At 43.1% G+C, this 144,179-nt stretch overlaps 2 protein-coding genes and 1 pseudogene across 4 annotated transcripts in view; 2 read left to right on the top strand and 1 right to left on the bottom strand.

Annotated features, from left to right (window-relative positions):
• Positions 1-13,506, top strand: part of LOC147452468 (cleavage stimulation factor subunit 77-like) — a 30,143-nt gene extending 16,637 nt beyond the window's left edge. The window contains exons 6-7 of one of the 2 annotated variants that reach the window (XR_015188897.1): positions 10,707-10,859; positions 10,977-13,506. The gene's annotated coding sequence lies outside the window, so the exon portion shown is untranslated. The remainder of the gene's footprint in view (positions 1-10,706; positions 10,860-10,976) is intronic. The other variant, XR_015188898.1, reaches the window with a different exon arrangement.
• Positions 13,507-14,834: 1,328 nt separating this feature from the next.
• On the bottom strand, positions 14,835-35,699 carry LOC147452467 (uncharacterized; annotated as a pseudogene).
• Positions 35,700-59,219: 23,520 nt separating this feature from the next.
• Positions 59,220-118,503, top strand: LOC147452466 (phosphatidylinositol-glycan biosynthesis class F-like protein). Of its 2 annotated transcripts, XM_086518147.1 has the most exons (8): positions 59,221-59,476; positions 114,420-114,488; positions 114,571-114,613; positions 114,696-114,750; positions 115,448-115,496; positions 115,570-115,637; positions 117,801-117,909; positions 117,986-118,503. In XM_086518147.1, exons 1-8 carry the CDS (start codon positions 59,321-59,323, stop codon positions 118,088-118,090), a joined length of 654 nt encoding a protein of 217 aa, XP_086374273.1. In that variant the 5' UTR covers positions 59,221-59,320; the 3' UTR covers positions 118,091-118,503. The 2 variants fall into 2 exon arrangements, with proteins under 2 accessions (XP_086374274.1, XP_086374273.1); XM_086518148.1 differs by lacking the exon at positions 114,420-114,488 and having other exon boundaries at positions 59,220-59,476.
• Positions 118,504-144,179: the final 25,676 nt, after the last annotated feature.

Raw genomic sequence — 144,179 nt, 5'->3', positions numbered from 1 at the left:
GAAATCTCTGTATAACTGGGCGAGATCTAGACTTCTTTGCCTTTTTCTGGCCCTTTTCAAAGCATTGCTTTTTGCTTCGCTTTTTGCCTTTTCTGTCTTCTTCGCTCTAGTCGGAAGAGCTAGAAGAACTCTCTGAAGAAGAAGAAGAAGAAGAAGAATTGTATACTCCTTCAAGTTGAACATGCTTCTTCTGCTTTCTTGCCGATGCAAAAGTCGATTGACGACCCAAATAACCCGGGAAGTCAGTGCCTTTCTTTTGCTTTTTGTCGTGCTTTTTTCTTTTGTTCTGCACGTCAAAAAGCTGGCTAATCCGTGCATCAACCACCTCTTCTAATTCTTGCTTTGTAAACATCCTTGGCGTAGGAGGTTGTTGGAGTGCCGGTTTGAGGGGTGGCTCTGTGGTTTGCCGCCACTGTGAGTGCACCTCGTCGAAGGAGGTCTGGGTGAAAAATTTTGCAAGTTTAGGGCCCTTTGCAAAATTTAGCATCAACTTTGTCGCATCATCGACCAATCTCCGATGTTCCATCTCTTCAAGCTCCGCTTGAGTAGGCCGAGGTGGGCCATACTCGCGTGAATCTTCTTCGTGATCTCTTCCCGCATCTCCCGATGCAGAGGAAGTCGACTATCCTTTGCTTGAATCCATAAGTGCCGCGTAAAAAGGATCGAATTTCCCGGTAGAAGAGAAATCGGCCGTGTTCCGATACCACTGTAACATACTTGGACACTCCAAGTCAAGAATCTACCGCGACACGAAAAGAATTCACTTCAAAACACTTCACAATTTGATTCGACATCGGCCCGACGGAGTTCCATGTCAAGACATATTGGCCCCAAAGAGTGGCGCCCCTTTCGGTATTTCTTTTTGTATTAAAATATGTGCTCAAAGTACAAGGGAGTGATTGACTCTCACTCTCAGACTGTGCGTTCAGATGCTCTGAGAAGTGGGAGCCCAAACCACTAATTTATAGGATTTTACAAGGGATGCTAAAAGAAGAGCCCCAAAAAGGTGTCCCAAAAGCTTTCAAAAATAAAGCAATTCCACTCTCAAGCCTTCTTGAGTAAATAAATCAATTCAATAAAGTTCTCTCTCTCTCTTGCTACATTGCGTAGAATAAAGCAGGCCCAAAAAGCTGAATTCTATACGCTGTTGCCATGTCATCTGTCCTACTTTTCTGTAAATCGTGTCGCAATCTGCGAGGGTCTGTACGACAGTGCCACATCAACTGCAAGAGAGTGTGTGTGTTCGGTCTGCAATCCTAGGGTTATGCCACATCACTCGTTTGTACCTCCTGCTCGTTTCCAAGATAGGTTCAGAGATTGGGATTGTCTTGGAGACACCTCGCACCGTAGCCACTGTCGTTGCCAAGGCAACTAGCATACCTACAGTACGTGTTCTAGTTCGAGACACCCACACCCTCTTGAAGGTCATTTAACTACCTCGCTGAGTGGTGGTGTAATCGAGAGGGCACCACGTGCCAATAGAAAAGAATAGATTGAACAGACTTTTAGCACTTCAATATCAACTAAACTAAAAAAGATAGACGACACAAGGAGTGGCAGAGTTCCACCCCGAGGGGACACTGGCCCCAAACCTTGGTGCCCCTTGCAGTATTTCTTTATATTACTTGAACTCGGTACAATGCCGGCACTCACGCTTTGCACCTTCACCTAGAAGAGTCCCAAAAACTAAGCCCTCTGCACATATTTCAAGACCCTTGGCCTTGAAAAGAAGTTACATGAAAAGCATTCAAACTCAAAAGCATATAGCTTCAATAAAAATCACGGAAATCCGTACAGGCTGGTATGTCAGCAGGTTAGCGTGAAGTGCGAGCGTCTGTACAGCTGCCATGTCATCAGGTCTCCGAGTGTGTGTGGGCTTGCTTTATTTTAATGCCTTTATGTCACTTGGGCCCCATTGGACGAGGTCCCATAAGTTGGTGGGAACTCTTCTTTAAAAATAGGCCGCTTCGCAAGACTTTGTTCGCCAGTAGAATTTCTTCTGTTGCTTGAGCTTCTTCTCTTCGGGTTTAGGTCACTGAGCCGGGATCTGTAGGTTGGCTCCGTTCTTGAGTAGCTTGACACGTCAGCAATTTGTGACACTCGTCCGCGATTACAGCGTATCTGCAAAACAACTCAAGGTAGCTAAAATTTTTCGAGGGTCATTTCAGGGAACATTCCGCAATTTTCTCATTTCAAATTGGAGCTCTTGATTTCCTATGTCGTTGGCTTCCCAGAAGAATGTCATCCAATAAGGAGTCTCATTCCAGATCGGAACTCTTGTTATCCTAGGTCATTGACTTCCTTGAAGTGTGTCATAAAAGACCACAGCATGGTCCATAAGTTCTTGCATGGTTGAGACTTGCTTGGATAGACTATATTGTAACAAACTTCGACACCCCAAGTCAAGATTCTATCGTGACACAGGAGAGATTCACTTCAAAATAATTCACAATTCACAATTAGGTCGACACAGCCCGGCGTAGTTTCGTGCCAAGAGGTACTGGTCCTGAAGACTGGCGCCCCTTTTGGTATTTCTTTTTGTATTAATATGTGTTCAAAAGTACAAGGTGGGTAGGTTCTCACTCTCAGACTCTGCGTCCAGATGCTGTGAGAAGTGAGGCCTAGCCCACTTATTTATTGGTACAAGGGATGTCCAAAAGCAGAGCCCCAAAAGCATTAATCTTAAAAGCTTCTCTCTGAAAAGCAATTGCCCCAAAAGCTGCTAACTAAATCAGCCAGCGTAATTTGCCCGAAATGCCACGTCAACAAAGTTAGCACGATTTACGAAAACTGCCCCACTACAGCAAAGTGAATGCAGTTTGGGGGGGTTCGTACAATTCTGCCACGTGTCACTGTTGCCACGTCTCAATGTGTGTCTGTGCTTAGCCATGTTACCATTTTGTAACATAACCCCCTCTTGAAAGCATTGTAATTGCCCTCGATTATGCCTGCAAAACAGTCAGAGGCCATAAACTGTCTTAGCATACACTGACTGTTAGTACCGATGCACTAGGCACAACACATCTAGCACATGTACCAATCCACAGTCACATCATCGGACATCACAGGACATCACATGACAAATCACATTCAAAATCATTCCAAATCTCAGAACATGATTAATCGGCAACGTGTACCAATGGACAGTCACATGACCTGAAACCCAAAGGAACATTAGTGACTCTATATCAAAAATCGGGGCAATCTATTGACAACGGAGCGGATTGACTCTCCTCTTGTGCAAACCAGCTGCACTAGATTCACCCATGCTGAAATCGAGGTTCTATCGGAGTAGACTATGCTAAACCGAATGCTTCAAGGTAAAGTCCTAATATCTGAGGAGTATCTGCTAGGTCCTCCTCCTCCATCCACTTCGCATCTAGTGCAGGATAGTTCTTGAATTTAACCAAGAACTGTCTAATCACTTTATCTTTAATCTTTCTATCTTTATGTGCCAATATCTATTCTGTCACGAGTATCTCCTCGCTTTCCTCCACTTCGGGTTGCTCATCTGGAAAAAGCCGCTCCTTTCCCTTTTTCTTTCTCAGGCGTGCCTTCTCAAATCGTAACAGCACCCAATCGTCTTCTTTAATTTCAAATCGCGACGGTGTTGATCTGCTGTCTTCTTGTGTCTTTCTTGAGATTTTGCTAAAGCCTCCAAGACCTTGGCAAAAGCAGTGTCAAAGTCCCTCGTGTATTGGTCGGCTTCAAAAATCTTACTTTCGTGCTTAGGAATGGTGTAACCTTCGTAGCACCTTCAGTAATCTCAAATGACGCTTTCCCCGTTGAAGAGCGGATTGTGTTAATGTAGGCAAATTCCACCAAGGGCAAAAACTTCTCCCATTGAGTCTTTTGATCAGAAATGTAAGACTTCAATTAATCCAGTACGATTGAATTTGCAATCTCATATTGCTCATCTGTGTGCGGGTGGAAAGATGACGAGAACTGCAACCTAGTGCCAATGTTCTCCGAAATAGCCTTCCAAAACAAACTCGTGAATTGGGTATCTCTATCAGAGACTATTGTCTGAGGCATGCCATGTAATCTGAATATCTCGGCAATGAACAATCTTGCAAAATAATCCGGCTTGACGTTTTCCTCACTGGAATGAAATGAGCTTGCTTGCTAAATCTGTCAATAACAATCAAGATACCATCGTGTCCACCTTGTGTCTTCGGGAGATCAAAAATAAAATCCATAGCCATACTTTCCCAGGGTCGGGTGGGAATGGGTAAAGGCTGTAACAATCCCTGTGCTTTATGTCTGTCAAACTTGACCATGTGACATACCAAGCAACTGCGTACAAAATCGTCCACGTCCTTCTTGAGTCTCGGCCAAAAGAAGTATCACTCCACACCACACCTTTCAAGGTGGTGTCAATTCCGCGGTGACCTGTAAATGGTGGACAATGACATTCCGTTAGAACCTTTTCTCTCAACGGCTGTGTAACGCACAACATCGTTTTCTTCATCAAGTAGCCATCCCGAATGGAATATCCCACTACTACCTCCCCATTCTGTATTCGACTAAATATATCTGAAAAATCCGGATCTGTGGCGTACTGATCGACCATGTCCTCAAAGCTTCTATGATGAATCACGAAAATAGCCAAGACTAACGGCTTTCAGGACAAAGCATCTGCCACCAAGTTCTTCTGTCTCTGCACATGGACAATCTGGAAGTGAAATTGTGACAAGATGTCCGCCCATCGCATCTACTTTTCCGATAGCTGCTTCTGTGACAAGTAGTAGTGTAAACTCTGATGATCAGTAAAGACCGTAAAATCAGCTCCGAGTAGGTAATGTTGCCACTAAGTAAGAGCATGGATAACCGCCAAAAGCTCTTTCTCATAAATCTGTGCTATCAATTCCGGCCTTGAAAACAATCAGCTCTCATAGGCAATGACATGGCCTTCTTGCATTAAGACCACACCCAAACTACGACCACAAGCATCACAATACACTTCCAATGACTTTTGCAAATCCGGCAAAGTCAAAACTGGTTCCATAGTCAATTTCTCTTGTAGAGGAGAAAATGCAAGTATTCTGCTGAATCCATGAACGCCATGTCTTGGGTTCTTTATGGCTTATGCTTTGTAAGATAGTGGTGAAGATGGGAGCGCTCGATGCGTGATGAAGTAAGGGTGGGAGTCACTAATAAGTCTGGTGTCGAGACGCAGATTCTTGAAAGAAAATTTGAGTAGACTTTGAAAGCGCTTGTTTGTTGTGTCTGCTCTTTGGTGGGACCGGTATGCTTTCATAAAAGCACACGTCTGAAGTTATGATACCATTGTAATCGAGAGGAAACCACGTGCCAATAGAAAGAAACAGACCGAACAGACTTTTAGCACTTCGATAAAAATTGAACTGAAAGAGGTAGATGATACATGGAACTGTTGTTGCACTCAATGAGAGTGCGAGCAATCTCCATCTCAACCGCTTACTGAGAATGCACACGTGAAGGCAATCCTCGCCCTACACACCTCCTACCTCTCTCCTGGCCCCTACCCACACCCCCTCCCCAATAGTGTTCACATAACCTTCCCTAGCCCCTACCCACCATTGTTCCCACTGGCAATTCGAGGCAAGTTTGGAGGATTGCCAAAACGAAAACCAGCTAAATTTAGAGGATTTTTTTCAAAACGAGTTTTCACATGGAACAACTTCTTCCTTTTGGTTACATTTCCACTACCCTCTTCATTTTGAGGTTTTACTCGAGACTTGGACCTTCTTAAGTTTGTACTTGCTATGTAGCCTATGTCACTATGGCAGGTTGCCGTACTTCTTCATCATATTCTGCAAATACCTACATTTAATCATGTCTTCTCCATAGTCGTCAGTCGGATTGACTGTTGATTTCCTGCTAATTTCAATAATCTCTGATAGTTTCAGTGTCCTCTTTGTCAGTTTCAGTTTTCTCTCTTATCGGGACAGTGAGCGGTCTTGTGGCGGGCAACCTGTAACTTGCTACATTGTCACTCGCATGAGAGAAGCAAATAGTTGCAGTTGGGCTTGAGTTCACACTGGGCGGGCAGTGACACGTAGCAAGTGTTATGGATGGTGGTCCAATGGAGACCGTGGCCAGATCTCCACCACTTCAGTTTGGAGATAAGCTTAGCTAGATTGGGATATCTGCCAGCTAGCTGTTGGTGCCTCTTTAGGAGATATATATGAGTGGTTGGTTCAAGTCATGGGTACGCATCATCATCCACTTTGCATGGTCTAGTGTCTAGTTTTCGAGTCCTGAGTCTAGAGTTCTGCACGACACTGACACTCTCCCTGCACATTGAAGCGTCGACAAGTCCATTGTACCTTGAGTCCTAAGCTTGGAGCTAGTGAGCAAGCGGTTAGAGAGTACAAGGCAATAGCACTTCATGCGAAGGCCATTGTTCATGACATTAACAAACGATCCTTAGAGCGCTTCGTGAAAAAAGGGAATGAGCTCTTGAGGGAGGGTCAAATGAAGAAATTCTTTACCCACCTCAAGAAAATAGTTGGGAAGGGGCAAGGAACTATTGCCAATCAACCTTTGAACGCAAATGGGGAGTTAGTGACGGAACCAGAGAGGCAATCACAAGTATGGGAGGGTCACTGCTCCAAGGTATTCGCCGATACAGACGGTACCAACAAGGATCCGCTTGCATGGTATGACAAACACGTGCGCATCTGGCCTGATATGCTTGAGGTATGTGACCAATTGAACTGGTACGAAGTAAGGGAGGCCTGTCAGCGATTGAAGAGGCACAAGGCAGCGGGTGGAGATGGTTTACCACCCGAATTCTTTAAGCTGTTTGTGAAGGATAGGGCTAAGAACGGATCCGCGTAAGCCACGAACGAAAATGGGCAAAGCATACTTGTACATGATTGAGGTTATTTATGACACTGGAGATATCCCGGCTGGCACTTGCGACGTAGTGATTGTGTCAATCCCCAAGAAGGGCGATTTGACCAACATTGATAACTATCACGGGATCGCGTTAATCTCCGTTGCCATAAAAATCCTCACCACAGTCGTGATTAGGCGGATCACTAAGATACTTGAAAAGAGGAACTTCCTCAATCCCGGCCAAGCAGGATTCTGTACTAATGAGGAATACATAGGGCAAGTTGCATGCCTGAAAGAGATTGTGAAACTCCGTCACAAGGATGGGAAACCAACTTATGCGGCCTACATTGATTTCAGGAAGGCATATGACACAGTATCGCACGAGGCGATGTTCCTAAAGCTCGCTACGGCTGGCCTGCAAGGTCGAGCGCTTACATTTTTCCAGGCGCTCTTCAGGTCCACCTCTGTTAAAGTCCGACACATGGAACAACTATCGGATTCGATTCCGATGCAACTGGGAGTCCGCCAAGCATGCCCGGGATCGCCCTGTCTATTCAATATATATATCAAGGATATTCTAGACGCCGATGGGGAAACATCGGACCTAGATGTACCTAATCTCCTCAAGAGAATTAAAGGACTCCTTTTTGCCGACGACTTGGTTCTACTTGTTGACTCTCCTGAAAGCCTACAAACGAGCCTTGCCAAGGTAAGTGAATGGGCAAAGACCGGGGGCATGACCTTTGGAATTGAAAAATGCATGGTCACGGTGTTCCATGGGGACTTGCAAGATCTCTCTATGATGATCTTCCTTCTAGGTGGTGAGATGGTTGCAGTAGGTGAAACGTACAAGTACCTTGGCATCGATGTAGACTCGACCTCTTCCATTGAACGCATCGTTAAGGAGCGAGCGGACAAGGGGAGGAAAAGTCTATTCGCATGTCAGCACCTGCTGGCAAACCGAGCCATCCCAATATAGTCTCGATTGACTGTTTTTAAGGCGTGCGTGTATCCAGTGATTTGTTATGGCGCGGAAATTATGAGGGCCCACGATCAACGTGTCCTTCACTCTCTGCAGTGCCTCGTCGCCACTGGGATGCAAATGTTACTCAAAAAGGGAGCAAGGTCAACCTCTGTAGGGAGGGCAACTCTCCATCACGAGTTTAACATCCCACCTGTACCTGTCTTTTGTGGGGGACAGCGGGCAAGGGCTTTTGATAAGTACCGCTTGGTTTCATCTACCTGGATAGGCTCCTTGGTAAACAAGAAACCTAAGAACCAACCATTCAAGAAGTGGACTTGGACGACAAGAACTCAGAATTGGATGAATAAGTATATCCCAGTGGCTGACTTTAGCTCAGTTCGCTACCGCGCATGGGACAAGTGGGACGAAAGGCATTTGTGCCTAGCGTTGGAGCCCTATAAGACGGCCGCTTTGAACAAACTCGTGGATACATGTTGCAGCTCAATAGGAGCACTATAATGAATAGGAAAGAGAAGAGAATACTGGCTCTCGTGAGAGTAGGTGGGCTCAAACTGGCTGATAGTTATATGCACGGACACAACATTTGCTCGCCGTGTTCCCAGTTAGAGGGTCGTTCGCTTTCGCATTTGCTAATGAACTGTTCGGCGGTTAATGATTCTACGGGGCGTTGGCTAAACTGATTTAACTCCACGTTCAACGCAATCGACCCTTCCTTGGACCCTGAAGAAAGGACCGTTATCCTCCTTGGTGGGGAGGCTCGCGAGAAGCAGATGCCCTTCTGGGTACGCCGTGATCCGCAATCAATGGACGGAACCGCAGGGTACATGCCTGTGGTGAAGTTCTTTGGTGAAGTTGTACCCTGGTACTTGGGTGCTCTGCATAGGCGGATGGGGAGATAATGCTCCCCTTCCTATGCTTTTATTTTGAATCCGATCCCTTCCGGGGGAAATGACGTAATTCTCCCCAAGCGAAGCCAAATGAGCTACAAAGAGCGCCCAAGTGCCTTCCCTCCCCCCGGGGGGTCAACTTCACCTTAAAGGGGTTGGGAGGTGCAAAAGGGAGACACCACCAATCAAGTTAGCGAGATGGGTCTCTCAAGGACATGGGTCATGGCTCTAAGAGTGTAGATAATTCTGGTCTCTCGCAGTCCATAGGAAACTAGTGACAAAAGCGTCTGCCTTAGGATTTTGGGTGCATAGTCCTGGTCGTTCTTGTGCACTTTTCCAGTGTACGAGTAGAGCGGCCAGAAGTGCCCTACCCGACTCCTAAAACAAAACAAAACAAAAAAAAACAAAAAAAGTTGTGTGTGCTGCCAGCCATAGTTGTATGGTTCTTTGAGCTTGTCGAGTTCTATTGAGCCGAGTCTACAATTGTGTTTTGAGTTGTGTCGTATCTTGAGTCATATTCCACTTCTATGTTTGAGTCATGTTCTTGTGTGATGTTTCTTCTGTTGAGTGAGGTTTCATGCATATTGCACTGAGGAGCCCCAATCTAGAGAGCCCGACACCTTTTCCTCGCTACAAGAGAGGTAAAAAGTTGAAACCTGGCGTGGGAATTGAAGAAAACATTGAAGATTTAAGAAAACTTCCGACAAAAAACTTTTCTATAACGGAGTACAAACATCAATTGCAGGTTGACAAGTGTGTAAAAACATTGATGAAGTACTCCTAGAACCCATTGGAAGAAGAAGACATCGGCAGATTACCACTGCTATTTGAGTCGGAAATCCACTTTCGAGGTGACAAGGAGATCGAAGAAGCGTGTTCGTCTTTAAAGAGTTTCAATAGTTCTTAATCCTAAAGCTCCAATGAAGATAAGAAAAGGCGGAAGAAACGTAGAAAAAGTAAGAAAAGCAGATTTTTGAAAAAGTCTTAAAGGCATGGGAGGCATTCTAGCAGGACAAGGAGCAAATTGTCCTCTTCTAAGAGTCAATGGATGAGTTTGAAGACCAAGGAGTTCAAAGTAGGAGGTCATGTCGTCAGGTTTAACAAAGTTTTGGGCTACTAGTTTATATAACATTTTGACATTGCCTTCTGGGGAGGTCAGTTCTCGGATCGCTTCAAGGGGCAAAAGGCAACATCTTACTTCAAAGAAAATGCCTAGACATGGTGGTCTACTTTGATGTTACAAAAGAAGCATCTACGACGCGGGTAGAACTCGAGAAAATTTTCACGTCAGTATGGATATCAAAAGAATATTTAACTAGATGTCATTTGTCACAAAGGGATGACATGGCATGTCCGTCCGGACAAAACTGACCAGAATTAACATAATAAGTTGTTCGAACTTATGGGGTCCTGTCCGATGGAACCCAAGGGACAGGAGCCTGTTTTATGGCATAACGGATTGCCGAAAATTGTGGGTAGCTGTTGATGTGGCATAACGTAGGGTTTTTTGTAGATCGTGCCATAAATCGTTCGCCAGTGTCTTCGCTTGAAAAGATTAGTTTGAAAGACTATAGAGCGGTTTTGTTGTGGTTTGGAAACTATTGTCAAAGCCAAAAGTCTGACTCTATTCAGAGACCTATGCAACATGCTAAGGAAGGATTTGTAATGCATGTTGGCTCATTGACTTGTCCTACGGACATAATACTATCCACTTGAACATGCTAAGAGTGTGCCAGTGAAAAGAATGAATTAGGGAACCCAATGACAGCTCATCACAGGATTCTGGAGAATTAGATGATAGCACAACGGAAGGTTTCGACGAACTAAGGGAACCACATATAAGTTCATTAGAGGATTCTAGGTCACTAGTTTTTCGTTGGATTTTAGGGATACTAATGTGTTGACAATATTCTGCTTTATGAATTTATGAATGAAGTACTTTGAAATGGGAATATGAAAATGAATTTGATTTTATGTGTGCACACTCGTATGATTGTGTTTGAGTGCAGGTTTGAGAGATGAAATGATTGCAGCATTTCGGCCTTCAAATTCTATGCAAAATAATCGCAATAAGAAGTAGTTAATCTGACGTAAGCGAGGTTCGGTGTGGATGCACATCCGATTGCTAAACATGTTGCCAAGAATCCAGATCCTAGATCTCGGTGCATTCTATGTGATTTGATTTGAATGTGATTTGATGTTCAATGATTGTCGGCTTTGTGCAAGTGCTAGATTTGTGTCCATTGAAGTAATTTATGGATTTATGTTTGTTTTTGCAGGCATAATCGAGGACGATTACAGCTCTTTCAAGAGCAGAGTATGTCATAAAATGATGATGTGGCATGGCTACCCGGACAAATCCTTGGCAAAAAAAAATCTTGTGTGACAGCAACATGTCCGCCAAATCTCAAAGAGACAGTGGGACGGGCGTCTCAGTGTGACAGGGACCTAATAGTTTTGTGTGGGCTTGGTTGCACTCATTTTGTTTTGATTGTTGTGTCAAGGACGAGTAATAGGTAACCTTTGTTATGTGAAAGTCGTGGGTGATCTGCAGCATTCCGCTCAATGACATTGAAAAACTGCTTCAGATTTTCTCACCAGGGGAACGTGATCTGTCGGCGTTGTTATTTGTGGCGTCCAGCAATATTGAGAAAGTGCTTCGTGTTTTCTTTCATCAAGGAAACGCGATTGTTGCTGTCGTCTCTGTTGTTGGTGGAATATCTTCTTTCACATCTACAATTGTCATAATCTAAATCGAGCTAAAACATATCTAGACATGGGTTGAATTGGCAAAGGAAAAGCTTCAAAGCATGGAAGAGATAGTCAGTATAGAGATTGTAGTTAAACCTGATGGCTGATAGTAATATTGCTTCTGTTCCGTTCCTTTTGTGGTCTCGATAAGAGAAATTTGGCACTACGTCACAAGCCTCTTTTTAGTTTTTAGTAACCTTGCTTACCTCTGTCTATAATTTAGCCTTTACTTCTTTTTCTTCCTCGAATAGTGTATCTTCTAGATTGCGTGCTAATTCTTGTTCATGTGATCTCTTGTTCTGAGCTTGATTAGAGATTCGATCTTCACAATGATGGATGTTGTTGTCGTCATGTTTTTGATACTAAAATCTAAGCTCTCAGCCCGTCATATTTTTTTTGTTGGAAATTTTGTGAACTTATCATGAGATACTGGAATGTAAACTCACTTTTCGCTCAAAACTATTTTCTCATGATAAGTCTACAAAATTTTCAGCATCAGAAAGTGAACTTAAATTTCATCGTCGTCACCATGACAACACGCGGTTGATCTTGTCATGGTTATCAAGTTTAGTTGCAGTCTCATCTCCAGATAGAGCTTTAAAGAATGAAAGAGAAGATAGCTAGTCTCATCTCCAGATATAACTTCAGAGAAGATAGTTGAGCAGACAGAGCTTCAAAGAACGAAAGAGAAGATAACAATCTAATTTTGCTTGACTATCTTCTCTTACATTCTTTTAAACTTTGTCTGCTTGGCTATCTTCTCTTTTATCTTTTGAAGCTATGTCTGCTCGGCTATCTTCTCTTTCATTCTTTGAAGCTCTGTCTGAAGATGAGACTGCAGCTAAACCTGATAATCATTGCAAGATCAACCGCGGCCTACCATGGTGGTGACTGTGAAATTTAAGCTCACTTTTTGATGTTGAAAATTTTGTGAACTTGTCATGAGAAAATAGATAGTATTGGACAGAAAGTGAGCTTAGATTCCAGTATCTCATGACAAGTTGACAAAATTTTCAGCATCAGAAATATGACAACGGCAAAGGTCGTCATTGTGAGGATCGTGTCTCTGATCATGCTCACAACAAGAGATTACATGAATAAGAATTTTCACACAATCTAGAAGATACACCATTCGAGGAAGAGCAAGAAGTGAAGACTAAATTAGAGCAGGAGATAAGTGAGGTTAACTAAGAAGGCTTGTGGCGCAGTGCCAAGCACCTCTGATCAAAGCCACAAAAAGAACGAAAGAGAAGTGATATCACTAGTATCCCATCAAGTTTAGCTGCAGTCTCTAGCTTGATTATTTCTTCCATTTTTTGAAGCTTTTTCTTTGACTTTTTTTTGCAGATGTTTTTGTTCGCTTTCAATACTCACGATCGTAGATGTGATAGAAGATATTCCACCAACAACAGCGATAGTAATGACAACCTCGTTTTTCTGACGAGAGAAAAGATGAAGCAATCTCTCAATGCTGTTGGACGCCACTAACATCAGCGACGGTAGCAGCGATCGCATTTTCGTGGTTTGTGAAAGGATGAAGCAATTTCTCAATGTCATTGCACGGAATGCTGCAGATCACTTGATCTTCACGTATCAAATGTTAGCTATTGCTCATCTCGATGGAAAAATTTAAAAAAACAAAATGAAATCTCCCCGACCCGCACGAGACGATTAGGTTCCTGTCACATGAGGATGTCCGTCCCACTCTCTCTGAGATTGTGCGGCATGTTGCTCTCACAAAAGATTTTAAACTAAAAGCTACTTAACTCCAGTAGCGAATCCAAGTGGTACAGATGGAGAAGCCTCTATCCTTCACCTTGGTTGACAGAGTTGAATTCCTCTCGTTTACCTTCGCGCGCAAGCTTTTTGAAGGTGGCGCTGCTTGCAAAAGCTGAACAAGGGTTACTTGGTCGTCCCTCTAACATGCGTTGGAGGCGATGTTTTATATATATATTATTTTATATGTAACTTCTCTTATATAATTTTTTTCTTACTGATAATCAAAAAAATTAGAACATTAGAGACCTTCTTTTGGTGTTTCAAGTGAGCAAAACCAATGATTCTATTCAAAATGAGAACTTTGCCAAGTACACCTACACACCATCTATTGTCTGTGGTCACTTAGAAGTGTATGTAAACTTTCCCATTTGTCAAACTAAGCAAAATCTCTTCTTATTTTCATATCACGTCAAATGCAAACAATGATCAACATACAACGATCAAAATCATTGCAACAATCAATGGTCTGCTTGATTGATTGTTTGGTATTCACAGAAACTACAATAGAGATTTGATCACCTATCCTTTTGGCATGAACATCATATGAAAAAAAATTCCTCATAGAGACATCAAATGACTCTAGATTCACTAAGGAACACCTTACATGGTCTGATCGCTTGCTTGAATATCGAATGCAAAAACAATCCCCATATAAATATCGAATTTACTAAGCAACACCTTTACATTGGTCGACTTAGAGTATCAAAAAACAAATTGCAAAAAATGGACATTAGCTTGCATCAAGCTCAATATTAAATGCAAACAACCAATATTATATATCTACCATCAGAAATATTGTAACCGCATTTTGAAAGCTACCGTCTCAAAAATGAATTGTTTCTAACTATACTGTCCTTGTAAAAAAGGATATGTCATTGTATATCGAGTAAAACCACTTTAAAAATAATCTTAGTCAAGACTGTAACAAGTGCTTACAAGAGGTACTTTTCCAAAAAATATTGTTTCCAAGAGTTGATATTACAACCACTAGAATAATTAGCTAATCCAAGAGTTTGGATAGTAATCAAAGATTGCAAGAGGCTATTAAAACCACTAGAACAATCAGCTCCACCAAGACTACAAGAACTAAACAAAGGCTACAACAAGTGTTGTCCAAAAAACACATGTTTAGAGTACAAAAGTCCTCATAGAAAAGGAGCTCTTAACATTTGAAATTGGCAGCTGACGAAGATGAATCATAGCTTGGATTCCTAACCCCTATCGACTCGCAATGAGAAGCATAGAGCATGTATCACAAACCCACATACCATAACTCCTGTTTAGCATGTATCATTGATTCTATCACACCGGTTGCTAAAACAAAAACACAATAGAAGAACATTGCATCATACCATTATACAATTACTGCAAAAAGAATAGAGTACAAGCCTTGCACATGCGCCTGAAAAGAATGTCTCTATCAAACAACAAAGCACCCATGCCATAGAATAGAAATCACAATCAAATGCCAATCAAGATTGCAAAAAATTGCAAGACAAAAGAAATCGCGAAGCGAAATTAATTAAGATTACAAGAAACCAATACAAATTTCAAGTATAGTTAGAAAACAAAACCAAAAGAAAAAAGAGCATGACTAGAGGTATGGTCTACTCAATATTAGCTCTCTGCATCCAGATTCCAGTTGAGATTGCTGTTAACACTAGGTTGGTAATGGGACACTTTTATGTCATGTTAAGTGACCATTTTCCTTCAATTATGTCAAGAGTTTCAAAATGAATTTTGAGGTGCTATCTGTCTAGAAAGTTGTCTCATTAGCTGAAAAAAACTCAATATTTTTTTGGAATATCAATTCCATCTTTAACCTTGTCCTTGCACAACATTTCACAACCTAAACTGTGTGAAAAAACGGGTCCTGTTTTTGGCTTTTTTCAACTTTTTGCAACTATACCACTCTAGAATTCATGTTTGTGAGGTCTATAATGCTAGAGAACTATCTTTAGTAGTCCTCAACATGTCCTGATGCTTCTAGAGAGAAATAAATGTTAAAGTTGTAAGTTATGATCAAATTACAAAAATTGTCAAATCCTGTTTTTTAGCCAATTTTAGCTCTTCTATGATTTTTTTGGTGGCTTTCATGATATCCAAATGCAGTTTTGATTTTCTATGTCACATATTGTAACATAAAGCTAATATTCCTTGAGTTTTGGGGCACCTAATACCCTCTTTTGCATAGTAGACAACGATGGTTGATTTTTTCAATTATAGAAGAAAACGAAACATTCTAGTATATCAAGTATAGCTTTTTCAATATTGTTAGTTTCTTGTGACAACTACATGCATTTTGTAGGTAGTAACCATATCTAGTCATAAGGATCAAATTTGGCTAGATATTGAAACTACAAGATTCCCCTTGGTAAGAGATGTATTATTCTTTTGACATGCTCCATGGCTCCTTATGAACCTAAAGGACAATAGGGAACTAAGAAAACATGCATATATTATTTGTATTGAGCATGGCTATAGAAACTTTGATGATAGGTTTGCAGAATGTTAAAAATTCAACTTTTTTGTACCTATTTCTTTTGGCAAAACAAAAAATAGTGAGTGAGAAGCAATCATATGTTCTGATTACCAACCCATTGAAGTTAACTAGGGAATTTATCTGAAGTCCTACAAAAATCCCTAATCTTATTTTTATGCAACAAAACGTAAGAAATGACTGTTTTGATGAAAATGTACTGGTCCATAAACTTTGGAGGCTTGGTGTGACCAAAAGATGAGAAATTTTACAAGTTTCTTATTTTTTCCATGTGTCGTAGGCCTTGAACTATAACCTCATGAAAGGATTTTACAAAATGAGTGGATCTACTATGGTTTTGGAGGTTTTTTTCAAAACCCTGAAAGGACACTTTTATGTCCTGTTAGGTTACCAACCTAGTTTTGAGAAACTTACTTAGTAATCTCTTTCCTTAACAAAAACTAAATACATGGCTTACACAATTACAAAGGTGGGACAACTCAAATTCAAGTTTACATAAATTATTGGACCAACTACCTCATGACAACTATGTTGAGAACATGTACTCTCATCTGCTCTATCGTAAAAGAAGACACGAACAAAGTTAGAATATTGACATGAAAGGAAAAAGGTAAAAAGGAAGAAAACAATTTCAAGATAGAGAATAATCTGTGTAGAGCTTGGAAGTAGGGTAACTCTGTGGAGCTTTGAATCTTTTACCAATCATAGGTACCCTTTTCCTATTCAATCTATAAACAAGTAAAAAAAGGAAGAAAACAATTTCAAGATGGAGAATAACCTATGTGGAGCTTGGCAGTACGGTAACTTTAAAATTCCAATCTAGCCAAAAATTTCAGATTCTTCGTTATTCAATAAAAAAGGAAGGGCTTTTCTTTTATGCTCATCATTTTCTACAATAAAAGCATTCTTCATGTGGCAGTCATCTGAGTAGGCAATGACATGGTAGCCATTGTGGCTCAAGCCACAATGGAACCTCGGGGGGGTCATTATATGTAAAACCAATGTATCACGAGTGTTCAAGGCCTATTTATAAAACCCCTTAGTTTTGAGTTTTTCACCAATAAATGGGATCCTTTTCCTATTCAATCGATACATTTTTTTAAAATCATTTTTTTAACACCCTTCTGTATGTGAAAATGTGAGAAAATATAGAGTAAAATAATCCCTGTTGTTGAACCCACGTGATATGCATTTTTTTATTGTATCTACCTCCCTCAAGGATGGAACATCACCTGGCTTCTCTCTTTGCACCAATCTCCCTCAAACCTATTGCCCACTAACCTCATACATTATCTCGATGTCATTCATGGGAGAACTTAACCATAAAAAATTATGCTTTATCCTAGCAAAACTTCACACCATGTCCTTACAATTAGTCTTCTTACTTTTGTGCATACGAGGCATCCATGTTACCTTGTCCACGATGAAAATTCTTTGAACCAAAGATTCCACAATCATAAATAGCTGAAGTTCTCCTTCTTGTTCATGAGGAAAAATTTTCTTGAAACATCCTCTATGTAGGACTACGTGTTCCTCCCATGTCTGAGATTGCTTGTCTTAAAAAACCACATAATCACCTTGTGCATACTTACATCCACACAAAAAAGCCTTGAAGTAGAAAACACCCATAGCATTTAAATTCTCTAAAGTAAGCAAAGATGCACCCCTCCGATTGTAAACCACTAGCAACTAGTGTGACCTTGCACAACGGTTGTATCCAGCTTCATGACCATTTTCTAAAGTCTTTGGTAATGATCATCCATGACATGCCATCGCCCCTGATCAGAGATGCTTGGCACTGTCACAAGACTTCTTAGTTTTTGGTAAGTTTCCATTGATTGATAGTAGCAATTTTTATTGTCAAGATTTGAATACTTTTGCACTGTCATTGAGGATCTCACGTGGTTCACGTGGGTGTATGCTTTGGAGGAAAATTTTAATGTATCAAATACTTTACCTAGGGAAGTTTCTTTGAAGGAAAAGTTTTATACATTGCATATTCTTAAGCATTTGTTTCATATGAGCTTGCACATAGATAGGGGAGAAGAGGATATGTCACGTATTCCAAGTATTTTTTTCACTCAAAAGGCCTAAAGCACCAACCTATATTGGTATACACACCCTTGGGAAATGGTGTTGCCAAGGGCAAAAATTGCTTATTAATGGAAGTCCTCAAATTTTTTTTGGATGGAAGCAAGTGCTTATGCTACTCATGTAGTTAATAGATGGCCTACAAAGTTTTTGAAGGTTATAACATTTTTTTGAGTCACATTATTGTCAACATCCAAATATTGACCATGAAAAACTTTCAGTTCTCTTAGCCATGTACAAACAACTATCCAACTTTATTAAAAGATTGATGATAAGGCAACGACGTTCATTTGTAGTTATTATGCTTATGGGGACAAGAAAATTGTTTCTTTAATCCTTTGATGCAAAATTTATTGAAAGAGTAGATGTTTTCTTTGTTGAAGACACTCATTATCCTCTTGTTGATTTTTGTGTGAAAAATTAGTTAGGGTTTTTGCTAAGCATGGGATGCTTTACATACAAATAGAGGGAATCATGGGGCTGAAATTGAGGTGGAATCCAAGGACCAAACAAATGACTTTTGGTGTGTGAGAGAGGTAGAACTCGAAGTGGCAAAGGGTGCATAAACTCAAAGATAGATATTGATGTCATTCACCAATCCCGTTTAGCCTCTTAATTAGAGTTTCTATATAAGGACCCACAAGCAAGCCATCCATGCTCGTAGGCTTAGAACCATGCTCCATATGATCCTTCTCCTCTAGGACCCTTTTCTTAACACTCTATGGGAGCATTGCAACCACGTCTATGCCATGTTGCACAGATCATGTCGACGGTCAGCCTGGTGGTAAATCATTAGGAAAAACAACTTGAAATTCCATTACCAAATCTTTTAGCTGACTGGAAACTTTTTCTTATTGAGAAGAAAGAGAAGTATGCAGCATTGAGGAATTTTCAACAGATACAACATTTGAAAGAAGGTGATGCAATGAGTAACACAAGGAAATGTCTTCCATTTTATTTTCAGAAGTGATCTTCATAAGCTCTGCTCTACATATCAATGGTGAGCAAGGCACATCCTTCTCTCTTAACAACAATACATGTGTGCTATGGGATTCAAACATCAGATTATTGTGCTCGTAGCTACGATTCAGTGATGACAAGTTGTAGATTTTGCATATGAGATTTGTCTTGGTTAGAATCAACATTTTAGGTCAATTACCACGATTTCTAGCCATTTTTGCAAAAGACCATTTTTACAAATTCTACATGATTTGGAAGATATCTACTTCACACAGCAGGGTGGTCTAACTTTGTTGGTTCTTCTTCATACATGTTTTCGTTGCAAACTCTTTTTGTAATCTTTGTCACATGCATATTTTATGTAAGATCTTGAGGGTCTTTTAGATCAAACAAATCGTCGCAACGGTTACAGAAAAGGGTGTCTGTGGTTGATGTAAGATCTTATGCGGTTTATGTATTGACAAAAATATGCAAAGCCTATTGTTGAGGGTCGTGGGAAGGTTTTATAGAGCTAGGAGACTCTCAAATGTGAAGATTCTTTCTGTGATATAGATTCTATAGCGAGCCTTTGATTGGCATGGACATAGGATGTATGTTTATGTGGTTAGTGTAGTATTGGTGTGAATTTACTAACCGCCATTGTTGGCATTGTTATCATCTTTATGTGTATGCGTTTGATAGTGTTCAGTTGGTCAAAGACACTCTTCTAGAGTTGGAGACAATAACAATGATAGCTTTTTTGAGATTCTATCTTACAAGTTTAGTCACTTTGATAAGCAATTGAGTCATTGTACACATTTGTTTTGGGTTCAGTAGTCAGTTTTGCAAGGGAGACTGTTAAAAAAATTCAGGTTTTCTATCATCTTGTTTAGTTCAACAGATCTACCACTTTTGTTCCTTGTCGAGTGACGGATTCATCATCGGAGAACTCTTTGTTCAACATTGAGAAGTTAGATGGCACTAACTTTCCATTTTGGAAGGAACAAATTTACAATGTCTTAAGACAAAAGAAGCAAATCTAGCCAATAAAGATGAAGAGGATAAAACTTGAGGATATGGATGATTACGATTGACAAGAGTTGGATGAGCTTCTCAGGTCCACCATTATGCTGACTTTGACTTTGTCAAAGAATGTGTACTTCAATGTGAACATGGAAAAGACTAGCTATGAGATGTGGAAGAAGTTTTGTGACCTGTATGAGAAATAAAGTGCAACATCATAGGTTTATTGGCTGAAAAATTTAAGTTGATTTGAAGCTGGATGAGGGAATACTCATGTACAACCATCTCAACGAGTTCATTACAATTTGCAGTTATCTTTCTACGCAAGAAGTCAATTTTAATGATTCGGTCAAAGTAATGTCTTTGCTAGTTATGTTGCTAGAAAGGTGGGATACTTTTCGCACAGCCATAATAACTTAACATCTCCTGACAGTTTAACATATGCTGATGTTGAGGGCAATTTGCTCACTGAAGAGGTTAGCATATGAAGAATTTTGATGCTTCTCGTGGTAGTAGCAATGCTTGTTGTTAATGATCAATTACAGAAAAAGGACAAACAGAATTAGAGAAGAAAATCTAGTAACAAATCAATTGGCTAAAAAGACATTGAGTGCTATCATTGTCACAAAAATATTCATATGAAGAAAGATTGTCAAAAGTGAAAACAAGAGAAAGGTAACCACAAGAAGCAGGAATGTAAGGTGGAGCGGCGGAAGTGAATGTTGAACTTTGCTCAAGATGAGTGCTTCGAAGTGTGCTCAAGGGTTCATTTTACTTACGGAAGAGAGAGCCTTCCGTTCCCCAAGTGAGAGAGTGCAATGATCACAAACAAAGTGGAAAACACTGTGGATGAAAGTGATGAGACTGAGAGATAGAGAGAGAATAATATGACACCACACAAGTTGTCAAACCCTCCTCCCAAGGCCCCACACTCTATAGCGAGAGCGGTCTACTATTGATTGCACAAATCTCTACAATGCTTTAGACTTGCCGACGATGATGACGGCGATGAGACGGACTGAAATCTGCAAATCTTGTATCTGCTGAATTCTCACTCTATGTCGATGACGACGGTGATGACGATGATGCAACGACGACGCGTTGAAAACGTAGATGCTAAAATCTGTATTTTCCTGGCTCAAACTGCAAACTACGCTAGATTTGACCGTGCGGCAAGGATCTACTGGCTGCGGGAAGCTGAGATCTGCGAGGTCTGGGACTTTATTGCGGTGTCTGAATACTGAAAACTGAAAACCCTGGTGCCTATGAGGGTCTTGTCGCGAAGAATCTGCAAAACACTGGGAGGTTCTACAAATGTAAAAAGATTTGGGTTGATTCTTGTTCTATTGTGGAAACACTATGGATCTGATGCTTCTGCTAATGCGAGGCTGATTTGCTGTGCAAAAGCACCAGGCTGACTGTGGATGAAAAGTCTAGGTCATTGCAGATGCAAAAACGCTAGGTGTCTTTGGGGTCTTGCTGAGAAGGTGCCTGTTGAACCTTGGTTCCTCTTGCCTCTTCTGCCAGAAAGTGCTAGTGCTAGGTTTCTTATATATTAACTTACTGAATTTGCCCTACCCAGTTTTCAACAAAAGTTACTTAAAAATAATAAGTGAAAAATAGAAAAAATAGGTCTATGCACTGTAAAAATGCTCCTGATGGGTTCTGACTGAAATCTGATGATCATGCTATGTGCAACCAGAGGATATGCATCTACTCGAAGTGTTTTTACATGCACGGTTTGCGAACAGACTCACAAAAGTGCCAAAACACTTCCTAATCTAACTGAACTAGATCCATGATGTTATGAAGTAGCTTGTCCACGTACACATAGGGTTAGATGTGCACATGACATCCCCTCCTTTTCAAAGTGAGGTACTGATACCAAACAGTATGGCGGTGAGAGAGATTGCCAACAACGTCTGGAATCCTCGGAAGGACTCTTCGTCGGCCCACTCTGATGCGTGGGTCATGCGATACTTGAACTTCATAAAGGTCTGCAATGCCTTCTTCTTTGGGCCACGTCGAAAGCGACACAAAGTCATCTTTGGCTCCTTCAATGCTTCAACTTCGTCTATAGTCATGCATTTAGAATCTCCGAGGATGAAAATTCCTGAAACCACTTCAAACACAAAAACATGAACATACCCATTCCACGTAAAGTGACTAAAAAAATTATAGTCTTCTTGAATTGTGGATGCAATGTAGATGAACATATAGAAGTGCCAAACCGTTCGTCAAACACACGCAAACAATGGAATCGAATGTTGACTTTCTGATCTAAATCTATCAATTGTGGCAAAACACAATGGAAATTGCTCAATCCTTTTTGTGCTCTTTCAGATACTGTGTCATGCAAGGGAAGAGACATGGAATGTGAATTTCTTGAATGCAAGCATTTCTTCTTTCTATGAGTAATCCACATATAGCGTGTTCATTTATGAGTGAATTGTGCTCGTCGTACAATATTTCATGCCTATGAAAAGTAATCACATAAGGACGATGAATAAAATACAGGAAACACTCGTACAATGCACGCTGACTAATCATTCGAACACATAATACTTCCTGTGGGGGTTCTTTGGACCTCGACTCAAGAGCCAAAAGCGGTTCTTCGTGATTGATCGAATCTTCCTGTGGGGGTTCTTTGGACTTCGACTCTAGAGCCAAGATCGGTTCTTCGTGATTGGTCGAATCTGCAATGAGGTTAGCTTCACTAGAAAAAGTATCAACTAAACCATCATCCTTGTGAACAATCACATCTTTATCCTACAAATCATCATGCTCGTGAATAATCACATCTTGATCATGCAAATCATCCTGCTTATCATCATTATGCAATTCATCATGCTTATCATCTCGCTTATCATTATCATGCAAATTATGTGGGTCGTGCTTGGGAGAAGAAAGGACTGAGAGAGTCTCCTTCTCACAATCCTTTGCAATCTGTGCCTGCACACTAGAAAAGAGTCGGAACAACTCTTGCATGTGTTGGACGCTCAGTGCTTCACGCTCTAGCCGTCTTTCTTCGTGTTCACGTGCTATGGCTGCCATTCTTTCTTCGTATTTATGCTCTATTTCGGCTCTTCTTTCTTTGTGCTTGCGATCCATTTCTGCATTTCTATCTTTGCATTCTAACTTTCTATCCATCATCATCTTGTCGAAAGCCTTCATAGGAGTTAGTGCAATCCTTGGCGTAGATGGGGAAGGGGGAGGGTCAGAAAAACCTCCTGGTGGAAAAAATTCTTCTTCGCCACTTCTATGCTGACCACCTCCATGCGAAGTATCCATTCCGCTTTCGGTGATGACAATACACTTGAAGTCTTGGGTTCTGAAGTTCACGAGGAACTTGGGTTCTTGTGGGTCTTGGTTTTTGAGGCTCTTGAGTTTCTTGAGGGTCTTGAGGTTCTTGAGTTCTTGCGAGGTTCTTCTTTCGCTTGCAATCCGTGTTAGAGAAGGATCTTCTCTTCACCCGAGCTATACTCTTTCCTACGAGTGCACCCCTTGGCGGCCTTTCGCTCACACCAAGGTTTCTTTTTTCCACCTCACGTTGATTGGCCGACCGCTAAGTGCACCATCTGCTCACAATGAGTGAGAAGAGAGCAAGGGGAGGCTGAACAAGCCCTTCTTTCTTGGGTTTCCTGTCACTCTTCAAAAACACGATTAGGAATCGACATGCCCAAGATGACTTGGGTTACGTGCGACCGCAACAAGCAAAAAAAAATTCTATGGTTCTTTCCTTGAGTTGTATGGTGCTGTGGAAGTGAATGTTGAACTTTGCTCAAGATGAGAGCTCCGAACTGTGCTCAAGGGTTCCTTTTACTTACGGAAGGGAGAGCCTTTCGTTCCTTTAGTGAGAGAGTAGACACAAACAAAGTGGTGAACATTGTGAATGAAGGTACTGAGACTGAGAGATAGAGAGAGAAGACTACGATACTAGAATGTTGTCAAACCCTCCTCCGAAGGCCCCACTCTCTATGGCGAGAGAATTCTACTTATGATTGCACAAATCTCTACAATGCTTGGACTTGCCGATGATGTTGACGACGATGAGGACGACGACGAGACGGGGCTTGAATCTGAAAACGCTAATGGCTGAAATCTGCAAATCTTTATCTGCTGAATTCTAACTCTATGTCGGTGAGATGTGGATGACGACGATACGAGGATGACGCGCTCAAAATGCAGATGTTGAAATTTGCGTTTTTCGGGCCGAAATTGCAAACTTCGATGGATCTGATCGTGTGGCGAGAATCTGCTGCAGAAAGGTGAGATCTGCGAGGTTTAGGACTTGTTCTGCTTTGTCTAAGGCTGAAAACTGAAAACGCTGATGCTAACTGAGGTTCTGTCGCAATGAATCTGCAAAACACTGAGTTGTTTTTCTGATGCAAAAATGCTAGGGTTGAAAATCCTCCTACGGTGGGAATCTGCTAACGCTGGGGCTGATCTGCTGTGGTTCTGTCGCAGGCTAATGCAGAAGCAAAAATATTGGTTGATCTGAGTTTTTGTCCAAAAAACGCTAGCCCATCTGTTGTAGAGCAAAAACGCTAGGTATCTTGGGGTCTTGCTGAGAAGTTGCCTGGAACACACTGGTTCCTGCTGCCTCTTCTACCAGAAAGTGCCAGCACTAGGTTTATATATATACAAACTTAGCAAAATTGCCCTACCTAGTTTCCAATAAAAGTCACTTAAAAATAATAAGTGAAAATGTCAAAAATAGGGAAAATAGGTCTATGCACTGTAAAAATGCTCCTGATGGATTAATCTAATTGAAATCTGATGATCATGCTGTGCACAATCAAAGGATATGCATCTATTCTAAGTGTCTGGACATGCACGGTCTGCAAACACACTCACAAAAGTGCCAGATCACTTCCTAACTTGATTGAACTGAACCCTGGTCATGCTGTAACTTGTCCATGGACACATAGGGTTGGATGTGTCATGTGACATCCCCTCCTTTGCAAAGTGAGGTACTGGTACCGAATTGTGCGGCGTCGAGGGAGATCGTCAACAGTGTTTGGAATCCTGGGAAAGACATTCGCCGGCCCACTCTGATGCGTGGGTCATGCGATACTTGAACTTCATAAAGGTTTGCAATGCCGTCTTCTTTGGGTCACGTCGAAAGCGACACAGTCATTTGTGGCTCATTCAATGCTTCAACTTCGTCTATAGTCATGCGTCTACCTTCTTTAAGAATCTCCAAGGATGAAAAACCACTTCCAACACAAACACATGAACATACCCATTCCAGGTAAAGTGATTGGAAAAATTCTAGTCTTCTTGAAAAATTCTAGTCTTCTTGTCCACGTAAAGTGACTAGAAAAATTATAGTCTTCTTGAAAAATTGTGCATGCAATGTAGATGAACATATAGACGGAGTGCCAAACCGTTCATCAAACACACGTAAACAATGGAATCGAATCTTGACTTTCTGATCTAAATCTATCAATTGTGGCAAAACACAATGGAAATGCCGATGCTTGATGCTCAATCCTTCTTGTGCTCTTTTGGTTACTGTGTCATGCCAAGGAAGATACATGGAATGTGAATTCCTTGAATGCAAACATTTCTTCTTTTCATGAGAATTCTGCATACAACGTGTTCATTCATGAGTGAATTGTGCTCATCGTACAATATGTCATGCCTATGAAAAGGGATCACATAAGGACGATGACTAAAATACACGAAAGCATCACAAATGATCAAACACTCGTACAATGGGTACTGACTAATCATTTGAACATATAATACTTCATGTGGGGGTTCTTTGGACCTCGACTCAAGAGCCAAGAGTGGTTCTTCGTGATTGATCGAATCTTCCTATGGGGGTTCTTTGGACTTCGACTCAAAATCCAAGATCGGTTCTTTGTGATTGATCCAATCTGCAATGAGGTTAGCTTCACTAGAAAAAGTATCAACTAAACCATCATCCTTGTGAACAATCACATCTTTATCCTGCAAATCATCATGCTTGTGAATAATCACATCTTGATCATGCAAATCATCATGCTTATCATCATCATGCAATTCATCATGCTTATCATCTCGCTTATCATTATCATGTAAATCATGTCGGTTGTGCTTGGGAGAAGAAAGGACTGAGAGAGTCTCCTTCTCACAATCCTTTGCAATGTGTGCCTGCACACTAAAAAAGAGACGGAACAAATCTTGCATGTGTTGGGTGCTCTATGCTTCACGCTCTAACCGTCTTTCTTTGTGTTCATGTGCTATGGCTGACATTCTTTCTTCGTGTTTACGATCTATTTTGGCTCTTCTTTCTTTGTGCTTGCGATCCATTTTTGCTTTTCTTTCTGCATTTCTTTCTTTGCGTTCTAACTTCCTGTCCATCATCATCTTGTTGAAAGCCTCCATAGGAGTTAGTGCAATCCTTGGCGTAGATAGGGAAGGGGGAGAGTCAGAAAAACCTCCTAGTGGGGAAAATTCTTCTTCGCAACTTCCATGCTCACCACCTCCATGCGAAGTATCCATTCCGCTTCGGGTGATGACCATACACTTGAAGTCTTTGTTCAGAAGTTCACGAGGAACTTGGGTTCTTGTGGGTCTTGAGAGTCTTGAGAGTCTTGAGAGTCTTGAGGTTCTTGAGTTCTTGAGGTTCTAGAGGTTCTTAAAGTTCTTGAGGTTCTTCTTTCGCTTTCAATCTGTGTTAGTGAAGGATCTTCTCTTCAGCCGAGCTATACTCTTTCCTGCGGGTGCACCCCTTGGCGGCCTTTCGCTCACACCAAGTTTGCTTTTTCTCACCTCACGTTGATTGGCCGGCCGCTAAGTGCACAGTCCGCTTGCAATGAGTGAGAAGAGAGCAAGGGGAGGCTGGACAAGCCCTTCTTTCTTGGGTTTCGTGTCACTCTTCCAAAACATGATTAGGAATCAACACGCCCAAGATGACTTGGGTTACGTGCGATCGCAACAAGCAAAAAATAATTATGTGGTTCTTTCCTTGAGTGATACAGAACACTGCCAAAGCATTGATACAAATGTTAGGTAAAGCGGCGGAAGTGAGTGTTGAACTTTCCTCAAGATGAGTGCTCCGAACTCTGCTTAAGGGTTCCTTTTACTTACGAAAGAGAGAGCCTTTCGTTCCTTTAGTGAGAGAGTGCAATGATCACAAACACAGTGGAATACACTGTGGATGAAGGTGCTGAGATTGAGAGATAGAGAAGAAGAATACGACACCAGACAAGTTGTCAAACCCTCCTCCAAAGACCCCACTCTCTATGGCGAGAGAGGTCTACTATTGATTACACAAATCTCTACAATGCTTTAGACTTGTCGACAATGTCGACGACGATGAGGACGGCAGCGAGACGGGTTGAAATCTGAAAACGCTAATGGCTGAAATCTGCAAATCTTGTATCTGCCGAATTCTGACTCTATGTCGATGACGACGATGCAACGACTACGTGCTGAAGACGCACATGCTGAAATCTGCATTTTGTGGGCTGAAACTGCAAACTACACTGGATCTGATCGTGCGGAGAGGATCTACTATGGGAAGGTGAGATCTGCGAGGTCCGGGACATTACTATGGTTTCTGACTGCTAAAAACTGAAAACGTTGGTGCCTATGAGGGTCTTGTCGCAAAGAATCTGCAAAACGCTGGGAGGTTTTGCAAATGCAAAAACGTAGGATTGATTCTTGTTCTGCTGTAAAAACACTATGGATCTGATGCTTCTGCTCATGCGAGGCTGATCTTCTATGTAAAAACGCCCAGGTTGACTGTGGATAAGAACACTAGGTCCTTACAGATGCAAAACCACTAGGTATCTTTGGGGTCTTGCTGAGAAGGTGCCTATTGAACCTTGGTTCATGTTGTCTCTTCTGCCAGAGAGTGCTAGTGTTAGGTTTCTTATATATTACCTTACTGAATTTGCCCTATCCAGTTTTCAACAAAAGTCACTTAAAAATAATAAGTGAAAAATATAAAAAATAGGTCTATGCACTGTAAAAATTCTCCTGATGTGTTCTGACTGGAATCTGATGATCATGCTATGTGCAACCAGAGGATATGCATCTACTCTAAGTGGTACCAAACTGTATGGCGTCGAGGGAGATCGCCAACAGTGTGTGGAATCCTGAGAAGGACTCTTCGCCAGCCCACTATGATGCGTGGGTCATGCAATACTTGAACTTAATAAAGGTCTGCAATGCCTTCTTCTTAAGGCCACGCCGAAAGCGACACAGTCATCTGTGGCTCATTCAATGCTTCAACATCGTCTATAGTCATGCATCTACCTTCTTTAAGAATCTCAAAGGATGAAAATTCCTGAAACCACTTCCAACACAAAAACATGAACATACCCATTCCACGTAAAGTGACTGGAAAAATTATAGTCTTCTTGGAAAATTGTGCATGCAATGTGATGAATATATAGACGGAGTGCCAAACCCTTCGTCAAACACACGGAAACAATGGAATCAAATCTTGACTTTTTGATCTAAATTATCAATTGTGGCAAAACACAATGGAAATGCTGATGCTTGATGCTCAATCCTTCTTGTGCTCTTTCGGATAGTGTGTCATGCCAAGGAAGAGACATGGAATGTGAATTCCTTGAATGCAAACATTTTTTCTTTTCATGAGTAATCCGCATACATCGTGTTCATTCATGAGTGAATCGTGCTCATCATACAATATGTCATGTCTATAAAAAGGGATCACATAAGGACGATGACTAAAATACAGGAAAACATCACAAATGAAACACTCGTACAATGCGTGCTGACTAATCATTCGAACACATAATACTTCTTGTGGGGTTCTTTGGACCTCGACTTGAGAACCAAGAGTGGTTATTCGTGATTGATTGAATCTTCTTGTGTGGGTTCTTTGGACTTCGACTCGAGAGCCAAGATCGGTTCTTCTTGATTGATCGAATCTGCAATGAGGTTAGCTTCACTAGAAAAAGTATCAACTAAACCATCATCCTTGTGAACAATCACATCTTTATGCTGCAAATCATCATGCTCGTGAATAATCACATCTTGATCATGCAAATCATCATGCTTATCATCTCGCTTATCAATATCATGCAAATCATGTGGGTCGTGCTTGGGAGAAGAAAGGAGAGTCTCCTTCTCACGATCCTTTGTAATCTATGCCTGCTCACTAGAAAAGATTCGTAACAACTCTTGCATGTGTTGGCCGCTCTGTGCTTCACGCTCTAACTATCTTTCTTCGTATTCACGTGCTATGGCTGCCATTCTTTCTTCGTATTTACGCTCTATTTCGGCTCTTCTTTCTTTGTGCTTGCGATCCATTTCTGCATTTCTTTCTTCGCGTTATAACTTTCTTTCCATCATCATCTTGTCGAAAGCCTCCATAGGAATTAGTGCAATCCTTGGCGTAGATGGGGAAGGGGGACGGTCAGAAAAACCTCCTGGTAGGAAAAATTCTTCTTAGCCACTTCCATGCTCACCACCTCCAAGCGAAGTATCCATTCCGATTCGGGTGATGACCATACACTTGAAGTCTTGGGTTCTGAAGTTCACGAGGAACTTGGGTTCTTGTGGGTCTTGGTTCTTGAGGTTCTTGAGGGTGTTAAGGTTCTTGAGTTCTTGACGTTCTGGAGGTTCTTCTTTCGCTTGCAATATGTGTTAGAGAAGGATCTTCTCTTCACCTGAGCTATACTCTTTTCTGCGGGCGCACCCCTTGGCGGCCTTTCGATCACACCAAGGTTGCTTTTTCCCACCTCACATTGATTGGCCAGCCGCTAAGTGCACGGTCCGCTCGCAATGAGTGAGAAGAGAGCAAGGGGAGGTTGGGCAAGCCCTTCTTTCTTGGGTTTCATGTCACTCTTCAAAAACACGATTAGGAATCGACAGGCCCAAGATGACTTCGGTTACATGCGACCGCAACAAGAAAAAAAAAATATGTGGTTCTTTCCTTGAGTGATACAGGACACTGCCAAAGCTCTGATACCAATGTTAGGTGAAGCAGCGGAAGTGAATATTGAACTTTGCTCAAGATGAGTGCTCCGAACTGTGCTCAAGGGTTCCTTTTACTTACGGAAGAGAGAGCCTTTCGTTCCTTTACTGAGAGAGTGCAATGATCACAAACAAAGTGAAAAACACTGTGGATGAAGGTGTTGAAACTGAGAGATAGAGAGAGAAGAATACGACACCAGACAAGTTGTCAAACCCTCCTCCGAAGGCCCCACTCTCTATGGCGAGAGCGGTCTACTATTGATTGCACAAATCTCTACAATGCTTTAGACTTGCCGACGATGAGGACGGCGACGAGACGGTCGGGCTGAAATCTGAAAATGCTAATTGCTGAAATCTGCAAATCTTGTATCTGTTGAATTCTGACTCTATGTCGATGATGACGATGCAACGACGATGCACTGAAAACGCAGATGCTAAAATCTGCATTTTCTGGGTTGAAACTACAAACTACGCTGGATTTGACCGTGCGGTGAGAATCTGCTACGGGAAGGTGAGGTCTGCGAGGTCTGAGACTTTACTGCAATGTCTAACCAATCAATCGTTCAGTTGCATCTCTCCGTGTCTACAGCTCTACGTGTCTTTGTGTGAGACCTGAGCGAGTGCGCCTCTGTCTGTGTAAGGTAATGAAGCATGGTAAACCTCTTTTCCACTGTATATAGTCTCCAATCTCTAGAATGCTATCCCATTCTTCTGCACTCATGATCAGTGGACAGCTTTCTCATAAATTTTTCAAACTGCTTGGTAATTTTTGGGTTTGAATCTCTGTACTTGTCTATCTGCGTGCGGTCCTTCCTTCTCGAGTCCATCCTTCTGTCAATACCCTCCCAAATCTAATATGCTTCCTTATCATCCTCATCATATTCTCGAGTCCATTCTCCTTCGACAACGGGAAGAAGAAGAGAAATAGTCATCTCGGGTAGGATTCCATAGCCTGCAAGTGTGTGGGAATCTTCACTACCTATGACATTTGACGGGAATCCGTTCTCTCCAGTGTTCGGGAAAAATCATTTTTCCAAACATACAAAATTCCTTTCCTTGTTTATTTCAAGATGAAGTTTCAGAAAATTAGGCTATTTTTAAAGATTTTTACACTATTTTTGTCTATTCTTGGGCATCATTTCTGGCATTTTTGAAATTGAAAACGGCACGATATTAAGCTGAGACACATTTTTCCCGAACACTGGTTCTCTCTCTTGCATCCCATACTTGAGAGTTTGTACGCTTGAAGAGTTTCCCTCAAGTAAATATATACTCAAGGTTTTGCCTGCAACCTTCTCGACTTTTGGAGCGTACATGCCCACCAAATCATTGCACAACTAGTGAAGACAGCTCAGCCTTTCTTTCCAATTCCCTGGATTTATCAGCGGATTAATATGCCCTGTTGACCCCAAACCAATGACGCTTACAAGATATTCTGCCCTTTTTCGGTTTCAAAATCTCAGACACGTGGCCGTTTGTGGGCTCAAAGAGCTAGTAAAAGACGTTTGGCTCACCAAGTACAGAGATCATAAGGGAGGGAGAATTGGAGAGAGAGAGAGAGAGAGAGAGAGAGAGAGAGAGAGAGAGAGAGAGAGAGAGAGAGAGAGAGAGAGAGAGAGAGAGAGAGAGAGTGAAAGAGTGAGAGAATGGGGAGACTGTTAGGGATGGAGGATAGTAAAGAAATCTTCAAGAACGGCAAAGAAGATAAAGAGACAAACCATGAAGATAGAGGGAGGGATGAATGACGAATGTACTCACAGAGAGCAAAAGGAAGTAAGAGCTGCAAAGTTGGAAGTGACAAAATGGAGCTATAGAGACTAGCAAGAATACAACATCCCTTGGACACTTGAAGAGAGGAATAATAAATAAATTCTAAGAACCCATCTTTATATAGGTTTTCCCCATTGTCTTAGCTGCTTGTAATAATTAAATGTACCTGCAATCATTAAATAAAGTGGAGAGAGAGAGAGAGAGTAGGGGAGAGAGAGGGGCGGGCGGGGGGGGGGGGGAGGGAGGGGGAGAGAGAGAGAGAGAGGGACATCTCCATGGAGCTCTCGTAAGACTTTGTGGTGTCGTTTTCGTCCCTCGAAGCATGTAGGCAATGGGAGGTGGAATATATACATCAAAGCTCCCCTACACTACTTCAAGGTCCCTATTTGATTAGTTCAGCATGTGTTCCCTTCCCCCTGCCTTTCAATTGGACCCGCACACAGCCACTGGCCATGCCGTTTTGGAAAATTTTCAGAGGATTATGACCCCAATGTCATGGCCAATATACTAAAGGATGCGCTAACATCCGAATTAGAGGCTCATCAGAGGTTATTGGGGAGCATAAAGTTAGCATTAACTCAACCCTGGTTTGGTTGTAGCTGTCTGTTTTTTGTGAAAGAGTCATAGTTCTTTTTTTTACTAGGAAACTCTCGGATTTAGCTATCATTGCTAGTGAAATCGACTTTAGTCTCAAGCACCCAATCGTGGATAAGATATTTTATTATGGATTGGGTCTTTTTGAGCTTCTTTTCTTCAAAAAGGAAGACAAGATGGCCTTGCTCACTATGCCTTCTATAATATTGTGTAGCCAGGTTGTGCATGTCATCCCTTGGCAACCCATCAAGCTTATCAAAGATGAAATGCTAATGAATGCCATGTTTTGATGGAGTTTGTTGACTTGCCCGCCTTTCTCTGGCCTTGTATTGGGAAACTTGCTGCTTCATTAGGGAAGGTGATTCCCCCTGCTCTATTCATTGTCCCAATCAGAACAAAGCATGCATTTCATGGCAGCCCGATAAAAAATTCCCTTACACTTTGGTGATAGGCTTGGATACTATCGGCAAATTGGTAATTTATCTAAAATGTGGGAAACTTGCTGGCTCCCGTTTTCATTGTGGCCACCTAGGACATTTCTCTAAAAATTGTCCCTCCATTAACAGGGCCACTAATCTCATCCCCTCTTACCCAGGAAGTATGGCCATGGTACCGCGTGAGCAGATATACGAGAAACCTTATGTAAAGACGAAGCACCAAAAGGGGACCGCCACACCCAAAATCGCTCCTATCACCCCAAGCATGCTAGGACTTCAGGTTCTCAACTCCAATCAAAGGCATTCGTTTCATAAAATATATAGGAGTACTATAGGGATAGGTTCTTCTTCTAAAGTAGTTTATAAAGGAAAAGGGTTATGTATTCTGAGGGGTTCACATCCTCGAGGAAAACATTCAAACCTAAAGGGTCTTCATTGGGCTACTGCTCTCATAATTTCAATGAAGTGTTAATGGAGGAAACGTTGGCTGCTATAGACACCATAGTGGAGTAGCATGACTCTAATAAAAAAGCTAAGCTAAAAACTATAGAGGGTGGTTCTCATGGGATTCAACTAGAGGTCCACATGCAAGATTTGGATAGTGATGATGGGGGCACACAAATGGTTCAAAACACCCCGTTATGAAGCTCTCGACCTTCAATGTTAAGGGGTTAAATGACCCCACAAGACTTTATTCTGTTAATAAATGGATGTTAGCTCCATATTTAGATGTTTTCCTTATTCAAGAGCACAAAATCCATAGTCGTGCTAGTAATGTCTTTCATTATAGAGGTTTCTTTCTTTTGGGAGGGGTGGGGGGGGGGGGGGGGGGGGGGGGGGGGGGGGGGGGGTCATCAAGGTTATTCAGGTGTTTTGATCTGATTACCTCCCTTTACGATAAAAGCTCAAGGATAAGGACATGTAATTGAGCTCCTCAGCTTCTGTCATCCCCAAAAATATCAAGAATTGGAAGATTTTATAAGGGCATGATAGGATTAGTCTAGATATGCCTCATGCCAACATATCTATTATGTTCTTGTTACATTATGCATGTCGTGCTAGCATGCCATAGTGATTAAAATACCTCAATTATATTGCTCAAGATGTGGAACCTATTTTTTGGAGATACTTGCATGAAACCACCATAGTGATTAGTTGGCATAGATAGTAGTAGATAATTGAAATACTCGCAAGGACTTGTTCCCATCAATCTCCAATTGCTTGCATTCCTTCTTCTCTTCATATAATCATCATTCTCTCTATCATGGACTTGAGTTGTGGATTCAATCGGCAAAGGCTAGCCAAATAAAATACTATAATAACCTCCATGCAAGATGACCAAAGTTTGGAATGCCACACTTACACCATGTATACCGTTCATAAGGTTCATATAGAAGCTTTAGTAGAGGGTATAATGCTTTTGAATAGCATGCAAAAAGCTCGAAAATAAGTTTCAACTCCAAAAGCTCGAAAATGAAAGCTCGCAAATATAAAATCCCTGCACTGGCCTAGTGTTGAGCTAAGGCATTTCTAGCCCTTTGATCCCTTCCTCGATTTGAGTCATTGATTTTTTCACGTCAAATTTATATAGGCACTTGCCCATAGTAGCACACATGTTTGGTCATATTCTGAGCAACTCAATTAACGTTATTGTACAGGTGACTGGTGTTGACAAGATGTCTATCAATCCTTTGGAATCGATGACCTTGTTGGAAGACAATCTTTGTGATGAGATTGCAACAACTTGTGACGTGGCCTTGTACTCTATGAATCCTTTGGAATCGATGAGGCTTGTTTGAAAACATTCTTTGTGATGGGATTGCAACAACCTCTGACTTGGCCTTGTAATCTCCCGTATAGGATAGTAGCTTCTTAACAAATGGGGTTGGTTGTCCATAGACTGTAGAGATCCTTTGTCTCCCCAATACAATTCCACTTCTAGATTCATTTGAGATTGGTCTCAAATTCCTGTATTGATGGAATAGACACAACTCTTCCATCACCCATTTGGTTTACTCGTCTGCTTAGCTCACTCATTTCATTGGCCTCTCTGACTTATTTCCACATATCATCAAGACCATCTATTTATGTACTACTGTCAGGTATAGCTATGTGAAATCCCTCGAAAGAGTTATCTATGGTATTCAACAATATCCTTGGTTCTGATGTTGTGTCTTTGAGCTTTGGTCCATTCTCGTGACTGGAATCTAGCAATTTTTGTTCTTGGTTTGGTGGGATTACTGGTGTAGGTGGGACAATGATCACACCCTAAGGTTTTCCAACTGGTGGTTCTCGTAAAACTTGGGCTGTTTGAATCATTTTCTGGCACATTTCAACCCTATTCATTTCTAGTTCCGCTTATGGATATGTCATCCACCTCTATTCGTAGGTTTGCTTGTTTTTGATCCGTGTTATATAGCCTTTTAGGAGGGTGTCTAATGGATCATTAACCTTCTCAACCAACACTGATCCTCCTAAACTAGCACTTCTCAGTTTCTCCTCTATGGGTGGTTCTTCTAGATGTGCAGATGTCTCCATAAGAGAAGGTGCAACCCTCTCCTCATGTTGTCTTATCTTCTCTTGAGATTGGGTAAGCTTCTCAACCAGGGGTTTCTGCTCTCATTCCCTTTGTTTTTTCATCATAGCCTTTCTAGCTTTCCAGTTATTCTGTTTGCTCTTAGCTTTTTGACTAGGTGCATTGGTCTTTGGCTTACCCGTCTTTGGACTCGTATCAATTTTCGTTTCTCTGTCTTTGGGTTCTCATCAGCTTCCTTTTGAGGTTGTGATCTCATAACCACTTGAACATGCACAACATTTTTATTTTTTGAGCTAGTGGGTAGCTGAATAATCCTTGAGACATTTGCTGTGATCTTTATGAATTAGTTTGGATTTTTTGGACAGTCGAGGATCAAGTGAATGACACCATAGTCATGAAAATAGGCATTTACTTGAGTGATCTCCATTTGAGGATATTGTTTGACCAAGTGGGTGTCACGGATTTTGTGACAATTTACCTCTGGTTGAGGAGCCTCTTCTTGCATTTCCTTTGGGTTGTAAATAGGATTTGACCTCACTAAGCCTATATTCACAATGAACTGCAATTTCCTTTCATCCATCTCATACCTTCTTTCTTCAGGTCGAAACATTGGAGGCGGAGGTTTTACAGGCCTCATCATTCCATGTGTTTCTCTCATCTTCTATCGTTTCAAAGGGCAGTACCACTTTGATTGTTATAGTACATTGTATTTGGTAGTAGCGCTTGTTTGTTAGATGCTGATATCATCTGTGTGTATCTCATATCTACAGGCATTCTAGCACATGGCAGCAGAGGTTGTTGTCCTAAGACAGGCTGTGGCCTTGAAACTTCAATTAGACCTAGCACATTCTCCATAGCGTAGGTGCTACTGGAATAGGTTGTACATACCTCTCCCTAGTATATTCCATGCTATAGTAACACTCTTTCCTTGTATGGTTCGTCCGTTTCCTCTCAATTTCGCACCACTAGCCTCCCTCGAATCAGGATTTACAAGAGTTAACCTCTTGACCATTTTGTTTTGATAAAATTTTCTTGATTGATAGGTGCCACTGGCTTTGCTATGGACTCACTCATCTGTGAATCACTGTGCTCAAAGGATGTGTTGTCCTCTTGAATCTTACAAACCTCTTCTCTGTATTCCACACAGTTACCACTAGATAAAGAGCTTCTTTGAACAATTCATTTAATGTCTTGCTCCTTATCATATGCAGATCCATTTGAAGACCCGCATGTCTCATTCTTGGATAAAGATCATCATCAATCGTGCGTGTGTAGGTAGTTCCTCTCTCGGACAGAACTTGATGTATCTCTTGAGCCGTAATGACGCCTCGCGTACTAATTCACCCTCTTTCTATATGAATCCGTGAATTTGTGAGACCGTATTGTGAGCTATGCATTTTTGCAAGAATTCTTCGATGAATTCTTCCAACAGCTCATCTAGAGTCTCAAAATCACATCTTTTTACTGATTCAAACCATGTACCTACGTCATCTTCTAGAGTCAGTCTAAACCCCGCAAACTCTGTTGCAAAATCGAAAACTTTCTCTACTCTAATTACTCTTCTAAAAACCACTACATGATCTTTTGGATCTTTATCTCCGGATTATTTCTTGTTTACCCATTTCTAGATTAAGGACGGTCTAACTCACCGATTGTCTACAAATCTAACCATAGGAGATTGGTCCTTGAGAAGGCATGTCTTCCATCTCTGTGATCTCTTCATCTCTAGTTATCGCTCTAGAAGGGATTCCAGGTGGCTTCCTTTTTGGAATTCTCATAGGAATCATCGTGTTTGGAGATATCTGTGGTCCTTCATTCACCAAATATCCACCTATTTCCAATGCATTCCGTGGATTTGTGCTTTCTACAACTCTGTACTCTCGTCCATAATTATCAACAATTATAGATTTCCATTGATAGTCAACTTTGTATGTATAGACATATAAGAGCTTGTAATTCATCAGCTCTTCTGGGTATGGCTCTTTTGAGAACCTATAAAGGTTGACCTCACTATCGTCAATGTAAATATACATTCCTTTACTTTCATGATCTGTTATCCAAAATCTCTCAAAAAATCTGGTCTTTATCAACTGCAAGTTTGGAAGATCCATTATGGGTGGATGCTCCTCTATTGCTAGGATTCCGAAGCTTGTGTAAGCCGAGTTTGAATCTAAAGAGGACTTGATCTCTGGGCTTAACAACTCTAGCTTGATGCAAGAAGACTTATGCCAAAGTTTTCAGGTGTTTTGGTTGGGGAAAAGTCGAAACATGTCTAAAACTGTGACCGTTTTCTCACAATGCTCTCAAATTGTCGCTTTTAGACACCCCTAACTTCCGGATGAATTTTGAGATCTTAAACGATATTTTTTTGGACGCTGACCTCTTGGGATTCGCGCAAACTGGCCGGGCATCCCACTTACTACTAACCCATCTACTAAATTAACCATGTAAACACTTATTCTTTAATATAACAGAATAAGGAGCTGCAACAAGATAACGTTGTTGTGCGCTCCACCTAAAGCAGGTCTCTCTCTCTCTTTCTCTCTCTGCTCTCGCACTTGCACTCACACATGCTTCCCCTGGCATCTTCAACAGGTATCAGAGCAGGGTTTGTGCTTGCCGTTTTCGCGTCCGCGCGCGCACTTTCAAAAGTGCAAACAGGTTTCCAATTTTGGCATGGGTAAATTCAGCGTTCCGAGAGCGTTTCTAATAGATGTCCTGGAGTTTTACCCCCTTTTTGAAGTTGTTCGTGCAGTCGAAAGCTTCATCTGAGCTACGCTTCAGGATTTGTATTTTTCACCTCCACTTTTGCAACAGCTACAGGTACAGGTACAGGACACAAGTGCAGGTTGTTCAGAGACTATTTTGGGATTGTATATAGCCATTTTATGGCTATTATGTGCTATTGAGACGGTGTTTATGGGCTGATTATGAGCACTTTTCAGCATCAACATTGTCTTGGGTTTTTCAGGCATCCATCTCCTCACAGGTTCTTGCATACATACAGGACATCCAGGTTTCTTACAGGTTGCAGTGTTTTGCATCAACACAGATTTCAGTGGAAGCATTTGATGCGAATATGCATTGTTTTGGCACTTTTGATAGTGCTTGAGCTCTTTTGAGAGCGGTTTTACACCCCGCAGGGATTTGTTTACTGCTTGCATATTATGTTTGGCGCCTGTTTGAGCGCGTATACTGCACCTTGCAGTATTGTTGACAGTGGATGTACGTTGAGTTGCGGAAACTGCCATATGTACCTTTTGTGGAGCCGATTTGGCTTGTTTCTGGCAGTCTCGACCGTTTTTGAGACTCGGTTCAGAGGCCCTTTCTGAGACTAGGTTGGTTTCTTGTCTGCATAACCTTTTGTGAGGATCGATAGCGTGAGGTTTTCTTGAGCTGGGGGTTTCTCGAATGTTGAGATCTTTTCAGTGATACAAGTTGTTAGAGTACCCTTTTTTCATGGCCTCGCCATAGGACATGTATAGAGAGGGCTAGGTGCATTTAACGCTGTGTTGGCAATCTTGGGTCAGTTTTTTTGAGTTTTTATGCACAATTAGTGACAGTTAGTGGTTGATGCACGTGTCTTATGCTCTGAGAGCATTACTTGCGACGCGTTACTGATCTCTTGTGATAGTTTTGGATTGAGATTTTGTCAGTTTTTCTGGGGAAACTCTGTCAAATTTTTCTCAGAATTACCAGTTTTTATTGCCATATTATCTTTAGTTTCCAGCCATGTCATCTAGTGGTGAAAAGGATATTTACAATATCCGAAAATTTGATGGGGCGAATTTTGCTATCTAGAAAGAGCAGCTTCTGTTGACGAGGGAGACGAGAGATGAGATTGTTGATGAGGGAGATGAGAGATGTGTGGGAAAGAGAGAGAAAGGGAGATAGATGAGTCCACAATTGCAAACCCCAAGAGTGTATCTACTAATCACACGAGATGTATTTATATAGAGGGGACCGGGGTGCTATATATAGAGATATTATATATAGCTGAACACCCCCACTCAATTGAAGGTCCCCAACTATGGATGAAAAAACCCTTGGGGGCTCAAGGGAAAAACCCACAGCTCTATATATACACACCGTTATATTAAAATAATTTAAGTATACATTTACAATGTTCAATGGAGCTACATCACTCCTGTTTTACAATGTGCCCTTTCAAGGGTCTTTAACAACCCTATAAATACAGTTGAATTGATGCAAATTGTTCAATATCTTTCAAAACCTTAAATATCTTTGAGCCGCTTTGTTATCTTTGAGCCCCTGTACACACAACTTCACGTGGTTTCTATCCTGTTAACAACATCAACTCAAAAAACATATCGAGACGTGAAGGTTAGAAATAACCACATCACATTTTTCTTAGAGACAGTTTGCGACGCCGCTCTAGAGACGACTTGAAAACAAATGTAATGCCAATGCCGAAACAAAATAAACAATATGGTGATGCCCGAATCAATTCACATTGTGTAATCATCATGGTGTCACATACCATGGCATCATGGAAATTTTCATGGCATCAACGACAAACGTAATCATCATGGTGTCACGTACCATGGCATCAACAATAAAATGTAATCATCGTGGTGTCACGTACCATGGCATCATGGAACTTTCCATGGAATCAACGATAAAAAGTAATCATCATGGTGTCACGTATCATGGCATCATGGAACTTTTCATGGCATCAACGATAAAATGTAATCATCATGGTGTCACATACCATGGCATCATGGAACTTTCCATGACATAAACAACAAATGTAATGTACCATGTCTTGCAAATCATTATGGCATTGAAGAATGTTGCCATGCAGCGTAAAACATACCATGTAGCATTAATAAATAAGAAACCTTGACAACAAGAGACAAGAAATATTATCGTCGTGACATCAACAACCAACATATCATACCATGTCTTTAGCACCATTCTCACAAGCTAGATGATCATATTTAAGAGAGAATGAAAAGTCAACATGGTCTCATAAATAATGACTATGGCATCAAGACATCATCAAAAGAATAAGAAGCGATTAATAAAGGTTACCCTTAACCGTCTTCAAAACACACTACGATACACCAACACTTCGCCTTTCCTGGGCACTCATTAAAGACTCAAGAAGTTTAAATGGAAATCAGTTCTGGTTGCCAACTCGGGGCACGAGGTCGCGCGGGCGGTGGTAGAGTCCCTGTGCCGCCTTGTTTTTGCTAATAGTAGCACAAGAAAATGGAATACTATGGAGCACTTGCTCGGCTCAAAATAACGCAGCTGAGGTTCGATATATTGACACTAGTTGTGTACTACGAGCAGCACTAGACATGCTCGGTGGAGGCAGGGCGTCTCCTTCTAGAAGGGGGGATAGTGCACTGTGGCTCCTAATTGCTGCAGCAAACTCTCAGTTTCTGCAGCCAACTTCTTTGCAAATCGCAGACTTGAAAAGATGGAGAGTGCCAAAATACAGGAAAAACCTTCTCTCCTCCTCTATGGGCAAATTTTGCTTGATAAGTTTGATGCCTCGCATGGATGATCAAAATGACTGGTGTCAATATGTCGATCGTGCTTAGAAAGGGGCGTAGCAAACTGATCAATGACTAGGCAGCAATAACTCTACATGTGATTGAGGGGTCAGAGTCCTTATGAGGTGCTACTGCTTTACATGGTTGTAGGCGCGCATGCTTTTGTCAGCTTGTTCACCTGCGAGAACACTGTCAGCTCATGCTGCTTTTTGGATTATAGGGGCACCATTGTCGTCCGCCACCCTAAATATAGTAGGTAGACAGAAATAACCAGAGAATACAGTACGATATGAAATAGCAGCACTCTAACCTACCTCAACCCTGAAGGAGTACGAGCGGAAGTGCAACGCGAGAGAGAGTGCGAGAAGAAGAGCACGACGATATGGTGAACTCGCTCTACTGTAATGTGTAGAGCATAGTGAGTTCTTATTAGGTTTTTACAAAAGAATATGTGTACATACCTGGCGGCCCGCCCACTTACCTGGGCGACCACATTGGGCTTTATACCCCAACAACCTCCCACTTAAAGTCCAATGTGGTACTTTAAGTGTGAGAGAAGCTACTATACAAGCTAATATACAAGAGATGTAGAGAAGTGATGTACTACCCTACACCTAACTGCTTGCGAAAATGTGCAAAGCTCTCTGAGGGAAGTCCTTTTGTAAGTAGATCAGCAGGATTTTCTGTGGTGTGAACTTTGACAAGCTGAAGTTGCTTATCCTCGAGCATTTCCCTGATGAAATGATACTTCACATCCACATGCTTTGTCTTTGAGTGATAAACTGGATTGCGAGCCAATTGTATAGCACTTTGACTATCACAATATAACACAGGCATCTCTTCTTTGATTTCCAAATCTGTTACTAGTCGATTAAGCCAAATTGATTCTTTGCATGCCTCTGATGCTGCAACATATTCAGCCTCTGTAGTAGACTGAGTAACACAATCTTGTAATCTAGAACGCCATGATACTGCTCCACCAGCCAATGTAAAGACATACCCTGACGTAGACCTTCGGTTGTCTAAGTCACCTGCATAATCTGAGTCTATAAAACCCTTTACACTTAGCTCCTGACTCCCATAGCATATACGCATACTCTTTGTAGCTTTCAGGTATCTCAATATTCCTTTCACTGCCTCCCAATGTTTCTTGCCTGGGTTTGACATGTATCGACTTACTACTCCCACTGCAAATGCAATGTCTGGGCGAGTAGCAATCATTGCATACATCAAACTACCCACTGCAGACGCATATGGAATCTTATCCATTTCAGCCTGTTCTTCCTCAGACACAAGACAATCTTGTTTGCTAAGTTTCACATATGGTGGCAATGGAACACTCAATGCCTTTCCCTTCTCCATATTGAAACGTTGCAAAACCTTGTCAATATACTCTGTTTGAGATAACCAAATCAACTTCTTTGATCTGTCTCTCTCAATGCGCATACCAAGTATATGACTTGCCTCACCCATGTCTTTCATGTCAAACGATTTTGCCATCTTTGACTTCAAAGCTGAAATTTCTTCCAAGTGCTTGCCAGCAATCAACATGTCATCCACATACAAAATAAGGATCAGCCAACTACCATCCTTAGCCTTCTTTGTATATAGACAGTGATCGAACTCACTACGTTTGTAGCCTTGAGAAAGCATAAACTTGTGGAATTTATGGTACCATGCCCTCGGTGACTGTTTTAAGCCATAAAGACTCTTTAACAACTGGCATACCCAATCTTCCTTGCCTTTCTCAACAAACCCTTCTGGCTGCTGCATGTAAATTTCCACATCTAAATCACCATGCAAGAACGCTGTCTTGACATCCATTTGGTGCAACACCAAATCTAATATGGCAACCAATGCAAGAAAGCATCTCAATGTAGTCATCTTGACCACCGGAGAGAAGACTTCATCAAAGTCAATGCCTTGTTCTTGCTTAAATCCCTTGGCAACAAGCCTTGCTTTGTACTTTGGCTGACTATCATGAGCGGTGATCTTATACCTGTAAACCCATTTACAGGGTAGAGCCTTTTTGCCCCGTGGTAATTTAACTAGCTTCCATGTCTAGTTTTTATGCAGAGCTCTCATCTGTGACCGCATGGCCAATTGCCAATTCCCGGAGTCCTTCATTTGCACTGCTTCCTTGTAACATGAAGGCTCATTGCAATCAGTCAACATGACATAGTTCATAGATGGAACAAACCTATCAGGAGGTCGCATGACACGTCCAGATCTACGCACAATAGGTGGCTCAGGCTCAGCCACAACCTATGGTTCCACTCTATCTTGTCCTTGCTCCTCTTGAGCCCTGACATTTTGTCTTGCACGTGCAGGTCCATCTTCTTGGAAGACAACTCTTCTAATCTCCTCAACCCTCTCTGGTTTAGAATGATATTTGGATTCATTAAAGTGAACATCATTGTTGTGGACAACCTTTCTGGATTCGGGATCCCAAAGTCCGTACCCCATCTCACCAGAATTACCATAGCCTAGAAAGATGCACTTTCTACTCTTTGGCTCAAGTTTGTTCCTAAATTCCTTTGGAACGTGAGTATATGCCTCACAGCCAAAGACTCTGAGATGCTTGTATGAGGGAATTTTGCCTGACCATACCATCTCTGGCACTGAATCCTTCTGCAAAACCTTGCTAGGAGATCTATTTACAAGATGAACAGCTGTTGATACAGCTTCAGCCCAAAACCCATTTGGCAGCTGTGCATTAGACAACATACTTATGATCTTCTCTTGTATGGTCCTATTCATCCTCTCAGCAACACCATGTTGAGGAGGATTGTAAGGAGCAGTAAGTTCACGTTTTATACCTTTTGACTCACAAAAGTCCTGAAAGGCCTTTGAAACATACTCTCCACCATTGTCAGTGCGTAAGCATTTAAGCTTCTTGCCACTCTGATTCTCCACAAGTGTCACAAACGTTTTGAAAACACTAAACGCTTCATCCTTGTGCTTGAGAAAGTAAACCCATACTTTCCTCGAGTAATCATCTATAAATGTCATAAAGTAAGAAGCTCCCCCTAGAGATAGGTTAGGCATAGGTCCACACAAATCACTATGAACAAGTGCCAACTGTGTATCTCTTCTACTGCTTCTATGCTTATGTGGCTGCTGTGTTTGCTTACCATACAGACAATGTTCACAGAATTCAAAATCATTAAATGAAAAGCCAGGCAAATAACCAGAACGAGACAAGATTTCCATTCCCTTCTTGGACATATGTCCTAACCGGCTATGCCACAAAGAAACGTTCGGCTGCTCGGTTACATTGATTACATTTTTAGAGACATTTGATACATAAATCATGTAAAGTCCTCCAGACTTTACTCCATGTGCTACTGTCATAGAACCCTTGGATATCTTCCACATGTTCTGTCCAAAAATGGTAACGTAGCCAACATCATCAAGTAAACCTGTGCTGATCAAGCATAGACTGCGACAATGCCTCAACGGCAGTAAAGCAAAGATGCAATCCCAACTGTCTAACTCACAGTCAATACATCCTAGCTGCCTATCTAAGGGTGCTCGATGGATCGCTCCAAGACCTGTATCACCGAAAGGATCTCAACATTCGAGAATCCCCCAGCTCAATAAAACCTCACTCGACCCTCAACAAAGGCTGCAGTAAATCTGACAGTACATAGACTTCCCACAAAGTCATACATCCACAAATTTCCCACTGTATGCTGTAACCGCTACGGCGGTTATTTGCTGCGTGACTCACAGCCAGCAAACCCTCAACAGACATACATCATCTCTGACAATACATCCCATGTGGAAGTACCTGCAATGTCAGGATGAAATCTGGAATATCAAGCAGCAAACACAAGCTACCTGATGAACTAGTGGATGTCGCCTACAATCTGTGTGTAGATGCGCCCGTGTTGTATGTGACACGCCTCCAAGAACAGTGAGCCGTCCTTCGATGTGTAGATATCCACAAATCAACACTCTAGGAGTGTCGATATCCTCAGCACCTGCAGTCGTAGGCTGAAAACCCCAAATTTGCATAGTCGGATCTGCACCCGCTGAGACCACGTAGTCGAAAATGGCCTGCGCAGACCTTTGTCGAAGCCGAACGGTGGCCGAGATGACCTCAGATTTGGGGCCGTGTCTTCTCCTGTCGAATTTCACTCCAATCTGAGCTGGTGACTCTAGCCTCCTGCAGTGCTGCCCCGAGCCTCGATCTGAGCTCTGATACCAGTTGAAGGAGTACGAGTGGAAGTGCGACGCGAGAGAGTGTGCGAGAAGAAGAGCACGACATTATGGTGAACTCGCTCTACTGTAATGTGTAGAGCATAGTGAGTTCTTATTAGGTTTTTACAAAAGAATATGTGTACATACCTGGCGGCCCGCCCACTTACCTGGGCGACCACATTGGGCTTTATACCCCAACAAACCCAAAATAGGGCCAACTGTCAAAAATAGGGGCGCACACTTAAAATAGATTGAGGCTGGGGTTTGTCACAGTCGTGAGGCACTGCTGGAGGGGCTTCAAAAGATATAATAACCGCCTGCGCTTCGTCACTGCTCGACGGGCTTCAAAAGATATAATAACCACCTGCGCTTCACAAATTTGGTCTTTGCCATCGCCATGGGCTACTACTCTAATTTCTTCAAGTGCCCATGAACTAGCATCAAACAAAGCTACACCTGCAATATATAATCAGGACCCCCAGCTAGCCTCCATGCAAGGTGGTATACTTGCTTGGAAGTATAGGCATTAGCGTTGCTTCTGTCCTGCAACAAACCTAGTTAAATGTGCACGCCGGCCTCAGGCAGACCGTGAGCAGTAAGAAAACCTAATTAAAAGTTGTACGCTCAAGAAATTAAGCAATTAAAGCTGGTAATCAAACGTAATCAACATGGGAGGTGGAAGAGAGAGCATGCTTTCTTGGACCTGCCAAATCAGGCGTCACCTCTTGCTTGCTTTCCTTGTCCACGCTTCTAACGGGTCAGCTTTGACGATCCCTGTAGCACAGAAAAAGGTGCTCGCTACTTTTGTCCACGATTCTTGACGCTTCTTGTAGTGCTCCATGCCACGGGCTTAGACATCCTTTTACATATAAGTTCTTTACTGAACCGTCGTCTCTGGTGTCTTTTGTCGAGAAGGTCACGACTACTTTTTAGTTTGTAGAGCCGTGCATGAAGTTGAAGCTCTGATACCATGTTGACGAGGGAGACGAGAGATGAGATTGTTGATGAGGGAGACGAGAGATGAGAGGGAAAGAGAGAGAAAGGGAGAGAGATGACTCCACAATTGCAAACCCCAAGAGTGTATCTACTAATCACACGAGATGTGTTTATATAGAGGGGACCAGGGTGCTATATATAGAGATATTATATATAGCTGAACAGATTCAAGATGTTCTTGTACAAAAAGGCCAGTTGGATCCTATCATGGAGCGCCCAGAGGGCGAGTATACAGATGTTGAGTGGGAGAAACTTGATGCTCAGGCCAAATCTACCCTCCGTTTGCATTTGGCCGAATCTGTGTACTTTACTATTGTTGGAGAAAGGACTGCTAGAGATGTGTGGGATAAGTTGTGTTCCAGTTATGAGAACAAAAGTGCCACTAATAAGGTTTTCTTGATGAAGAAGCTGTTTGACCTTCGTATGAAGGAAGAGGGCACTATTTCTACTCACATTAATGAGTTCAATATCATTTTCACTCAGTTGACCACTCAGGGTTTGGTCTTCGATGAGGAAATCAAATGTATATTCTTGCTATGCAGTTTACCCTCGTCTTGGGATACGTTCTGTATTGCGATTAGCAACTCAGCACCTGGTACCGGTCTAGTGTACAATGACGTCCTTGGGAGTCTGTTTTCTGAGGAGATTCGTAGAAAATCTCTCAAAGGCAAGAAGGATGGTGATGCGTATGTTGCTAGTGATAGACTAAGGGGTCACGAGGGGGTCGTACTCAAAGTCGTGCCAAAAGCAAGGAACGTGGGGGCTCACGTAGTAAGTCTCGGGGTTCTATGCGTAATGTCGAGTGCTATCACTGCCATAAAAAAGGGCATGTGAAGAAGGATTGCAAGAAATGGCAGCAAAGCAAGAAGGATAAACAATCCGATGAAACTTCTAAGTTTGATGATTCAAATAAGGGCAAAGCAAAGTTAGAGGAGATCAATGTGCTAGAGTCTTCAAATGCTCCGATTGTAGAGACTCTTCCGGCGGTTGTTATGCCACTTACCTCTGACATATTGGTCTTCACAGCAGATCTACCTGTCGAGGCTCTTGTTACAGAAGATGTGCAGTATGCACAGAATTGGATAGTAGATTCTGGTGCAAGTTTCCATGTGACACCACATAGAGAGTGGTTCTCTACTTATTCTCACTCTTGTGGCAAAGTGAGACTTGGTGATGCTTATGAACTAGACATTGAGGGTGTCGGAAACGTCAAATTGCATCTAAGGAATGGCACGCACTTTACTTTATGTAATGTCAGACATGTGCCCAAGTTGACTAAAAGCTTGATTTCTGTTGGTAAGCTTGATGATTTGGGCTACAACACAACATTTGGCAATGGTTCGTGGATAGTACGCAAAGGTAATCTTGTTGTACTCAGAGGTCAGAAGCATGGTACCTTGTATTCCATGCATGTGTCAGATGTTGGTCATGATTACATATCTATAGGCGAGCTACCATCTACTGAGTTGTGGCATTGCCGGCTAGGTCATATTAGCCAAAAAGGAATGAGAACTCTGACTCGTTTTGGCTGCTTACCTGTCTTGTCTTATGTTGACTTTCCTGTTTGTGAGCACTGTATCTATGACAAACAGACTAGGTCCGTGCACTTACCATTGGGTCAAAAGCGAGCTGAACCTTAGTGCATAGTGATGTTTGTGGTCCTATGTCAACCAAATCTCTAGGGGGGGCAAGCTATTTTGTGACATTCATAGATGACTCTAGTCGTAAGGTGTGGGCATATCCTTTGAAACATAAGGATCAAGTTCTTTTTGTGTTTTAGAAATTTTTAGCACTCGTTGAGAATCAATCTGGCAAGAAACTCAAGAGGTTGCGGACTGACAACAGTGGAGAGTATGTCTCCAAGGAGTTTGACCATTTCTGTGCTAAAAGGGGGATTAAAAGGTAGTTTACTGCACCATACACCAACTCAGAATGGAGTTGCTGAGCGCATGAATCGTACAATTCAGGAAAGAGTCACAGCCATGCTTTCTAGGGGAAATCTCACACAAGGCTTTTGGGCAGAAGCCGTCTTGACCGCAGTGCACATTATAAATCGTTCGCCTAGTACGCTATTGAATTATGAGATTCCAGAAGAATTATGGTCTAAACGTAAGCCCCACTATGACCATCTACGTGTTTTTGGTTGCTCACGTGCCTAAACAACTTTGACAGAAGTTAGAGCCAAAGTCACACAAATGTATTTTCATTGGATATGGTGCAGATGGAGAGATGGGATATCGTCTCTGGCACTCGGAATCTCGTCGAGTCATCCATAGTTCAGATGTGATCTTCAATGAGTCAAAGATGCATAAACAACCTATCAAGGATATAAAAGGAGCGAAGAGGATCATTGCTTGTACACAAGAAAGCTAGATGATGGCTCGATGATCATCCTCGTTTTGTATGTTGATGACATGCTTATAGCTGGGAAATCCATTGCGAAAATTGCCAACTTGAAGAAAACACTTAGCGATAATTTTCAATGAAAGACTTGGGGGATGCTACACACTTTCTTGGCATGCGAATCCAAATCCTGGAAGCAAGCATTGGGAAGCAGTGAAGCACATTCTTAGGTACCTCAAAGATACGGTCGGCAGGTGTTTACACTTCGGGAACAGTGATTGTTGGAATTAGGGTTGCAGAGAAACACACACAGCTTGGAGAAGACGAAGGAAGCTCAAGGCACACAATAGAGAGTGTGTTACTTAGTGTGCAATGGAAAGATAGATAGCCCTAGAGTGATGGGCGTATATACAATGCACGGGGGAAAAAACCTCCTAAAGAGGGAAAAAATGCCCCGGCGGTCCTAGTGTGTTCACACACATCACTACCACATGTATATGGTAACAAATCCCCTTTGGAGTGATGCGGTGAACGAGAGCTGGCACATGAGTAAAGGGAAGTGCCATGCCCTGAGGACATGATCAATCCACAAAGGGGAGTAAGCCCAAAGCTTTGCAAAAAGCTTCAAGCTTCTCACGAGACAATGCCTTTGTGAAAAGATCTGCAAGGTTGTCCTGTGTTGGCACATAAGCCAAGCTGATTTCTCCTGCTGAGAGGCTCTCCCTGACATAGTGGTAATGCACCTCAATGTTCTTTGTGCGAGCATGAAAAACTGGGTTCCTCGCAACTGCCAATGCACTCTGACTGTCAGTGTAGATAGTGTTGGCAGTGTCCTGTCCAACACCCAAATCAGCCATAAGGCGTCTGAGCCATACACACTCAACCGTAGCTGTGAAGACTGCCCTGTACTCAGCCTCACAACTCGAAGTGGCCATAGTAGGTTGCTTCTTGCTCAACCATGATATACATGAACTGCCAAGCATGAAACAAAAACAACTTGTGGACACTCACGTGTCAAAACAACAGCCCAATTTGAGTCCGAAAAAGCATGTAAGTCTGGCGGCAATGATCCCCCCTTGGGATAAAACAAGCCAAGATGTTAAGTGCCACTAAGGTAGTGGAAAATCCTCTTGATAGCCTGCCAATGCTTAGACCCTGGGCTATGCATAAATCTGCTGACCTGTGAGACTGCAAACTGAATATCCGGCCTCGTGTTGCATACATAAATGAGGCAGCCAACAACAGTTTGGTAAAGAGTGACATCAGCAGGATCACCAGCATCATGTAGACTCAACTTCAAACTTGTTTCCATGGGAGTGGCAATAGGTTTGCAATCCTCAAGTCCAAACTTACATAGCAATGTCTCTATGTAACTTTTCTGACACAAGGCAATACCACCATCACACTGCTTAAACTGTATACCCAAATAATGATGCAACATCCCCAAATCTTTCATCTTGAAAGTAGCATTCAAATCAGCCTTAAATTCAGCAATATGTCTCTCACTTGGTCTAGTGATCAGCAAATCATCAACATAAAGAACCACAATGAGAAGTACATCACCCTCACGCTTTACATACAATGTGCTTTCTGTTGGACTATTACGAAAGCCTTGCTTGACCAAATGAGTGTCAGCTTTCTCATACCAAGCACGAAGAGATTGCTTCAACCCATACAAAGCCTTGTTACATTTGCACACTTTGTCCTCTTGTCCTTTTATGACAAAACCGCGAGGCTGCGTTACATAAACTTCCTCAAATATGTCACCATTCAAGAAAGCAGTAACAGTGTCTGATTGATGTACATCCCAACCAAAATGAGCTGCCAATGCACATAGAAAACGCGCAGTAGTCATACGACAAGTGGGAGCAAAAGTCTCTTCATAATCTATGCCTTTTTGTTGTGCATAACCCTTTGCAACAAGTCGAGCCTTATGGCGATCAATCTCACCATCCGGCTTGCGTTTCAACTTGTAAACCCACTTCGTACCAATGGCCTTTTTGCCAAGAGGAAAATCACATAAAGTCCATGTGTCATTTTCTATAAGTGCATCATATTCTGATTGCATGGCAACCATCCAATTTTCTGAATTTTGTGCTTCATCAAAAGTCAGAGGCTCCTCAACATCATGTAAGCTAGACACAGCCAAAGCATAACAATCTGATGCATAAGATGCATGGCGAGAGCCTGAACGAGTACAACTAGACAAAGGTGCATCCAATTTACTGTCACGCAAAGTGTGCACCAGCCATTTTGGCATACCTCTAGCCTGCTCATTTTCAGCCCTTTCCTCATCAAGTACATCATGTACATCTGTATCAGTAATAGGCTGATCTATAACATTTTCAAAAACCCCCATAGGCTGTACATTTGCCTCATTGGAACTTACATTCGTATTTCCACCACTGAAAAGAGGCAACAAAGTGTCATAAATGTCCTTTGAGCTTACATTACTGTCTCTAGTACATGACAGCAAGGGCTGAACAGAATCTTCCACAAACACTACATCCGGAGAAACCAGAATACGTTTTGTTTGCGGATGATACAACCTGTAACCTTTGCTTTCAGCACTATAACCAACAAAAATACATTTGACAGCCTCATCATCCAATTTTCTGTGCTGCACTTGTGGCACCAAAGCATATGCCAAACAGCCAAAAACACGCATGTGCTCAATAGAAGGTTTTTTATCATGCCATGCTTCATATGGAGTAATAGACTGCAAAGCTTTCGTAGGACACTTGTTAAGTACATAAGTGGCACACATAATGGCCTCAAGCCAAAAAGAATGCGGCAAAGCTTGACTTTTGACCATACATCGTGCCATTTCCGTCAGTGACCTGTTTTTCCTCTCAGCAACACCATTTTGCTGAGGTGTATAAGGCACTGTACATTGGTGTTTTATCCCACGACTAGCCAGAAATGCATGAAATTCATGAGACATATACTCCCCCCCTCGATCAGAACGGAGGGTGCCCATAATACATTTCGAGACATTTTCAGCCATAGCCAGAAATTGTTTGAAGCACATAAAAACTGCGGACTTCGCTTTAAGCGGAAATACCCATGCATGCTTGGAGTAATCATCTATGAAAGTCACGAAGTACAGGTAATTTCCCAAGGACGGAGTTTGCATGGGCCCACAAACATCACTATGCACAAGCTGCAACCTGCATGTGGCCCGAACTGAACCATCCTTTGGAAATTTAGAACGCTGCATCTTACCCAAAATACAGCCTTCACAAACATGTTTGATAGGTGCTTCAAGAGGCGGCAAAGAAGCAACCATATCAGATTTCTGCAAATGCAGCAAACTGGCAAAATTCAGATGACCAAAACGTGCATGCCAAAGTTTTGCATCTGAAATAGCCCTTGAATCTGCAACAGCATTTGCAAAATTTTGTCCACACTTGTCATACAAAGTGAGCTTATACAGCCCACGGCACAAAAGCCCAGATGCAACAATTTCATCACCAAAACTGAGATCATGAACTGTACATCTGTCATCCACAAATTTGACTACAAGTCCAAGTCTAGAAAGTGCGGATACAGACAAGAGATTCTTCTTGATCCCAGGTACATAAAGTGCATCAACAAGTGTGAAGGAACTGCCATTAGCAGCAGTGAGCACAATCTTTCCAACTCCCTGAACTGGATAAGAGGCGTTGTTGGCACAAGTGACTGAATTCCCATAAGGGACAGACTCAAGAGAGGTAAACAATTCACGATGTGAGGTAATGTGCTTTGTAGAACCACTGTCGAAATACCACACATGTGAATCTGCAGCAACTGACAAGCATGCATCATGGACATCAGGATTGTAAGTGCACTCTGCGCTAAAAGCCCATTCTGCATCAACATCAGCAACACAGTCTCCTTTCACAAAAGACTCAACAATGGCTGCATTTGTAGTGGAACCAGCATTTGCAGTGGAACCACCCTCTTTCTTCTTAGCCTCTTTGGCCTTCAACTTAGGACACGACTTGATCAAGTGATCATTGGCTTTACAATAATGGCAACGCATCTTCTTTTTGCCCTTATCACCAGAATTGCCAGACGAAGTGTTGCCAGCAGAAGCATTAGGAACAGAATTTTTGCCACTCGCAGCAGAACCATAAGAAGTGGTTGCATTGTTGTAACCACCCTTTCTTTGAGAAGCAATAAAAGCCTGTTCAACTGCACGCTACCTAGTCCTGTTTTTTCTAGAAAGTGACTCTTGCAATAGCAATGTGCATAATGCATCAAACTTGACAACTTCAGGATTTCCTTGGGTCATCAGTCTCCAAGTACTAGCAAAAGTCTGGTAGGAATCTGGTAAGGCATCAAGAACAGTCTCCACAAGGGAACTGTCTGAAATGACTTCACCTACAGAAATAAGCTGCTCATTGATATCCTTGACACTAGCAAGGAAAGTGTCCATATCATCTTCCTCATGCATAATATTCGATTCCAGCTCTTTACACAGCAAAGCAATTTTAGCCTCATTGCGGCTTGCATAAAGACTTGCTAAAATATCCCAAGCCTGTTTTGCAGATTTTGCTGAACGGATGTGAGGAACAATGGTGCGCTTCACAAACAACGCAATCAATGCATGAGCCTGCGCATCCTTAACATCCCAACGAGCTTGTTCTGCCGTAGGCAAAACAACTCTAACAGCTGCAATCCTTGCAGCAAGACCTGCAACATCCTCAACATCGCCTACATCCTCAGAACCAGGACGTACATCAATGCCCTGCACAATGTTCAAGACACCCTTTGACACAAGAACATGTTGCATCATATAAGCCCACATAGGGTAGTTGTCCCCATCCAACCTGTCCTCAGCAGCAAACATCTTGAACACATCTGTGTTGTTGTCAGCCATGGTAAATGCTGCACCTGATGTGAAAACTGCCCGAAAATAGGAGAAACGGAGCGGGAACAACCTGTGCTATATAGCACAAACCGTAGAAGACTATAAGGCACTTGTTAAGTAGAAAATGGCACTGACAAAAATTCTGCACAAAATGACGAAATAGCCTGTGCAGTACTGCCTGTAGTTGAAACGGAGGCCGAAATGAGCCCAAATCAAAATTCTGAGCAGACCACGCTCTTCGAGCTTACCCAAAATTTTTGTCAACCTGCGAACGCTCACCAAAGCTCACTGAAATCGGAGAAAGTGAGCAGGCATGTGCTGGAGCAGCTGGCGACTAAGCCCGGGAGGACGTGACCTGCTCTGATACCAATTGTTGGAATTAGGGTTGCAGAGAAACACACACAGCTTGGAGAAGACGAAGGAAGCTCAAGGCACACAATAGAGAGTGTGTTACTTAGTGTGCAATGGAAAGATAGATAGACCTAGAGTGATGGGCGTATATACAATGCACGGGGGAAAAAACCTCCTAAAGAGGAAAAAAATGCCCCGGCGGTCCTAGTGTGTTCACACACATCACTACCACATGTATATGGTAACAGTGATGCATCCATCGTGGGTTATGCGGATGCAGACTATGCGGGTTGTGTCGACAATAGGAGATCGACATCTGGCTATGTCTTCATATATGCTGGAGCAGCAGTATCTTGGAGGTCATGTCTTCAAGATTGTACCTCGTCTTCCACTACGGAAGCAAAGTACGTTGCATTGTCGGATGCAAGTAAAGAGGCTGTATGGTTATCTCACTTGGTTAAAAATCTTGGCATTGATGAGACTCCAATGAATATTGTGATAGTCAGAGTGCTCTTGCATTGGCAAGGAATCTCGTGTTTCACTCCAAATCGAAACACATTGAAGTCAAGTATCATCTCGTGAGAGATTTCTTGGCCAAAGAGCTCATTGATTTGGTCAAGGTACACACTGATGACAACCCAGTAGATGCTTTGACGAAAGGCTTAGCTTTGGAGCGGTTTACACATTGCAGTGAGTCGATGCGTATAGGTTGAAGCCACTGTGTTGGCCTTCAAGTGGGAGTTTGTTGGGATTCAAGCCAAGTGGCCGGACATCCCACTTACTACTAACCCATCTACTAACTTAACCATGTATACACTTATTCTTTAATACAACAGAATAAGGAGCTTCAATAGTATAACGTTGCTGTGCGCTCCACCCAAAGCAGGTCTTTCTCTCTCTCTCTGCTCTCACACTTGCACTCGCACACGCTTCCCCTGGCACCTTCATGACCAACAATGAATGACCCAAAGGGTCTTCATTGTTCAAGGATTGCACTGAAACTTGTAGAGATGCTCTGGATCTTTGTTTTGATAAAAAAAAATTCTGAATCCGATATCGAAAGCTCAAGTTATGGCCAAAACAGTTAATATGTGCTTGGAGACTTTATACGCGTATGATGTCTACTGACTCAGAATTGCTCCAAAATTTAATTGTAGACTCTCCTTGATGTACTCTAACCAGTCCAAGTCTCAGTTTGTGATTCTAACACTTTTAGACAGGTCTATCAGTTCTTTTTCTGTTTGGTTGCCTACAACTTCTTGGGGAGGTTAACTAAGCCAAAAATGATCCAAATTGAATGAAACTTGGTCTCTTTATGCTGGCAAACACTTATGTGAGCTCAGATGTAAGTTTTGACCTCTAATTTGGCACTTGTGTATGATGTCTTTTGTGGAAAAATGAAGTGACTTTTATCCCACTGACTTTGTATCACTCAAGCAACTCTCAGCAACTTTCAAAATTCAATTTGAACACTTTTTGTGCAAGTTATGGTCAATACAACATGTATCTTTTCCAATTTCTGTCTTTTGGCACTTTTTAGCCCAAATGTGCTCCAAATGCAATGAAATTTTGGCTAGGAACTTCTTTTATGCTCTAGGACACTCGGGTATACTCAAATATCTGATTTGACCCAAATCTGGCCTCTAAGATATCATACACATATGATGTCTTTTGGATCAGATTTCACTTCTACTTCTACCCAAGATACTCCTTGATGCATAAGAACTATCAAAAAAAAAAAAAAAGAAGAACTGCATACTCCTTCAAATCGCACATGCTTCTTCTACTTTCGTGCCAAGGCAAAAGTAGATTGATGACCCAAATAACTTGGGAAGTCAGTTTCTTTCTTTTGCTTTTCGTCGTGCTTTTGGCTTTGTTGGTTGCGTCAAAAAGCTGGGTAATCCGTGTATCAACCACCTCTTCCAATTCTTGCTCTGTAAACATCCTCGGAGTAGGAGGTTTCTTGAGTGCCGGTTTGAGGGGTGTTTCTGTGGCCTTACGACACTGAAAGTGCACTTCGTCGAAGGATGTCTGAGTCAAAAATTTTGCAAATTTGGGATCCTTCGCAAGATTGATTATCATCTTTGTCGCATCGTCAACCAATTGTCGATGCTCCATCTCTTCAATCTCCACCTGAGTAGGCTGAGGCGGGCCGTACTCCTCGTGAGAATCTTCTTCCTGATCTCTTCTCGCATCCGCAGAACAGAGGAAGTTGACTGATCTCAGTTTGAATGCATAAGTGTCGCGAGAAAAGGATCGGATTTCCCGGTGGAAGAGAAATCGGCCACTATAAATCCCAAAACTTGTCTACATACTTGTGGATAGACTCATGAGAGAGAAGCTTCAAGCTGCACCATTCGGTAAGCACTTTTTCCTTTGCATCGCTTGCAAGGAATTGCTTCATGATGGAAACTCGTAGAGTTTTCCATGTCTTTGGGGTTTCGTCGTTGCCATGAAGGCTAGCCCACCATTGACGAGCCGATTTTTGGAAGTTCATAGCTACATGGTGTAGCTTGGAGGACTCCGTGAAGACCTCGTCTCCAAAGGCCGCATCGAATTGCTGGATGAAGGCCAACACTTTGTCGGTAGCACCAAAGGTGCCATCACAGGTGAGACCTTCACCAGGCAGGGTATGATTTGAAATGTCCTCCCCTCTTGTATTCTCTAGGAGAATAGCCATAGATTTCGTTGGAAGAGGAGGAAGGTGAAGAAAGAAGGAGAAGAGGGTAACCTCTTTCTACCCCTTTTCTTCCTTTGTTTCCTCTCTTTCCTTTTGCAATGAAGAGGAGAAGGACTATGTGTTGATCTTTTCCTCTTGGGAGGAGTGCGCAATTGTCTAGACCGTCGTCTTCGTGGAGCCACATCTTCAGAGGAACTTAAAGTTTCATTGCTTTCTTGCTCTTTGGATTCCTCCTCTCGTATGGGAGAGAGTCTTCTTTTGGGGGTCTCTTCAAGAGGCCTCCTAAGCTTTCTCTCCTCTTGGAGAGGAAGGGAAATTCCATAAGCACGAAGTTGTTGAGTAACTTCGGCTTGCAAAGCTGGGTTGCCCATATCTTGCTACAAGCTAGTAAAGGAAATAATTCACAAACATGGGGGCATCATCATTAGCACCTTTATGTGAAAAATCAAAGCTATCAATGTTCATTCTACTCTCTTGATTATTATCAGCCATGTTAACAAAATTTATGTATGTACTTAGTGTATGCTTTGGCAATTCAAAACCTTAGTTGCCACTCCTCTTAGCCTTTGAAAATCGGCTCTTAAGTATCTACACCCACGGCTCAAAGTGGTTAATTATAGAGAGTAGTGGAGTAGGTCTAACATAGTAGAGTTGTCAAGGGCTAGCTCCTTTTGGACTTCTTATGGCTCAATAATGGTAAAGCTGTAGGCAAGTCTAAAAAGACTCCATTATTAAGTCCAAAGCTCCCGAGGTGTGCACCATATCCCACATAGTCGGCTCAACAAAACCGATAATAGATCCCAGTTCCCTTACCCTAATATAATTAACAAAATCAACCATTTATAGGCTAATTAAGGACCTCTCTTCTTAAGCAAGAAAAGAAAAACCAAATGCTCTGATACCAATGTAATGGAATTGGCCTATTAACTTGAGAGCAGCGGAAATTAATGAGAGTACTTTTGAGAAATTACCTTGTGAGCATAGCGAGTGAACATAATTGAAGATAACAACATAGACATAGCAATTAGTTAACTTGGTATGAACAATACTCTTGCAAGAGAGAGAATTTAGATAACACGACAACAATTGAGGGCCGGATTTATGTGGAGCCGGTCCCCCCTCCAATAGGCATTTGTATTATGATTTCTACCATCGAGAGAGACTTGTTACAATACAATCTTTGTGTTCCTTGTGACCTAGGTGATGCAATGAAGATGGAAAGCTTCTTGCATCACAAGCATAACATAAACTTTGTGGAAAGCTTTAACTATTCCAAGCCTCAGTCCCAAGACCTCAAACACCTTCGAAGGTGGAGAGAGCTAGCAGGGCCCATGGGCAATTTTTATCTACATTGAACCTTGTAGGCGAGGTGAGTACATTGTGATGATACAACTCACATTCAAAAAGTATGATATGCATGATCTAGAATCTCAAAACACTAACGATGCCCCGTTTATGGCTCTTACTCCCAAATAATGTATGTTCACACGACAACTATCGCTAAGCACATGTACACATCCATGAATCTAAGCCCATGAGAATATGCTCATACACATCATTTTGTTTTATAGGCATGCCTCAACACGAGAACAAGAAAGGAGTTCACTTGCAAATTGGACCCAATCTGCACTGATTGGCTTCTTCGTATCCTTTGTGTGCATTCTCTATTCATAATAATTATGTGTTTATCATCATGCATAACAATTGAACAAGAGATTCTTGGACATTCCACTCTTTTCATGCAGTTGAGAGCATAAAATATGAAAGAACTGGCAACATCCCAAATGGCAGATGGACGTACTTGTATTCAATCTGGAGCACAACTTCATATTGAATAAGTACTCGGGAATTGTTGATTGACATAACAAAAAGTTGCCCAACAAGACAATGCATTGCTTTATCCTATTGTCATGAGTGGATACAAATGAGTGGATACAAATGTTTGACACCAGTTAGGAGAAGCGTGGTAGTTTAGGCCCCTTTCACACATGTCTGCTTGAACGTATGTGCAAATGAGTTGGCAAAAGCACATTTGCTTGTTGCAAAGCTCTCGCCCATGATCAGCAAGCCACCAACACACATAAATTTTGCACGGGAAAGGCAAAAAAGGCTTTGCAATGCACATGAAAGTATATTAAATATTCAAGTGTTCGGTCCTAAACATGCTCTTTTTAAGCCCGTATGACGCCTCTCTTCTCAAGTGCTCGTCGTATTGATGGCACATGGTCTTAAATGACCCCCCATCCATGGGATCAACGACGGATGATTGAGGGTGGTGATCTCGAGAAGATCGAACGACAACCAAAAATTTGGTGGGAGGTTCCCTAACTCTTAATCGAATTCAGATGGGTGCTGTATAGCAGCCCAATCCCCTTACCAGGTGCACATAGACATTTCGTTGAAAAATAGGTGTTCACATATATTTATTCTGGTCTGAGTTTACTTTGAATGTTCGAGTTTGTTCGTGGATCCCATGGCAGGGCCTCGAGACTATTTGATACCCCCCTTGTCAGGTGGGATCAACGGTCGACGATCTTCAAACGATCTCGATCGTCCGTTTATTGTTAGAAATAAAAAGATTGTGGTCGGTTGAGCCCCCGCGACTTGAATCCACCACCTACCACACTGGAGACCAAGGCTCTTCCATTAAGCTATCGCATGCTACTTGAAGTGGAGGTGAGAGCGTTCAGTCATATAACAAAAATGACGGGGTGAGGATCACATGGTGTTCACTCGAAGATCACTTTGGGATGCTCGAGGTCACACCATGATCACTTTGAAATAAGTGGGTTCACATGGTGATCACATCTTGATTGGAAGTCACATGGGGTTCACTCGGCGGTCACTTGATGTTCACATCAAGTTCACGTGGAGTTCACTTTAATTGTGATCACTTGGGGATTAAACCGCTTTTAATTGTGATCACATAGTGATCACTTGGGGATTAAACTGCCATCGGACGGTGCAAAACCGATCCCGTCGCCCCCAATCAATAGGGACCGTAGATCCCACCTGACAGAGGAGGCTGGGGGGTCATTTAAGACCGAGGGTCAGTGTTCCCAAAGGACATTTATCCAAACAAATAGAAAAAAATGGGCTTTGGAAATTTACGGGTTTTTCTCCAAAATTTTAAAGGTTTTTCATAAAATTATAACTAAACAAGGGAAAATTTCACAGTTTTTCCAAAGTGTAAATTTTTATATTGCAGGTAGAAACCAAAAACCTAGCAGGTGCATTGTAACTGTTTACAGGTTTTCTGGGAACACTGCCGAGGGTCGTTTTGCGTTGGTGAAGGCGACGGGATGGAGAAAGCAGAGAGGAGGAGTTGTTCTGTGGCGGAAGTTCTATTTCTGCACGTGCCTCCCGCATTCGCGCTCCTCCTGGGTCTCTGGATCATTCCTCACAGCCAAGGCTTCAATCTCGTCGACCATCCTGCTCACACCCTTCGTATTGCTGGTGTAAGAGCCGGCACTTTCTCTATTATGTTTATGTTTCTGTACCATATAGCACAATGCCTTGAATTGTGGAACATTGCAAACCATCTGTTTTCGTGGTAATGGTTGTTTCCATATGCTTTTCTAATGCTTTCGGAATTTCATATAAGGAGTGGGCCTATGAAACGAATCAATGGTACCCCACTGGTTTAAGAAAGTAAGGTGTTGGATGGATGGATGGATGGAGCTTTATCTCTAGGAGCTCAAAATTCAGTACTATATGCATCGGGTACACAGTAAGTAAAAGGTGCAGTGGAATAGTGAGCCGGTCAAAGAATGGAGTGGCAACCAGTGTGTATATGGACTCCTTGGTGTGGACAGCAAGGTAACCTCGCACGAGCCTGGATGGATTACTCCGAATCAGCCTCGAACAACGTATGTCTCTTGTAGATATCCCTTGAGGATGTTACAACAGCCCAAGGAGATGGTGGAGTGGCATCTCGGTTGGCCCTGCGACTTGCAAACTCTTGTACAATGCAGAAAATGTGTGAGAATGTGGGGGCTGTTGAGAGAGATGGAGTTTAGAGGAAATGTAGAGAGAGGAGAGAGGGAGAAAAGCTGGCAATATCAAAGCAGGACCAGTTGTCAACTTCTCTTTGATAGTTTCCTACGATGTTAAAATTCTCTTCTTCTTCTTCTTTGCGTGTCTCGAATGCTGCAATTTCTGAGGGTCCCCAAGTAATTGAAACACCCTTCTGAGTCAGGGTATGCAAATCATAGCAATCTCGGCAAACTTTTTAATGAACCTCTTGTAATACGAGCACAAACCCAAAAAGCCTCGAACTTCATGCACATACTTAAGATCTGGCCAATTTTGATGTCACTAAGTGATGACGTGGCGTGCCCAACGCGAAAGAACTGGTTGCGAGAACAAGGAGAACTGATCCCAAAAAGTGTGGCCGAGGGGCCTAAATTAGAAGGGGGAGGTAACAGACTTGGACATTCCCAAGTCGAGATTCTACCGCGACACCACAAGAATTCACTTCAAAACAGTTCACAGTTCACAATTGATTCGACACTAGCCCGACGAAGTTCCGTGCCTAGAGATATTGGCCCTAGAGTATGGCGCCCCTTTCGGTATTTCTTTTTGTATTAATCTGCAACTCAAAGTACAAGTGAGTGGGAGGCTCTCACTCTTAGACTCTGCGTCCAGATGCTCTAAGAAGTGGGAGGCTTGCCCTGCCCACTTATTTATTCATTACAAGGGATGCCAAAAGCAGAGCCCCAAAAGCTGTTTCAAAAGCTTTCAAAAATAAAGCCTTCATCTCTCAAGCCATATTGAGTAAAAATAAAGCAAGTCAAATCAAGTCCTCTCTCTTTCTATATTGCGTAGAATAAAGCAGCTAGCGAGCCAAAAGCTGCCCACGCAAAAGCTGCCCCATACGCCGCCTTTCCGTACAGCTCCGCGTTTTGCGCGGCAATATGCGGAAATGTCCGTACAGTCCTTGCCGTTTCAGCCTTGCACGAATTCGGGAGTAGCCAACAATTCTGGGACCGTGTGCCAGGGGAGAGTGTGTGTACTGGGCAACCACGTCACCAGTTTGTGACATACCCCCCTCTTGAAAGCATTGTAATCGCGCTCGATTACGCCTGCAAAAAAGATAGAAGCCATAAATTGTCTTAGCAGAAATTGATTGTTAGTACGACGCACTAGGAACACACATCTAGCACATGTACCAATCGAGAGTCACATCACACGACATCACAGGACATCACTTGACATCACAGGACATCACATGACAAATCACATTCAACATTCATTCGGATATGATTTATCGGCAATGCAATTAGTAATCGCATCTAGATCCACTCAGAACCTCATAGATGCCCGATTGACTAATCCCTATTGCAACCATGTCTATCGAGATCATTCAGATCAAAATGCTGCAGTCATTTCGTCTATCAGTTCCTGCACTTAAACAAGTCAAGAACAAATCAGTATCATATTATTGGGAATTCCAGTTCATAAAGTCATTACATCAGAATATTGTCAGCTCTTAGTATCCCTGAAGCTCAAAGAGACATCAGTGACTCTAGTATCAAAAATCGAGGCATCTGTTGACAAAGGAGCAGAGTAACTCCCCTCTTATGCATACTTGCTGCACTAGATATCCGGCCAAGTTGAATTCGGGGTTCCATTTGGAATAGACTATGCTAAACCAAAAGCTTCAAGGTAAAGATTTAGAATCTGAGGAGTATCTGCTAGGTCCTCCTCCTCTATCCACTTCGCATCCAACGCAGGATAGTTCTTGAATTTAACCAAGAACTGCCTTATCACTTTACCCTTAATCTTTCTGTCTTTATGTCACAAAGTGATGACGTGGCGGACAGTAGAAACCCTAATTTCTGCCAGAAACCCTAAAATTCCTGCAAACCCTAATTTTTGCCAAAAACCCTAAATTCCGAAAATCGCGGAGGCGGATTATTATTATTATTATTATTTTTTGGAAAATGATGAGCGACGCGAATTTTGCTTTTGCTTTTTTTTAATAAAAAAAAGAGAAAAGACTCTCTAAGAGAGAGAGAGAACTGATGCTTTTGATTTTAAAAGCGTTTGGGGCTCTGCTTTTGGGCATCCCTTGTAACCTTTAAATTAGTGGTGAGGGCCTCACTTCTCAGGGCATCTGGACGCAGAGTCTGAGAGTGAATCCCGATCCACTCTCTTGTACTTTGATGATTGATTAATACAAAAAGAAATACCGAAAGGGGCGCCAGTCTTTGGGGCCAATATCTCTAGGCACGGAACTCCGCCGGGCCAGTGCAAATCTATTGTGATCTGTGAATTGTTTTGAAGTGGTTATTTGGTGCTGTCGCAGTTAATTCTTGACTTGGAGTGTCCAAGTCTGATACAGTGGTATCAGAGCACGGCCGATTTCTCTTCTACGGGAAATCCGATCCTCGAATTTTTTTCCGCGGCACCTATGGCTTCAGGCAATGATCAGTCGACTCCCTCTGCATCTGGAGATGCGGGCTGGGATCACAACGAAGATTCAGGCAGAGTATGGCCCGCCTTGGCCTACTTAGGCGGAGCGGCGAGAGATAGAGCGTTGCCAGTTGATCAGCGATGCAACAATGATGATGCTCAATTTTGCTAAGGACCCGAAGATGGCAAAATATATGAACCAGACCTCTTTGGAAGAGGTACAGATGGAGTGGCAGAGAACCACAACACCACTCCCGAAACCCGCTCTCAAGAAACCTTCTGCCTCCAAGAAATATACGGAGAAGGAACTGGAGAACATGGTTGATGCACGGATTGCTCAGCTTTTTGACACGCAAAAGAAAGCCAAAAAGCACGGCAAAAAGCAGAAGAAAGGCACTGACTTCCCGGGATATTTGGGTCGTCGGTCGACATTTGACAAGGCAAAGAAATTGAAGAAGCGCGTCAAGTTTGAAGACCTACCCAGTTCTTCTTCTTCTTCTTCTGACAGTTCTTCTAGCTCCTCGGATTCGAGCGAAGAAGATAGAAAAGGTAAAAAGCGAAGCAAGAAGCAACGCTTTGGAAAGGGCAAGAGAAAGGCAAAGAAGGCTAAATCTCGCCCAGAGACTGACAGTTCTACTGAGGACTCGTCTACAGACAGCTCAGATTCCGATGACGGAAAGTTTTATGCGAACAAGAAGAATTTTTACAAAGCCAACCAGTATGACTTTCTCGAAGATAAAAGCAAGAAAGTCCGAGAGTTTAAGGAAGGTGGCCACTCGATCAAGTTTGATACTTTTCAGGATACTCAGATGCTTCGAAGGCTTTGTCTTTTATACAACAGTTTGACATCGCTTTCGCGCGAGGACACTATTCAGAGCACTCCAAGATTCGGAGAGCTGCCTCTTACTTTAAGGGGAATGCTCGTACATGGTGGTCCACGCTTCTATTAAGCAAGACTGTGCCAGTTACATGGCTGAAATTCAAGAGGCTTTTTATTTCTTCTTGGTTGACTCAAGAGTTTGAGCGAGATATACGAGCTGCTTGGAACCATCTCCGGATGACCAAGAGCGATACAGTGAATTCTTATTGTGAAAGATTCTGGAGCTCTTTTCTACCCGCCTCTTCATTCAAGAAGATCTCGTTCAAAGAACAGATTGAGCGGTTTACCTGGGGTCTACCTACAGAGATCCGAGATCACTGCTTGGAACAAAAGTCAGCTTCTATTCAGGAGTTGATGAGTCATGCGAAGCGGGGCTTTGCCATTCACTCTGGCAGTCTGACCTACCCCACAGATGAGGCCATGACACAACGAGCCGAACAGACTTCTGGAAATGAAAGTAGAATGAAAAAGAGCAACCCAGAGAAAAAAAAAGGATGCACGACCCAAGCTTACTCCTGAGGAGAGAGCTCGCTTCATCAGAGAGGGGAAGTGCTTTGGATGCGGGGAACATGGACATATTTCTGCAAAGTGCCCTGATAAGGCACAGAAAGAACAGAATGATAAAGACGATGACAGGTCTGAGAGTTCGAGAGCAGCTGAGGAATGTGGCAGAAAAGGCAGATAGAAAAGCAGAACTGGTACCACATGGCGTGGGACTTGCACCGAATCAAATGAATGAAAGTACAAACTTTGCCGTTTTTTTTTTTGGGCAAAGTGAAGGATCAAGAAGCTCTTTTGAAGGAGCCAAGGCAAACTTCTTTTCACTTGGAATTGGCGGCTCGATTTGGAACTACGCCCGACAGACTGACGCCACAGGCGGAGGTAGTTCGACTGGCACCCGGATGGGATGTTGCCATTACACCGAGCATTGGCAAACTTCGTTTGCAACGACAGGGGTGTTCAGGGCACGTGAGTGACGTTCTGCTCGGGATCCCTTGGTACCACAAGAACTACGCCGTGGTTGACTACCGGGCCGAGAAAGCGACTTTGATAAATGAAGGGCTTAGAGATTGTACTTGATGAACTTCAGTTTTCTTACTCATTCTTTTGGGAGAACTGAACGATGGATAAAGGTTGAATATGTTTTGACCTGAAGAAAAGAACGCCAAGATTTTTTTTTTCTCCACGCTCATGCCGATTGCTTTTGAGAGGGCTTGAAGATCATACCATTGATCTGATATCTGGAAGCACGCCACCGAATCGGCCACCTTATCAAGTGAGCCGAGTACAGAATGAAAAGATTATGAACTCAGTGAAAGACCTCTTGGAAAAGGGTCTTGTCCAGCCTAGTACTTCACCGTATTGCTCTCCAGTGTTGTTGGTTTTGAAGAAAGACAGATCTTGGAGAATGTGCATCGATTATAGCACTCTCAACGAAATCACCATCAAGAACAGATTTTCGATTCCTAGGATCGATGATATACTCGACAGGTTACAGGGATCCTCGTGCTTTAGCAGGATTGACTTGAAGAGTGGATATCATCAGATCAGGATAGCGCCAGGAGATGTCTAAAAGACAGCTTTTCGGACGACTTTTGGGTTATTTGAGTTTTTGGTGATGCCTTTTGGCTTAACCAATGCTCTTGCGACATTTAACCGGATGATGGATAGGATTTTTCGAGAGTACAGGCTATTTGTTGGCACTTTCTTTGACGACATCATTGTTTTCTCCAAGAATGAGGCAGAACACAGAGATCATCTGCTTCAAGTCTTTTAGGCATTACGAGATCACACGCTAGTGATTAATGCAAAGAAAAGTGAATTTTTCCTACCATGGATACACTTTTTGGGACACATTGTGTCAGCAGCAGGAGTGCAAATGGACCCGGCCAAGATAGAGACTATCCGTGATTGGCCCGATTTGAGGAATGTCCATGAAGTTAGAAGCTTCTTGGGACTGTGTTCGTACTACAGGCGGTTCATACGAAAGTTTGCAGAGGTTGCTTCCCCTTTGCATACCTTGACACAGAAAGGAGTACCTTTTTCGTGGGGACCCACAGAGGTGACTGCCTTTCAGACATTGAAAGAGAAATTCACTACAGGACCAGATTTTAGTTTGCCGGACTTGCAGAAGTCATTTGAAGTATTTTGCGATGCTTGTGGTCGTAGTCTGGGTACGGTCTTGATGCAAGAAGGCCATGTCATAGCTTACGAGAGCCGTTTGTTCTCTAGGCCGGAGATGATAGCACAGATCTATGGGAAAGAGCTTTTGGCGGTTATCCACGCTCTTACTCAGTGGCGGCATTACCTACTCGGAGCGGATTTTACTGTCTTTAGAGACCATCAGAGTTTGCGCTACTTCTTGTCACAGAAGCAGCTTTCGGAAAAGTAGATGCGGTGGGTGAATATCTTGTCACAGTTCCACTTCCAGATTGTCCATGTGCAAGGACAGAAGAATGTGGTGGCAGATGCTTTGTCTCGAAAACCGTTGGTTCTGGCTATTTCCGCGATACATCATAGGAGCTTCGAGGATATGGTCGATCAGTATGCCACAGATACAGATTTTGCAGATATTTTCAGACGGATACGAGATGGGGAGACAGTAGCGGGATACTCCCTTCGGGAAGGCTACTTGATGAAAAAGACTGTTGTGCGTTACACAGCCGTTGAGGGAAAAGGTTATGACTGATTGCCACTGTCCACCTTTTACGGGTCACCGCGGCATTGCTACCACCATGAAAGGGGTAGAGAGAGATTTCTTTTGGCGAAGACTGAAGAAGGATGTGGAAGAGTTTGTGCGCAGTTGCTTGGTATGCCAGAAGGTTAAGTTTGACATGCATAAGGCACAGGGATTGTTACAGCGTTTACCCATACCCACCCGCCCCTGGGAAAATATTGAAATGGATTTCATTTTTTTTGATCTCCCGAGAATACAGAATGATCACGATGATTTTCCGATTACATGGCACGTCTGAGACGATTCTCTCCGACATAGACCCCAGATTTATGAGTTGGTTTTGGAAGGCAATTTGGGAGAACATTGGCACGTAGTTGCAGTTCTCGTCATCGTTCCACTTGCAGATTGACGGGCAATTTGAGATTGCCAATTCAGTGATTTTAGATTTATGGAAGTCTTGTATCTCGCATTAGAAGACTCAATGGGAAAAGAACTTACCTTTGGTGGAATTTGCCTACAATAACACGATACACTCTTCGACGGGGAAGACGCCATGAGAGATTGTTGAAACTGCTGCGAAGGTTCGATCCTTCCTGAGCACGAAAGATTAGAAATTTGAAGCGGATGAATATTCGCGAGATTTGGATACGGCTTTTGCCAAGGTTCGCGAGACTTTACAGAAGTCTCAAGAACGATAGAAAAAGGCATCGGATCGCCATCGTCGCGACTGGAAACTGAAGGAGGATGATTGGGTGCTCTTATTTTTGAGAAGGCACGCCTAAGAAAGAAAAAGGGAAAGGAGAGGCTTTTTCCAAAGCTTAGTATGTGATACTACGGTCCTTTCCAGATTACTGACAAGATAAATGATGTCTCCTTCCGATTGGAACGGCCAGATACTTGGAGGATTCATAATGCATTGCATGTGAGTCTCTTGAAACCTTTTAGAGGTGATGTGCCTGATGATGGGGAGCCTGATGAGCAACCCGAAGTGGAAGAAAACGAGGAGATCCTTGTTCCTGAACAGATTTTGGCACATAACGATACGAAGAAAGGTAAAGTCCGAAGGCGGTTCTTGGTTAAGTTCAAGAACTTTCCTGCATTTGATGCGAAGTGGATGGAGGAGGAGGACCTAGCAGATACTCCTCGGATTGTGAAATTGTCACAAAGTGATGACGTGGCGGACAGCAGAAACCCTAATTTCTGCCAGAAACCCTAAAATTCCTGCAAACCCTAATTTTTGCCAAAAACCCTAAATTCCGGAAATCGCGGAGGCGGATTATTAATTTTTTTTTTTTTTTTTTTTGTGGAAAATGATGAGCGACGCGAATTTTGCTTTTGCTTTTTTTTTTATAAAAAAAAAGAGAAAAGACTCTCTAAGAGAGAGAGAGAACTGATGCTTTTGATTTTAAAAGCTTTTGGGGCTCTGCTTTTGGGCATCCCTTGTAACCTTTAAATTAGTGGTGAGGGCCTCACTTCTCAGAGCATCTGGACGCAGAGTCTGAGAGTGAAACCCTAACCGCTCTCTTGTACTTTGATGATTGATTAATACAAAAAGAAATACCGAAAGGGGCGCCAGTCTTTGGGGCCAATATCTCTAGGCACGGAACTCCGCCGGGCCAGTGCAAATCTATTGTGATCTGTGAAATGTTTTGAAGTGGTTATTTGGTGCTGTCGCGGTTGATTCTTGACTTGGAGTGTCCAAGTATGTTACAGTGGTATCAGAGCACGGCCGATTTCTCTTCTACGGGGAATCCGATCTCCGATTTTTTTTTTCCGCGGCACCTATGGCTTCAGGCAATGATCAGTCGACTCCCTCTGCATCTGGAGATGGGGGCTGGGATCACAACGAAGATTCAGACAGAGAGTATGGCCCGCCTCGGCCTACTCAGGCGGAGCAAACAGAGATGGAGCGTCGTCAATTGATTGGCGATGCAACAAAGATGATGCTCAATTTTACCAAGGACCCGAAGATGGTAAAATATATGAACCAGACCTCTTTGAAAGAGGTACAGATGGAGTGGCAGAGAACCACAACACCACTCCCGAAACCCGCTCTCAAGACTCCTTCTACCTCCAAGAAATATACGGAGAAGGAACTGGAGAACGTGGTTGATGCACGGATTGCTCAGCTTTTCGACGTGCAAAAGAAAGGCAAAAAGCACGGCAAAAAGCAGAACAAAGGTACTGACTTCCCGGGATATTTGGGTCGTCAGTCGACATTCGACAAAGCAAAGAAACGGAAGAAGCGTGTTCGATTTGAAGGAGTACCCAGTTCTTCTTCTTCTTCTTCTGACAGTTCTTCTAGCTCCTCGGATTAGAGCGAAGAAGACAGAAAAAAAAAGCAGAAAGCGAAGCAAGACACAAAGCTTCGGAACGGGCAAGAAAAAGGCAAAGAAGGCTACATCTCGCCCAGAGACTGACAGTTCTACTGAGGACTCGTCTACAGACAGCTCAGATTCCGATGACGGAAAGTTTTATGCGAACAAGAAGAATTATTACAAAGCCAACCAATATGACTTTCTCGAAGATAACAGCAAGAAAGTCCGAGAGTTTAAGGAAGGTGGCCACTCGATCAAGTTTGATACTTTTCAGGATACTCAGATGCTTCGAAGGCTTTGTCTCTTATACAGCAGTTTGAAATCGCTTTCGCGGGAGGACGCTATTCAGAGCACTCCAAGATTCGGAGAGCTGCCTCTTACTCTGAGGGGAATGCTCGTACTTGGTGGTCCACGCTTCTATTAAGCAAGACTGTGCCAGTTACATGGCTGAAATTCAAGAGGCTTTTTATTTCTTCTTGGTTGACTCAAGAGTTTGAGCGAGATATACGAGCTGCTTGGAACCATCTCCGGATGACCAAGAGCGATACAGTGAATTCTTATTGTGAAAGATTCTGGAGCTCTTTTCTACCCGCCTCTTCATTCAAGAAGATCTCGTTCAGAGAACAAATTGAGCGGTTTACCTGGGGTCTACCTACAGAGATCCGAGATCACTGCTTGGAACAGAAGTCAGCTTCTATTCAGGAGTTGATGAGTCATGCGAAGCGGGGCTTTGCCATTCACTCTGGCAGTCTGACCTACCCCACAGATGAGGCCATGACACGAGCCAAACAGACTTCTGGGAATGAAAGTAGAATGAAAAAGAGCAACCCAGAGAAAAAAAAAAGGATGCACGACCCAAGCTTACTCTTGAGGAGAGAGCTCGCTCCATCAGAGAGGGGAAGTGCTTTGGATGCGGGAAACATGGACATATTTCCGCAAAGTGCCCTGATAAGGCACAGAAAGAACAGAATGATAAAGACGACGACAGGTCTGAGAGTTCGAGAGCAGCTGAGGAATGTGGCAGAAAAGGCAGATAGAAAAGCAGAACTGGTACCACATGGCGTGGGACTTGCACCGAATCAAATGAATGAAAGTACAAACTTTGCCGTTTTTTTTTTTGGGCAAAGTGAAGGATCAAGAAGCTCTTTTGAAGGAGCCAAGGCCAACTTCTTTTCACTTGGAATTGGCGGCTCGATTTGGAACTGCGCCCGACAGACTGACGCCACTGGCGGAGGTAGTTCGACTGGCACCCGGATGGGATGTTGCCATTACACCGAGCATTGGCAAACTTTGTTTGCAATGACAGGGGTGTTCAGGGCACGTGAGTGACGTTCTACTCGGGATCCCTTGGTACCAGAAGAACTACGCCGTGGTTGACTACCGGGCCGAGAAAGCGACTTTGATAAATGAAGGGCTTAGAGATTGTACTTGATGAACTTCAGTTTTCTTACTCATTCTTTTGGGAGAACTGAACGATGGATAAAGGTTGAATATGTTTTGACCTGAAGAAAAGAACGCCAAGATTTTTTTTCTCCACGCTCATGCCGATTGCTTTTGAGAGGGCCTGAAGATCATACCATTGATCTGATATCTGGAAGCACGCCACCGAATCGGCCACCTTATCAGTGAGCCGAGTACAGAATGAAAAGATTATGAACTCAGTGAAAGACCTCTTGGAAAAGGGTCTTGTCCAGCCTAGTACTTCACCGTATTGCTCTCCAGTGTTGTTGGGTTTGAAGAAAGACGGATCTTGGAGAATGTGCATCGATTATAGCACTCTCAACGAAATAACCATCAAGAACAGATTTCCGATTCCTAGGCTCGATGATATACTCGACAGGTTACAGGGATCCTCGTGCTTTAGCAGGATTGACTTGAAGAGTGGATATCATCAGATCAGGATAGCACTTGGAGATGTCTTCAAGACAGCCTTTCGGACGACTTTTGGGTTATTTGAGTTTTTGGTGATGCCTTTTGGCTTAACCAATGCTCCTGCGACATTTAACCGGATGATGGACAAGATTTTTCGAGAGTACAGGCTATTTGTTGGCACTTTCTTTGACGACATCATTGTTTTCTCCAAGAATGAGGCAGAACACAGAGATCATCTGCTTCAAGTCCTTCAGGCATTACGAGATCACACGTTAGTGATTAATGCAAAGAAAAGTGAATTTTTCCTACTAGAGAGACACTTTTTGGGACACATTGTGTCAGCAGCAGGAGTGCGAATGGACCCGGCCAAGATAGAGACTATCCGTGATTGGCCCGATTTGAGGAATGTCCATGAAGTTAGAAGCTTCTTGGGACTATGTTCATACTACAGGCGGTTCATACGAAAGTTTGCAGAGGTTGCTTCCCCTTTGCATATCTTGACACAGAAAGGAGTACCTTTTTCGTGGGGACCCACAGAGGTGACTGCCTTTCAGACATTGAAAGAGAAATTGACTACGGGACCTATTTTGACTTTGCCGGACTTGCAGAAGTCATTCGAAGTATATTGTGATGCTTGTGGTCGTAGTCTGGGTGCGGTCTTGATGCAAGAAGGCCATGTCATAGCTTACGAGAGCCGTTTGTTCTCTAGGCCGGAGATGACAGCACAGATTTATGAGAAAGAGCTTTTGGCGGTTATCCATGCTCTTACTCAGTGGCGGCATTACCTACTCGGAGCGGATTTTATTGTCTTTACAGACCATCAGAGTTTGCGCTACTTCTTGTCACAGAAGCAGCTTTCGGAAAAGCAGATGCGGTGGGCGAACATCTTGTCACAGTTTCACTTCCAGATTGTCCATGTGCAGGGACAGAAGAATGTGGTGGCAGATGCTTTGTCTCGGAAACCGTTGGTTCTGGCTATTTCCACGATACATCATAGGAGCTTCGAGGATATGGTCGATCAGTATGCCACAGATGCAGATTTTGCAGATATTTTCACACGGATACGGGATGGGGAGACAGTAGCTGGATACTCCCTTCGGGAAGGCTACTTGATGAAAAAGACTATGTTGTGCGTTACACAGCCGTTGAGGGAAAAGGTTATGACTGATTGCCACTGTCCACCTTTTACGGGTCACCGCGGCATTGCTACCACCATGAAAGGGGTAGAGAGAGATTTCTTTTGGCGGAGACTGAAGAAGGATGTGGAAGAGTTTGTGCGCAGTTGCTTGGTATGCCAGAAGGTCAAGTTTGACAGGCATAAGGCACAGGGATTGTTACAGCCTTTACCCATACCCACCCGTCCCTGGGAAACTATTGAAATGGATTTCATTTTTTTTTGATCTCCCGAGAATACAGAATGATCACGATGATTTTCCGATTACATGGCACGCCTGAGACGGTTTTCTCCGACAGAGACCCGAGATTTATGAGTTTGTTTTGGAAGGCAATTTGGGCGAACATTGGCACGCGGTTGCAATTCTCGTCATCGTTCCACTTGCAGACTGACGGGCAATCTGAGATTGCCAATTCAGTGATTTTAGATTTATTGAAGTCTTGTATCTCGGATCAGAAGACTCAATGGGAAAAGAACTTACCTTTGGTGGAATTTGCCTACAATAACACGATACACTCTTCGACGGGGAAGATGCCATGTGAGATTGTTGAAACTGCTGCGAAGGTTCCATCCTTCCTGAGCACGAAAAATTAGAAATTTGAAGCGGATGAATATTCGCGAGATTTGGATACGGCTTTTGCCAAGGTTCGCGAGACTTTGCAGGAGTCTCAAGAACGACAGAAAAAAGGCAGCGGATCGCCATCGTCGCGACTGGAAACTGAAGGAGGATGATTGGGTGCTCTTATTTTTGAGAAGGCACGCCTAAGAAAGAAACAGGGAAAGGAGAGGCTTTTTCCAAAGCTTAGTATGTGATACTACGGACCTTTCCAGATTACTGACAAGATAAATGATGTCTCCTTCCGATTGAAACTGCCAGATACTTGGAGGATTCATAATGCATTGCATGTGAGTCTCTTGAACTCTGTTAAGGGTGATGTGCATGATGATGGGGAGCCTGATGAGCAACCCGAAGTGGAAGAAAACGAGGAGATCCTTGTTCCTGAACAGATTTTGGCACATAATGATACGAAGAAAGGTAAAGTCCGAAGGCGGTTCTTGGTTAAGTTCAAGAACTTTCCTGCATTTGATGCGAAGTGGATGGAGGAGGAGGACCTAGCAGATACTCCTCGGATTGTGAAACTTTACCTCGATGTTTTGGTTTAGCATAGTCTACTCCAAACGGAACCCAGAAACTCAGCTTGGCCGAAGATCTGGTGAAGTGGGATGCACAAGAGGGGAGTCGCTCCACTCCTTTGTCAACAGATGCCTCGATTTTGATACTAAAGTCACTGATGTCTCTTTGAGCTTCAGGGATACTGAGAGCTGACAGTATTCTGCTGGATGACTTTATGAAATGGAATTCCTGATTATGATACTGATTTGTTCTTGACTTCTTGTGAGTGCAGGAACTGATAGCCGAAATGATTGCAGTATTTTGGTCTGATTGATCTCGAATAGACATGGTTGCAATAGGGGTTAGTCAATCGGACATCGTTGAGGTCCCGATTGGACCTAGATGTGATTGCTAGCTACATTGCCGATAAATCATGGTCTAAGATCCGAATGAATGTTGAATGTCATGTGATGTCCTGTGATGTCTGGTGATGTCCTGTGATGTCGTGTGATGTGACTGTCGATTTTGTACATGTGCTAGATGTGTGTTCCTAGTACGTAGGTACTAACAGTCAGTGTCTGCTAAGACGGTTTATGGCTTTTGTCGGTTTTGCAGGCGTAATCGCGGTCGATTACAATGCTTTCAAGAGGGGGGTATGTCACAAAGTGATGACGTGGCGGACAACAGAAACCCTAATTTCTGCCAGAAACCCTAAAATTCCTGCAAACCCTAATTTTTGCCAAAAACCCTAAATTCCGGAAATCGCGGAGGCGGATTATTTAAAATAAAATAAAAATAAAAATATATATATATATATTTTTGGAAAATGATGAGCGACGCGAATTTTGCTTTGGCTTTTTTTTTATAAAAAAAAAGAGAAAAGACTCTAAGAGAGAGAGAGAACTGATGCTTTTGATTTTAAAAGCTTTTGGGGCTCTGCTTTTGGGCATCCCTTGTAACCTTTAAATTAGTGGTGAGGGCCTCACTTCTCAGAGCATCTGGACGCAGAGTCTGAGAGTGAAACCCTAACCGCTCTCTTGTACTTTGATGATTGATTAATACAAAAAGAAATACTGAAAGGGGCGCCAGTCTTTGGGGCCAATATCTCTAGGCACGGAACTCCGCCGGGCCAGTGCAAATCTATTGTGATCTGTGAATTGTTTTGAAGTGGTTATTTGGTGCTGTCGCGGTTGATTCTTGACTTGGAGTGTCCAAGTATGTTACAGAAACTTTACCTCGATGTTTTGGTTTAGCATAGTCTACTCCAAACGGAACCCAGAACTCAGCTTGGCCGAAGATCTGGTGTAGTGGGATGCACAAGAGGGGAGTTACTCCGCTCCTTTGTCAACAGATGCCTCGATTTTGATACTAAAGTCACTGATGTCTCTTTGAGCTTCAGGGATACTGAGAGCTGACAGTATTCTGTTGGATGACTTTATGAAATGGAATTCTTGATTATGATACTGATTTGTTCTTGACTTCTTGTGAGTGCAGGAACTGATGCCGAAATGACTGCAGCATTTTGGTCTGATTGATCTCGAATAGACATGGTTGCAATAGGGGTTAGTCAATCGGACATCGATGAGGTCCCGATTGGACCTAGATGTGATTGCTAGCTACATTACCGATAAATCATGGTCTAAGATCCGAATGAATGTTGAATGTCATGTGATGTCCTGTGATGTCTGGTGATGTCCTGTGATGTCGTGTGATGTGGCTGTCGATTTTGTACATGTGCTAGATGTGTGTTCCTAGTACGTAGGTACTAACAGTCAGTGTCTGCTAAGATGGTTTATGGCTTTTGTCGGTTTTGCAGGCGTAATCGCGGTCGATTACAATGCTTTCAAGAGGGGGGTATGTCACAAAGTGATGACGTGGCGGACAGTAGAAACCCTAATTTCTGCCAGAAACCCTAAAATTCCTGCAAACCCTAATTTTTGCCAAAAAACCCTAAATTCCGAAAATCGCGGAGGCGGATTATTATTATTATTATTTTTTGGAAAATGATGAGCGACGCGAATTTTGCTTTTGCTTTTTTTTTATAAAAAAAAGAGAAAAGACTCTCTAAGAGAGAGAGAGAACTGATGCTTTTGATTTTAAAAGCTTTTGGGGCTCTGCTTTTGGGCATCCCTTGTAACCTTTAAATTAGTGGTGAGGGCCTCACTTCTCAGGGCATCTGGACGCAGAGTCTGAGAGTGAATCCCGATCCACTCTCTTGTACTTTGATGATTGATTAATACAAAAAGAAATACCGAAAGGGGCGCCAGTCTTTGGGGCCAATATCTCTAGGCACGGAACTCCGCCGGGCCAGTGCAAATCTATTGTGATCTGTGAATTGTTTTGAAGTGGTTATTTGGTGCTGTCGCGGTTAATTCTTGACTTGGAGTGTCCAAGTCTGTTACACTTTATGTGCCAGTATTTGTTCGGGAACAAGGATCTCCTCGTTTTCTTCCACTTCGGGTTGCTCATCAGGCTCCCCATCTTCGGGCACATCGCCTTTAAAAGGCTTCGGGAGACTCACATGAAAAGCATTGTGAATCCTCCAAGTTTCGGGCAGCTTCAGTCGGAAGGAGATATTATTTATCTTTTTGGAGATTTGGAAAGGTCCGTAGTATCGTATACTAAGCTTTGGAAAAAGCCTCTCCTTTCTCTTTTTCTTTCTCAGGCGTGCCTTCTCAAAATGTAAGAGCACCCAATCGTTCTTCTTCAATTTCAAATCGCGATGATGGCGATCTGCTGCCTTTTTCTGTCTTTCTTGAGATTACTGCAAAGCCTTGCAGACCTTGGCAAAAGCTGTGTCCAAGTCACGCGTGTACTGATCGGCTTCAAAAATCTTATCTTTCGTGCTTAGGAAGGGTGGAACCTTCGTAGCACCTTCAATAATCTCAAATGGCGCCTTCCCCGTCGTAGGCAAATTCCACCAAAGGTAAATACTTTTCCCATTGAGTCTTTTGATCCGAGATGTAAGACTTCAATGAATCTAGTATCACTGAATTGGCAATCTCGGATTGCTCGTTAGTCTGCGGGTGGAACGATTACAAGAACTGCAACCGCGTGCCAATGTTTTCCCAAATAGCCTTCCAAAAGAAACTCGTGAATGTGGGGACTCTGTCGGAGACGATCGTCTCGGGCATGCCATGTAATCTGAAGATCTGGGCCACAAACAGTCTCGCTAAGTGATCCGGCTTGACTGTTTTCTTCACTGGAATGAAATGAGCTTGCTTGCTAAATCTGTCAATAACAGTCCAGATACATCGTCACCACTCTGTGTTCTCAGGAGATCAAAAATGAAATCCATTGCAATACTTTCCCAGGGGTAGGTGGGTATGGACAAAGGCTGTAAAAATCCCTGTGCTTTATGCCTGTCAAACTTGACCTTCTGGCATACCAAGCAACTGCGCACAAACTCGTCCACATCCTTCTTGAGTCTCGGCCAAAAGAAACATCTCTCTACCCCTTTCAAGGTGGTAGCAATGCTGCGGTGATCTGTAAAAGGTGGTCAGTGGCATTCGGTCATAACCTTTTCCCTCAACGGCTGTGTAACACACAACGTAGTTTTCCTCATCAAGTAGCCATCCCGAATGGAATATCCCGCTACTATCTCCCCATTCCGTATGTGAGTGAAAATATCTGCAAAATCTCTATCTGTGGCATACTGATCGACCATATCCTCGGTGCTGCTATGATGAATCGCGGAAATAGCCAAAACTACCGGCTTCCGGGACAAAGCATCTGCCACCAAATTCTTCTGTCTCTGCTCATGGACAATCTGGAAGTAAGATGTTCGCCCACCCCATCTGCTTTTCCGATAGTTGCTTGTTAGGTGCAGCGGAATGAATGTTTGAACTTTGCTCAAGATGAGTGCTCCAATTGTGCTCAAGGTTCCTTCTATTCTTATGGAAGGGAGAGCCTTCCGTTCTTAATGAGAGAGTGCAATGATTACAAACAAAGTGAATGGACACTGTGCGTGCAAGTGTATGAGACTGAGAGATAGAGAGACAAGAGAATACGACACCAAAGACGTTGTAAAACCCTCCTCCGAAGGCCCCACTCTCTATGGCGAGAGCGGTCTACTTATGATTGCACAAATCTCTACAATGCTTGGACTTGCCGACGATGTCGACGACGACGAGACGGGCTGAAAACTGAAAACGCTGATGGTTCTTGAGGTTCCGTCTTGGAGAATCTGCAAAACGCTATGCTGATGTAAAAACGCTAGGGCTGAAAATTTGCTGTTGTCGCCAGTTGTTCTGCAAATGCAAAACGCTAGGCTGATCTGCTGTGTCTTGACGACTCCGGGGCTGATCTCTGTGCACAAATCGCCAAGGCTGATCTGATGCAAAAACGCTAGGTCTTATGTGGAGAAAACGCCAGAGTAGTCGTGGGGGTTGGTCTTGCTGAGAAGTTACCTGTTGAGCAAGGTGCTCCTGCTGCCTCTTCTGCCAAATAGTGCTAGTCTAGGTTTGCTTATATACAAACTTACTCAATTTTCCCTACCTACTTTCCAACAAAAGTCACTTAAAAATAATAAGTGAAAAATGTCAAAAATAGAGAAAATAGGCTAAATTCACTGGAAAATTCCCTTGAAGGATTCTGATGGATTCTGATGGGAATGCTTATGATCATGCTGTGTGCAACCAGAGGATATGCATCTACACTACGTGTCTCGATATGCACGGTCTGCGAACAGACTCACAAAAGTGCCAGATCACTTTCTATTCTAGACTGACCTGACTGAACTGAACCGAACCCTGGTCATTCTGTAGCTTGTCCACGGACACATAGGGTTGGATGTGTCACGTGACATCCCCTCCTTTTCAAAGTGAGGTACTGATACCGAACTGTATGGCATCGAGGGAGATCGCCAATAGCATCCAGAATTCTGGAAGGGACTCTTTGCCGGCCACTCTGATGTGTGGGCCGTGCGGTACTTGAACTTCATAAAGGTCTGCAACGCTTGCTTCTTTGGGCCGCGCCGAAAGCGGCCGAAAGCGACACAATGTCTTCTGTGGCTCCTTCAATGCTTCAACCTCGTCGAGAGTCATGCTTCTTTCTTCTTCAAGAATCTCCATGGCTGAAAATTCTTGAAACCACTTCCAACACAAAAACATGAACATACCCATTCCATGTAAAGTGAGTGGAAAAAATCTTGTCTTCCTCAAAGATTGTGCATGCAATGTAGATGAACAAAGAGACGGAGTGCTAACTCGTTCACCACACACACGCAAACAATGAGATCGAACCTTATCGTGTTGATCTAAATCAATCAACTGTGGCAAAACACAATGGAAATGCCCATGCTTGGTGCTTATACGTTCATGTGCTCTTTCTATGACTGTGTCGTGCCAAGGAAGAGACTGGAATGTGACTTCCTTGAATGCAAACATGTCATCTTTTCATGAGAAATCCGCATACATCCGTGCTCATCCATGAGTGAAACGTGCTCAACGTACAATATGTCATGCCTAGGAAAAGGGATCACATAAAGACGTTGACTAAAATACAGGAAACGATCACGAATGAAACACTCGATCAATGCGTGTGTACTAATCATGCGAATACATAATACTTCCTGTAAGGGTTCTTTGGACCTAGGCTCGAGAGCCAAGATCGGTTTTTCGTCTTTGATCAAATCTTCCTGTGGGGGTTCTGTGGACCTCGACTCGAGAGCCAAGATCGGTTCTTCATGATTAATCGAATCTGCAATGAGGTTAGCTTCACTAGAGAAAGTATCAACTAACACATCATCCTTGTGAACAAGCACATCATCTTCATGCAAATCATCATGCGTGTGAGAAATCACATCTTGATCATCATGCAAAGCATCATGCTTGTTATTGTCATTCAAGTCATCATGCTTATCATTATCAGGCAAATCCTGTCTGTCATGCTTTGAAGAAGAAGAGATTGAGAGAGTCTCCTTCTCTTGATCCTTTGCAATCTGTGCCTGCACACTAGAAAAGAGTCGGAACAACTCTTGCATCTGTTGGGCTCTCTGTTCGGCCGCCAAGCGCGCTCGCTCGCGCTCGCGATCCAATTTGGCTCTTCTTTCTTTGTCTTCACGATTTGATTTGACCATTCTTTTTGCTGTTCTTGCTTCGCGTTCTAACTTCATGTCCATCATCATCTTGTCAAAAGCCTCCATAGGAGTTAGTGCAATCCTTGACGTAGATGGGGAAGGGGGAGGGTCGGAAAAACCTCCCGGTGGGGAAAATTCTTTTTCGCCTCTCTCATGCTCATCACCTCTAAGCGAAGCACCCATTCCGCTTCGAGTGATGACCATTCTGAAGTCGTGGGTTCTTGTGGTCTTGGGTTCTTAAGTTCACGAGGAACTTGGGTTCTTGTAGGTCTTGAGGTTCTTGAGTTGACGAGGAACTTGGGTTCTTGGGGTCTTGGTTCTTGGGGTTCTTGAGGGTCATGAGGTTCTTTAGGTTCTTCTTTCGCTTGCAATCTGTGTTAGAGAAGGATCTTCTCTTCACCCGAGTTCTGCTCTTTTCCGCGGGCGCACCCCTTGGCGGCCTTGCGCTCACACCAAAATTGCTTTTTCCCACCTCACGTCGATTGGCCGGCCGCTAAGTGCACGGTCCGCTCTCAATGAGTGAAAAGAGGCACAAAGGGAGGCTGGACAAGCCCTTCTTTCTTGGGATTCCTGTCACTCTTCAAAAACACGATTAGGAATCGACACGCCCAAGCGAACTTGGGTTCGTGCGAACGCAACAAGCAAAAAAAATTTCTTGTGATTCTTGTGGTTCTTTCCTTGAGTGATACAGAACACTGCCAAAGCTCTGATACCAATGTAAGGTGCAGCGGAATGAATGTTTGAACTTTGCCCAAGATGAGTGCTTCGAACTGTGCTCAAGGTTCCTTCTATTCTTATATAAGGGACAGCCTTCCGTTCTTAATGAGAGAGTGCGATGATCACAAACAAAGTGAATGGACACTGTGCGTGCAAGTGTATGAGACTGAGAGATAGAGAGAGAAGAGAATATGACACCAAAGATGTTGTAAAACCCTCCTCCGAAGGTCCCACTCTCTATGGCGAGAGCGGTCTACTTATGATTGCACAAATCTCTACAATGCTTGGACTTGCCGAAGATGTCGACGACGACGAGACGGGCTAAAATGTGGAAACTCTAAGGGCTGAAAATTGAAAACGCTGATGGTTCTTGAGGTTCCGTCGTGGAGAATCTGCAAAACGCTATGTTGATGCAAAAGCGCTAGGGCTGAAATTTTGTTGCTATCGCCGGTTGTTCTGCAAATGAAAAACACTAGGCTGATCTGCTGTGTCTTGACGACGCCGGGGCTGATCTGTTGTGCACAAATCACCAAGGCTGATCTGATGCAAAAACGCTAGGTTTTCTGTGGAGAAAACGCCAGAGTAGTCGTGGGGGTTGGTCTTGCTGAGAAGTTGCCTGCTGAGCAAGGTGCTCCTGCTGCCTCTTCTGCCAAATAGTGCTAGTCTAGGTTTGCTTATATACAAACTTACTCAATTTGCCCTGCCTACTTTCCAACAAAAGTCACTTAAAAATAATAAGTGAAAAATGTCAAAAATAGGGAAAATAGGCTAAATTCACTGGAAAATTTCCCTGAAGGATTTTGATGGGAATGCTTATGATCATGCTGTGTGCAACCAGAGGATATGCATCTACACTAAGTGTCTGGACATGCAACGTCTGCGAACAGACTCACAAAAGTGCTAGATCACTTCCTATTCTATACTGACTTGACTGAACGGAACCCTGGTCATGCTGGAGCTTGTCCACGGACACATAGGGTTGGATGTGTCACGTGGCACTGCTTCTGTGACAAGAAGTAGCGTAAACTTTGATGGTCTGTGAAGATAGTAAAATCTGCTCCGAGTAGGTAATGTCGCCACTGAGTAAGAGGATGGATAATCGCCAAAAGCTCTCTCATAAATCTGTGCTGTCAATTCCGGCCTTGAGAACAGTCGGCTCTCGTAGGCAATGACATGGCCTTCTTGCACCTTGACTACGACCACAAGCATCACAATATACTTCAAATGACTTCTGCAAGTCCGGCAAAGTAAAAACTGGTCTTGTAGTCAATTTCTCTTTCAATGTCTGAAAGGCAGTCACCTCTGTGAGTCCCCACGAGAAAGGGACTCCTTTCTACTTCAACAAATGCAAAGGGGAAGCAACCTCAGGCAAACTTTCTAATGAACCGCCTATAGTACGAACACAAGCCCAAGAAGCTTCTAACTTCATGGACATTCTTCAAATCGGGATAGTCTCTATCTTGGCCGGGTCCATCTGCACTCTTGCTACTGACACAATGTGTCCCAAAAAGTGTATCTTTGGTAGGAAAAATTCACTTTTCTTTGCATTAATCACCAACTTGTGATCTCGTAATGCCTGAAAGACCGGTAGCAGATGTTCTCTATGTTCTGCCTTATCCTTGGAGAAAACAATGATGTCGTCAAAGAAAGTGCCAACAAATAGTCTGTACTCTTGAAAAATCCTGTCCATCATCCGGTTAAATGTTGCAGGAGCATTGGTTAGGCCAAAAGGCATGACCTAAAACTCAAGTAACCCAAAAGTTGGCCAAAAAGCTGTCTTATAGACGTCTTCCGATGCGATTTGGATCTGATGATATCAACTTTTCAAGTCGATCCTACTAAAGCATGAGGATCCCTTTAGTCGGTCAAGTATATCATCGATCCTAGGAATTGGAAATCTGTTCTTGATCGTGATTTTGTTTTAAGAGCTCTATAATCGATGCACATTCTCTAAGATCCGTCTTTCTTCAAAACCAACAACATTGGAGCGCAGTACAGTGAAGTACTAGGCTGGACAAGACCCTTTTCCAAGAGGTCTTTCACTTGGTTCACTCGGCTCACACGGGAGGGTGGGCGGTTCGGTGGTGTGCTTCCAGATATCAGATCAATGGTATGATCCTCAGGACGAGCTTATAGTAACTCTCCTGTCAGGCCCTTTGAAAAGCAATCGGCATGAGTGTGGAGAAAATCTTGGCGTTCTTTATCAAGTTCAGACATATTTGTCCTATTCTCATCATTCAACTCTCTCAAAAAGATCGAGTAAACAAACAAACTGGATTTCATTCATTTTGAAACGGCCGAAGTCGATACAATAGGGACAGACTTGCCCTCAAGTGTTACATCAAGTACAATGGTTTTGCCCTTCTCTATAGTCAAAGTCTCTTTTCTCGCTCGATAGTCAACCACGGCGTTGTTCTTGTGGTACGAGGGAATTCCCAAGAGGACATCACAGCCTTCCAAGGGCATTATGTAGAAGTCCTCATGCCCCAACTACCCCAGACAATGCTACCGAAGTTTGCCAATGACAAGTGTAATGGCTACGTCCTTGTAGGGTGCCGCTAGAATTGCCTCAGCTAGTGGTCCCATCCGATCATGTGTGATCTCGAGCCGCGCCGCCAATTCAGGTGAAATGAAGTTGGCCTTGGCTCCTCCATCAAAGAAGATTAAGGCTTCTTGGTCTTTCACTTTGCCCCATGCTCGGCAAAGTTTTGTACTCTCGTCCATCGTGCTTGGGTCAATACTCATGCGATCTGGAACCAGTCCTGTTTACATCTTGCCTTTTCGTCCACGTTCCTTAGCTGCTTTCGAACCCTCTGGCCTGTCTTCATCCTTGTCGTTCTGTTCTTTCTGTGCCTTTTTAGGGCACTTTGCGGAGATGTGCCCAGTTTCTCCACATCCAAAGCACTTCCCCTCTTTGATGTAAAGAGCTCTTTCTCGAGGAGTGAGTTTGGGTTGTGCATCCTTTTCTTTCTTTTCTGGTTTGCTCTTCCTCTTTCTACTTTCATTGTTCGAATTTTGTTCGGTCCTTTGCGTCATGATTTCATCCGTGGGGTAGGTCAAACTGCCTGAGTAAATGGCAAAACCCCGTTTCGCATGACTCATCAGTTTCTGAATGGAATCTGACTTTTGCTCTAAGCAATGATCTCGGATCTCTGTAGGAAGTCCCAAGGTAAACCGCTCAATCTATTCTTTGAACGAGATCTTCTTAAATGAAGAGGTTGGTAGAAAAGAGCTCCAGAATCTCTCGCAATATGCGTCCAATGTATCCTTCTTGGTCATCCGAAGATGGTTCCAAGCAGTTCGTATGTCGCGTTCGTACTCTCGAGTCAGCCAAGAAGAATAAAAAGCCTTTTAAATTTCAGCCATTTAACTGGCACTGTCTTGTTCAATAGAAGCGTGGACCACCAAGTTCGAGCATTTCCTTCGAAGTAAGAGGTAGCCCTCCGAATCTTGGAGTGCTTTGAGTAACGCCCTCCAGAGAAAGCTATGTCAAATTGCTATATGAAAGCCAAAGCCTTCGAAGCATCTCTATAACCAGAAAACGTGTCAAATTTAATTGACTGTCCACCTTCCTTAAACTCTCGGACTTTCTTGCTTTTATCTTCCAGAAAGTCATAATGGTTGGCTTTATAGAAATTCTTCTTCTTTGTGTAAAAGCTGCTGTCGTCCGATACTCCTTCAAATCGAACACGCTTCTTCTGCTTTCTTGCCGATGCAAGTGTAGACTGACAACTTAAATAACCCGGGAAGTCAATTCCTTTCTTCTGCTTTTTGTTGTGCATTTCTGCTTTGTTCTACTCGTGAAAAAGCTGAGAAATTCGTGCATCAACCACCTCTTCTTGTCACAAGACGGGCACCACGTGCCAATAGAAAAGAACAGACTGAACAGACTTTTAGCACTTCAATAACAAATGAAATTGAAAGAGAGAGACGACGTGCGACACGGAGTCGCGGAATTCCACCCCAAAGAGTATTGGCCCCAAACCTTGGCGCCCCTTTCAGTATATTGCATCAACACAGTACAAGCCGGTACTCCAGACTCTACACCTTCTCCAGGAAGCATGCCAGAGAATGAGTCCTAACCTCATATTTAAAGGCCCTTGGCCTGAAAAGCAGTCACAGTAAAAAGCCTTTAAAACTCAAAAGCTTATGGTCCAAAAGCAATGCCAAAAACTGCTAGCGTAATTTACGAAAATCCGTATAGCCTGCCACGTCATCATGCCATCGCAATTTTCAAAAATCTGTCGTACAACTGCCACGTCATTAGCTTTGCGTGAGTGTGTGTGTGAGTCCTGCTTTATTTTAATCCCTTTATGTCACTGCTTTATTTTAATCCCTTTATGTCACTGGGGCCCCATCGGACGGGGTCCCCATAAGTTGGTAGGACTTCTTCTTTTGCTACTTATTCTTCTTAGGGTTTAGGCCCCTCGACCGGCATCTGTAAGTTGGCTCCATTCTTTAGGCTTTGACACATCAGCAGTTTTTGACACTTCTAATTCTTGCTCTGTATACATCCTTGGAATAGGAGGTTTCTTCGGTGCCGATTTGAGGGGTGGTTCTGTGGTTTGCCGCCACTGTGAATGCACCTCGTCGAAGGAGGTCTGGCTCATAAATTTTGCAAATTTCGGGTCCTTCGCAAAATTTAGCATCATCTTTGTTGCATTGTCTCGTCAACGCTCCATCTCTTCAAGCTCCGCTTGAGTAGGTCGAGGCGGGCCGTACTCCTTGCGTGAATCTTCTTCGTGATCTCTTCCTGCATCTCCGGATGTAGAGGAAGTCGACTGATCTCTGTCTGAAGCCATAAGTGTCGCGTAAAAAGGATCGGATTTCCCGGTAGGAGAGAAATCGGCCGTGCTCTGATACCACTGTAATAGACTTGGACACTCCAAGTCGAGATTCTACCGCGACACCACAAGAATTCACTTCAAAACAGTTCACAATTCATAATTGATTCGACACTGGCCCCCGACGGAGTTCCGTGCCTAGAGATATTGGCTCCAAAGTCTGGCGCCCCTTTCAGTATTTCTTTTTGTATTAATCTGCAACTCAAAAGTACAAGTGAGTGGGAGGCTCTCACTCTCAGACTCTGCGTCCAGATGCTCTGAGAAGTGGGAGGCTGGCCCACTTATTTATTCATCACAAGGGATGCCAAAAGCAGAGCCCCAAAAACTGTTTTAAAAGCTTTCAAAAATAAATTGCTACCTTCAGAGTTGCTTACACTCACCCTCGGTAATCTTACAATAGACTTATCCCCCGACCTGGGTAGTAGGCCACTCCCAGCTCATTCACATTGAGAGCCACATCGAGATGCGGTTTGGTGGCGTTGTTGGCGTGGATTTTGTTTTGGTTGACATCGGAGGATTCGAGGCAAGACGGCGTAGACAGATTCGTCTGGCCTTTCCTCTTCTCAGAAGATCTTCATAGCGTGGATTGTTCAGTCTGGCTTCCCTTCTTCATACAGGATGATTACGGTGCAGACAGCTTGGTCTGACCACACCTCTTCTCAGAGGCCCTTGACATCGCATACTATTGAGTCTGGCTTTCCCCTCATCTTGGATTACCCTACCTACTGACAGGACACCATCCGGTGGTGGTCCGTGCGGTCTCTCGGTGATTGCTACAGCTTACGGTAGCTTCTACAGTGCAGACTTTTTAGTCTGGCTTTTCTTGTTTCGGAGGAGTTTACGGCGCAGATTGCTACATCTGGCCTTCTTGGAGCTTTACATAGATTAGCCACTTGGCCACACTGGGTTACCGATTCATGCATTGACAGGCTTCTGTGCCACACTGGGTTACCGGGTTCATGCATTGACAGGCTTCTGTGCATACTCGTGACGGTTCTTGGGCTTCCCCATTTTCTCCAGATGGTTTGACTACAGACACCACATATCCAATTGGGCAAGACACTTGTAGGTCTATTGACACTTCTTTTACACCAAGGAGTTGTTTTAACACTCAATTCGGGACCTTCACGTGGTATCTTCACCTTGTATCGACGGAGTACATCAGTTTGCTACACTGCTTGTGACAGAACTTCACCATGGAGATCTCTCGGAGGTTGGGAACCCCAGACTGCTGCCGCAGACATCTTCATCATTTGCCTCACATCTTCGGCTTCATGCGGTTTGTTCAACATCAGGTTTTGAGAGGGGGTATTAGACTTACACCACTCTGTTGCTTCACACAGGTGTAGGGCACTTCTTTGTACGGCTAGTGTCTCTGGGCTGGCCACCCATAGCATAGGTTGTACCTTGTCCGGCTGCCCTAGTTTGGGACCGGACGCCCACCTTGGGCACTCATATGTGGGGCCAGGGGGGTACACATTTCATCATCATGTGATCATTGTATTGAGGGTCTTCTGCTCTGGTAGTCAGTGTGGGGCTGATCCCCCTCTTTCCTACCTCAGCGTTTGTGGTCTCTCTCTCTCTCTCTCTCTCTCTCTCTCTCTCTCTCTCTCTCTTCCACTCACCCGCACTCTCGCAATTGTTATAAATGTGACAAGACGCTTTGTTTGGCTCGGAAGTTTGAAGCCAAAGGCAACAACAGGAACTCACATGAAGACAAAGACAAAGGCAAGCTGGACACATATACGGTCATAAAGATTTGACAGAGGAGATCAACATGGCACATGCGGCGGCGGCCACAGTGGCCTCGGCGTCAGATTTCTAATCAAAGAGTAGTTGTTGCAACTAGCTTCAGCCAGAGAGGCTTGTGAGTGTCAGAGAGCGAGAAACAATGCTCCGTATAATTAATTTGGACCCTTGTGTTCGAGTTCTAGTTATCGATATTTGGACTCGTAGGTCGGAGTTCAATGCACATGCATCTGGCAGGGAACCAATCAGACATATTTAAAACACTATGGATGAGTGCACCAATCCATTGTTGTTGGTCGAATTATGGACAGGATGTGTTTCAAAGTTCATTATCTAGAAAGTATATTCGGATGTGATGTGTTCACAGCTCATGAATGGGGATTCTTGGACGTAGTATGGTCTACAGTTCAATTTTCTAAAAAGGCAACGGATGCTCAAGATGGCATTATTCTTAGGTACTAAGTTGAGGGTAGCAAAACCGAGGTGTATCCTGTATCCCGGCCGGTGTTGAGGTGTCCATGGTAGCTTCTTCATCGACTTGGTCTTACTATTGATATCCACTATGAGCTGCAGAGAGGGTGTTAGAGTTTTGGCATCTCAAGTGAATTGCTCAATGTGATCCCACCATTTAGTTTGGCTTTTAGGTATGTTTTATTTATTTGTCTGGGTAGGGAAATTCACTGAGGTTGCTATATAAGCAACCCTCAGCCCCCATTGTATTATCATCAATTTATTGGCAAGGTTGGTTGGTTCAGGAGAATCTCTCTCTCTCTCTCTCTCTCTCTCTCTCTCTCTCTCTCTCTCGTGTATTCTCCTTGCATGTGTACGCTTTAGCATCGTCGACTTCGATACATTTGAGGGTTCCGATGAAGCAGGGGAATCAGCTGATGGTTCTTTACTGAATTCAGATGATTGAGATTGAAGAATTGGACACTTCCTTTGTGTGTAGAATTGGAAGAAGGTTCTCTGTGACGAGTCTCTTCCGAGAAGTTGCTATCGAGAACCGAGTTGTGTTCTGAGTGTCGAGACTTCAAAGGTAACGTTTTTCATGTTTTAATCTCTGAGTATTTGTTTGCAGGAGCACTTCCTCTCCGCAAGGGAGTAGGAGCAGAGGAAAGCACAAGCCTCTACAAGAGAAAAGCGCTCTGAGGAACTAGAGCCAGATCAACCCGAGGGTTTTGCACACTGAGTTTGGGAGTAGATCCATGGATCTGAGAGTGGTAGACTCTCGAGTTGGGATCTGGAAGTTGAGATTTCCAAGGAAGGACTTCACACCGAGGAAAGCAGCGTTGTTCTGCAAAAGAAGACTTTGGGAGTAGAGGAAAGAGTTAAAGGGAAGCGATGCCCGGAGTATGGAAGGTGCGAACTAGAGGCGAGAACCTTGGTTCTTGAGGATTCAGAATAAGGAACGGAAGTTCCTTGGAATAGGTTGTTACCCTAGGAATAGGAAGCTGAGGCTTCCGAGTACCATCGAGTCTGATTCTAGAACGAGCGTGGTAATATGTTTGGTTCAAGTCATAGAATCGGGGGACTCGGGGACGTGGCTCCTCTCACATCGGGAGCGCATATCAGCCCGAGATCTACCCCTTGGTGGCCATCAACAACACCTCATCGAGACGGATCCAAAGGTGGATCAAATCAGCCTCGGAGGTGTTTCATTATGAAGAATTACCGTGGTGAGATTCCCAAATCGAGTCAGTTGAGGTATTGCATGTGTGTACATTCCATGTACGCAATCAAAAGCAAATACCACATCGGCCCTGAAGAGGGTTGGTTGGGACCCCATCGGGTCTCTCTCTCTCTCTCTCTTTCTCAGATAGAGGAGTTCCGAGCAGCCCCCACAGCATAACAACACTAGAGGCAGATTGCTTGATCAAGCGATAGAGTTGGGGCGGTCCCGTTGCCCACGGATAAGAGGGCCCTCTCGATATCGACGCAGATTGCGACAGAGGATCCATACCATACTGGCGCGACTCCCGGATACTGATGTATATGTATATGATGCCTCGACTGTCAGAGAGCTCCATTGTATCAGCTTACCCTGTGTATTTTCTTTGTATCAGCTTTCACCCCACACCTACCCACTATTTTTTTTTGAGTTCTTTGTACTTTTTGTACCGAGACCTGGTATTAGATTCACCACATGTAACCTTTTGGTCTCATAGGTCATTTTGGCCTTTTGAAGACGTTAATATTACATTTCATTTCATTTCTACAAGGAAAGAAAAGGAACATCATTCGTGCTAAGTAGCACACATTCAAGCAAGGAAAGAAGTAAAGATTTGTGGAAGTGTAAAGTCTAGATCTTTACCATTTCAATTCCGTTGCACGTGACAAAAAGTCACATGCAAATAAAACAAGTAAAGCATATATTATAACAATAAATGCAAACAAATAGCCCACTTGTGCAAAATAATAACAAAGCAAACCAAAAATGAAGTGGGAGGTGCATATGTTGCTAATCTTATTTTCTCGAGTAATTTCTTTTTATTGAAATTAGGATATTTAAAGATGTGCACTTGAATCGTAAGGTTAGGAACTGTAGATCTACTGGAATTATTAAAAGCCATCAGGAGCGGAAAAACTGTGATGCGTCATATGATGGGTGACATTAAGCATCGTGAAGGGGTTTTATTGTTAGTTCGGTAGGAGAGACCGGGAAACGAGTATTCGTGATGCGACGTGATGGGGTGAAGGGAGCATCAGAAAGGGAATATCTCGTTGGTCTGGCAGGAAATCCGAACTGGAAAGAGGAATACGCGTAAAGACGCAAGCACAAGAATAAAGATGGGTTCTGAGAAGCTTTTTGTCACAAAGTGATGACGTGGCGGACATCAGAAACCCTAAAATTCCTGCAAACCCTAATTTTTGCCAAAAACCCTAATTTTCGGAAATCGTGGAAGTTGGATTTTTTTTTTTTTGGAAAATGATGAGCGACGCGAATTTTGCTTTTTAAAAAAAAAAAAAAGAGAAAAGACTCTAAGAGAGAGAGAGAACTGATGCTTTTTATTTTAAAAGCTTTTGGGGCTCTGCTATTGGGGCTCTGCTTTTGGGCATCCCTTGTATCTTTAAATAAGTGGTGAGGGCTTCACTTCTCAGAGCATCTGGACGCAGAGTCTGAGAGTGAAACCCTAGCCACTCTCTTGTACTTTGATCTGATTAATATAAAAAGAAATACCAAAAGGGGCGCCAGTCTTTGGGGCCAATATCTCTAGGCACGGAACTCCGCCGGGCCAGTGCAAATCTATTGTGATCTGTGAATTGTTTTGAAGTGGTTATTTGGTGCTGTCGCGGTTGATTCTTGACTTGGAGTGTCCAAGTCTGTTACAGTGGTATCAGAGCACGACCGATTTCTCTTCTACAGGAAATCCGATCCCCGATTTTTTTTTTCCGCGGCACCTATGGCTTCACGCAATGATCAGTCGACTCCCTCTGCATCTGGAGATGCGGGTAGGGATCACAACGAAGATTCTGGCAGAGAGTATGGCCCGCCTTGGCCTACTTAGGCGGAGCGGCGAGAGATGGAGCGTCGCCAGTTGATCGGCGATGCAACAAAGATGATGCTCAATTTTGCCAAGGACCGGAAGATGGTAAAATATATGAACCAGACCTCTGTGGAAGAGGTACAGATGGAGTGGCAAAGAACCACAACACCACTCCCGAAACCCGCTCTCAAGAAACCTTCTGCCTCCAAGAAAATATACGGAGAAGGAATTGGAGAATGTGGTTGATGCACGGATTGCTCAGCTTTTTGACGCGCAAAAGAAAGCTAAAAAGCACGGCAAAAAGCAGAAGAAAAGCACCGACTTTCCAGGTTATTTGGGTCGTTAGTCGACTTTTGACAAGGCAAAGAAACAGAAGAAGCGTGTTCGATTTGAAGGAGTACCCATTTCTTCTTCTTCTTCTTCTTCTTCTTCTTCTTTTGATAGTTCTTCTAGCTCCTCGGATTCGAGCGAAGAAGACAGAAAAGGTAAAAAGCGAAGCAAGAAACAAAGCTTCGGAAAGGGCAAGAAAAAGGCAAAGAAGGCTACATCTAGCCCAGAGACTAACAGTTCTACCGAGGACTCGTCTACAGATAGCTCAGATTCCGATGACGGAAAGTTTTATGCGAACAAGAAGAATTTTTACAAAGCCAACCAGTATGACTTTCTCGAAGATAAAAGCAAGAAAGTCCGAGAGTTTAAGGAAGGTGGCCACTCGATCAAGTTTGATACTTTTCAGGATACTCAAATGCTTCGAAGGCTTTGTCTTTTATACAGTAGTTTGACATCGCTTTCGCGGGAGGACGCTATTCAGAGCACTCCAAGATTCGGAGAGCGACCTCTTACCTTAAGGGGAATGCTTGTACTTGGTGGTCCAGGCTTCTTTTAACAAGAGTGCGCCAGTTAAATGGCTGAACTTTAAGAAGCTTTTTATTTCTTCTTGGTTGACGCAAGAATATGAACTAGATTTACGAGCTGCTTGGAACCATCTTCGGATGACCAAGAAAGATACAATCCATGCTTATTGTGAAAGATTCTGGAGCTCTTTTCTACCCGCCTCTTCATTCAAGAAGATCTCGTTCAGTGAACAGATTGAGCGGTTTACCTTGGGTCTACCTACAAAGATCCGAGATCATTGCTTGGAACAGAAGTCAGCTTCTATTCAGGAGTTGATGAGTCATGCGAAGCGGGGCTTTGCCATTCACTCTGGCAGTTTGACCTACCCCACAGATGAGGCCATGACACAACAAGCCGAACAGACTTCTGGGAATGAAAGTAGAAAGAAAAAGAGCAACCCAGAGAAAAATGATGCACGACCCAAGCTTACTCCTAAGGAGAGAGCTCGCTTCATCAGAGAGGGGAAGTGCTTTGGATGTGGGGAACAGGGACATATCTCTGCGAAGTGCCCTAAAAAGGCACAGAAAGAATAGAATGATAAAGACGAAGACAGGTCTGAGAGTTTGAGAGCAGCTGAGGAATGTGGCAGAAAAGGCAAATAGAAAAGCAGAACTGGTACCACATGGCGTGGGACCTGAACCGAATCTAATGAATGAAAGTACAAACTTTGCCGCTTTTGGGGCAAAGTGAAGGATCAGGAAGCTCTTTTGAAGGAGCCAAGGCCAACTTCTTTTCACTTGGAATTGGCAGCTCGATTTGGAATTACGCCCGACAGACTGACGCCACGGGCGGAGGTAGTTCGACTAGCACCCGGATGGGATGCTGCCATTACATCGAGCATTGGCAAACTTTGTTTGCAATGACAGGGGTGTCCAGGGCACGCGAGTGACGTTCTACTCGGGATCCCTTGGTACCAGAAGAACTACGCCGTGGTTGACTACCGGGCCGAGAAAGCGACTTTGATAAATGAAGGGCTTAGAGATTGTACTTGATGAACTTCAGTGTCTTACTTATTCTTTTGGGAGAGAACTGAACGATGGATAAAGGTTGAATATGTTTTGACCGAATCAAAAGAATGCCAAGATTTTTCTCCACACTCATGCCGATTGCTTTTCAGAGGGCCTGAAGATCAAACCATTGATCTGATACCTGGAAGCACGCCACCGAATCGGCCACCTTACCGTGTGAGCCGAGTACAGAATGAAAAGATTATGAACCCAGTGAAAGACCTCTTGGAAAAGGGTCTTGTCTAGCCTAGTACTTCATAGTATTGCTCTCCAGTGTTGTTGGTTTTTGAAGAAAGACGGATCTTGGAGAATGTGCATCGATTATAGCACTCTCAACGAAATCACCATCAAGAACAGATTTCCGATTCCTAGGATCGATGATATACTCGACAAGTTACAGGGATTCTCGTGCTTTAGCAGGATTGACTTGAAGAGTAGATATCATCAGATCAGGATAGCGCCAGGAGATGTCTACAAGACAGCTTTTCGGACGACTTTTGGGTTATTTGAGTTTTTGGTGATGCCTTTTGGCTTAACCAATGCTCCTGCGACATTTAACCGGATGATGGACATGATTTTTTTTGAGAGTATAGGCTATTTGTTGGCACTTTCTTTGACGACATCATTGTTTTCTCCAAGAATGAGGCAGAACACAGAGATCATCTGCTTCAAGTCTTTCAGGCATTACGAGATCACACGTTAGTGATTAATGCGAAGAAAAGTGAATTTTTCCTACCAGAGATACACTTTTTGGGACACATTGTGTCAGCAGCAGGAGTGCAAATGGACCCGGCCAAGATAGAGACTATCCGTGATTGGCCCGATTTGAGGAATGTCCATGAAGTTAGAAGCTTCTTGGGACTGTGTTCGTACTACAGGCGGTTCATACGAAATTTTGCAGAGGTTGCTTCCCCTATGCATATCTTGACACAGAAAGGAGTACCTTTTTCCTGGGGACCCACAAAGGTGACTGCCTTTCGGACATTGAAAGAGAAATTGACTACGGGACCTATTTTGACTTTGTCGGACTTGCAGAAGTCATTTGAAGTATATTGTGATGCTTGTGGTCGTAGTCTGGGTGCGGTCTTGATGCAAGAAGGCCATGTCATAGCTTACGAGAGCCGTTTGTTCTCTAGGCCGGAGATGACAACACAGATCTATGAGAAAGAGCTTTTGGCAGTTATCCATGCTCTTACTCAGTGGTGGCATTACCTACTCGGAGCGGATTTTACTGTCTTTAGAGACCGTCAGAGTTTGCGCTACTTCTTGTCACCGAAGCAGCTTTTGGAAAAGCAGATGCGGTGGGCGAACATCTTGTCACAGTTCCACTTCCAGATTGTCTGTAACCGGCCTGTTCAATCCGAAAAGGGCGGTAGACTTTACTTTAAACCTTGATTTAGCTTTCACCCATTATTAGTCGTCTATTTTACCTGTATTATCAAGACACAACAAAGGGGAGAGGGATACAGGCTGCTAGATTGCACCTGTATGAGTGGACAGACACCAGATTGGCCCCTAACTTAGGCGCCCCTTTCGGTATTTCTTTATTGTTCAAAAGAGGGAATAAATGCTGTGGTTCCTACAAGCTGCCCCGCACAAACTCGGCTGAATTTCCACTGTTCCAGCCCGATTTCGGCAGCATAACTGTACTAGAACCCTTCACGGTCAGTATTCCCACGCATTGGCCGACTTTCCCGACGCATACGGGCACTTTACAAAACCTGGCGAGAATCTGCAGCACGCTGGATTCTCTGTTTTCAGCCCTGAAAATGCGCCAGATCGCCTGTACAGCGGTCCCCTTGCATCCCCGAACCTCCTGGGGGTATTAGGGTCCGTTTAGGGCCAAAACCCTAAACCTGCAAAAATACACAGCAGGCTGTAATTCACTGTTTCGGGCTCCGTTTCGCGTGCCGGTCGCATCCCTAGCAAGTCCTCGAGCTCCCGCACCTGTAGGGCTACTTGCCCTTTGAATCGGACGAGATTTCTGGCGTGAAACCTCTCCGAATTCACCTGTACCTGCGGGGGGATTAGCCGCTAGCTAATCCAGTACCTGTGCAAGAGGCTCTTGCCTCGGCAATCGCGCATGAACCCACACAACTGTACATTGGTCAAATGAAGAGCCCACTAGAGGGGCATAACATACTGCCAAAGGGGAGAGAGAGGGCAGTGCGTAGCGTGCAGGGCATCACTCCTGGCACCGCACTGTGCATAAGAGGGAAAGCAAGCACTCCATAGCTCTTAACCTGTGACAAAAGCTGCAAATGAGCCTCTCCCAGCTTAAAATTCAGCGCCAACTCTCTCTTGCATTAGAAACTGCACCAGAATGTGCCACTTGGCACATTTACAAGCATTTTCCCGTTTCGGGGTTGCCGCCTAAAAATATCCCAACCGGTTGCCCAGTTGACTTCACGGCAGAGTAAGAAAATGTTCCCTTTGTCATTCCGGAGGTAATGACGTCAACACATTTTCAGGTCCCAAAATAGCAGTTCCCTAAATTTTAGGAGATGCTGCCATTGTATCTTTCTAGGTCATCCGACCCTCTTTGTACACTGCGGCCACATCCAGAACTGAAATGTAGCCTCTGTAGCAAAGGATTCCACTTTGGCTAGTCAATGACCCCACTTGGCTAACCATAGTCCTTGTCCAACCTTAGTGCTCTCTTGCCCTCAGGCCTGGACTCCCTCTGGACAGTTCCACACTAGCTATGCAATGCAGGGCAGTTAGATTTCCCGAGGGGTGTTTCCAAAAAGTGAAAGTAAATAGATAATAAGAAAGAAATCAACAAAAAGGATAGATAGTAGTCACACGCTGGTGACATACCCCCCTCTTGAAATCTCAAACGTCCTCGTTTGCATCTATCTCGTACATGCTTACTGTCAACACTGATGTATTCAACACCTGTCAACACATATACGACACATACATGCTCATTGTCAACCCTCGTGTATTCAACACCTCGTCGACTCATGTATTGCTTGCGTGTGAACCCTGTCCCAATGACATAGTGGTAGCTTCGCACTCTGCCATTGCTTTGAGTCACTAACGTTCCAATGACAAAATGGTAGCTGCACATTTTGCCACTGTCTTATAGTACACGTTGGATCCCGTAACACTTTCGAGCATACCCAAACCGACAGTTTAAGAATGCAGTTACACATGTACTCTTTAATAGAAGCAATCACTGTATCCTTGACAAACTGACAAGAAATACTCACTTCTATAGCACTAACCAAACTTTTGGACATTCCATAAGAGCAATTGCCAAACTGACAATCTGTACAGCTCTAACATTCATGTAACAGGTATTTGATTTGAGCTCACTTTAAATACCATGTACATCATTTGTTTCAAAAGCCATTGTCACACTGACAATCCATGTAGCTTTGAAACTCAAGGGGTCAAGGTAGGTTGCAAATCGAAGGCTTCCAGGTAAAGTGATAACACAGTTGGTGACTCTGCAAGTTCACCTTCTTCCATCCACTTAGCATCCATTGGTGGATAGTTTCTGAACTTTACCAAGTAACGCCTAGCAACCTTGCCTTTCACTTTCCTTTCTTTGTGTGCCAAAATCTGTTCAGGGAGCAAGATCTCGTCAAGTTCCTCGACTTCCGGCTGATCTTCAGCTGGCATATCTTCTGGCACATCACCCACATAGGGTCTGAGAAGACTCACATGAAACGCATTGTGAATCTTCCAACTGTCAGGCAATTTCAGCCTATATGCAACATCACTGATTATGTCGCACACTTGAAAAGGCCCATAGTAACGCATGCTGAGCTTTGGAAACAGTCTTTCCTTGCCCTTCATCTTCTTTAACCTTGCCTTTTCAAACCGTAGAAGCACCCAATCACCAAGTGAATATACCACTTCACGACGGTGACGATCAACTGCTTTCTTTTGCTTTGCCTGAGTTCTTTCTAAGGCCACTTTGACCTTCTTGTACATTTCATCCATGTCTTGAACATACTTATCTGCTTCAAATATCTTATCCTTTGTATGCAGTATGGGAGGAACTTTCTTGCCACCTTCAACTATCTCAAAAGGTGCCCTTGCCAGTTGATGAATGCACTGTATTATTGTATGCATACTCCACCAATGGCAAATACTGCTCCCACTTTCCTTTATGCTCTGACACATAGCACTTCAGCAGATCTAGGACAGTAGAATTTGCCTCTTCTGACTGCCATCTGTTTGAGGATGAAATGACGAAGAGAATTTGAGCGTGGTACCCATATTCTCAAACAAGCCTTTCCAGAACAAACTAGTCATGCGTGGATCACGGTCGCTAATAATCGACTGTGGCATGCCATGATACTTGAAAATATTGCTCATAAACAAGCGTGCCATCTGATCTGGCTTTATCTTCTTCCTGACAGGAATAAAATGAGCCTGTTTGCTGAATCTGCAAATAATGGTCCAAATACCATCATCATTTCCTGTCTGCGTTCTCGGAAGATCAAAGATAAAATCCATAGCAATACTTTCCCATGGTTTATCTGGAATAGGTAGTGGTTGCAATAACCCTGGTGCCTTTTGCCTGTCAAACTTGACCTTTTGGCATATTAGGCATTCTCGCACAAAGGCATCCACATCCCTTCTCAATGTAGGCCAATAGAAGAATGTCTCTACCGCTTTAACTGTAGCATCGATACCACGATGCCCTGCATACGGTGGGACATGACTCTCTTCCATAACTTTGCGTCGCAATGGCTTTGTGACACACAATCTGCCATGCATCATCATGAACCCATCTTTAAGAAGATAGTGTTCATGATGTTGTCCATCCATTAGTTGCTCGAAGACCCTTGCAAAATCTTCATCATTTGCATACTGTTCTCTCATATCATCAAGTTCATGATGATAAGGAATCGACACAGCTGAAATTTGTGGCTTCCTTGACAAGGCATCAGCCACAACGTTCTTCTTGCCTTCCACATGCACAATCTGAAAATGGAACATGGACAAGATATTTGCCCATCGCATATGCTTCTCAGATAACTTTGTCTGTGTCAAGAAGTATCGCAAGGTCTGATGGTCCGTTTGGACAACAAAGTCTGCACCTAGCAGGTAGTGTTTCCAACTTAAGAGCGCATGAATCACAGCCAGTAACTCTTTCTCATAGACCTGCATGGTCATCTCTGGCCCTTGCAAAATTCTGCTCTCATAGGCTACTACCCTGCCATCTTGCATTAGCACAGCACCAATGCTACTACCGCAGGCATCACATTGGACCACAAATGACTTCCTAAGATCTGGCAACACAATGACTGGATCCGATCGAAGTCTCTTTTCCTTTAAGAGATTAAAAGCTGAAATCTCTTTTTGTGTCCATCTAAAGGTGACTGCCTTCTTTTGAAGAGCATGTAAAGGTGAAGCAATCTCAGCGAAATTTCGGATAAACCTTCTGTAATAGGAGCATAGTCCCAAAAAGCTTCGGACATCATGCACCGTCTTCAAATTTGGCCATGACTTGATCGCTTCAACTTTTGCAGGATCCATTCTGACACCATCCTTTGAGACAATGTGTCCCAGAAAGTGAATCTCTTCCAGAAAAAACTCACTTTTCTTTGCATTGATGAGCAACCTATGATTGCGTAGCTCTTTGAACACAATGGCCAAGTGATGCCTATGCTCCTCTTCATTCTTTGAGTAGACTATCATGTCATCAAAGAATGTACCAACAAACTGCTGGTGTGGACGGAAAATTCTGTCCATCATCCTATTGAACGTAGCAGGAGCATTTGTGAGACCAAAGGGCATCACTAAAAATTCGTAAAGGCCAAACGTTGTTCTAAAAGCAGTCTTGTGCACATCCTCTGATCTAATGCGGATCTGATGATACCCACTCTTTAGATCTATCCTGCTAAACATAGCTGCTCCTTCTAATTTGTCCATAATATCATCAATTCTAGGTATAGGAAACCTATTCTTGATGGTATTCTTGTTCAGTGCACGGTAGTCGATGCACATACGCCATGAGCCATCCTTTTTCTGCACCAACAACACTGGAGAACAGAATGGAGATGAACTGGGCTGAATCAGCCCCTTTTCTAACAGCTCCTGTACTTGGCCCATTATCTCTTTCTGCTGAGCCGCACTAACCCTGTACGGAGGCTTGTTTGGTGGGCTAGAGCCTGGCACCAAATCTATCGCATGGTCCTCGGGTCTCTCTGGCGGTAATTGAGACGGTAATGAATCGGAAAAACAGTCACTATACTGTTGTAAAAACATTGACCTTTCTTTATCTAGCACAGACAAATTTGATTCATCACAATCTGACACTTCACGTGCAAAAACCAAGTACGCAGAAAGATGCTTTTTCATTACAGAAGTAATAGCAGAAGCTGATACAGTAGGAATAGACTCCCCTTTAAGCTTTACATCCAGAATGTGAGTCTTTCCCCTGCTCTGTACAGTGATCTTTTTGTTGTAGGCATCCATGATTCCCTGTACACGAAACAACCAAGGAATACCTAACAACACATCACATCCGTCCAGTGGCATGATGTAAAATTCTTCAGCATCTACATAGGACTGGATATGTAGACGCAACTTTCCAATGATGGGTGTCACAGCCTCTGTATGGCCAGGACATGCCAAACCTGCCTCTGCTGTATACCCCATCTCTTCAGGTCTGATTCCCAACTTTGAAGCCAATTCTGGGGAAATAAAGTTGGCTTTGGCACCTGGATCAAAGAAGATAAGCACTGTTTGATCCCTAACCTTTCCCCATGCTCTGCAAAGCTCACTTGCATCTGAATTTGGCTTGTCGCCCACCATATCTGGCACTAGACCAGCCATGGGCTTCTTTCCCTTCCTGTCCTCCTTGTCTTCAGAATCAGCTGGCCTTTTCTTTGTAGGACAGTTGTAAGCAATGTGGCCAGGCTGCTCACATATAAAGCATTTGTTCTCTGTCCTCAGGACCTTCTTTTGCTCTTCTGACTTGCGAGGAAAACATCTTTTCCATTTCTTTGCGGGTCCTTTTTCTGATTCAGCCGTAGCTTTGTCTTTCCCTGCGTTGGCCGACTCCTGAGTCCCTTTAGGAGCCTCATTGGGAACGTGCTTCTTGGCTGAATTTTTCTTGCCTGATCCTGCCTTGACGCCAGTGTTAAATTCACAATCTTCTCCCTTGAGCAAACCATTGCCAGTGTTTGCTACCTCGATGAGCTGCGTCAAAGTAGTGACTTTGGTCTTTGTGCAGTATTTTCTCAATCCTTTGGGTAGGCCACAACAGTATTTTTCTATCTGTTCTGTCAATGGCACAAACCTATAGGAAGTTACTGGAAGTAGAGCTTTCCAAAACTTCCGATTGTAATCATCCAGATTTCTGCAAGTGGCAGCATTAAGCTGGTGCCATTCTGTCATGACATCTGCTTCGAAATCATCAGATAACCAAGCTGCTGCAAAAATCTGCTTGAAGTAAATCCATGTGGACGGAGCTTGCCCTTGAAGCAATAAAGTTGTCCACCATTGTCCCGCATTCCCTGTCAAGAAAGTGGCTGCCTTGCGGACCTTTGAAGCCTCTGTAAAGTTTCCCCCTGCATAGGCCTTGTCAAACTGCTGGAGGAATGAAAGAGCCTTCTTCCTGTCATCAAACCCTGTAAAGGTCGTGAATGACACTCCTTTGCCACCTTCTTTGTACGGAGTTGGCCTCTCCAGCGGCGTTAAATTGTCATATGGAAGTGACTGAAACATGGGAACACTATTAAGGTTCATCTGTGTTCCTTGGCCGCTATTAACTTGACCTGGAAATGCCATATTTGGCTGCTGATTTGTAATTCCAGCCATACCAAAACTTGCTTGTGGCATCCCAAATTGTCCCTGAGTGCTTTGAAACCCTGGTTGCATACCCATGACACTGTACATGGGGTTAGGCATCATCGTTTGAGCACCCCCGAACACTGTTCCTGGCGTATAAAACTGATTTCCAGGTGCATGACTAGCCATGCTCTGAAATACCGATCCACCTCCAAAATAGCCAGGGTGTACTGAAGGTGGTGGGAAGACCTGTTGCATAGCCTGTAGGTTGCTTCCCTGCCCATTAGAACCAGCTATAGGCTGCTGAAAGGTGGCGGGCTGAATTGGTACAGCTTGAAAAACTGGCATCTCAGCCACCTGTTCTTGCACCTTAGGCACAGGTTGTGGAGACTGCATGTTCTCCGTCAAGTGTACAGGTGTTTCCATTGACTGTGCGGTATGAATCACCTGTGCTCGAGCCTTAACAGGCTTTTGAATATGATCCAGTGACCCAACTTGCTGAGACGGAACAGGAGGTTGCAGAAAGGCTAAAAACCTTGGGTTCTGCATTACTTGTGTGAACATAGCCACAGCAGTAGCCAACTGGGTCCTGAATATATCATCATCAGTCTGTGGTGGTCTTGAGGACTCACCCACTTCATGTGTCTGTTGACCCTGTGAAGAGGAAACCTCTTCAGTCACATCATCTGGTCTGTCAGCCATAATTACAATTCCCTGTGTCTCGTCTATGATCCCCTGTGTCTTCAAGCCCAAAACTGACCAAGGCTCACTTCTATGGGAAAAAGTGATTTAATCCCGTCGATGGAACCATGTAACCGGCCTGTTCAATCCGAAAAGGGCGGTAGACTTTACTTTAAACCTTGATTTAGCTTTCACCCATTATTAGTCGTCTATTTTACCTGTTTTATCAAGACACAACAAAGGGGAGAGGGATACAGGCTGCTAGATTGCACCTGTATGAGTGGACAGACACCAGATTGGCCCCTAACTTAGGCGCCCCTTTCGGTATTTCTTTATTGTTCAAAAGAGGGAATAAATGCTGTGGTTCCTACAAGCTGCCCCGCACAAACTCGGCTGAATTTCCACTGTTCCAGCCCGATTTCGGCAGCATAACTGTACTAGAACCCTTCACGGTCAGTATTCCCACGCATTGGCCGACTTTCCCGACGCATACGGGCACTTTACAAAACCTGGCGAGAATCTGCAGCACGCTGGATTCTCTGTTTTCAGCCCTGAAAATGCGCCAGATCGCCTGTACAGCGGTCCCCTTGCATCCCCGAACCTCCTGGGGGTATTAGGGTCCGTTTAGGGCCAAAACCCTAAACCTGCAAAAATACACAGCAGGCTGTAATTCACTGTTTCGGGCTCCGTTTCGCGTGCCGGTCGCATCCCTAGCAAGTCCTCGAGCTCCCGCACCTGTAGGGCTACTTGCCCTTTGAATCGGACGAGATTTCTGGCGTGAAACCTCTCCGAATTCACCTGTACCTGCGGGGGGATTAGCCGCTAGCTAATCCAGTACCTGTGCAAGAGGCTCTTGCCTCGGCAATCGCGCATGAACCCACACAACTGTACATTGGTCAAATGAAGAGCCCACTAGAGGGGCATAACATACTGCCAAAGGGGAGAGAGAGGGCAGTGCGTAGCGTGCAGGGCATCACTCCTGGCACCGCACTGTGCATAAGAGGGAAAGCAAGCACTCCATAGCTCTTAACCTGTGACAAAAGCTGCAAATGAGCCTCTCCCAGCTTAAAATTCAGCGCCAACTCTCTCTTGCATTAGAAACTGCACCAGAATGTGCCACTTGGCACATTTACAAGCATTTTCCCGTTTCGGGGTTGCCGCCTAAAAATATCCCAACCGGTTGCCCAGTTGACTTCACGGCAGAGTAAGAAAATGTTCCCTTTGTCATTCCGGAGGTAATGACGTCAACACATTTTCAGGTCCCAAAATAGCAGTTCCCTAAATTTTAGGAGATGCTGCCATTGTATCTTTCTAGGTCATCCGACCCTCTTTGTACACTGCGGCCACATCCAGAACTGAAATGTAGCCTCTGTAGCAAAGGATTCCACTTTGGCTAGTCAATGACCCCACTTGGCTAACCATAGTCCTTGTCCAACCTTAGTGCTCTCTTGCCCTCAGGCTTGGACTCCCTCTGGACAGTTCCACACTAGCTATGCAATGCAGGGCAGTTAGATTTCCCGAGGGGTGTTTCCAAAAAGTGAAAGTAAATAGATAATAAGAAAGAAATCAACAAAAAGGATAGATAGTAGTCACACGCTGGTGACATTGTCCATGTGCAGGGACAGAAGAATGTGGTGGTAGATGCTTTGTCTCGGAAACCGTTGGTGCTGGCTGTTTCCGGGATACATTATAGGAGCTTCGAGGATATGGTCGATCAGTATGCCACAGATACAGATTTTACAGATATTTTCACACGGATACGGGATGGGGAGATAGTAGCTGGATACTCCCTTCGGGAAGGCTACTTGATGAAAAAGATTATGTTGTGCGTTACATAGCCGTTGAGGGATAAGGTTATGACTGAATGCCACTGTCCACCTTTTACGGGTCACCGCGGCATTGCTACCACCATGAAGAGGGTAGAGAGATACTTCTTTGGGTCGAGACTCAAAAAGGATGTGGAAGAGTTTGTGCGCAGTTGCTTGGTATGCCAGAAGGTCAAGTTTGACAGGCATAAGGCACAGGGATTGTTACAGCCTTTACCCATACCCACCCACCCCTGGGAAAGTATTGCAATGGATTTCATTTTTGATCTCCCAAGAACACAGAATGATCACGATGATTTTCCGATTACATGGCACGTCTGAGACGATTGTCTCCGACAGAGACCCAGATTTATGAGTTTGTTTTGGAAGGCAATTTGGGAGAACATTGGCACGCAGCTGCAGCTCTCGTGATCGTTCCACTTGCAGACTGACGGGCAATTTGAGATTGCCAATTCAGTGATTTTAGATTTATTGAAGTCTTGTATCTCGGATCAGAAGACTCAATGGGAAAAGAACTTACCTTTGGTGGAATTTGCCTACAATAACACGATACACTCTTCGACGGGGAAGACGCCATGAGAGATTGTTGAAACTGCTACGAAGGTTCGATCCTTCCTGAGCACGAAAGATTAGAAATTTGAAGCGGATGAATATTCGCGAGATTTGGATACGGCTTTTGCCAAGGTTCGCGAGACGTTACAAAAGTCTCAAGAACGACAGAAAAAGGCAGCGGATCGCCATCGTCGCGACTGGAAACTGAAGGAGGATCATTGGGTGCTCTTACTTTTGAGAAGGCACGCCTAAGAAAGAAAAAGGGAAAGGAGAGGCTTTTTCCAAAGCTTAGTATGTGATACTACGGTCCTTTCCAGATTACTGACAAGATAAATGATGTCTCCTTCCGATTGGAACGGCCAGATACTTGGAGGATTCATAATGCATTGCATGTGAGTCTCTTGAAACCTTTTAGAGGTGATGTGCCTGATGATGGGGAGCCTGATGAGCAACCCGAAGTGGAAGAAAACGAGGAGATCCTTGTTCCTGAACAGATTTTGGCACATAACGATACGAAGAAAGGTAAAGTCCGAAGGCGGTTCTTGGTTAAGTTCAAGAACTTTCCTGCATTTGATGCGAAGTGGATGGAGGAGGAGGACCTAGCAGATACTCCTCGGATTGTGAAACTTTACCTCGATGTTTTGGTTTAGCATAGTCTACTCCAAACGGAACCCAGAACTCAGCTTGGCCGAAGATCTGGTGCAGTGGGATGCACAAGAGGGGAGTTACTCCGCTCCTGTGTCAACAGATGCCTCGATTTTGATACTAAAGTCACTGATGTCTCTTTGAGCTTTAGGGATACTGAGAGCTGATAGTATTCTGCTGAATGACTTTATAAAATGGAATTCCTGATTATGATACTGATTTGTTCTTGACTTCTTGTGAGTGCATGAACTGATAGCCGAAATGACTGCCACATTTTGGTCTGATTGATCTCAAATAGACATGGTTGCAATAGGGGTTAGTCAATCTGACATCGATGAGGTCCCGATTGGACCTAGATGTGATTGCTAGCTACATTGCCGATAAATCATGGTCTAAGATCCGAATGAATGTTGAATGTCATTTGATGTCCTGTGATGTGATTGTCGATTTTGTACATGTGCTAGATGTGTGTTCCTAGCACGTAGGTACTAACAGTCAGTGTCTGCTAAGACGGTTTATGGCTTTTGTCGGTTTTGCAGGCGTAATCGCTGTCGATTACAATGCTTTCAAGAGGGGGGTATGTCACAAAGTGATGACGTGGCGGACAACACAAATCCTAAAATTCTTGCAAACCCTAATTTTTGCCAAAAACCCTAATTTCTGGAAATCATGGAAGCTGGATTTTTTTTTTTTTGGAAAATGATGAGCGACGTGAATTTTGTTTTTTTTTTTTTTATAAAGAGAAAAGACTCTCTAAGAGAGAGAGAGAGAACTGATGCTTTTTATTATAAAAGCTTTTGGGGCTCTGCTGTTGGGCATCCCTTGTATCTTTAAATAAGTGGTGAGGGCTTCACTTCTCAGAGCATCTGGACGCAGAGTCTGAGAGTGAAACCCTAGCCACTCTCTTGTACTTTGATCTGATTAATATAAAAAGAAATACCGAAAGGGGCGCCAGTTTTTGGGGCCAATATCTCTAGGTACGGAACTCCGCCGGTCCAGTGCAAATCTATTGTGATCTGTGAATTGTTTTGAAGTGGTTATTTGGTGGTGTCGCGGTTGATTCTTGACTTGGAGTGTCCTAGTCTGTTACAGTTTTAACGAGTTTTCCGGGAAGAGAAGATGCTTTCCTGCGAGGAATCTATGTCTGCATTGCATTTGTGCATGTGGTTGGATCCAGGGACACCTGGGAAGTGCTGTGAAAAGCATTGTTTTTAACTTATAAGGTTTTATTGAGTTTTTGGGCAGGTTCAGACCAATTTTAAAATATGCTGGCCGCTGAAACCAACGAGGTGAATGGACCTCCCGGCCACACGGACCGCCTACAGATACGTGTCGGACGAACCACCCGACCATAGCCACCATTCGGCAGCTCCCCCCGTGCTGGGGCCAGCGTCCGAGGATGTAGGCGTGTACCTGTAAGACCGGGCGTCCCATACCACCCGGCCTCACCTCCTCGAGGTGACCTCGCGCACTCCTAGCCTCGCGGGCTAACCACTGGCACTCTGCCAGTGGGGTCGATAACTGTAGATGAGGCCTTGGCCTCCCTTTTATAATAATGGCCGGCCACACTGGCCGGGTTCACACTACATCCGCTCGGACACTGGACGCCCATCCTGACGGTATTTGGGCTAGATCCCCTCTCGTGTGAGCGGGACATAACATACTTCCCCCCTTAAGAACCATTGATGTCCTCATCAATGAAGTGGGGATACTGAGCCTTCAAAGCTCGAACAGGTTCCCAAGTAGCAAACCGTTCAGATTGACCCTTCCATTTAATTAAGTACTCGTCATAAGCCTTTTGGCGAGAATGACGGGTACGATGATCTAAAACTGCTTCTGGTTCTCGAGGAATATGCTCAGTTTGCATATCTTGCTATACATTTTCCTCGATAGGCACGACAACATCAGCTTCGCCCAATTTCACTTTAAGGCGGCTGACATGAAACACTGGATGTACAGTAACATCCGAAGAAAGGGCCAGTTCATAGGCAACTTGGCCAATTTTCTTTGTGATCTGGAACGGACCACAATATCTAGCTGAAAGCTTATAATGCTTTCCTGTTCGCATAGTCTTGGAATCCTTGGGTATCTTCAGATAAACCCATTGTCCCACATCTAGAGTCCTTAGAGATCTCTTTTGATTAGCATAAGTAGTGACTCGATCACGAGCCGTTCTTATGCTATCCTTGGCCAATTCGAGCATTTCCTGCATGTCATACAAGAAATCACGAGCTTGGCGTTCCTTGACTTTCTCTAAGCCAATAGCAATCGGGGATTTAGGCTCAAATCCATACATCAGCATGAACGGGCTAAATCCAGTAGCAGAATGCTTGCTACTATTATAGGCAAACTCTAACTGTGGAAGATACCTCTCCCAATCAGATTGCCTATGAGAGACACAGGCTCTCAACATGTCCTCTAACGTCTGATTCATCCTCTCAATTTGTCCGTCGGACTCAGGATGGTCAGAAGACGACATGCTCAACTTCGTCTGAAGATGAGCAAACACATCTCGCCAAAATCGGCCAGTGAACTTAGTATCTCGATCACTGACGATGTTCTCTGGGAGACCATACAGCTTATAAAGCTGATCGACAAATAAAACCGCCAACTCATGGCTTTTTACTGTCGACTTCGTTGATATAAACTTCGCCATTTTTGTGAGTCTATCGACCACAACCCAAATAGCGTCATTGCCCCGACTAGTATTAGGCAAACCAACGATGAAGTCCATGGAAATACTGTGTCACTTGGCATCTGGGATTTCCAATGGATGTAACAGGCCAGCTTTCCTAAGGCGCTCTGCCTTATTGACCTGACACTGAACGCATCTCTTCACATAGCTCTCTATGTAAGAGCGCATTCTTGGCCAATAGAAATATCGCTTGACCAAAGACAAAGTTCTTTGGATGCCTGGGTGCCCAGCGCTAGGGACATTGTGGCATTCGCACAAAATCTTTTGTCGAATCTCATCGATTTCCGGCACGCAGACTTTACCATTTCTGAACAATAGTCCACCTCTAATGGAATATTGTCGCTGTCTCGTCTCTCCAGCACGACTCACTTGGGTCTCCGGACCACCCAAGCCTGTATGCGAGTCATGCTCCGCTTCGACCTCGTTCCATATCTTGCCAAAATGGCCATCGGAACGGCATAGCCCTCAGAGAGAGATAGAAATCCGTCGAGATTTCAGCCATAGACAAAGCATTGACCTCAGGAATCCTGCTGAGCGCATCGGCAACTCGATTGCTGGATCCTTTTCTATAATGGATCTCAAAGTCAAACTCTTGCATAAGCTCAACCCATCTAGCTTTCTGGCCTCTGAGATCACCCTGATCACAAATATAGCGCAAGGAATGATGATCTGTCCATGCAACAAACGTAGAGCCATACAAGTAGTGCCGCCATTTCCTCAAGGCGTGGACTACAGCATAAAGCTCCTTCTCGTACGTTGGATAATGCATCTCGGCGTCAGAAAGCTTCTTACTTTCAAACGCAACAGGACGTCCATCCTGGTATAACGTCGCACCAATAGCATAATCACTAGCATCCGTTTCAACCACGAACGGTTTGCTAGGATCCACAATGTGCAATATTGGCGCAGTAGTCACCAAGTGCTTTAGTGTCCGAAAGCTCTCGTCGAGACGCTCATTCTAGACAACAGGGGGATTACCTTTATGACGAGGGCCCGAAGTCTTTGGCCCTTTCACCCCTCCTTTTAAAAGTTGCGTAAGCGGAGCAACAACTTTAGAGTAATCCTTGATAAACTTGCGAAAGAATCCAGTAAAGCCTAAAAAGGACTTTACTTGGCGTACATTCTTCAGAATGGGCCAATTTCGCACTTTATCCAACTTTTCAAGGTTGACGCGAATTCCATCGCGAGTAATGATGTGACCCAAATATAGAAGCTCTTTTTTAAAGAATTCACACTTCGAAGCCTTAGCGTAAAGCTTCTCAGTTCTCAGTACTTCGAGAACAGTGCGTATATGCACTAGGTGCTCAGGCAAACTTCGGCTGTAGATCAAGATATCATCGAGAAATACAACAACGAAGTTGCCTAAAAATGGTCGCAGCAGATCATTCATCATCTGCTGGAACGTAGCTGGAGGGTCAAATCAAAAGGCAAGACCAAAAAGTCGTAGTGACCATAACGTGTATGGAAGCCTGTCTTAGGGATATCTTCCAGTTTGATCCGTATCTGATGATAGCCTGATCGCAGGTCTATCTTCGTAAAATACAACGCTCCATGGAGAGCCGATCTATCAGATCGTCCATGCGCGGGAGCGGATACTTGTTCTTGACAGTGAGCTTATTCAACCCCTTGTAATCCACGCAAGAGCGCATAGTGTTATCCTTCTTTCGAGAAAGCAGCACTGGCGCTCCCCACGGGGATTTACTAGGCCGAACAAAGTCAATGTCGAGATAATCCTTCAGCTGTCGCTGAATCTCGTCCTCCTCGGTTTTACTAAACCGATAGGGTTGCTTTGAGAAGGGTTGACTACCAACCACCAACTCAATGCCATGATCTACTCCTCTCGAAGGCGGCAAGCCAAGAGGTAGATCGTCAAGAAAAACATCCTTGAAATCAGTCATGATTTCTTGGATAAGGTTGGATTCGTTGGAATCCCTAAGTTTAACAGAAGAACATGAAACATTTTTACGAAATTCAGTGACAGAAGTACCAAGCACTAATGAATCAAACCAAGCAGATGGTACACATTGATAAAAGTCAACATCAGAAGACTTTATTTCTTGATACATTTCCAAAGCAGTAATAACTGGTATTGCAAAACCATTATTTACAGAGTTCTGATTACAAAGCGACACCGATACATGAGGCATGTTCTGCTTAACAAAAACAAGAGAGTGATGTACATAGTCTATATACAATGAGTCTTGTTTATCATAAAACCATGGAATTCCTAAAATAACATCTGCTCTGTCCAGGCGCATGATGTGGAAATCCAGGTTCTCTTTGTAATTAGCCAGCTCGAGCGACAGTTCTGGAACCATCCGATTCCATACATCCGTATCCACGCCACGAGCCATCTTCACGCGATACTCATGGTCACTGTCCTGTGTCCGCAGGTTCAATTTCTGCACCAATTTTGCATCCACAAAATTGTGTGAGCTTCCATTATCAAGGAGTACGGTCACGTCGTGACCATTGATCTTCCCGGGGAAACGGAGAAGATCGTGCTTACCAAACACTTTGGTGCTAAAAGTACAAATTGTACATGAACTGTGCGCTAAATGATGGATTTCAACTTGAACAACATCAGAGTTACCTGAGATCTCGTGAATCTGAACCGAAGGACGGCCTTGCGGTTTCTGTGTCTTCTTCTTCTTAGGGCAATCTTTGATTTGGTGACTCGTCTGGCCACATCCGAAGCAAGCCCCCTTCTTCACTGCATCAGCAACTGAAGCGTTTCTGGCTTTCTTCTTTTCCTGAGAAGATCTCGGCAGTGATTTAGACTTATGCTTGAATCGGGGTCGCTTCCTCGAAGCACCCTCACCAGATTGATGGTCTGCAATTCTTTTCTTCTCATAATTCGCTCCATTTATCAAATGGAACGTTTTGGCCTTGGCCACTGCATCCTCGACATCAGTCGGGGCTTTGTCCTTGATTAAGGTCCAACGATAATCTTCATGTAACCCGAGCAAGTACATGTGCACGGCGTGTGTGGAATCCACCTTGCAGAAGGTGAGCGCCTCTTTGAAAGCTGTCGTATATTTATCAAAAGACAGTTTTCATCGAAAGACTCTGCAGTTTGGCGTAAGCTTTCAAAGAGTCCATTTTGGCGAAATCTCTATTGAATTTCACGCAAAAGTCAGCCCACGTCGTAGGCTTCTCTGTCATGTCACGCCACCAGGTAAGCGCCTTGCTATGCAGATAGAGAGGAATTGTCTGAATCCTCCATTCATCATGCTCCCCATGGAGATCAAAGTATGTGGTCCACTGGTGTAGCGAGTTATTTACGGCCAATTTCGTACACTCCTCTTCTCTTGAGAAATTTGTAGTTTTATACGGAATTGTGGCAGTTGGACCACCCTGTGAGCACCCAAAAGCAGCAATCTGCATCCGCAATTGCTGGAGATGGGTTTCCCCCTCGGAGATACGCGCAGTCGTCAACTGAGCCATATTTTCGAGAGTAGAAAGTCGGGAACTGAGCCCCTGTACGACCCCTTCAAGAGAGGCCAAGCGAAGGTTCGTCTGAACATTCGCGTTTTCCAGAGCGGTAACACGCTGGTCGAAGCTCTGGGAAGTGCTTGTAATCCATGTGTAGAGAGCATGCGTGAATGGAATTTGAATGTTACCTGGCGGGTCATCACGCTGCACATCCGAGCTGGAGGAATCCATGGCGAAGTGCATGAAAAAACTGGAAAATTCACGTGAAACTGAGCCTTTTCTGCACTTTTTGGTCACGAAAAGTTGAGGTTGCGAAGAGCTCCACGCGTCGGTGTGAGCGCGAGAGCGCGAGCGGGTGAGAGAGAGCAGGCTGGGGAGAGAAGCAGAGGCTAAAAACTCATTTCTCTGCAACTTTGAAGTCTCTGTAAGTGAGTTATTTTAATAACTCAGGTTTCAGACCTTAACTTAAAAAAAACTCAAAAGGTCCTGGCCACATTACCTAATGGGCGCCCACTCTCTTTAAAATAAATCAACTTAAACTTCTAGCGATAAAAAAAAAGATCAGCGCTGAAATACTCCCAGCGTAAAAAGAAAGAAGGCGAGCGTTGAGGCTGCCTCGTGGAGAGAGAAACCTTCAGGCAGCGCATGAAGTGAGAGAATATCTTGGGCTCGTGGAGGCTTGTGTCCAGCACGCACAAGAGGCTCCAACTAGGAGCCAGCGCTACCAAAAAAAGCCACGCTAAGCCACGCTGGCCTCTGGGTGCTCTTGGAAAACCCTTCTCTGCAAGCTGCCACAGAGAGAGGTAACACTCTCTCTCTCTCTCCTTTCTCTCTCTCCTTTCTCTCTCTCCATGCTTCGCACAGAGAGGAGAAGGTTACAGAGAAGGTTTTTTTTATTAAAAAAAAGACATACAGTATGCTGAATTTAATCCAAGTCAGCAAATTAATAAATAACATACTGATTTCCATTGAAAACCAGTAAAATCAATGAGTAATCCTCTGATTTTCAGCACCTCCACCTGCGAGACTGCTGAGTTTTATGAAAAATCAGCAAGCAACCCATTAAATTTCACCTGCACACGAGCTTATGAGAAGAAAATAATCAGTTAAACAGTTAATTCATCAAAAATTGCATGAAACGGTAATCATCCGACTCTGGCCAGCCCGTAGGTGTGCACATAGTCCTTCGTGTAGCCAAGCCGGCTTTGATACCATGAAACGAACGAGGAGAATGGACCTCCCGGCCACACGGACCGCCTACAGATACGCATCGGACGAACCACCCGACCATAGCCACCATCCGGCAGCTCCCCCCGTGTTGGGGCCAGCGTCCGAGGATGTAGGCGTGTACCTGTAAGACCGGGCGTCCCATACCACCCGGCCTCACCTCCTCGAGGTGACCTCGCGCACTCCTAGCCTCGCGGGCTAACCACTGGCACTCTGCCAGTGGGGTCGATAACTGTAGATAAGGCCTTGGCCTCCCTTTTATAATAATGGCCGGCCACACTGGCCGGGTTCACACTACGTCCGCTCGGACACTGGACGCCCATCCCAACGGTATCTGGGCTAGATCCCCTCTCCTGTGAGCGGGACATAACAACCGCCCACTTAATAAGTGGGCAACCACTTAGAAAATAAAGTAACAAAACCAGCCAACGAATTCTCTCTCCCTATTTCGGGTAGAACAACACAAAAAAATAAAATAAAATAATAAATAATAAGAAAAAATCCGCCGCGATCTCTACGCGGCCAGTCTCTGCTTAGCTATTCTTGCTATGGCCAGGGAGCTATAAAGGCACCACATGCCCTCACTCAGAGGGGGAGTTGCCAACTCCAGGCTCCAGCAAGGAAAGACTCTGCCGCGAGAAGATGCAAGAGATCGCGAGACTACGAAGCACAGAAGTCGCTTTTCCCGCGAAGGAGCGACAAGTATCTATTGTGGATTCACCATACGAATTGTTGTCCCGTGTTTGTGTGTGTGTTTGCAGGTACTTCATCGCGAAGGAGAAGCGGGAAGGCTTCGGCCTACGCTTCGGAATTCTGGGAGTGGAATTCGGAAATTGTCTGCGGAGTCTCGACTCTGAGTACAGACGGAAAAAGGATTGAGAGCTCGCCTCTCGGATTTCCCTTACGGGAAGGAACGACCATTGAGTCAGAGAATAAGGATGGAGGGGTTTTCTCCGGTTCTTGTGCTTGTAAAAAGATTCTCCCTAATAAAGGATTCTCTTTAAGGGGGGGGGGGGGGACCAACCCATCTTCTAGTCGCAAATACTGTGTCGAACTTCTCCCTCAACTCTGTTTAGTTGAAAGATTATTTATGTTCATCTTGTTGATTATTCGTGTGCGCTCCCATTTGTGACAGTGGTATCAGAGCTCGGATTCCTCTCTTTCTCTACAAAGAAGGATGATTCTGAGAAGGAACCAGAAGAACCATGATAAGCCACGAAAGAACGGCTGAAGACGAACTTCAGCAAATGCGAGCCCAACTCGCGGAATTGCAACAACTCATTTTGTTGCCGGCTGTCCAAAAGGCTTTGGACGGAATCAAGAAGCCGCAAGGAACGGATGCCGATGGGCGTCAGGAAAATCTTGTGGATCAGGACAAATGGCCTTCCAAAAGCAAGGGCTAGGAAAAAGAACTTTCTCTGCTTAATGAAAGCAAGGATATCTCTATCTCTTCTCCATACTACTACATCCACTTCTCATTCAATATCTATATCTTCTCCCAAGAAGAAAACTCCTACTACTTACCTACATAATACTAAAGAGAAGCCCAGTTCAAGAGGGATAACCGCAGACGTCACCGCAAGATGCGGATTTTCAAATCCGGTGACAAGGATGTGAAGTTGGATAACTACACAGGACAGAGAGATATCTCCAAGGCACTGTCTTTCATCAGGCAGTTTGAAGTTGCTTTTGCCAATGGAAACTTATTGAAAAATCCAAGTTGTGTGTCATGTTGGGATGCATCTCAAGGAGACTGCAAGCAACTAGTGGTTAGCCAAAATTATGGAAGGTAATCAAGCCAGAACCTGGGCTCAATTCAAAGTTGAATTCTATGAACAATTTCTTTCACTTGATTTCGAGAAGGACATTCGGAAGGAATGGGACTGGTTCGCCCAGAAGGAACATGAGAAAGTCACCACTTATGTTAACAAGTATTGGTCGAAATCTTCTAAAGGTTACTCCTTTCATGAAGATCTCCGACGAGGAAAAGATGCAAAAATTCGAAGCAGGTCTCCTACCACAGCTTCGGAAGAGCGTGAAGGTGTATCTTCATAATACCCTTCAGAGGATGATGGAGTCAGCAATCATTGCTGAGGACCTACACTCTAACTACAGAGGTGATACTCCAACCGGAGCAGACTATCCATCATCAGGACCGGACACTTAAGTTTGGAATGATCGAGCAGGAATTAGCCTCCTATCTCGAGATTTTGGAAGGATGTGTACAAGCACTACAATTGAGGACAACTGTTTAGAAGCCAGAGGGATGTTGCTAAATGGACTATTTTCTTATTTTCTCGAGTAATTTTTTTAAATTGAAATTAGGATATTTAAAGATGTGCACTTGAATCGTAAGGTTAGGAACTGTAGATCTACTGGAATTATTAAAAGCCATGAGGAACGGAAAAACTCTGATGCGTCATATGATAAGCATTGTGAAGGGGTTTTACCGTTAGTTCGGTAGGAGAGACCGGGAAACGAGTATTCGTGATGCGTCACGTGATGGGGTGACTGGAGCATCAGTAAGGGAATATCTCGTTGGTCTGGTAGGAAATCCGAACTGGAAAGAGGAATACGTGTAAAGACGCAACCACAAGAATAAAGATGGGTTCTGAGAAGCTTTTCTTAAAAAGCGGAATATTTTAACGAGTTTTTCGGGAAGAGCAGACGCTTTTCCGCGAGGAATCTATGTCTGCATTGCATTTGTGAATGTGGTTGCATCCAGGGACGCTTGGGAAGTGCTGTGAAAAGCATTGTTTTGAACTTACAAGGTTTTATTGAGTTTTTGGGCAGGTTCATACCAATTTTAAAATATGCCGACCGACTGCTTAATATGTGGACAGCCACTTAGAAAATAAAGCAAAAAAACAAGCCAACGAATTCTCTCTCCCTATTTCGGGTAGAACAACAAAAAAAATAAATAAAATAAAATCCGTCGCGATCTCTACACGGCCATCCTCTGCTCAGCTATTCTTGTTGTGGCCAGGGAGCTATAAAAGCACCACATGCCCTCACTCATAGGGGGAGTTGCAACACCAGCAAGGGAAGACTCTGCCGCCAGAAGACGCAAGAGATCGTGAGACTATGAAGCACGGAATTCGCTTTTCCCGTGCAAGAGCGAAAGGTATTTATTGTGGATTCGCCATACGAATTGTTGTCCTGTGTTTGAGTGTGTGTTTGTTGGTACTTCATCGCGAAGGAGAAGTGGGAAGGCTTCGGCTTATGCTTGGGAATTCTGGGAACGGAATTCGGAAATTGTCTGCGGAGTCCTGACTCCGAGTACAGACGGAAAAAGGATTGAGAGCTCGCCTCTCGGATTTCCCTTACGGGAAGGAACGACCATCGAGTCAGAGTATATAAACGGAGGGGTTTTCTTCGGCTCTTGTGCTTGTAAAAAGATTCTCCCTAATAAAGGATTCTCTTTAAGGGGGGGGGGGGGGGGGGGGGGGGGGGGGGGACGAGCCATCTTTTGGTCCCAAATACTGTGTCGAACTTCTCCCTCAACTTTGTTTAGTTGAAAGATTATTTATGTTCATCTTGTTGATTATTCGTGTGCGCTCCTGTTTGTGACAGCATAGGTGGTCCATACGATCAGGGATCAATGAGGACAAACAGAGGAGGTTAGAGCGTAGCTTGCATGGAAAGCCTTGAAGGGGTGATGGAAGGAGAGAGCTGACGAAAATAAGGCGTGAGCAACATTCTCTTTCTCCTTTTCTCCACGCGCACACATTGATACATACACGCATATAGTGGCATGTGAGAAGTGGGAAGTAGAGACACACTTACGGGCACCCCTAGGCATTTCTAGACCTATGCGGCATTGCAATAGCAGTAGCATGTCCACATGGCATATAGAGTTAGTATGCATGTGACACAGACACTCATCTTCTGTGATCGCAATACCTGGACTAGCATGAGCTAAGATATATAGGAATTTTTTCGACTAGCTTTCATCTTTCACACATTTTTCAGACATATATGAACTACGTGTAGCATGACATGCAGTTTTTTGAAATTGAACCAACATGATCTTTCGAGAGCATAATAGCCTGTCCCTGCACTTTGAATGGCGAGCTTGTTTAAGTTGTAAAAGCCTGAAAACTCCTTTCTTATTTTGATTGTGCTATCAACTTTATACTTCGTGCGACGTGATTGTCTTCTTTCTTTGTATGCTTTTGTTGCCTTACATGTGTGTTTTGTGCAAGTGGTTTAGCCCCTCTTACAGTTCGTAGATTCAAATTTCAGACTTTTCTGACCTTTTGAAGGTGTTTATGTAAGTTTGAAAAGTTTTTTGAGTCATGTCTACTGCCAGAAGCTATGTTAAGAGGTTTTTTCCTTCTCTGTTGTCTCAATAGGTTTGGCAAGTTTTCTTTTCCATTTTGATGTATACCCTGATATCATTGAAGCAGAGAAGGTGCCCTTCGGTGAGGTGCACAGCCACCCATCTAGCATGAGATTTTCACATGTTCAAAGGGGCCCGTTCATTATCTCATTATTCTCTTACAGATATGGGAGGCTTCCTGGAGAAGCATTCTGAGTCTTCCCATTGGTACTTAATTTCTTATTGATTTCAATAAGCAATTTCTCAAAAGCAAGGGTGGCAAGCTGACGAATTTGGCTTTCCAATGCAGGAGCTTTGATTTTGATTATTGCAGCAGTCATTTTTGGGGCCCCTTGGGAGCTTGAGTAAGTCTTGTCCCCCATTTTGCTAAGCTCCTCTGTTTGTGAAAGCATCTGTTATGCTAGCAAAATTTTCAAATTCATCAGTAACTACTTTCTGGAAGTGGCTATTGGCTTTCAGAAAGTTCAACAATGGTATTTTGATTGATAAAGATACTGAGAGGGTCTCAATATTTTGTGTTGACACTTCAAAGTATCATATAGTTTTGTTCACAGTATCATATAGTTTTGTTCATAGTACATATTTTGTGTTGACACTTCAAAGTATCATATAGTTTTGTTTAAAGTTGTGACTTAGTATCTATGTCCCCGGAGTAACAATGTCTGTCTAGAGTTGACATGGTCTCAATCCTCAACTAGACTTCCATTATTTAGCTCTGCTCATGAGCAGTTGATGGCAATGTATTTGAGTGGTTACCAAAATGCATGGTTGTTCCAGTACAGCATACATAATTAATATGATATGTCCCTAAAATTCAAAAGTATGGTAAATACACCGTATTGTATTGAACTGTACTTTGTTTCTGCAGCAGAAGGGTGCATGATGTACTTATTTAAAGTTTCAAATGGCGCCTTTCCAAGCGATTCTGATGTTCTTGATTTGATTTTGAAACATACGTTGATCATATAATTCTTCTTGACTCTGCAAGTATATGGTATCCTTTGCTTAGTAATACTTTGTTGTTTTTGTGATGTTTTACAGACATAGTAGAAAAACGGCATATTGGGGCCAGCTTATATCAGCCATCGTGGTAAGTAAAATATGTCCCCAACAGTAATGGGACGACTGAGCTCTTTTAAGTTCCTAAATCCTTCAGTGTGCAGGCTTTACCAGCCGGCATTGTTTTGGGAGGATCCTGGTCTGAATGGCTCCGTCTTCTTGCCTTCACGAGGTTGGTGCGAGGCCACTAGGCTTGAAATCAAAGGTTTTTGCATGGATTTGTTCGCTTGGGACTGCAAATTACTGGTGTCTGTGACTTGTTTCCTCTGTTTTATTTTATTGACTCTAGTGGCGTCAGTGTTTGTTTGACTTTATTTCTGTCTAGCATCTGCAAGTACGTGCTTAAAGTCCACCTTTTCCCCCCTGGCTCTGTCAAAGGAGCATGGGAGGCCTTTCACAAGCATAACATGCTTTGTATGCTACAGTGCTTTGCAAGACACCGGCCCGGGGGGTGGGGGCGCTAGAGACGACTATATTGCTGGCCCTCTATTGTGACCTTGATTTGCTTTGCGCACATGACTCTTTCATGTGGATACATCACTGGCCCTCTAATGTGACCTTAATTTTCCTTGCACACACATGACTCTTTCACCCATGAAGATGCAGTATTACCAGGATCATTTTCTTTAGTTTACAGAACCTGGTCTTATTGACATGCCACACCTGACATGCCATGGGGAGCATCATAAGCCAGCGTCGGTTCTTGTCACATTGATTGGAGATAGAGTTTGAGAGGGCAGCACGGAGAATCAAAGTATAGAGTGGGTCGATCAAAGTTGCTTAGGCCTCTTCGTCATGGAGTTGCAAACACCGAGTCAGTATGACAAAGCAGCAGCCACAGCAGTGTAGGGTCAGAAATAGGAAGGCAGCTATGATACCAGGTAAGATCATATTGCAGACTTTTTATAAATAGCAGACTATTATTGAGGTGCTGTGAGGGTTCAAGCCAGCAAACGGCCCACCCCTTTCTTAGTACCAAATTTGTTACCTGTTTACTGTAATACACGCTAGACATGGAGATAGGAGCTATTTCTATTAAGCGACAACATTGAGTGTACTGTCTAGGTATATTTTTGATCTTTGCATATTTTTTAGTCTTATAATGGACATGCAAGCTTCATATTCGAATTTTTCGTCTGCGTTCGACCAGTTGATATCATGTTAATTCTAGGTATATATTAATTCTTTCCATCTTCAGTGGTATATATCTTTCCATCTTCAGTTGATATCTAGGTATATATTAATTCTTTCCATCTTCAGTGGTGCGTATGCCCTATCAACTACCTTATTATTGTACTGATTTTTCCTATTTAACACTTCTTTTAGTGCTAGGCTTCATTATGACTGAGTCTTCCGTGCATCTCTAGAGTAATGACAGAAACTCAAAACAAACATAGCATCATAGATCACTAGACACTGACACTGTGAAGCCATGCTTCACGCGATTATCACAAGACTACACACGTATGGCATACACACCACAATGCACATAACTGCCACATCCTGGTCCAACATTTCACAGTAGGCTCAACCATATGCCTACACTAGCCATCACATGCTGGTTGGAATCAAACAGTGTATCATGACCCGAACTATGAACAGTTTACACTTTTGCAACAGATTTCGGTTCCTCAGTTTTGGTTGCTTGTTGCAGTCATATTGTCTCAAAATAGTAATCATCAGCTACATAAATGAATACCACTTCGTAGCAAGATGAGAAATATATGTAGAGAGAGAATTCTCACGTGACATGATCTGGGGATCGGAAGATGGGCTGGGTCTTCCCTTTAAATAGTATTTTTTCAATTGATGGGGAGAAAGTAGTACAGGCACATGAACCAACAGGTGAGGCACGATTTGGTCTCATCTTTGAACTCGACTGAACTCAAGAGATGCTGACTTGAATGTCAAGAGATGAATCTTTAATGCAAGAGAATCTAGGAAGTTGCAAAAAATGAACTCAAGACTCAACCTCATCCCCCCCCCCCCCCCCCCAGTCAGGGCCCGCGCCCATGCCCCCTGTGCTGACCTTATTTAAATCCATGAGCACTGTGTTTGATCTCGTGTGATATCTGGGATTAACTGAGCCTATCTTGAATCACCTTTGGTGCACATGAGCCTGTTACTGGGGTTCTTTTTGTTTGTCACCTCCCTGTTTATTTTTTTAAGAGGTTTTCTGTATATATGTGATCTCTCTTCAACCCATGTTTCTTTTGAAAATCCGAAGGTTTCTGAGCTTGCGCATGCATCTGGTTGTCTGCATGTATCTATTTTGGATGTGTGCTTGCATTTGCCAACACTAATTTCTTGGAAACTTTCACTGGCATGACTAAAGACCAAGAGGAGTGTTAGAATATTCTATTTGCATACCTGCTCACGGAGCAGTTATAGGAGCCTGGTTTGGAGCTTGGCCAATGCCGTTGGACTGGGAACGACCATGGCAAGTAAGTAACTTTAGCTATTATCCTTTTTTAAAACCTAGTCTAGTAGTGTATTCATGGAGGGTTGTGCAATCCACAGGAATGGCCGGTCTGTGTCACGTATGGAATGGCAGGAGGTTTTTTTGCAGGAGAGATTTTATCAGCCATACTCGTGCTTGTGAATTCTCACGAGAAAAGTGATTAGAAGGATTGATGATCTTTGATGGGAACATGACAAATGATTCACTTTTAGTCGATTTCATGGTTCGTATTCACATTTGCCACTGCCTGATGGCTCTTGGTAAGGAGTTTTAGCGGTGACAGTCAAAAAGCACACTCAAGCTACATTGTCAATGTTGGCAGTGATCACCATCGTTTGATGTGAGAATTCCCAGATAGGATCTACTGTTTGTAGTTTCCATCAATTTTCTGAGGTTCAAAACCTTGAGTTGCCTGATTGGTTTGTACATACTTGCGGATTGATTGAAAACAAGAATGGAACAAATTTGGTGAAATGAGCTCAAGTCACCTTCAACCTTGCAATTGCTACGGAAATGAGCTCAAGTTTATACCGACGCATGATTTTCTCAAACATTGATGAGGTGAAATTATATTCAATTTACCAGTATTGGTGGAGCTCAAGTCAAAACTAATGTTACACTGTGATTTTAGCAGTATCTGGCTTGCCCATTGAATAGTGTTTCAAGGAAGCTGGTGCCCATGTTTTAATGTGTGCCAGGCTCTGATGAATCATGAGGGAAGGAAGCACTGTAACTTTTTTGTTTTCTTTGATATGTAGCAAGTTGAGAAAGTTCAAGAAATTTGCAGTTGTTTGTCTTAAGCTGGGGTCATAAAGCTCTCTCTCTCTCTCTCTCTCTCTCTCTCTCTCTCTCTCTCTCTCTCTCTCTCTGTGGGATAGATCTTTGAGGTCTCTTGGGATAGTTTCCCACCATGTTAAAAATTCTCTTCTTCTCGGGAAGGGGGGGGGGGGGGGGGGGTTTGTGCGTGTGTTCAGTGTGTTAATAAAAAGAGGAAAATGGTACAACCTTTCTATCACCCATGTGGTAGATTGGTTGTGCCATTTCCCTCTTGAATAACAAGTCTTGAGTTCAACTCTCGTCGGATAGATCTTTGATCCCATGACGTTAAAAATTCTTTTCTTCTTCTTCTTCTCTCTTTCATGGTAGATTGGTTATCCCATTTCCCTTTGGAGTGATAGGTCTTGAGTTCAAGACACAGCATATAGATCTATCAGGTTTTTCGGGAATGTTTCGACGACCTAAAAACCTCTCTCTTTCTCTCTCTCTCTCTCTCTCTCTCTCTCTCTCTCTCTCTCTTTCCAATACTCTGTTCATGTACCCTCAATGTCTCTTACATGGGTGGAGATTACTAGACTCATTTGTCAGGACCTGATCCAGCTCGATACCAGGAGGACATGGATAGAGCCGCCTCAGGAGTTGGGCATGAAGATGGCTTTCTATAGAGAGCATCTTCTCCACCTCACAGGAGATGGGTTTGTGATTCAACCCACCTACATGGACACACATATGTCTCATGGTGTGCGGTGTGGCATTGGTCACATACGCACATCCTCACATCAGTTGGAGATTGAGATTGGTAGATTTAGAGGGATACCGGCAGACAACAGGATATGTCGCTTATGCTAGTTAGAGCCAGAGACAGAGATAGAGCTACATTACATATGTCATTGCACAGTGTACTATGGGATACGGGGCCGTTTCCATTGCTTATTTAGAGAGTGTTTTAGTCCTTTCTCTAGGGTCACGAGTTATGAGGATCAAAGATGTCTTGGGCTATATCTACGTGAGTTACAGAGATATAGAGACACTTTACTCGGCGGAGAGAAAGAGAGAGATTCCCAGAGACAGATTACAGATTTCTTTTTACTAGATATGGGACAGCCAGAGGAGCAGTAATCATTGCAGAGCTCGGCCCACGCTCATTCGGCCATTACAGGCACTCTCATCGACCGAGCACTGGAGCTACGAAGATCCAGACGACCATGATTGTGGAGAGGGGCTACACAACATCGACGGAGACTACAGCAGAGGATTCGAGCCATACTCTCTCGATAGCCAGAGTGCAGATGAGGATGGATTCTAGTAGTAGTATCTAGTTCTTTTGTACCCAGACATGGTATTAGATTCACCATTTTGTAACAGATTGGTCTCATAGGTCATTTTGGCCTTTTGAAGACGTTAATATAACATTTCATTTCATTTCATCTCTCTCTCTCTCTCTCTCTCTCTCTCTCTCTCCACATCAACCAACACACACACATACACGCACGCACGCACGCACGAATATGTGTACGCATGCACAAATTACATGTATAAATTACTTCTTTCTTTCTCATAAGATGCATAGCGGTAGATGCAGCTGAAATTGTTTTCGCAGCAACACGTTTGATGACAATGTTGTCTCTTTGTCTTCCTCTCGCAAATCTGACAGGACTTGAGTTTCAAGTGAGTTACTTGATAGTGTAGTATTATCCTTGTGGTACTTGCCCCTTTTAATGTGCTACTGCTCTCTCCATGATTATTTGGCCCACTCTACAACTAGATGAATCGGAACATATTCTTCAGTGTGATGCCCTTTTCTTCCCTTTATACTCAAGCTTAAGGAGGTTAAGAACCTTCTAGGTGCTTCCTTAAGCTTTTAGAACTTTCTAGGACCTTCTAGATTCTTCTAAAACTTTCTAGGACTTTTCTGAGATCCTGCATCTGTGAGAGTTGGGATATTGGCTTATATCTAAAAAGCTTCGTGAGGTCATATAAAAACCATCTTTGAAGCTTACAACGTAGTGTTTGTCAATGCATACATTGCTCCACATTCTTTGTAGGCCATCTACAATGTTGACTTCAAGGCTATGCGCTAGAAGTTGCTTGAGCGCATTTTCTTTAAAGCTTGAAATACCTACATATCCAAAATTCTAAGGTAAATTGACTATATTTGAAGATTTTCACTTGATTTCTCTAAGCTTTGTAGGTTTTCTCACCTTCAAATGTAAAACATGGAGGTAAATTTCACTTCATTTCTCTAAGTTTTGTAGGTTTTCTCACCTTCAAATTTGAAAATATGGAGGTAAATTTCAAAATTTGTAGATAGGGTTGCACAAAACCTAGGCTTTTTTCAAAATTCCCAAGAATTCAATTTTCCAAGCAAGCCTTGAGAATATACAGTGAAGAATGGTGGTGAGAGGCATTTAAGGTTCATCATGTTGCAATTACATGTGTTGTTAGTTGTTGCGACTCAATCGATTTTCCTATGACTTCGTCCACTCAAAGCAAAGGATTTGTACAAGGAAATCTACAACAATGCTAAGGAAAAACCATTTTATCCTAGCCTCAATTTTAAGGCCAAACTAATGAGAGACTGGCATTTATGCCAAAATGTAAGGTATTTATCAAGTTCAATAATTGAAATGCCCAAATTCTTACCTTTAAAATTAGTGTCCAATGAAATTGCAATTGATATTTAACATCTTCAATCGACACCACAAACCAAAATGTCAGTACTAATGGACAACATGTGAATTGACATATTTCTTTTGGAGCATGCAACTTCCATACCAAGGGAAGCACAATTGCAAGACACAATTATTCAAAGCACCTGAAAGAGTAGTGGTTTGAATAAATCCATCATATCTTTTATTGTAGAAGGCGAGGACAGTCCCAGGAGGCAATAACGGCTCCTTAGAAGGCTGCGACCAGCGGGAATTGCTACACCAACAATAATTCGGTAGTAATCAACAGTTACTACAGAGACACTGTAAGCCTATAAATAGGGGCCGCTACAATGTATCATGGCTTTTTGCTCTTTTGGCTTTTGGGAGTTCTTTTGACTTTTGGCTTACGGGCTCTTGCCTCTAGACTTTTGGCTTCATAAGCTTTTTGGCTTTGAGCTCTGTAATCACTTACTCCTGTAATCAATCCTTAGACTTCATCTGATGTACACTATACTGCTTATCTTTGTACTATTGATCTAAATCTATAATACCATTCCCAGTCTTCTTGTTTGTGTCTTCCATTTCACTACATTATTCCAATTCAATTCTTTGTTTTAGTCAAGTACTTAATTCCAGTCCTCACTAACTGAACTGCCTAGATAATCAATAGCTCTAACACTAGAATAGTTGTCTGAAGAGACCAGCTCCCATTCCATTTTGGTGATCACGTTGGCTAGAGCTGATTGCTCTTAGACTAGTGAGCTCTATCTCCCAGTTAGAATTCTTAGCTACAAACATGCCGCCTAGAGTCAGTCGTGGTCGAAAATCGTCAACCCGATTGCGCATTGATTCCACACGAGTCAACCCTATTCCAGAAGTGTTAGAAAGAGAATCTTATACTAAGGACCCCGAGCGTGAGACTGAGGCTCAGGAGGAGCAGAGTCATGCTGAAGAGGCCAGAGACTCTCAGCATTCCAATCACTCAAGGAGGAGAAGGGCTGAGTGTGAGGAACGCAAAACCAGGACTCAAGGTTCTCGGTCCATACACAAGACAGCTGAGGCCAAGGGTAGCAAAGGCAGTCGTCATAGTACAAGCAGGAAGGCCAAGGTAGAGACTGAGACTGAAACTGAAACAGAAGGTCACTGGGATGCCGACACTGATCATTACAGGAAGTCATCCAGATGCAGTCAAGCTACCAAGACCAGAGGAACCAGAGATGATGCAGACATACATGATTACACTGCTTCGTTAAAGATCTCTTTTCTAGTGTTCAAAGGCGGAAAGAAAGACGATCCTGATGTCCACATTCAAGCCTTTGAGCAATGTGCTGAATTAAACCATATTGATGAAGATGATCGGGGAGAGTATTTTCCTCAAACACTGAAGGATGCGGCAAGAAAATTGTATTACCACTATCCAGCTTGCCAGCTCATGTCTTACAATAAACTGATCAAGGCTTTTAGACTTGAGTACTCAGATAACAAAGGAGATGAAGACTTTCTCTGTGAAATGGACAAGATCAAGCAAGGAAAATTGTCTAAAGAAGCTATGTGGAAAAGATTAAAGAGTTGATTAGGTAGCTGCAAGAACCACCTTCAGAAAAAAGATTGCGTGCATGGTTTCTAAATGGGTTTCACTGCAAGAAGCTGAGAGAGCAAGAGGTACCTGCACCCACAAAGAAGTTTAATGACTTGGTGTCGAGAGCTCTGAAGCTCGAGCAACAAGCCAAGAAGGAGAAGCCATGAAGGCCTAGTAGTAGCAGCTCTTCTACGGAGAATTCCAACTCCAGTGAGACTTCTAGCAGTTTTAATAGTAGTTCAGACAAAAAGAGCAAGGACAAGGCTAAGAAAGGGTCTTGGTCCTAAAAAATTGACGAATTGGCCGCTGAAATCAACCAGACCAAACAACCAGTCAGGAAGATGGAAACCTGGTGCTCCAAGTGCAAATCCAGAGATCATGTTTCCAACGAATGCCCACAATGCATGTACTGCAAAGCGTATGGCCATCTGTGGAACAACTGTGGTATTCAAATCCATCATTTCAAGAAAGGTAAGGATCTGTCTTGTCAGGACACCGGCAAGGCCGGACTAAACAAGGGCAGGGCTGGGCAAGGCGGTGTGGAACAGGGAGTCCAACTAGGGCAAAGGGCCAGGGGCTTACCTATATAATGGGTGGTTGGGTGGTGGACTCTTAGGCTCTAGCTTCCCTTGTCTTACATTGGTATCAGAGCATGGTCTATTTTGGGCAAGAGGGCGTGGAGCCACTGGGGGATTGCAAGGGAGGGCGTGAAAAGCCACCTACTAAGCAAGGAAGCCAAAAACACACAGCGTGTGCAGAGCCGCTTGTGCCGAGGAGGGAGAGACCCTCGACCTCTGCCATATCGTGTGTGGCCCGGCTTGGTGGACTCGCGCTGCGACAAGGAGCAGATCCCGTCACTGTAGCGACGCCCAGGAAGCATCGCACAAGCATCTCTCTCTCTCTCTCCATCGCTCTCGCGGCGCTGTTGGTCGCCATAGTCGACTGTGCAGACTATTTTTCACATACCAACACCCTAAGGCCTTTGGCCTTGGGCAATTTACTCAATTAACTCAAGCAAGGGTGCATGCTCACCCGGGCACACACCCCGTACACAGGATTTTCACCGGTTGTCGGCCACTATTCGACATAAGCTCATCGGCAAGGGGCCACGAAGTTCTTTGGTAAGCCGTCACTTCTTGGCAAATTGTCAAAATTTCCGAAATTACAGAAGTTGGTAGGGGTTAAATTACGACGGATTTGAGATTTTCACCACAAGTATCTATTACAACTTCTTCCTTTGGGAAGATTAAGTCGTCTACGACGTTTCAAAGCGAACGATTACGTCTCAAGCAGTACAAGTTTTTGTCGGCATCTTCAAGCCTAATTGATTCAACTATCAAGAGCTCGTGGAATTCCATATACGGCAGACAATTCAAAGCATTTTCCACTGGACTAATCTCGATTTTGACGGAGTTAGCAAGGCTACTATACTTTGCGAGTGCTCTCACTATTAGGTATTTTTTCTGAGTACCTCTTTCACTGCACTGTGTAGCCATGGATTCGGATATCAATATGAACTTCGATTTTGAGCAAAGTACTCATGATCCTACCAATGATGGCCCGCGGCCGGATCCTCTCAAGGAGAGTACCCGCGACGCTACGACATGAGAAGATACTTACGAATTGCTGATATTCAAGAATTTCGTGCACTTCAGACACGCATGACAGTCATGAATGAAAATCTTAAAGCTTTAAATGAAAATGTTACTAAACTATCCACATTAGTAATTCAGTTAATGCATCAACAGTCTAAAAGTCCTGCTGACACCCACAAGCATGAGCACGTTGCCACACCAAGGCAGGGCATTCCTAATCTAGGGCAAGGCCCAACTGCTGATACGTTGCATACTCTCACTGCCAAAGAGGTGGATGAATTGTTAAAGAACACTAAACCACCAATTTTTAAGGGAGAAGACCGAGACCGCAATAAGGATGCAGTGAATATCTTTCTCAGCAAAAAGTGGGATGGAATTCATGCCTTACGACGTACTCCAGATGTAGTCAAAGCTCTGCAGACGAGCTTAACTCTGGAAGGCAAGGCCTACAAATGGTGGATGTCTCTCAAGGAGAAGAACATCATACCACAGAGTTGGGCAGCTTTTGAAGCAATGTTTAGCAAGGAATTTTTGCCTACAAACGAGGCCGATCGGAATTGGACGGCTTGGGACACATGTTCCATGAGCCAATACCCATCACTCCTTGAATATATCTCTCACTATCGGGACATTATCCTCAAGTTGGAAGGCTTGGATACCTTTCAATAAGTACGAGGGTTCATACGAGGTCTGACAACCAAGCTTAAGAAGTATGTCAAGACCCAAGACCCTAAAACACTTGAGGAAGCCATAGTGAAAGCACATATTCATGATGATCCTGATGAAAGAAAACACATAATAGTCACGTGCTTGCTAGTATACATGGTAATACACGCACTCAGTATGGGCACAATAAAAGAAAATTTCTAGTTGCTAATTCAGATGCATCTAAAAAACCCAAGGGGTCCAGGGGTCCTCTCTCTCCTGAGGATTTTGATAAAGCCAAGAAAGAAAAGTTATGTTTTCAATGTTTAGGAAGAGGTCATGGCAAAAAGGATTGTCCCAAGGGAAAATTTGCTGCTCAGGAAAAGGAGAAAGCATTGCACATGGTGCAACTGCTACCTCTTGAGTCTTCCTCAAGATTCTCTACAGTGGAAGTAAAACACAATGAGGTGGGGCATGAATGCTGTCTCACAGCTTCCATGTGGCAACCAACCTTTGGACCACATGAGTTAGTATGTATGCACGGATATCTGCAAGGGCACAAGGTGCGCATCTTGGTGGATGACGGTGCTACTCACAATTTCATCAATTACGGATTGGTGAAAAAGCTCAAACTACCTCAAACTCCGAGTACCCACCGCTAGAAGGTAGCAATGATGAATGGACATGATACTGAAATATGGGATACTCAATGCCGAGCTATTCCATTGGAAGTACAAGGGTACTCTACTTGTTTGGATTTTCAGGTTATGAACATGGAAAGGGCTGATGTGGTTCTTGGTAGGGAGTGGTTGCATAGCCTAGGACCATCACTGAAGCGTAGCTATGAGCACAACAGCTTGATGTTTGAATCCCATGGCGCACATGTGTTGTTGTTAGGAGAAAAAGATATACCTTCATCACCACTGATTTGTACTGCTGAGCTTATGCAGCGCGTTTCTGATAATGAAATAGATCATATTTTCTTGTGTTACTCACTGTCTCATTTTCTTTCTAACATTGAGTCTGTTGAACATTCCTCAACGCCGCATGCTTCTCTCTCCTCTATTCCACCAATTGCTAATTCTAAACAAGCAAACGTTGCTAGTCAATTACAAAAATTATTAAAGGAATTTCAAGATGTATTTCCTAATGATTTGCCATCAGGATTACCGCCGACACGATCAGTACAACATAGCATTGACGTGGCTGCAGGCTGTAAACCTGTTAGTAAACCACCTTACCATATGAGTTATTCGAAGGCTGCTAAGGTGGAACGTCAGTTTGCTCACTACTTTAGCAGAGGGTTTATACAACCTAGCTCTTCACCATGGGCTTCACCTATCCTTTTAGTGAAGAAAAAAGACGGCAGTATGCGCATGTGCGTAGACTACCGGGGCTTAAATGCGGTTACAATTAAGAACAAATACCCATTGCCAAGAGTAGATGAGTTGTTTGATAAGCTCACTCATGCTCGCATTTTTACCAAAATTGACTTGCGGTCCTGATATCACCAAGTCCGTATTTGACTTGCCGATAATACTTAAAACTACATTCCGAACACGGTTTGGACAGTACGAGTTTTTGGTGATGCGCTTTGGGTTAACCAATGCGCCAGCAACATTCATGACACTTATGCATAGTGTTTTGAAGCCATATTTGGGCAAATTTGTCATTTTTTCCTCGATGACATCCTAGTCTATAGTGCTTTTGAAGAAGAACACTTACAACATCTCAGGCAGGTGTTTGAGTTGTTACGCACAAACAAGTTATATGCCAAGGAATCTAAATGTGATTTTCTAAAAGATGAAATTCATTATTTAGGGCATGTTATTTCAACTCACGGCCTATACATGGATCAATCCAAAGTGGATACCATCAAGAAATGGCCCCCTCCTAAAAATCTGGAAGAATTACAGATATTTTTAGGATTTGCAGGTTTTTACCGAAGGTTTGTTAAAAACTATGCTCAAATTGCTGTTCCTATGACGGATCAACTAAAAGGCAAAGGTAAAGCTTTTCAGTGGGGATCCGCTCAACAACACAGTTTCGATATGCTCAAGGATGCATTAGCTACAACTCCTATACTGGCTATTGTAGATCCTTTAAAACCATTCGTTTTGGAAACGGATGCCAGTGATCATGCTATTGGAGTTGTCCTGTTACAAGACTGACGACCGATTGCATTTGAAAGAAAGAAGCTTGATACAGCTCAGCCGAACTATTCTCCTTACGAACGTGAACTCTATGCAATAGCGTCTGCCTTAAAAACATGGCGGCATTATCTGTATGGTGCTCAATTCGAGATTGTGTTTGACCATGAAAGCATCAAATGGTTTACACAACAAACAGATTTAAAGGGTCAAAAAACCAGGTGGGCCGAGATCCTTCAGGAATATGACGCCAAGCTAAGGTATCGCAAAGGTCGATACAATGTAGTGGCAGACGCTCTAAGTCAAATGCCAGAGATCAATTCGTTCTTGTTCACGGAACTTCGTAGTGAATTTTTAGATTCTCTCAAGGGCAAATATGAGCATGATGAAGCATATTCCAGCCATGTTCAACAGAGGGATCCTTCTCACTGCAATTACGGTAGTGTACAGTTAACCTCCACACCTAGTTCTCCTTTATCAAGTGATGAACTACAGCGATGGAAGCATTTTACCATCGACAATGGGTACCTACTCCACAAAGGGAGAGTTTGTGTACCAACGGACACAAACATTTGACGTCAAATTCTTTATGAATGTCATGATAGTCCAAGTGCAGGGCACTCGGGGATTAGAAAAACTTATGCTCTCATACGATGACAGTTTTACTGGCCAGATCTACATGGCTTTGTTCAAGCTTATGTCTTGCACTGCCAAAAATGTCAAGTTAACAAGGTAGAGCGCCTGAAAGCAGGAGGACTCTTACATCCTTTGGAGATTCCCAATGGAAAATGGAAAAGTATCTATATGGATTTTATTGTAGGTTTACCAACCACTATACGAGGCCATGACTCAGTATGGGTGGTCATAGACAGGTTGACTAAACTATGTAAGTTTATTCCGACCAAATCAACGGTTAAGACACCATAAATAGCCAAGTTATTTGTGGACAATCTATACAAATTGTATGGTTTGCCAAGTGACACTGTTAGAGACCGTGATCCCAAGTTTAACAGTCACTTTTGGAGAGCTGTATTTAAACGATTGGGTACACAACTAAACCTCAGTACAGCTGATCATCCAGAAACGGATGGTCAAATGGAACGGGTTAACCACGTGCTAGAGGATATGCTAAGAGCATACGTCAACTCAAAACAGTTAGACTGAGAAGAATACTTACCTATTCTCGAGTTTGCCTACAACAGTGCTAAGCATGTCACAATAGGTTTTAGTCCTTTCATGCTCATGTACAAGTTTCAACCAAGGTCACCAGTTACAGTGGGGTTGGCAACCAAAAAACTCCAACAGGTTAAGGATTTTCTCCAAGACCACATGGATATGCTGAAACTTGCTCGGCAGAATGTCCGGCAAGTACAGGATCTGTATAAGAAGTACGCTGATGAGAAACATCGGCAAGTTACCTTCGAAGAAGGGGAGGAAGTATTTTTATGTGTGCTGCCAGAACATTCAGAAAGTCTGAAAACTCGGCCGACACCTAAACTATCTCCCCGATATTGTGGGCCTTTCAAAATACTCAAGCGAGTAGGTGATCGTGCCTACAAACTATTACTACCTTTACATTCTCGCATTCATCCGGTGTTTCATGTAAGCCGTCTACGTAAGCGGTTACATGGGGACGACAATGTCATTGACCAACAGGTTTTGGTTGATTTCATTGAACCTCCTACCTTACCGCATGAACCTGAACGTGTTCTTGATTATCATGAGTTGCGTACACGTCATCACGTACGTCAACAAACCTTAATCAAGTGGAAAGACTGTCTGAAGAAGGTGCCACTTGGGAAAACATTAGTGTTCTTAAGAAGAAGTTTCCCACTTTTTTTTTCGAGGACGAAAACTCTTCTTAAGGGGGGAGTAATGTTAGGACACTGGCAAGGCCGGACTAGACAAGGGCAGGGCCGGGCTAGGTGGTGTGGAACGGGGAGTCCAACTAGGGCAAAAAGCTTGCCTATATAATGGGCGGTTGGGTGGTGGACTCTCAGGCTCTAGCTTCCCTTGTCTTACATTTCTCTAATTGCATTGACAAATGCCAAATCCTACCCTTCACTGATATGCTTCTTGATGAGATTGTAGGCCATGATATGTGGTAGCTTTATGGATGGCTACAGTGGTTACAACCAGTTAAAGATTTCTCTTGAAGATAGGAGAAAAACCACTTTTATCACTGAATGGGGTGCATTCTTGTATTTAGTCATGCCATTTGGTCTATGCAATGCTCCAACAACATTCCAACATTGTATGATGGAGATATTCAGTGAATTCTTGTACAAATTTCTAGCCATATTTATGGATGACTTAACTGTATTCTCAACCGAGGAGAAGCATCTACTGTTTTTGGAAATGGTTTTTTAGCGATGTTAGGAGAAGAGGATTTGCTTGAATCCATTCAAGTCTGTATTTTTGGTGTGGAAGGGACAATTACTGGGGCATATAGTGTCCAAAAATGACATAGAAATGGCCAACAATAAAGTCCAGTGTGTCCAGCAGGCCAAGCCACCCCGTACAACGTCTGAATTAAGTTCATTCTTGGGGTATATAAATTTTTACAGAAGATTTGTTCACATGTTTGCTACAAAGGAATTGCCTCTATATGAGATTACCAAGAAAACCAGTAAGTTCATGTGGACTTTGAATGTGAAGAATGATTTCAATGTCTTAGAAATGCCATTATTAGCAGTAAGCCAGTACTCCGACAACCAGACTGGAATTTTATATTCCATGTGCATGTCGATGCTTCGGGGATGGAAATGGGGGCAATAGTGGCTCAACCAGATGGAAGGACAGATTATCCGGTTTATTTTGCCAGTCAAAGATTCAGTCTAGCTGAACAGGGATATACTACCACGGAGAGAGAAACTCTTGGAATGGCTTTCAGTGTCACCAAGTTTCGGCATTACTTACTAGGAAAATTATTTCATTTCTATGTGGATCATCAGGCACTACTATTTTTGATCAACAAAGTTATTATCCAAGGAAGATTAATAAGATGGATGATGTTCTTGATGGAGTTCGAGTTCCGCATATTCCACGAGCCTGGTAAATCTCATTTTAGTGCTAATTTTCTTTTCAGAAGTACTAAAGACTACTTTGGAATATCCTTGAGGGATGAGCCAGTAGATGTAGAGTTGTTTCGGGTGACAACTGAGGAGAATTTAGATCTTGAATGGTATGATGTATATCAGTTCCTTTCAAGAGGAGGATTCCCAAGCAATTGGACTCAAAATCAGTAGAAATCTTTGATCATTAAGTGTCTGAAGTTCACCATAATAGGAGGATTGCTCTATAGATTGGGCATAGATGGTGTTCTTCAAAGGCGTGTGCCAATGGAAGGGATGATGCAAGTCATCTCTGAAGCACACGATGGAGATTTTGGAGGACACTTCTTCGTTGATATCACTTATAAGAAGATTCTGCAAGCCTGATTATGGTGGAAAACCCTGATAGAGGATGTTCGAAGTTTCTGCAAGACTTGTAATACATGTCAGAGAATGGACAAACCAACAAAAACTGGCATGACTGTTACCATATACATGTGGTAGTGATGTGTGAACACATTAGGACCGCCGGGGCATTTTTTCCCTCTTTAGGAGGTCTTTTCCCTCGTGCATTGTATATACGCCCATCACTCTAGGGCTATCTATCCTTCCATTTCACACTAAGTAATACACTCTCTATTTGTGTGCCTTGAGCTTTCTTCGTATTCTCCAAACTGTGTGCGTTTCTCTGCAACCCTAATTCCAACAATTGGTATCAGAGCAGGTTGCATCCTCCCGGACTTATTCGCCAGCTGCTCTAGCACATGCCTGCTCACTTTCTCCGATTACAGTGAGGTTGGGCGAGCGTTCGTTGGTTGACAAATATTTTGGGTAAGCTCATAGATCTTAGTCTGCTCAAATTTTTGATTCGGGCTCATTTCGGCCTCCGTTTCCACTACAGGCATGTCTGCACAGGCAATTTTGTCATTTTGTGCAGAATTTTTGTCAGTGCCATTTTCTGCATAACAGGTGCCTTACATTATTCTACGGTTTGTGCTATATAGCACGTGTTGTTCCCGCTTTGTTTCTCCTCTTTTTGGGTGGTTTTCACATCTGGTGCAGCATTTACCATGGCTGACAACAACACAGATGTGTTCAAGATGTTTGCTGCTGAGGACAGATTGGATGGGGAAAATTATCCTATGTGGGCTTACATCATGCAACATGTTCTTGTGTCAAAGGGCGTCTGGAATATTATGCAGGGCATGGATGTACATCCTGGTTCTAAGGATGTAGGCGATGCTGAGGATGTTGCAAGTCTTGTTGCAAGGGTTGCTGCTATTAGAGTTGTTTTGCCTACGGTAGAACAATCTCGTTGGGATGTAAAGGATGCGTAGGCTTATGATTGATTGCGTTGTATGTGAAGCGCACCATTGTTCCTCACATTCGCTCAGCAAAATCTGCAAAACAGGCTTGGGATATTCTAGCAGGTCTTTATGCAAGCCGCAATGAGGCTAAAATTGTTTTGCTGCATAAAGAGCTGGAGTCGAAGATTATGCATGAGGAAGATGATTTGGAAACTTTTCTTGCTGGATTCAAGGATATCAATGAGCAACTTATTTCTGCATGCGAAGTCATTTCAAACATTTCAGACTGTTCTTGATGCCTTACCAGATTCTTACCAGACTTTTGCTAGTACTTGGAGACTTATGACCCAAGGAAATCCAGAATTTGTCAAGTTTGATGCATTATGCACATTGCTGTTGCAAGAGTCACTTTCCAGAAAAAATAGGACTAGACAACGTGCAATTGAACAAGATTTTATTGCTTCTCAAAGAAAGGGTGGTAACAACAATGCAACCACTTCTTATGGTTCTGTTACAAGTGGCAAAACTTATGTTCCCAATGCTTCTGCTAGCAGCACTTCATCTAGCAATTCTAGTGATAAGGGCAAAAAGAAGATGCCTTTCCATTATTGTAAAGCTAATGATCACTTGATCAAACGGTTTCCTAAGTTGAAGGCCAAAGAGGCTAAGAAGAAAGAGGGTGGTTCCATTGCAAATGCTGGTTCCACTACAAATGTAGCCATTGTTGAGTATTCTATAAAAGGAGACTGTAATATTGATGTTGATGCAGAATGGGATTTTAATGCAGAGTGCACTTACAATCCTGCTATCCATGATGCATGCATGTTAGTTGCTGCAGATTCACATGTGTGGTATTTCGACAGTGGTGCTACAAAGCACATTACCTCACATTGTGAATTGTTCACCTCTCTCGAGTTTGTCCCTCATGGAAATTCAATCACTTGTGCCAACAATGCCTCTTATCCAGTTCAGGGAGTTAAAAAGATTGTGCTTACTACTACAAATGGCAGTTCTTTCACACTTGTTGATGCACTTTATGTACCTGGGATCAAGAAGAATCTTTTGTCTATATCTGCACTTGCTAGACTTGGACTTGTAATCAAATTTCTGGATGACAATGTACAGTTCATGATCTCAGTTTTGGTGATGAAATTGTTGCATCTGGGCTTTTGTGCCGTGGGCTTTATAAGCTGGCTTTGTATGAAAAGTGTGGACAAAATTTTACAGTTGCAGATTCAAGGGCTATTTCAGATGCAAAACTTTGGCATGCACGTTTTTGTCATTTGAATTTTGCCAGTTTGTTGCGTTTGTAGAAATCTGATATGGTTGCTTCTTTGCCGCCTCTTGAAGCACCTATCAAACATGCTTGTGAAGGCTATATTTTGGATAAGATGTAGCGTTCGAAGTTTACAAAGGATGGTTCAGTTTGGGCCACATGCAGTTTGCAGCTTATGCATAGTGATGTTTATGGGCCCATGCAAACTCCGACCTTGGGCAATTACCTTTACTTCGTGACTTTCATTGATGATTACTCCAGGCATGCATGGGTATTTCCGCTTAAAGCGAAGTCCAAAGTTTATATGTGCTTCAAACAATTTCTGGCTATGGTTGAAAATGTATCGAAATGTACTATGGGCACCCTCCGTTCCGATCGAGGGGGGAATTTATGGCTGAAAATGTACTATGGGCACCCTTCGTTCCGATCGAGGGGGGGAATTACCTTTACTTCGTGACTTTCATTGATGATTACTCCAGGCATGCATGGATATTTCCACTTAAAGCGAAGTCCAAAGTTTATATGTGCTTCAAACAATTTCTGGCTATGGCTGAAAATGTATCGAAATGTACTATGGGCACCCTCCGTTCCGATCGAGGGGAGTATATGTCTCATGAATTTAATGCATTTATGGCTAGTTGTGGGATAAAACACCAATGTACAATGCCTTATACACCTCAGCAAAATGGTGTTGCTGAGAGGAGAAATAGGTCACTCACGGAAATGGCACGATGTATGGTCAAAAGTCAAGCTTTGCCGCATTTTTTTTTGGCTTGAGGCCATCTATTGAGCGAGAATTTAGCAACCTTGATTCACATGATATTTCTAGACAAAGTTTCACCTTATTTGGACATCAAAACCTAAGTCAAAGTCCCAAAATTGTCCAAGTACTTTGAGAAAATAAAAACATTAACCTAATTTCCAATCTAGAGGTCCAAACCCAAAATTTTTGATACCATAGCATCATCTGGCAATCATGCTAATCCTAACGGTACCAAGAAAACTCAATTTGGCCTCCAAACATGGATTGTGATCCATGTAGCCATGGTGACAGCTTGACGTGAAACTTTCCTAGATTGTAGTGCATATACAAGGAAACATAACCCCAAGTCCAAATGACCCACTAACAAATATTTCTAGCAGTTTGCATGTCTTTGAGTTGACAAGAAAACCCTAGTGGTGGATGATTTGTCATGGTTATGGATCACTCTATTTTCTCAACATAGTCTTCGACAAGCCCACCTTGGCTTAGTGCAACTTATTCTTGCGGTTTTGATTCTATCTTTTGTTTTGATTCTTTTCCCAAATTCTCTTCTCAATTCCTATTGGACCCCAAATTCTCCTCTCAAATGCTATTGGACCCCAATTTCTCTTCTCAAATGTTATTGCACCCCAATTTTCTTCTTAGTTCTTATCTCTTAACTTTACCTTTCAATTAAGTTAGTCCCTTTTTCTCCTAGTTCTCGATCTAGATCAGTTCCCAAATTCTATTGGACCCCAATTTCTCAAATGCTATTTCTCTTCTCAAATGCTATTGGACCCCAATTTTCTTCTTAGTTCTTATCTCTTAACTTTACCTTTTGAGCACGTGCGTGTTTTTGGCTGTTTGGCATATGCTTTGGTGCCACAAACATAGCGCAGAAAATTGGATGATAAGGTTGTCAAATGTATTTTTCTTGGTTATAGTGCTGAAAGCAAAGGTTACACGTTGTATCATCCGCAAAAAAAGCGTATTTTGGTTTCATAGGATGTAGTGTTTGTGGAAGATTCTGTTCAACCCTTGCTGTCATGTACTAGAGACAACAATGTAAGCTCATAGGACATTTATGACACTTTGTTGCCTCTTTTTAGTGGTGGAAATATGAATGTAAATTCCAATGAGGCAAATGTACAGCCTATGGGGGTTTTTGAAAATGTTACAAAACAACCTATTGTAGATGTACATGATGTACTTGATGAGGAAAGGGCTGAAAATGAGCAGGCTAGAGGTATGCCAAAATGGCTGGTGCACACTTTGCATGACAGTCAATTGGATGCACCTTTGTCTAGTCGTACTCGTTCAGGTTCTCACCATGCATCTCATGCATCAGATTGTTATGCTTTGACTGTGTCTGGCTTACATGATGTTGAAGAACCTCTGTCTTTTGATGAAGCACAGAATTTAGAAAATTGGATGGCTACCATGCAATCAAAATATGATGCACTTATAGAAAATGACACATGGACTTTATGTGATTTGCCTCCTGGCAAAAAGGCCATTGGTATGAAGTGGGTTTACAAGTTGAAATGAAAGCCGGACGGTGAGATCGATCGCCATAAGACTCGACTTGTTGACAAGGGTTATGCACAACAAAAATGCATAAATTATGAAGAGACTTTTGCTCCCACTTGTCGTATGACTACTATGCGTTTTCTATGTGCATTGACAACTCATTTTGGTTGAAGTGTACATCAATAAGACATTGTTACTGCTTTCTTAAATGGTGACATATTTGAGAAAGTCTATGTAACACAGCCTCGCAGAAAGGACAAGAGGACAAAGTGTGCAGATGTAAGAAGGCTTTGTATGGGTTGAAGAAATCTCCTCGTGCTTGGTGTGAGAAAGCTGACACTCATTTGGTCAAACAAGGCTTTCGTAATAGTCCAGCAGAAAGCACATTGTATGTAAAGTGTGAGGGTGATGTACTTCTCATTGTGGTTCTTATGTAGATGATTTGCCGATTACTAGACCAAATGAGAGACATATTGCTGAATTCAAGGCTAATTTGAATGCTAATTTCAAGATGAAAGATTTGGGACTGTTGCATCATACTTGGGTATACAGTTTAAGCAGTGTCATGGTGGTATTTCCTTGTGTCAAAAAAGTTACATAGAGACATTGCTATGTAAGTTTGGACTTGAGGATTGGAAACCTATTGCCACTCCCATGGAAACAATTTTGAAATTGATTCTTCATGATGCTGGTGATCCTGCTGATGTCACTCTTTACCAAACTGATGTTGGGTGCCTCAGTTATGTATGCAACATGAGGCGGGATATTCAGTTTGTAGTCTCACAAGTTAGCAGATTTATGCATAGCCCAGGGTCTAAGCATTGGCAGGTTGTCAAGGGGATTTTTTGCTACCTTAGTGGAACTTTACATCTTGGCTTGTTTTATCCCAAGGGGGGATCATTGCCACCAGACTTACATGCTTTTTTGGACTCAGATTGGGCTGATTGTTTTGACACACGAGTGTCTGCAAGTGGTTTTTGTTTCATGCTTGGCAATTCATGTATATCATGCTTGAGCAAGAAGCAAAATTCTATGGCCACTCCGAGTTGTGAGACTCAGTACAGGGCAGTCTTCACAACTACGATTGAGTGTGTATGGCTCAGACGCCTTATGGCTGATTTGGGTGTTGGACAAGACACTGCCAACACTATATACACTGACAGTCAGAGCGCGCAGTTGCGAGGAACCTAGTTTTTCATGCTCGCACAAAGAACATTGAGGTGCATTACCACTATGTCAAGGAGAGGCTCTCAATAGGAGAGATCAGCTTGGATTATGTGCCAACACAGGACAACCTTGCAGATCTTTTCACAAAGGCATTGTCTCATGAGAAGCTTGAAGCTTTTTGCAAAGCTTTGGGCTTACTCCCCTTTGTGGACTGATCATGTACTTAGGGCATGGCACTTCCCTTTACTCATGTGCCAGCTCTCGTTCACCGCATCACTCCAGGGGGGATTTGTTACCTATACATGTGGTAGTGATGTGTGTGAACACATTAGGACCGCGGGGGCATTTTTTCCCTCTTTAGGAGGTTTTTTCCCCCGTGCATTGTATATATGCCCATCACTCTAGGGCTATCTATGTCTCCATTGCACACTAAGTAATACATCTTTATTTGGGTGCCTTGAGCTTCCTTCGTCTTCTCCAAGCTGTATGCATTTCTCTGCAACCCTAATTTCAACAATGACTCCACTCACTCTAGTACAGCCCACTGCGAGTATTCATGAAATGGGGTCTTGACTTCATGGGACCAATCAAGAAGGTCACTCCAAGGAAGAACCGGTACATTTTGATGGCTACCTGTTGTGTCACTAAATGGGTAGAGGCCAAGGCTCTGGACCATTCAAGAAGGTCACTCCAAGGAAGAACCGATACATCTTGATGGCTACCGTTTTGTCACTACATGGGTAGAGGCCAAGGCTCTTCCAGATAATACTACTGCCAAGTCCACTGCAGTTTTCCTGTTTGGAAACATTATTTGCCACTATGGATGCCCCATTGAAATTGTGTCGGATCAAGGGACACATTTCAGTAATGACACAATGGAAATTTTGATGGAGATGCTCTTAGTTAAGCACAGGAAATCGACTCCGTATTATCCCACGTGCAATGGTCAAGCAGAGAGAAATAATAAAACCATCAAGAATATTTTGACTAAGATTGTTCAGAAGGAGCCACACCAATGGGATATCAAGCTCCAGACTGCTCTATGGGCCTACAGAACAGCTTATAAAGTCACCACTGGAATGACACCTTTTAGAATGGTGTATGATACTGAAGCTATAGTGCCTATTGAATTTGTAAATCCTAGTCTCAGAATGGCAGTTGAATATGGATTAGATTTTAATCATAATCTCAAACAAAGACTGGAGAAATTATTGCATCTGGATGAGTTACGACAAAGAGCCATGCTGGAACAGGAGATTGTTTAGAAACACAGAAAGCACTGGCATGATAGAAGGATAAAGGTTAGGGAGTTTCAGAAGGGTGACTTAGTTTTGCTAAATCAATCCAAACTGGGCCCTAAGAAACCAAATTTGAAGATAGCTTGGGCTGGTCCATTTGAAGTTGATTGGGTATTTTTAAATGGCAGAGTGAGGCTGAAAGAATTATCTGGATTACTGTTGCTAGGTGTTTATAATGGGGCCAAGATCAAGTTATATTATTTAATGACAAGGAGACCTCCAGAGGTGATGATACTGGTATTCGAGGTATTGATGACTAGGGATTGTCAGATTTGGCTATTCTAAATCTTTTCCATGTCAATCCAGTATCAAAACCAGTAAAGTCTCAGTATGACAAACCAATAACAGTAACAAACCCAGCAGAGTTTCATAACGAGTATCAGTTTCTATGGGGAAAAAGGCCAATTGGAATAAATGTTGTAATCATTAAGACAATTATGGAACAACATGGCCAATGCATGTGTGCCATGTTGCCACCGGTGCACATAACTCTAGGAACGGTGAGTATAGTGGAGCTTTTATGGCGCGTACACATATAACAGTGAGGCATATGGGCACTCTTCCTCACAAGTCTCTTCACGACAACTACCTGCTGTCACACACTTGCCATCACCAAGCTCCTTTGCTCCAACCTGAAACCTCCTTGTCGTTAGCTTTTGCTAGTCCCTATCCGACACTACCTGATATGCCTTGCTACGGGTTAGCATACACAAGTAAGTCTTCTTCCTCTACAGCTTCGTAGTCATCGTAGAGTATGGGTCACAAGAAAGTATTAGAGAAGATGCAGGGCACAGTGGACGAGAATGTAGCGGTCATTACTTCTGTTCAGGCCTCCCTACCCCTCCTTCCACACAACAAGATACACATATATATGTTTAATGAGCAAAAAAAATTGCTACTACAATTATGGGGTTTGCATGTGGTAGTATAGGTTATGAGGTTTATTTTGATGCAGACATTATTAAAGAGGTCCTCAATTCTTTTGATGCTGATGAAGACAATGCCACTATGAATGGAATCAAAATAAGAGTGACACTTGAAGCTGTTGCCTATGCCTTCAGATTACCCAACGAAAAAAGCCTAGCAGAGAATCTACAGAACAGATCAGTCATGCTCTTAAGGAAGATGAAGCCGCTAAGAAGAAAAGGAAGGCTGGTGGGCAAGGGATTCCAGTAGCTTTATTGGATTTTCCCTCAGCCTACAGGTTTAATGCAGAAGCAGTCAGCTTGAAAAAAAATCCGACATATGTGTCTGAGAAATTGTTTACAATGCTATTGGCAAAAAGATCGGATGATAAAGCCAAAATTAATCTCTCCTACATATTATCTCACAAGTTCTTAAAGCAGACCGCCAAGCTAAAGTCACAGAGTGTGTTCAAAGCTTGGTATGTCTGGTAGTTTTTGTATTGGGCTACTGCTCCAGAGGCCTTTCCCCAGGTAAAGCTGGCTTGGACTCCTAAGCCTATCCCATTAACTGACAATGTGGAGTTATCTTCAGACGAAGAGGACCCAGGTAATCAACCGACCATCACTGGTGGATAGAAGAGGAAGGCTACACAGGCTAAGGCCAATAGTTTAAAGAAACCCAAGGTTATATTAGAAAAGAGTGCTGCTCTACTAAAGAAACTTGAGAGTCAGGTCCAACCCCTGCCTACTCAAAAATCTTCTGAAGGCTAGACTTCAGCAATGCCCAAAGAGCAGACTCAAACAACAATCAGCATTGAAAAAAGCAAGCAAGAAACAAACACTGAAAAGGTGGCAGCTGATACTGGCAAAGAACTTGCCAGCCCAGTCACCAAAACTTCTTTTAGTGAACTGGCTTTATCAGTGGCCAAGAAGGATCTGTTGCAGCAATTGCAAAATAACCCTCTCAAAGGCCGATTGGTACTTCAAAAACTAGATTTGGCAGCATTTCCATATATGGCTCCAGTTATGGTTTATGAGTCAGCTAAATCTGATTCAGCCACAATAGTTGATGGCTTCTTGGCAATCATCCAAGCATCATGGAACACTATTGTCCATTCCTTAGGACATATGATGGATGTATCAGCTTCTGGTGAAGAAGTGGCTAGACTGAAAGAAGAATTGGGAAGCAGCCAACATCAGGTTCATGAACTTCAACAAAAAATGGCTGATTAATCTCTCAAGCATGCCATTGCTAAGAATGTGTCAACTTGAACAATTAAGGAGCTGCAGACAAAGATGATGAAATTAGAAACCAAAAATCAACAACTAACTGTAAAGAGAAGGAATCTACTTTGAGAGATGCTGACAGATTTCAAATTTTGTTACGGATGAAGTGTGCAGACTTCAAAGAACCGGTCAACACCCACACTGTGTTAAAGGATTCCCTTGCACAGAGATACATATACAATAACCTTGCGGACATCCTGAATCCTCAAGAAAATGTAACCATGAATATGGATAATTTGAAGGCACTCATTGAGACTATTCAGAGTGATTTGCAAGATAAGATCACTGAATATAATACAGCCTTGGTAAATCAGGCTATTATGGATTATATCAGTAAGCAGGCTAATACTGAAGAAGAGTCTGAACAGGAAGAAGAGCATGAGGAGGAAGGAGATGACAAGCCTGATGACGATGATGATTCTCCTCCTTCCCCACCTTCAGGATCAGCTCGAGGATCAGCTGCAACTGGGGGTAGTGGACCCAACAAAGCCAATCATGGTATTGATCAGGACCAACAAAACCAATAGCCAAATGATCAGCAACAACAAGGCAATGTGACCATCACACTAAGGGAACACTAGAGAACCTCTAGTACACCAGTCACAACACATTCTTGACAACAAAGGAAAAGCCAAAGCTGTGATTGAATCTTTTGAATCTAATGCACAACACCCTTTCTCATCACACTGAATAAGAGATTAAGGCATCATCAAGCTCATATTATTAGACAGTATTTTGACGATGACACTCTGATCTCTGATTTGAAACGCTTCCAAAGGTTGTATGTAGGAGCCAGGGAGATGGTTCAACACTGGAAGTCGATTGCTTTTCATGATCAAGATATTGCCAACCACGTGTTCATCCCAAGAGTATTAAGCTATTGGAAAGGGTGCTTGAGTGGACAATGACTTCTGATGATATGATAGTCAATTCACATTGGCAGAGACAGTCTACTGCGGATCACCACTCCATAGCTATTGAACTGGACTTACTACTAGGAAACAGACCTACATACAGATGTATGAAGGAGGTTAGGAGTCACTTAAAAGAACTTTTGCTTCAGATGCAGATTGCTAGAGGTGTCTTGGATCAGAGGGTCCATGCCATCCTTGAAGATTAGCCTCCAAGCAGTAAAGGACCTCGAACCCAAATGTCAGTAGGAGAACAATCAACTGCTCCAAAAAATCTTTTAGATGGTCCAGAGTACTAGGAAGATGATGTAGCAGGAGAAGCAAAATCTTTTACGCGCTCTTGCCTCTAGACTTTTGGCTTCATAAGCCTTTTGGCTTTCAGCTCTGTAATCACTTACTCTTGTAATCAATCCTCAAACTTCATCTGAGCTTAAGGCTGTTGTACACTGTACTGATTATCTTTGTACTATTGATCTCAATCTACAATACCATTCCCAGTCTTCCAGTTGTGTCTTCCATTTCAATACATTATTCCAGTCCAGTCTAGTACTTAATTCCAGTCCTCACTAACTAAACCGCCTAGATAATCAGTAGCTCTGAACTCTAACACTAGAATAGGTGTCTGAAGAGACCAGCTCCCATTCCATTTATCTTTTAGGATTTTGAAAGATCCTAAAATAACAATAATTATTATATATATGTTTTATGCCTGATTTTTTTCCCCCGAAACTTCTTAGCTCTTCTCCACTCATTTCATCACTCATGGTCTAGTTGATTCTCTATTGAGCAACTGAGGAAAATTGCTGGCCGTAGAAGGAGGGATGTTACGAGACTTGGAACCCTCCTATCATTGTATGTGGTTAACTACAATTGGGATAGCTAGAGCGTAATGGGTAATTACTGTGTTGTCTATCTATTTTATAGTAACGGCGGTGAGTTGAGACTTGTAGATTGGAGTTTTGGGAGTTGAGGAGAAGGTGCCAGCAATAAATAAATTCCTCAACCATTTTATATTTGCATAGTGTTGTAGATCTTTTATCAATAAGCCACTATGATTGCTTTGTAAATAGGATAGTGAAAACTCATCCTAAGAGGGTCATGTAATAAGTGATATGCTCCACTCATAACTAAAGTGGAACTAAGTGTAAAAATAATGGCTCCAATTTTTGGCACCATCAAGTAATATCAAATATTAAATACCAAACTCCACAAGAGGTGCCGTGGAGTTTGGGGTTACAATTTTTAGGCCATTGATTTCCAATATTCTCTCTCTCTCCCTCTTATGCTATGTATTTATTATCAAGTTTACATCTCCTCTCTTGCACTCTTTCATTATCAAGATTATGTGTGTGTGTGTGTGTGTGTGTGTTGTTGTTGTGTGTGTAAGGTGTCATAGTCTAGGTGTGTGTATACTTGGGTTTCTTGGAAGAGATGGAGATAGGTTGACAGATGTGTGTAAGAGAAAATTGGAATTGCACCAACCGTTCTCCCCATATCCTTTCCAACACTTGTAGAGAACAAAATTCTTGTAGTCTACTTCAGGTTGTGCTATATAGCACGTGTTAGTCCTACTGTGTATTTCCTCTTTTGGGGAAGTTCTCACATCAAGTGGAGTCACTTGCATGGCTAACAACAACACATATATTTTTAAGATGTTTGTTGTCGAGGAAAAATTGGATGGGGATAACTATCCAATGTGGGCTTACATGATGACACATGTTCTTGTGTCAAAGGGCATTTGGAATGTTGTGCAAGACATTGATGTATGTCCTCCTTGTATGGATAAAGGCTCTGTTGAGGATGTTGTAGGCTCCAACATATTTGTTGCTGCTAAAGTTGTTTTGCCTACAATTAGGCAATCTCATTGGGATATAAGAGAAACACAAGCTCATTCATTGATTGCATTACCTGAGAAGAGCACTATTACTCCTCACATTTTCTCAACAAAATAGGCTTGAGATACTTTAGCTGGTTTTTATGCAAGAGTGTATTTATTGAGCTTCTATTTTTGTGCTTTCTATACACTTTGATTTTTTTCTTGAAATTTTTTGATGCATTCTCTAGCACTTTAAATTCCAAGTAGTATGCAAAAGCATACTTGTAGAGCAATAATGTATGTTCCAAACAATAGGATCAAAACCACGTGCTGGCAAGATTATGCTTGAGATTTGTGTCTTGTAATGCATGCATGAATAAACAAGGGTACTATCAACACAATAAATGCCATGAATGAAAAAAACAAAAAAAGTTCTTGCTACACCATTCAACATAAAATCACTCTAAACCTACGTTGTGTGATAAAAAACTAGAGACTTAAGTGTTAATTGATTTTTTTTTTCGTAAAGGGGGGGGGGGGGGGGGGGGGGACAATATGGGGCTGCCTATTTGCAAAGTTGAGGCATAAGGGTTCACAAAATGGGGAGACCAATATGGGGTTGACTAAGTATGAAGGAAACATCCATCAGGGTCCATCTAGGTTGATGGAGTACCATGTATTCCTTGTGTTGTAGGCCCAAAGTATGTACATACTGATAATACATGTGTTTACAAGCAATGGACTTTTGGGCTATTACCCTTGTTTAAAAATGTGGACATGTACATATTAGTTTGCCTTTGATGTGTACATCGTAACATCTTTTAATGAGTATTTGAATATGACATGTTCCTTAGGAATCATACACTATAAGAGCAAAATTTGAGAACCGCTAGAATTGCTATGGATTAATAAAGGAAAATAGAAAGAGAAAATATTGTGTGTGCGGCAGTAGTCATGGCAAAGGATGAGGTAGTGGTTTAACAACAATATACACAATAATAGGAGTGATAATATAGCCGTGTATATTATCGCAAATATTACCGCACATATTGCCACGCATATTACCTTGTATATTACCATGCATATTACCTCGTATGTTATCGCACATATTACCACCATATGGATTTTCAAAAATAAAGATGCTCATCTCGTCCATCCAATTTGGATGGCCCAGATGAGCATCTTCATTGTTGATTTGCATAAAGTCATCTAGTCTATGATAGTCTTCTTCAAGCACAGAATTCACATCATCAAATATTGGTCGCTTCTTCTTAATACTCTTCTCTCACAAGGGAGCTCTATTTATTTGAGGGGGTTTGTATACTCATCTTTGACATTGAAGAGTGAGTCAAATCAACCAATGATTTGGAAGGTGATGCAGTTGATGATTGACTGAAGAACGTTTGTGCATGATCATTAATTCTAGTACTAGGAGATGACCTATAACCTTTAAGATAAACATTGTATTTGACACTTTGTAGCATTGTCATTTCCCACTGCCATGTTTGTGTCAATTGCCTCATACAAGCTATTTTTCTCCTCAATACATGCATGCATTTGAGCA

Source organism: Adiantum capillus-veneris, chromosome 8 (assembly GCF_014529385.1).
Source record: "Adiantum capillus-veneris isolate H3 chromosome 8, ASM1452938v2, whole genome shotgun sequence".
In the NCBI taxonomy this organism is placed as follows: Eukaryota; Viridiplantae; Streptophyta; class Polypodiopsida; order Polypodiales; family Pteridaceae; genus Adiantum; species Adiantum capillus-veneris.
Note: the sequence above shows the minus strand (reverse complement) of the source record. Positions and strands in the feature narration are given on the sequence as shown.

Excerpts from the sequence above, each read along its gene's own strand:
- LOC147452466 (XM_086518147.1), top strand. The coding sequence starts at position 59,321 with ATGGAGAAAGCAGAGAGGAGGAGTTGTTCTGTGGCGGAAGTTCTATTT. Across the intron at positions 59,477-114,419 it reads ACACCCTTCGTATTGCTGGT|GTTTGGCAAGTTTTCTTTTC; the intron begins GTAAGAGCCGGC and ends TTGTCTCAATAG. Across the intron at positions 114,751-115,447 it reads GGGGCCCCTTGGGAGCTTGA|ACATAGTAGAAAAACGGCAT; the intron begins GTAAGTCTTGTC and ends GATGTTTTACAG.